General features: G+C 38.6%; 10 protein-coding genes, 1 long non-coding RNA gene and 1 pseudogene across 19 annotated transcripts; 4 read left to right on the forward strand and 8 right to left on the reverse strand.

The window, feature by feature from the left end:
• Positions 1 to 6,549: 6,549 nt before the first annotated feature.
• LOC148725667 (uncharacterized) lies at positions 6,550 to 11,873 on the reverse strand (annotated as a pseudogene).
• Positions 11,874 to 17,930: 6,057 nt separating this feature from the next.
• Positions 17,931 to 19,803, reverse strand: LOC148725668 (uncharacterized). The gene is made up of 2 exons (XR_015990747.1): positions 19,663 to 19,803; positions 17,931 to 19,502 (listed from the first exon to the last, which is right to left on the reverse strand). It is a non-coding gene; the product is annotated as an uncharacterized LOC148725668 (long non-coding RNA).
• On the forward strand, positions 19,496 to 27,400 carry LOC111334447 (spermine synthase). The gene is made up of 11 exons (XM_022940186.2): positions 19,496 to 20,235; positions 21,393 to 21,579; positions 22,086 to 22,182; positions 22,697 to 22,839; positions 23,044 to 23,135; positions 23,607 to 23,761; positions 23,906 to 23,995; positions 24,548 to 24,659; positions 25,621 to 25,700; positions 26,164 to 26,282; positions 26,911 to 27,400. Exons 1-11 carry the CDS (start codon positions 20,064 to 20,066, stop codon positions 26,945 to 26,947), a joined length of 1,284 nt encoding a protein of 427 aa, XP_022795921.2. The 5' UTR covers positions 19,496 to 20,063; the 3' UTR covers positions 26,948 to 27,400.
• Positions 27,401 to 39,173: 11,773 nt separating this feature from the next.
• Positions 39,174 to 42,065, reverse strand: LOC111335215 (hydroxylysine kinase). Its single transcript, XM_022941077.2, has 2 exons — positions 41,322 to 42,065; positions 39,174 to 40,121 (listed from the first exon to the last, which is right to left on the reverse strand). Exons 1-2 carry the CDS (start codon positions 41,877 to 41,879, stop codon positions 39,495 to 39,497), a joined length of 1,185 nt encoding a protein of 394 aa, XP_022796812.1. The 5' UTR covers positions 41,880 to 42,065; the 3' UTR covers positions 39,174 to 39,494.
• Positions 42,066 to 43,076: 1,011 nt separating this feature from the next.
• On the reverse strand, positions 43,077 to 56,951 carry LOC111334741 (SH3 domain-containing kinase-binding protein 1). 2 transcript variants are annotated; one of them, XM_022940559.2, is made up of 12 exons: positions 56,778 to 56,951; positions 56,464 to 56,691; positions 54,898 to 55,119; positions 53,889 to 54,166; positions 53,272 to 53,329; positions 52,557 to 52,774; positions 51,640 to 51,715; positions 47,683 to 48,057; positions 47,234 to 47,325; positions 46,660 to 46,716; positions 46,411 to 46,524; positions 43,077 to 46,238 (listed from the first exon to the last, which is right to left on the reverse strand). In XM_022940559.2, exons 1-12 carry the CDS (start codon positions 56,779 to 56,781, stop codon positions 45,897 to 45,899), a joined length of 2,064 nt encoding a protein of 687 aa, XP_022796294.1. In that variant the 5' UTR covers positions 56,782 to 56,951; the 3' UTR covers positions 43,077 to 45,896. The 2 variants fall into 2 exon arrangements, with proteins under 2 accessions (XP_022796294.1, XP_022796289.1); XM_022940554.2 differs by having other exon boundaries at positions 47,234 to 47,328; positions 56,778 to 56,946.
• Positions 56,952 to 57,607: 656 nt separating this feature from the next.
• LOC111335081 (matrilin-3) lies at positions 57,608 to 61,412 on the reverse strand. 4 transcript variants are annotated; one of them, XM_088730108.1, is made up of 4 exons: positions 61,100 to 61,412; positions 59,142 to 59,187; positions 58,148 to 58,486; positions 57,608 to 57,915 (listed from the first exon to the last, which is right to left on the reverse strand). In XM_088730108.1, exons 2-4 carry the CDS (start codon positions 59,185 to 59,187, stop codon positions 57,653 to 57,655), a joined length of 648 nt encoding a protein of 215 aa, XP_088586234.1. In that variant the 5' UTR covers positions 61,100 to 61,412; the 3' UTR covers positions 57,608 to 57,652. The 4 variants fall into 4 exon arrangements, with proteins under 4 accessions (XP_088586234.1, XP_022796665.1, XP_088586236.1 ...); XM_022940930.2 differs by lacking the exon at positions 61,100 to 61,412 and adding an exon at positions 60,596 to 60,759; XM_088730110.1 differs by lacking the exon at positions 59,142 to 59,187 and having other exon boundaries at positions 61,100 to 61,411.
• A 6,935-nt stretch (positions 61,413 to 68,347) lies between these two features.
• LOC111335299 (epithelial cell-transforming sequence 2 oncogene-like) lies at positions 68,348 to 92,815 on the reverse strand. Of its 2 annotated transcripts, none has more exons than XM_088729589.1 (30): positions 92,480 to 92,815; positions 92,265 to 92,300; positions 90,597 to 90,977; positions 90,379 to 90,490; positions 89,658 to 89,863; positions 88,760 to 88,865; positions 88,143 to 88,188; positions 87,409 to 87,475; positions 87,156 to 87,218; positions 86,206 to 86,321; positions 84,337 to 84,389; positions 83,957 to 84,085; positions 83,634 to 83,723; positions 82,933 to 83,036; positions 82,749 to 82,827; positions 82,247 to 82,362; positions 81,293 to 81,376; positions 79,050 to 79,124; positions 78,282 to 78,436; positions 77,554 to 77,622; positions 76,312 to 76,363; positions 74,787 to 74,882; positions 73,863 to 73,936; positions 72,837 to 72,878; positions 72,572 to 72,686; positions 72,043 to 72,108; positions 71,228 to 71,322; positions 70,443 to 70,556; positions 69,786 to 69,844; positions 68,348 to 69,465 (listed from the first exon to the last, which is right to left on the reverse strand). In XM_088729589.1, exons 1-30 carry the CDS (start codon positions 92,699 to 92,701, stop codon positions 69,338 to 69,340), a joined length of 3,150 nt encoding a protein of 1,049 aa, XP_088585715.1. In that variant the 5' UTR covers positions 92,702 to 92,815; the 3' UTR covers positions 68,348 to 69,337. The 2 variants fall into 2 exon arrangements, with proteins under 2 accessions (XP_088585715.1, XP_088585714.1); XM_088729588.1 differs by having other exon boundaries at positions 79,050 to 79,127.
• LOC148725669 (beta-2 adrenergic receptor-like) lies at positions 80,125 to 81,102 on the forward strand. The gene has a single exon (XM_088730274.1). The coding sequence runs from the start codon at positions 80,125 to 80,127 to the stop codon at positions 81,100 to 81,102; it is 978 nt and encodes a 325-aa protein (XP_088586400.1).
• A 258-nt stretch (positions 92,816 to 93,073) lies between the features above and the next one.
• On the forward strand, positions 93,074 to 98,045 carry LOC111334677 (uncharacterized). The gene is made up of 6 exons (XM_022940496.2): positions 93,074 to 93,227; positions 93,320 to 93,472; positions 93,597 to 93,725; positions 93,961 to 94,035; positions 96,302 to 96,496; positions 96,605 to 98,045. The coding sequence occupies exons 1-6, from the start codon at positions 93,176 to 93,178 to the stop codon at positions 96,781 to 96,783; spliced, it is 783 nt and encodes a 260-aa protein (XP_022796231.2). The 5' UTR covers positions 93,074 to 93,175; the 3' UTR covers positions 96,784 to 98,045.
• Positions 98,046 to 99,816: 1,771 nt separating this feature from the next.
• On the reverse strand, positions 99,817 to 122,031 carry LOC111334320 (guanine nucleotide exchange protein smcr8a). Its single transcript, XM_022940021.2, has 32 exons — positions 121,889 to 122,031; positions 121,263 to 121,807; positions 120,597 to 120,682; positions 119,593 to 119,665; positions 119,411 to 119,493; positions 118,512 to 118,557; positions 118,276 to 118,372; positions 117,337 to 117,380; positions 117,088 to 117,192; positions 116,438 to 116,588; positions 116,043 to 116,095; positions 115,516 to 115,568; positions 114,598 to 114,664; positions 113,624 to 113,681; positions 112,707 to 112,773; positions 112,192 to 112,270; positions 111,430 to 111,542; positions 110,530 to 111,093; positions 109,059 to 109,123; positions 107,427 to 107,535; positions 106,562 to 106,615; positions 106,208 to 106,267; positions 105,901 to 105,961; positions 104,717 to 104,773; positions 104,217 to 104,261; positions 103,692 to 103,723; positions 102,814 to 102,897; positions 102,647 to 102,686; positions 102,177 to 102,236; positions 101,778 to 101,841; positions 100,827 to 100,862; positions 99,817 to 100,585 (listed from the first exon to the last, which is right to left on the reverse strand). The coding sequence occupies exons 2-32, from the start codon at positions 121,470 to 121,472 to the stop codon at positions 100,494 to 100,496; spliced, it is 2,808 nt and encodes a 935-aa protein (XP_022795756.2). The 5' UTR covers positions 121,473 to 121,807; positions 121,889 to 122,031; the 3' UTR covers positions 99,817 to 100,493.
• A 97-nt stretch (positions 122,032 to 122,128) lies between these two features.
• On the forward strand, positions 122,129 to 124,125 carry LOC111334329 (uncharacterized). 3 transcript variants are annotated; one of them, XM_088729591.1, is made up of 4 exons: positions 122,129 to 122,347; positions 122,503 to 122,570; positions 122,788 to 122,841; positions 123,037 to 123,198. In XM_088729591.1, exons 1-4 carry the CDS (start codon positions 122,260 to 122,262, stop codon positions 123,175 to 123,177), a joined length of 351 nt encoding a protein of 116 aa, XP_088585717.1. In that variant the 5' UTR covers positions 122,129 to 122,259; the 3' UTR covers positions 123,178 to 123,198. The 3 variants fall into 3 exon arrangements, with proteins under 3 accessions (XP_088585717.1, XP_022795777.1, XP_022795768.2); XM_022940042.2 differs by having other exon boundaries at positions 123,040 to 123,198; XM_022940033.2 differs by lacking the exon at positions 123,037 to 123,198 and adding an exon at positions 123,205 to 124,125 and having other exon boundaries at positions 122,188 to 122,347.
• Positions 124,126 to 125,997: 1,872 nt separating this feature from the next.
• Positions 125,998 to 136,972, reverse strand: LOC111335372 (protein FAM76A). Of its 2 annotated transcripts, XM_022941262.2 has the most exons (11): positions 136,823 to 136,972; positions 135,714 to 135,778; positions 134,901 to 134,961; positions 134,708 to 134,766; positions 133,749 to 133,845; positions 132,245 to 132,354; positions 130,718 to 130,867; positions 130,516 to 130,582; positions 128,634 to 128,696; positions 127,790 to 127,891; positions 125,998 to 127,188 (listed from the first exon to the last, which is right to left on the reverse strand). In XM_022941262.2, exons 1-11 carry the CDS (start codon positions 136,898 to 136,900, stop codon positions 127,111 to 127,113), a joined length of 930 nt encoding a protein of 309 aa, XP_022796997.1. In that variant the 5' UTR covers positions 136,901 to 136,972; the 3' UTR covers positions 125,998 to 127,110. The 2 variants fall into 2 exon arrangements, with proteins under 2 accessions (XP_022796997.1, XP_022797005.1); XM_022941270.2 differs by lacking the exons at positions 125,998 to 127,188; positions 127,790 to 127,891 and adding an exon at positions 127,898 to 128,465.
• Between the last annotated feature and the right edge of the window lie 1,038 nt (positions 136,973 to 138,010).

The following is a 138,010-nucleotide window of genomic DNA, read 5'->3' on the forward strand; positions in this document are numbered from 1 at the left end:
TAAAAAGACAAATTACAGCGTAAATTCGATAATGAAGTCGAAAATTGATAAAATAAGAACTCCCTTTTCTCAATTCTTGAATGAAATAATTCCAAGATCTTCCAAGTGACATTCAGTCTTTGTTTGAAGGGTGTTTAAGCATAATTAATAGAGTTCTATTAACCATGGTTTAAGTAAGTTACAATTCTTTCGCGCACAAACTTCTGTTTGCCCGTGCGCAACATTGAAACATTCCTTTTCAACCACTTAGCCGGTCAAAATGTTGGAAAGAAGATCGTCAGAAAGACGATCCTCCTTCCAACAGATATTGGTTTAACTCTTTTTTTTCAATACGTCGATTGCGATTGGCTGAGATGAAATGATCGGAAAGGAATGTTCTTTTGGCTACTTTTCAATTAGGTTATTAGAGATATCTAATGCAAGAGTACCTTAGAAATCCAAGCAAAAATGGGCGCGAATTGACCGCCCGGACCTAGAAACCGTAATTAGGGTAATATCTTTATCCTCTCAGTCAGAAAAGTCGTTTTCTGAGTCCGTGTCATATTCGTCTGCGTATGTTTGCATCTCAGCAACTGCCACTTCAACAATACAGTCCTCAACAAATTAAATTTGAAATGTGTCACATTCCCAGACGCTGAAATGCCGTTTCCGAATCAATTTGATAAAAGCTTACAACAGCTTTTACATACCAGCATTGACGGCCATCGCAGAGTTGACGATCGAGTTGGGTATCAAAGATCATATAACCGATATGTGACATATGACCTTGATGTGGATGATCCATGCGGTAAATATTACTGAACGAAATATGACACTCTGGCGTACTCCTACTGATACGTAATAAAAAACGTACTTTTATTTAGTTCTTATCAACCGAGCGGGAGGTCTGTATGGGAGAATCTTTACCGAGGTCGCCAGTACCGGACCGAACGCAGTGAGGTCTGTACCAGCGACCGAGGTCAAGATTCTCCCTTAATAGACCGACCTAGCTCGGTTAATAAGACGTTTATTATATGGTTGTGTCTTATATGCCAATTTTTTATATTCTTTGTACCTTTTTTTCTAGACCGGTCTAGATGCCGGTCTAGATGGGAAAATCTAGACCGCTTTCAACATTGATTTCAGCCAATCAAATTCGTGAATTCGGTAGTTCCCAGTCCTTGTGAGACACAGCCATATAATAATGGACAAAATAAATCAACTATCCTTATTCTATATACAGTTTTTAGGATATTGAGGGCGATCCAGTCTTTAGTCAGCTGTCAGTAAAAGCCCACTACAAATGTCAGTTGTCAGTTAGATTTACAGTGATTTGTCAGTTGTCAGTTAAAATTTTGGCCATTTGTCAGTTGCCAGTTAACCCCATCCAGACCCTCTGTCAAGATTAGGTCGTATACGTGAGTTAGATTTTAAAGAAAGCAGCAGTAGGGAATCCGAGATCAGGTTGAAAGGACCGTGCTTCTTTCGAAAAGTGCGCTTTCTACCTTTGTGCAAGGACCTGAAAGCTTTCTTGTCGCTTCTGTTTTTATTATATCCGATATAGGCGATCCTCGCGTGTATTTTTTTTGCTTTCAGTTGACTAGCTAACGCGTATGCAAAAGAAAACTTACTGAAAAAACTAGTTCAAAAAATTGATAGACCCCGAGGACTTTATCTTCTTCGTTCGCAATTTGCATGGATGCCAGCGTGGAAGGAGTGTGTTTTGCACTTCGCCGACAGATATTTTTATTCAAACGTTTTTTTTTTTTTTTTTATTTAAGATAAAGAATTTTTTCGTGATCATGGCCTGTCAAGATTAGTTCATATACGTGAGTTAGATTTTAAAGAAAGCAGCAGTAGGGAATCCGAGATCAGGTTGAAAGGACCGTGCTTCTTTCGAAAAGTGCGCTTTCTACCTTTGTGCAAGGACCTGAAAGCTTTCTTGTCGCTTCTGTTTTTATTATATCCGATATAGGCGATCCTCGCGTGTATTTTTTTTGCTTTCAGTTGACTAGCTAACGCGTATGCAAAAGAAAACTTACTGAAAAAACTAGTTCAAAAAATTGATAGACCCCGAGGACTTTATCTTCTTCGTTCGCAATTTGCATGGATGCCAGCGTGGAAGGAGTGTGTTTTGCACTTCGCCGACAGATATTTTTATTCAAACGTTTTTTTTTTTTTTTTATTTAAGATAAAGAATTTTTTCGTGATCATGGCCTGTCAAGATTAGTTCATATACGTGAGTTAGATTTTAAAGAAAGCAGTAGTAGGGAATCCGAGATCAGGTTGAAAGGACCGTGCTTCTTTCGAAAGGTGTGCTTTCTACCTTTGTGCAAGGACTGGAATATATCGCGTCTTAAGCGGGATAACGCCTTACAGAATTGTGAGTATATTAACATTATACGTGTTCCTGAAAGCTTTCTTGTCGCTTCTGTTTTTATTATATCCGATATAGGCGATCCTCACGTGTATTTTTTGCTTTCAGTTGACTAGCTAGCGCGTATGCAAGAGAAAACTTACTGAAAAAACTAGTTCAAAAAAATTGGTAGACCCCGAGGACTTTATTTTCCAAGTGAATCTTCTAAACCAGTATTGTCCGAACCGATGGTTCCAAACAGAGTGCCAGGACTGTTTTTTCCGCACAAAATGGTGCCATTTCTCTCTTCTTTGAGCCTGCTTTTTTTCTTTTTCTTTGCCCAAGGACTCCTCTCTAATTTTGATTTGTGTTTTTATCCATTAGAAAAGACTTTCTATTTGCAGAGAACTTTCACGTGTGAATTTTGTCAAGTGCGCGATGTAAAAAAAATATAGAAACTAGTAGTTTCAATGTGAAAGTGGGTGCTGGCGTCAGAGGGATAATTTCAAAACACCCACACGTCTGTTCATTTGCTAGAGAACAAAAGAATGTTCCAAGTTCATTCAAATCTCCAAATTTTAATACAGTTGCTGGGAATTTGGCATGCCATCACCGTTTCTGGCCTGAGGGTCAAAAGTATAAAACGTACCATCTGATTCACCTAAAATTGTCAAAGGGACATTTCTAAAAATGACAATTGCCTGCTCGTAAGTTGTGAAAGTATTCATCAATGCTGAACAAAAAGAAAGGCAAGGATAAGGAGTGTCATTCGCATTGATCAACCCTTGTCGACGCTTTCCCTATTTTATGCTGTAAATATCCCAATCAAGCTTTGTCCTTCAAAACTTGCAAACCGCCTTTCGGCAAGACCAACACATTTTGAGGAATGTTCAACGTCATTGAGCAAACGACAACTTAAGGTTACTTCCCACCTTCAGAGGCAGAAAAATCGTTTTATTCTTTTATTACACCAGATTGAAGTTCGATATTTCACCTAACGTTTACAAAAAGAAAAATTTTAAAATCTCAAGAAGCGTCCGACTTATTTAGGAAAACCTATTTTTAAATAAAAGAAAAAAACAAAATCAGGAGGATGTCATAATCTCGTAAATGGGCGAACCCCCTGCGGGAATACTCGCGGCAATTTCATGTTAATTTTATTTGCATATTTTGTTCACATCGCGCACTTGATAAAATTCACACGTAAAAGTTCTCTGCTGGTGGGAAGTCTTTTCTCGTGTATAAAAAAACAGGCCCAAAGAAGAGAGAAATGGTGCCATTTTGTCAGGAAAAAAAAACCAGTGCTGGCACTCCTCTCCACGCTGGCATCCAAATTACGAACAAGGAAGTTGCCATCAAATCTACATTTGTCGTACATAAGCTATAAGGTTAATAACTAAGTTTCCTTTCAATAAGCAAGTACCGGCCTTGATACAAAACGTAGGCAATCGCGTCGATTCGTATGAAATCATGAATAAACCTACCCGAGGGAACTCATTTCAGTGATAAGGGTATTCGCTGCTCAGCAGTTTCTCCTACTTTACCTTTTTTGCCGCGGGATTTTTTTTTGCTAATTTTGCTTATTACTCAACGTTCAACCGAGGAAGATAAAAAACCCTGACTGCTATGCGGTACTTTTCCCGAGAAATCTTGATGCATTGTCATAGACGCCAGGAGGTCCCGTCTTCCTATTGGTTCGCGGTTTCAGGAGGCGAGGTAATCTCTTGGTGTGGTGCTCGTTGTTTAAAAACCTTCAGGAGCTAAAAATCTCGCATTTGATTTTGAGAGGAATACATCCACTTTGAGCGAATTTATAGGGTGTGTAGATTTGACCGATTTTCGTAAAACTTCGCCTAAACATTCCAGGGATAATGACAAACGAAAGTGTATCAGGAAATTTTGATATTTAAAATATTTTTTACGTGGTGTCCATTTACGCAACGCGTTTCGCATATTTTATGCTACTCTAACTTTAGATGCGGATATCTAGACAACCAATCAGAATATCGGAAAAGCCTGACACACTTATGTTGATGTTGATGCCCTGTGATTAAGACTGTGCAGTATTGCTCGTGCTGCGGGTCCGATGACCGATAAATTCAATAGAAGGTCCCTCGGTCGTTTCACGCCTTACCGGCTCCTGACACTCCCTAAATGAAAAAATAGCCTAATTTATATTTTTATCGTAGACTGCATTTATTAAGCTTTCATTTGATGAATAGTTTGATAGGGTTTTTTTTTAAACTAGCGCGCGTACGAATTTTTTTTCCTGGAGGACACCCACGAAGGATGGAAGTAACCTTGATGTTGTGCTCGAGAAGTTTTCTTTTGACTCAAAGGTTGAAAAACAATTGAACTCGACAGTCAAATGGATGCTCTCCACGGATGAAATCGACTCAGAATTTGTCTCAAAGCCAAACTGTCATTTGACTTTTCAGTTGAAGGGTAAGCTTTAACGAGCGATCCACATTTTGTTGAATGGTTAGCTTCAACGAGCGATCCATATTTTGAATCTATGATTGCAATCTTTTCTTTCGCCTCAACGGGCAAATGTAACTCAATGGTCGAATTATTTACCTCAACGGGCATTACTCGAAATCGATCGATATTTCCACGTGCATTTTACGTGATGTCATCACGTGACCCCGATATAAAAAACGTAATCGACTGGGCATGTCTCGGATCTTACATCCGACACATTTTGGCTTTTTCTCGCTACTGTAAAGAATAGGCTGCTGCCTCGCTAGGACTCGTCAGCAATAACACGAAATTGCCGCGAATATTCCTCAAGGGGTTCGCCCATTTACGAGATTATGACATCTTCCTGATTTATTAACTTTTATTTTAAAATGCGTTTTCCTAAATAAGTCGCACGCTTTTTGAGATTTTAAAATTATTCTTTTTTTAAACTTTAGGTAAAATATGTAACTTAAATCTAGTCCAATAAAAGATAAAACGATTTTTTCGGCCTCTGAAGATGGGAAGAAACCTCAAGTTAAAACGTTTTCAATGTGTCAGTTTTTAATAGACGGCTCGTTAAGGTGGCCGAACACAGTTTTCCCGCGCACTTTTGCTGATGCAACTCAGCGCGCGCACAAGGGTTGCGAAAAAGAAAAAAAAACACTGTCAATAGAGCGGTCATTATTTACTCACATGTACCCGCACTATCTGTGATATTTTTCTCTATATTTGGCGCAGTGCATTGATGGCTTTAATCTTTTGTTACGAAGATATGTTAGAAAAGTTAACGGTACAAAGAACCCAGCAATCTTCAGCTTTTTCGTCGTCACCGAAAGAACTCAGTTAAATGCAGCGCATGCGTAGTAGGTAAAAAAATTGCGATTGAATAGAAAATTCCTTTCTGGAAATATGCCTATTTCTTGAGAACCACTCATTAGAATTTCACGAAATTTGGCACGAAAATACTTTAGGAAATGAGTTATTGTAGTATCGAAAAAAGTTGATTTTAAACAAAGGACATTCTAGATAATCGAGTGAATCTTCAACAGGGGATAATTAAAGATCTCTATGTTAAATTGTTAGCAAAATGGTGTTAACTTGTAAGTATCGTTACAAGCTCGTAGCAAGAAAATTATAAAGTTAATCTAATGACTAGATTTTCTACAGATAAACAAAAACGATTTTAAAGGCCTTTTTATATTTATTCATGTCGCCATGGCAACGGCACATATGTCAGCTTAACTATCAAAAGACCAAAGTTTGTGTTAATTGCTGCCAGGGTTTTAGAGAAAATGGCGAAATAAACACAGGTATCAAAAACTGTGTTCAGCCACCTTAAATTGTTCGTTGTGGCTAAATGACCGGCAGCCGGTCAAGGTTTTCAAATCACCAAATGACCTGCAGTCTGATATTTTGCTCAAATTTAAGGAATCGAAGTAGCCCATCCAATTCAAACTATCACATATCGATTGAGAACTTCCAAGCGATCCAAGAAAGCTTTAAAGATCGCAAGTCTATCGCTTGGTTTACGCTCGGCTCACAGAGCAAAACCATGGTTTGTGACACAGACTTTTTATAGGTCAACTGCCGGTCACAGTTTTCAAATCACTAAATGACAGGCAGTCTGATATCTGACTCAAATTTAGGGAATCGAAGAAACCCATCCAATTCAGCTATGATATGTCGATTAAGAATTGCTCCGCGATCCAGGAAAGCTTTATAGATTGCAAGTCCAAACTATGATATGTCGAATAAGAAGTATAAAGCCATCCAGCAGATTTTTATAGACCACCAGTCTAACTCTTGATTCACAAGATGATTTACAGTTAATTCCATGAAAAATATGAAATGATTGCAAATAAAATTGAAAGGCAACTAGCGCCAGAAAAACTTCTAGAACCTTCTATCATTGTCAGATACGAAACCGTTTCCAAAAAATGAAGTAGTACTTACTCAATATATATCTTAAGTATTTCTTACAATGAAAGCAATATATCTGTAGCTACTATACTCCACTGAGGCATGGGAAGCGCCCTCTTGTGCACTTCCTACGGAAAACGCAGCGTATGGAAAATCCCATATGTCATTACTTTGATTAGTAACCGGGTAATCTTAGAAGTCAGAGTAGACTGAAAAATAATCTGGTGTAAATTGTTATGAGTATTTAATTCTGCAAGATTTGCAGAACCAGTTTCTGTTCTTTGGTGGACTTTTTAATGAAGTGCATGCAAAATGAGTCCAAATGAGACACCTGTTACAAGCAATGCTGTCTTCACTTTCGTTGTTTATCATTTTTGCACGAACAGAACAAACAAAGTCTACGCAGATCTTCTCCTTTGTTGATTTAAGAACCGACAGCCACGCATCTTTTTTAAAGTATTTTTCAACGCGGAGAATGTCCACCATTTCTTCGTCCCTGACAGTGTCTGATATTTTACCAACGGGCAAAATGTCATCTTTGGTCAGAAACCGATGGCCTGCTATGCCTTCACCTACGGCCAGTGATGTCGAGAGAGAGGCAAGGATCATTCTGTCTTTATCGGTGGGACTGAGCCTACAGAATGAAACTGTAAGTTGTTGCGACTTTCTTTCTTCTTTTTCTTTCTCGGCAGGCCAATAACCGTCACTTCCGCTCCCTTCGGGCGGCCTCGTTTTAGAATCTTAGGTGGCATCTTTATTTGAGAAAATTCAGTCGACTTTTCGCCGTCCCTCTCATCGTTATTCATTTTCACAGTGTCCTCTTTTACGATAGCCGCAGTGTCCTCTTTTACGGTAGCCGCAGTATTCTCATTTAAAAGTTGATATGCTTGCTTGGTGTTTTCTACATTGTCTTTCGCTTAATTATAACTCATTGGGGAATTGTCTGTCCATAGCTCTCTTTCTTCGGCGTTTCCAATGTGTCAAACTTTTCTCCTGTAGCCTGTCTGTTGTCATGTGAGTATCACTTTGGGTTTCTGTAACTACTTTCTTAGGGTCTTCTACTTCCTGGTCTGTCTTTGTCTTTGGTACTCCTTCCACTTCCTGGACAACTACCTCATGACCACGTTTCCAGCTCCTTATCAAAGACTCTGGAACTTTATGTTGTCTTTGGAACGTAGACATGCCACCCTCACTTACAAGGGACGCAATAACTTGTGCTGTTTTAAGACCTCTCCTGAATTTTTGAGATTGTGTAAGAGTAGTTTTGTTTTCTGCAAGCGTCGAGACATACTCAACATAGTGCTCCAAGTCATGGTCATGGAGAATAGGGATGTCCGCGTTCAGACGGTTTATTGTTAAATAGAAATCCATCGGCCAATGCTTATAACCAAGGGTTTCATCAAAAGCTGGAAGTTTGACAACCTCATGAACTTAAAAATATGTTTGCAAGGCAAGGACATCCGAGTGAAGAAAGAGCAGTCACAGTGACTGACTGTAGCAAGATGTGGTTCCTGATTGCTTTTTCATGACCCGGACAAGATGAACTCACTGCTGTTTTTTTGTGAGAGAACTTTGACTTTGGCTACAGCGTCATATTGTTCTCGAATGAACTTGAATGCATACGGAGTGAGATTTTTTTAATATGCTTGGAGATCTTTGCCGAGATAATCAAACTCAGTTCGCCTTCTTGTAATTGCCATTACGGTGGTTGCATTCCTCTCTTAAGCACTGCAACACTGCAATGAATTCGGAGCAAAACTGCAACAAACTGGCATATCTAGAAAAACACTTTTTAACTTGCTGAAGGTGGATTCCAGTCTGTTGCTGGTAGTTTCTCCTACGTCTTTGAAGCAACCCATTGTAGGATGCCAATTCTCAATTACATACTTGATGACACTCCTGATGTTGGTATGTTTCAGTTCATCAAGATGTGTCTCGTATTCACTCGAGGTCTTGGAATGTGCCAAAGAAGGTAAAATTTTCAGTGTCCTTAGCCTTTCAGCTGATGTAATGCCCATATTTTCGCAAGTTATTTCCCGTCTGAAGGACCTTAACGTGTGGTAGGGCAAATGCTCAAAGTTGCGGCCGGAAATGCGGAGTTTTTAAATACTTCTCGTTCGGTAAAGTCTTTGTCAGACATCACAACGTTTGTCTGATCGCTGGACGTATTATGTTTTTTAAATAGTTCGGCAGTTGCCCGTATGACTTCTTTTGTTTCCTTTGCTATTATAAACAAGGCCACAATCTCAGCTCGCTAAGTCCGTCACCGTCTATGCACATAAGCGAGTAAACAAGCATTCGCAGATCCAATAACTTGTAGGTTGCATCTACTAGGAGAATTTTCGGGAAATGGGCATACATGTTTTGCACGTGAGCGTCCTGATAGAAGAGACCTTTTGAAATTGTTTTCCTCGTCGACCACGACATCTGTACGACAACCCGGCTTTTGCTTAAGATAAACTATTAAATAGTCAAGATCATTTTTCTGGAAATTACCTTATTTTGCATTTTTTTATATCAGAAGTGTCTTTCGATGTCACCTTTTTGCCATCGGCAGTTTCAATTTTCTGCTTGTGAAGTTTTGGATTTACTTGTAGCTTGATAGCATTCTCAATTTCCTTTGTGGCAATTTTGTTACGGGCAGCTCGTTGACAAGGAAGCCGCTCATATATTTCGTTTTTGGAGAGGATGGTTATGTGACGTGGAAATGCGGTTTTAACTTGCAGATTTTTACCATTTTCCGACAAGATTTTTTCGGGAGGTATTGGAAAACTGTGCGGTTCATTTAACCTCGTTTCTGTTTATTTCCTTTTGTTATGCAACCGGGTTTAGAGTCAGAGGCCAATGGTCATAGATTGCATCAGTGAGCTTCTGTTTTTTCGTCAACGTAAATACATGTTAAAATTAAAGGGTAATAGGGTAAGAGGGTAAATGAGATCTCTCATTTACCCTCTTGTTCGCTTCGGTGACAGTGGTGGTTGTGGCCACCTGCATAAATTCGTGTAAACAATGCAAAGTATACCTATATATATGTTCACGGTTACTGATTAATTATATGGTATGTTGTGCAGTGAAGTACTACGTGAGAATTATTAATTTGATGAAGTAGGATTTTCAAAAATGCAGGTAAAAGGCTATAAAAAATTATAACTGACCTAGCTGTGTGTCAGACATTCTACTATGGACAATTAAGGATTGTGTGACATGTCAAGCAATTGATGTTTGGGATAGAGGAGACTTATGGATTTTAATGCTAGGCTTTTCCAACTGGTAGCCAGGTAACAAAATGGGATTTTAACGGTAACCACAACCGATCCTATGAATTTGGTCTGGTTGTCTTTTTGCAGTTTATCCCAGCCCTGAGATGTCAGTGAATCATACATTACTTGACTTTCTGGAATCTGGAAAGCGTCAATAAGTGGAAAAAATGAGAAGAATTATAGAATTATAGATTTCCTTAACTCGGACTGCCGGCCATTTAGTGATTTGAAAATCGTGACCTACAGTCGACCAAAAAGTCCAAGTGCCACAAATCATGGTTTCGCTCTGTGAGCCGAGCGTAAACCAAGCGATAGACTTGCGATCTATAAAGCTTTCTTGGATAGTTTGGCAGTTAATTTCTGAATCGACATATGATAGTTTGAACTGGATGTGTTTCTTTGATTTAATTATTAAATTTGAGCAAAATATCAGACTGCCGGTCGTTTGCTGATTTGAAAACCGTGACCAGCAATCAACCTAAAAAAAACACTGAAGTGTCACAAACCATGGTTTCGCTCTCTGAGCCTAGCGTAAACCAAGCGCTAGACTTGCGATCTTTAAAGCTTTCTTGGATCGCTTGGCAGTTCTTGATCGACATACGATCATAGTTTGATGGATGGGTTTCTTGTCTTTCTTCGATTCCTTAAATGATTTGAGCAAAATGTCGGACTGCCGGTCATTTAGTGAGGGCGGGGGGGGGGGGGGGAAAGGGGGTCGGAGTCTCCCGCTTCCCGTGCCACGCTCTTCCGCCTCCCATACTAGTGTGCCCCCTTGCCTCCCGACCTCCATTGTGTTGCTCCCGTCTTCAGTTTAATCAAGAGGATCAGAAACCCGGGTTTAACTTTCAAACAGAGCTAAAAATTAATATTCTTGTTGATTTCGGCTGGCGTTTGTTTTGGCTGGGCATCATTAGTTCCCGATGAAAGCTACTACTGGTCAGTTTTCTTACCGTAAACTAAGTTTCACTAACCGGGCTATCACAGTTTGATCGTCGCTCCTGACATCTCGTCATAGAGACGAAAGTCTCAGTTCACTAGCTATGTGATGTAATAGCTATTGCCAATTCAAAATCAAATGAAAAAATTGAGAGGTAGACGTAACGTTTAGAGTTTGCTTCTTCTGTATTCGTGCTTGCTTTCCCTTCTTGACGTAAGTAGGACTAAGTATTCGTTGTTAGTGCATCAATTGTTGAACCGTTTGCATTTTGAGCGTTCAGTTTAATTGCTTGTGAAGCATGATTGAACAGTCTTGTTCAACCGATTATCAGATTTGTTCGATGGGTTGAAATCGTCTTTTAACCCTTGTGGTTAGAAAAAGTCTTCCATGCGCCGGGGAGGCCGCACTGACCCCTTCCTACTCCAAATTTTGGTTAGAGCCTCGTCTTCCTCCGAGTCAAGATAACATTCTTGATTTTCTTCAGTTTCATTTGGTTCTAAATCACATTCCCCTCAGCAGTCTGAAAGGATCTGGCAAAATCTTTCTTCAGTTAGCTCTAAACGACCGTTGAATAATCGTATCGAATCTTCACCAATTTCACAAATAACGTCACTTTTCTTGCATTTTGCTTCTTAACAAGATGTTTCGAAGAGAAAACAGCTTTGATCTACTATAACATATGTAGTACCAAAGAAATCATTTGCGTCTATCGCCGTGAAATGAAGATAGAGAAAAAGTTGGATTTGCATTTGATTGCGTAAATTCCAGTATGTGATGACTGATACGTCTTGTGATCATACCCAGGCAAGGGTACGGGCTCTACATCGCTTCTATAGTTAGTACCTAATGGATGCAGGGGTTTATCTGCCTCCTTTTCAGAACTCACAGCCTTAAAAAGCTCCTGTACTGATGTAAGAGCTTGTTCCTCGGTGCTGTCGTGTGCATCCACTGAAGTGTACATATAGGAGAGGGGAGTGCCAGCTTTGTCTTTCGTGAAAGAATTTCGCACGGACCAAATTCATTTCTCCAATCGTTAAGACGTTTGATGTCGTCTTTATTCAGGAACGTAGTTGGCTCTCGTGGCACCGGAAGTAAGTCTTCGTACTTGAGTGAAGCAAATGTAACCAGGCCAAGCAATTCTCTTTAAGGTCTCATCTGCTACCTCAACAAAATTCATCGCACAATCCAGCATAGTAGGTGTGTCTGTCACCTGTCGCATTTCACTATTGAAATACTCGTTAACGAGTGTAAAAGAAATGTTCTTACATCAACAACTTCGAGCAGATGAGGACATTCTTTACTTAATCGCGTTCGGAGGCGATGGAGGAAGTTCTTGATGAAAGTTACTGAGGCGATTCAGTGTCTTCTCAGCTGGGGTTCCCGGCCCTTGCATCGTTCCAGAAACTTTAAACTTGGCCTTGGCGTTTTTAAGTATTTGCATCAGGGTTTTTTCCGCTTTCTCGATACGTTGCTCAGCTTTTAAGAGAGATGGCAACTCGGCACAACCTAAAATATCAGAATGAATATGGAACACACGATAAATGTCTTCCATTACTCTTAACTGGTTGTTACAAACTTAACGCACTTTTTGCCTTTAGACGAACATTTGTCGCAAGGGCGGAGTTGCGGTTCAACGGTTTGAAAGCCATTTCCTTTGCATTTATGACAAACTTCACCTTGGACAAGGCAAGACTCACAGCGAGACGTACAGCAGCAGTTTGAAATTAAGATAGAATCACTGGACTTTAACAAGGCTTCGAGACAGGTAAGACAGGTTTGTAAATGTCCAGCAATTTCTTCAACTTCAGCCAGCATTTACTTTCCAGATTGATCTGCGGCTTCGTAATAGACTCCGATGGGAAGGCTTATCTTTCTATCAATAGTACTAACAACTGAAATGTCTGCATCTTTAATCATACTTTGTTTTAGTTCCGAAGGATTGGGTACAGGATTCTTTCTTCTAAAATCAATATCAATTTTATTCGTTGAACCAACTGGAACCTTCCTTCTTTCATCAAACTCGAGGCCAGGTTTACGGCCAAGACCATCTCTCGTCAAGGAAATCGCAATAGCTTTGATGGTAGAACTATTGACATAGCAAAAGGCATTTTGAAAATCGGCGATCCGCAAAATGGACAAAAGGAGGTTTCTAATAATGCCACTTGCCACAGTATAGCCAGGTTTGTTGCAGCGCACTGTTCGTTTGCTTGGCAAAGGAATTCCGAATCTGTTGAAATCCGTGCGGTTGCTTGACGTCTGTTTTCTTTCCTCCCTGCAAGCATTAAAACCACCAGGTCCAAGTACAAAATTCAAGGTTCGGCTTTTACCAAGACGAAGAAGCGTTCTCGCCCAACGAACTACAGTCGGATCCCACAGGTACTTCTCTCCTTTGGAATGGTCACAGATACGTATTCCAAAGCGCCAGAAACAAGCTTATAGAATATGTCTCTTGGAAGCACCCCACTTTGTACAACTGAGTCTAGCATCTCGGCCACTGGATCAGCAAACTGAAACCTGTAAGCGCCGCTATCCTCCGTGACATCCTCCCAATCAGAACCGTCATCATTGCCACTGTTCGAATGCGCTTCGTAGTCTGAATAGGTATCAGAGTCTCTACTGTCGTCCAATCCATCTGGGCCTTCTGTTGACAAAGATGCCGTCGGGAGTGCAGAAAAGCTGTTTGGACTCGTCACTGACGATGAACTGAATTCTGGGTGACCTTCCATTGGCGACGTTGTGCTATAGTGCACAGAAAATGGATCAGAGTACTCCACTATTTCCCATACATCACTGCCACTTGTACTGGTCGCCCAGGGATCAGTCATTTGAGGACTTGAAGTTTGCCATGGGTCACTTTCACCTTGAGAAAACCACTCAGCACCTGCAGAATGTTTTTCATGTTGTTGTTTGCTTTGAGACAAAAAAGGTTGAGCTTAGACCTACAGAACTTTAAATCAATAATCTGTATAGTCATATACTAAGACCTCGGTCTTGTCTCGCAATAACAACGTTTTCTACTGGATACAGTTTACTAATCTTTAATTGAGACAAAATAAAACAGTGTACAGTTTGCACATTGTGATATGAAAAATCCTCAGTTCCTGCTTTTAAAAACTACTTTACTGCCTTCTTAAAAGTTAGCATCAGCTTTATTGAGGGTTCGGTGATAATCTCTCCGGTTGAATTAGTCAACCCGGCTTCGCATCAAATTTTTCCTCTGTTCTAAAACTTACAGCTTTGCTTCTTGTCACAGTTGTCGCTGATCACCGCTTCTTCCTTCTCCCTCTCATTTTCTTTAGATCGCGTCCCCTTCTTTTTCTTCTAATGTACTTTCAATCACATCTGTAATTTTCCTCGTGAGTGATTTTGTTGTTTTGCAATTCGCGTAGTGTTTCTCTTAAAATATATAGGAATAAAATAGTAGATTAGTTTGACTTTTATCAGTTTGCAAATACAAACCAGGAAACAGAGTGCCGAAAAAGGGGGTACTTACTGAAATAGCTGCGACTGCGAGCTCTCTTCAAAGTAACCACCTTGGAGCATACTCCACACTTGACCCTTAATTCAGAAATAGCGGACAACTGAAACATTTACTCTATATCTGATGATGATAAAGAAATTAAATACCGTTTACCATTGTATATCAGAATTGCCCGACGGTATTAAAGTTCTTTTAAGACATTTGACAAAGACTTACCTGTTTTAAATACTTCCCACAATTTATATTCCTCAGGCGATCGTTTAATTTCTAAGGAAGATTTTTCTGATGAACGGATCTTCTTAAATAGATCAATTTTGGCTTTTGTTTCTGGCCGATGCCATCCATGGCCAAAGCGTACTTTACTGTCTTTTTTCCGCCTTGAGGGCGGTGCATCATCTTCAAAGCTGGCAGAGGGTTGGCACGACTTAGGGGGTGCAGTGCTTATTGATGTTGAAGGGACATTCCTTTTGCGCCCAAGCAACGACGTTTCAACGAGTTTCACTGAACGTTTGCGAACAAAACAAAGGTATAGCATTAGTGTGGGGACGAAAGGAACGATATTTCAATTCTGTCGATAAAGGACTTTTTCAATTAAAAAAAGTGGCGTGCAACTGATTAAAATGGCGTGCTTGACAACCTTTCATAAGAGCACACAATAATTTTTGGACCAATCTGTGAAATTTGATATTTTTGTACAGGCCACCACATTTTTGTCATTATTGAGAAACCATTTGCTCTCTTGTGTGTGTGAGGTCGATATCTTTTGATATCTACAACGTTAGTACACGTTTGATTTGTGCTAGGTTGTACTGTTGCACTCCTTTGCATGAGTTGTCCAGATTGTGTAATGTTATCATCGACGGAATTTTCTGTATTTATTTGACAACGCTTCACCAGTACCAAACAAACTAATGGTGATTCCTCTCCTAAATCGTCCTACTTCAAAATTTGAAAAATGTAGGGATCTTTTGCTTGAGAGAATTAAAGTGGATGTAATCCGCACTTTTGGCAGCTGCAAACATGTTTAATTACCGTGTATGATACAGACAGCACAGGAAACCACATCTACCGTGTATTTCGTAATCCTCTGCTCATTTTGTCTTTGTTGTCCGTAAAATCCAATCTGATGGCTTGCCATGCTGTTTGACTCCCTATCTTAATGGGAAGTACCTTAGCCTTATCCAAAATAAAAAAATTGCGCCGAAAAGTAGTGGACCACTCCGCACTCTCCGGCGCGCTCACTGAAGCGTCATTCCTTTGAAACAAGTTTGCGCCACGAGGCAAAATCTTCAGTAATTTGGGAGGTGCAGTCATAAGGAGCGAGCTCCCAAGAAGGTCTTTCATGAACGGATTTTTCGTGGCCACAACGGAAAATACTGAGACTGATTAATATGATCTTTGACGATATTTGTCACAATTGACCTGAATGACCCTGAACCACTTTCTTTGTTGGAGATTTTCGACAGCTACAACTTACCAGACACTGTACATGTCATGCTATCTCATGATCAATGACGTAACCAGTTTGAAGGGATTCACAAATTTAGCGGAAGTAATGCTGTTTTTCCAGCCCGGGTACAAATTTACGTACCCGGGATGGAAAATGTACGGGCTGAAATACGTACAAATTGCGTACAAATGCCCGGGCTGAAAATACGTACAAATGCCCGGGCTGAAATACGTACAAATTTACGTACCCGTTTTCTTGCCTCCGAAAATGTTTTTAAGCATATTCGTAGATGTTAACTAGAAATTTACAGAATTTAATTAGAATTCAATTATTTACATAATTTAATTAGAAATTTACGTACAAATGCCCGGTACTGAAATACGTACAAATGCCCGGGTTGAAATACGTACAAATTTACGTACCCGTTTTCTTGCCTCCGAAAATGTTTTTAAGCATATTCGTAGATGTAACTAGAAATTTACAGAATTTAATTAGAATTCAACTATTTACATAATTTAATTAGAAATTTACGTACAAATGCCCGGTACTGAAATACGTACAAATGCCCGGGCTGAAATACGTACAAATTTACGTACCCGTTTTCTTGCCTCCGAAAATGTTTTTAAGCATTTTGGTAGATGTTAACTAGAATTTTCAAAACCTTGCTAGATAAGTGTTTATGACTGAGTAATACCCAGTAATAAACAACAAACTATCGTCTTATTTATTTCTGCTCCAGGTTCCCGCCCTCGTGTAGATACCGCTTCCCGCCCCTTGTTCTCCCGGGCTCCCGCCCCCCTGTCCCCCTCCACCATTTAGTGATTTGAAAACCTTGACCGGCTGCCGGTCATTTAGCCACAGCGTAAATTGTTTGCCTTTGGTTTGCTTAATGGTTCGAAACCAACGCTTCGTGCTTAGCAACCTCCCGCGTGCATCTCGATGGCTGCGCGCTGCGTTGCCGACTTTCATATAGTGAGAGACTGGGGCGAATTTTGCCAACGCCGGACAAAATTGCCGAGAAAGTTAAAAGTTATTCTGTGTATATAAGAGCTGCAAGTTTCGTATCCGAAGAAAACCTATGTTTGCAGACATGAATACCACGAAGAAAGTAGATTCAAAGGGGCCAGATAGTTTAGCAGTGAAATTGAAGGACGCTAATTTAGCTGGATGGAGCGTAGGAGATTTAAAATCTGTGTTGACGGAGATGAAACTGAAGGTTGCCGGAAAGAAGAAGGAGCTTCTCGATCGGCTGCTTCCGTTTGCCAGTGACAACAATCTGTTAGAAAAGAGACGTAAAGAAACTTGGAACTTAGAACTTGTACTCCCAAATAGCTAGGCTAATGCTGGGAGATAAGAGGTAAAAAATATTAATTTTTTTCAAGCAAGTATGGATCCAACTGAAATACCTCCACCATCGTCTGTATGGAGTACAGACCAATCGCTTTTTCCCCTAGTAGACGCGTCAACCATAAGTCAACACACTGGATTCGAGAGACAAGGTCGCAAAGGACAATATCGCAAGGCCCAGAGAATCTTTAACTCGAGGAAGATAAAGACAGTTAAAGTTCATAAGAATGGAGAAGTTACTTTTGTAAAGGCCATGATCTTCAAAAGTTTCGGGCAAGAGATCACTCGTCACGCTGTATTGGTATTCAAAGATAATTATCCAGTGAAAGGATACTGCGAGTGTCCAATAGGTAAATGTGAAATATGCTGTCACGCTGTTGCCCTCTTATTGTTTTTACAGCATTACTCCAAGCACAAAGTTTTTTTGTTTTCCCTAACTTGCACCCAGAAGATGCAAAAGTGGCATAAAAAAGGTACGGAAAGTCAAATATGGCAACAAGCACTTCCCACATACCTCTCAAAGCATATAGAAATGCTTCTTCTTCTAGGAAACCTTTGAAAATCAAGACAGGACAGGAAAACAACGGGGAAAAATTGACTGCAGCAGTTAACGATAATTCAAAGAATTGCTGGTTGAAAAGGGATGTAGATGATATCTCAGGTCAGATGATGAAGGATCTTAATAGCCATAGAGTGCAGCAGCATTTCTATAAAACTTTAAGAAAGTATGGAATCAACTCTGGACTTGCAATGCAACTTCATTGTAACAATTCTTATTATGCGAGAACTGTGTTCAGTGACCATGATTATTGCAAAGATTTTGAAGAACTTTATGACAACAAAGTTTTAAGAACAAGGTTTCCATGATGCATGGCACTCAAACCTGAATTATGTGAGCAGTTCTGAGATCACAGATCTAGGTGATGTCAGACTTGTAAAGGAAACAGTTGACCAAAAAGATGACTCAAGTATTAATGCATAAACACCAGCATGGATTAATGCAATGCCAAAAACTGTCAAACAAGTTATTTTTCACAGAGTGTAACACATAACAATGCCAGGGATTGAATTGATCATTTAAACATCTAGACTGCATTTTACAAAAGCATGGCCATGTTTAGAATCAAATTGTCAATCAGAACAGTAGCAATATCAATATTGCCAGTGTTGTAAACAAAAGCCATGCTTAATGGACTTAAAAATGATACACTACTTTACATTTAGTGGCTAAATACATGTATGTTTCATTCAAGTCAGATCATCTCAGTTCTTTGTATTAAATTACATACAGATTTCTGAACAATCCCTTTTGGGCCAACAGGACTTTTCAAGGTGTTTACACCATGCACAAAGATTTTAAAGCAGTAACCTAGTATATCAGTTCGATTCATGGGCCAACAGGTATTCAAGATGGTGCAGTCTCATTCGTCCAATGAAATTTTCGTTGTATATCCTCAGTGTTGCAATGTCAAAATTTTTGCTGATGTCAGTTTGTTCATACTGGGAATCAAACTTTAATGGAGGGGGATTAAGTAGTAGTCCCTTATGGTGGCACAGGTCTGCAATGTCAAATCCTTTGTCAGTTAGAATGATTTTTCCTTTGTTCACTTTGTCCAGCACTTCACATTGTTCAGTGATGTCCTTATCAGATATTGTTCCAGGGTAAGTGTCACTGCAATGGAGAAGACCACTGTGGGGATAAATCCAAACAGATGTCTTCCCAGTCGTGTGGTTTTTATATGAGCTGAAGGTGATATTATTTATATCATAATTCTCTGACTGAGTTATCCAAGTTTTTGTCGCATCTCCTAGAGCCTCGGTTTCCACATAACCAGCGTCATAAAATTCCTGTGGAAGGTATGCTTGGACAAACCCAGGTAATGGTTTGAGGTCAAGACATTCAAATACTGTGGATAAGAATATAGCCCAGCCAATAAAAGCTCTAGAAATTGTTAGCACACTTGTTTGCACCATCCTAGCCATAATACCGAGGTGTAGTGAGTGTCTACAAACTGTAAAAAAAGCCATGAGTTCAGTTTTTGTGTCTAACTTCCTGCTCTTTGTCTCAAGACCTCCACCTTTGCAATCAGGGTATCTGATCAGATGCAAAAGTGGTTCAACACACTAATACAAACAATCAAATTCATTTGTGGTAAGTTCAGTTAAATAAATGAACTTATCATGTTTGTCCTTCAACATCATGTGGGTGAATTGTTCTTCCGTCAGTTCATTTATTTTATTTTCCTGTTTTTTTTCTTTTTTGAGCAAGTGTTCTACCTGACATTTCAGCCTTTCCATCTCTTTGTCCTTCTCTTTCAATTTACTTGCCAGTTCTTCACACTGATTTCTAAGCATTTCATTTTCTAGTCTGTATTGACTTTCATCTTTCCCAGAAGCCAGATTTACTACAGGGGTTATCTCCTTATCCTCCTCTCTTTCTTTCTTGAAGATTATTCGCCTTTTTGATTTTACTTCACAAGATGAAAACTCTAACGATCGCTTAGCCGCTACCAGCTTATTTGCTTTTAACTTTGCACATTTTGATGCAGATTCCTCAAGATTTTGAACATACTGTTCATTATAAACACGATCCGGTAGATCGTAGAGGTTTCCTCTTTTTCCTTTCGACCAGTGCTGGGAGCAAATAACTGCTTTCTTCCAATTGATGTCATCGTTCTTAAGTACTTTCAGAAGCCCTCAGAGCTGCGTCAGTCGATGAACCACTTCTTGAGAGCGTATAGTACGTTAAATCCTTGTTTCTCCAGTTGTTTGTGCACAAAGCCGCTACAAAATTCCAGTGCCATCCCTTTCCCTTGTCTTGTTTCCCTGTAGAGGTAGAAGATCCACTGGAGGCTGTTGCAGATTCTCCTGCCATGGCGCCCATATTGAAATTTTGTCCGGCGTTGGCAAAACTCGCTCCAGTCTCTCACGATATGAAAGTCGGCAATGGTAACCAGTTCTTAAGTGTAACAATTTGCCGATCGATTGATCGCTTCGCCTCCTTTAATTTTGCAGGAGCCAGACTCAAGTATAGACGTTCAAAAGGTAAGGTATAGGAGAAGCAGTTATTTTTGTTGCAACCTTGCATTGATGATGTTTGTAAAATTCCCATCGTGGGCAGAATCAAGTGTAAAATAGACGGAAAGCCCGCGGTGTCAACTTGGTGATAGCGAGCTTCTTTGATCGACACGTCAATCGGCAATTTGAACACATGGTACGAGGTTTATAATGAGATCTCTCATTTGAACTTACGATTATTTCATAAGGGACTGAAAATTACCCTCTTGTTCGCTTCTGTGACAGTGGCGATCCTGGCCACCTGCATAAACTCGTGTAATGAACGCAAAGTACACGGTTACTGATTAATTCAACCGTTACAAGTGATTTAAATTTTATTAGAAAATCACTGATATGAGGTAAATATGGTTCACAGAAAGGCAAGTTCACTTGATTCGAGAACTATAGTGAATCAGGTACGGCTGAAATTAGAGAGTGGGGTTGAAGGAGAGAGCAGGTTCCAACTACCCGCTCGTTATCTAGCCCTTTCCGATGTAATTTATATTTAATTATATGGTCTGTTATGCAGTGAAGTACTACATAAGAATTATTAATTTTATAGAGTAGGATTTTCAAAAATGCGGGTAAAAGACTATAAAAATTTATAACTGACCTAGCTGTGTGTCAGACATTCTACTATGAACAATTGAGGATTGTGTGACATGTCCTAGTAACTGATGTTTGGGATAGAGGAGGGTTATGGATTCTTATTCTAGGCTGGTCCAACTGGTAGCCAGGTAACAAAATGGGATTTTAACCGTAACTATAACTGATCCTATAAATTTGGTCTGGTTGGCTCCATGGATAGAGCGCTGGACTGTTGTGTGGGAGGTCGAGGGTTCGAGCCCCAGCCAGACCAACACTCAAGGTCTTAAAATAACTGAGAAGAATATGCTTCCTTTCTGTAACATCAAGAAATGGTTAGATATTCTAGTCTTCTCGGATAGGGATGAATAAATGGAGGTCCCGTCTCCTGCAGGTTTAGGGGTAGGAGACTTTAATTTCCCACACACGCGTATACTGTGTGGTGGATGTTCTCCCCTGGGGTGGGTTGGATGGGTGCTTACAGGGCCATTCTGAAAACCACTTCTGTGAGAATGCACCCTGTCTAAAGATTATTATCTATCTATCTATCTGTCTTGCAGTTTATCCCAGCCCTGAGATGTCAGTGAATCATACATTACTTGACTTTCGAGTGACACCAGATCCATCTGGAATCTGGATGGCGTCAATAAGTGGAAAAATGAGAAAAATTGTAGAGGAATATTTTCAAATTGATAAGCCAGAGTTTAGCAGTCCAACCACAATGCTATTTGCTGGTCAGAATGGAATGTGAGTGCAGTGTTCATTATGTAACTGTCATACAATTTTTCACCACACAGTCTCCACTGCTTTACAAATGGAATAGAATTACTAAATTTGAACTTGGCAATACTGTAAAGAAATTATTGGTGTATAGAGAATATTATTGAATAGGATTGTTACATGGCTGGCTCTGTTTGAGTGTGAGATAAAACAGGAACTGTAATATTGCTTAGCCTTCTGAATGGGAATTATAGGCTAGGCCACTTTGCTATTTCTAGTGAAATTACTTGAAGCTGGCTTTTTGATCATGGAATAAATCCTTCAGTGATTAACTGAAGAGTCAAGGTGGCCTCAGTAATTTTTGTTTTTTTTATGGACTGATAATTTGTTCTTTGGTTAGCCATATTGACCTCATGCATGGTCAATATTGAGAATATCAGCTGTATTGACTGTCTGACTAGTACCATGGCTCCAATATTTGCTAGGAACTAGAACTGGTTTCTAATTGAGGTGAATTTTTGCTGTTTTCACAGTCAGTGCACAGTACGGCTGCTTCCTGATGGTCTTATCACCTTAGATGTTGTGCAATATATCAATGATATTTCAAGTGAACAAATCCTCCAAAGAAGTGTGAGTGATTTACGTCATTTAGTTTTAATAAATAAGGAGTGGACTTTCAGTATATTGGATTAATATGACAAAGTTTTGTTGGAATGTACAAAGTACCAGTAAGCAAAGAATACACCAAATGCAAATATGGTGTCCAATTTGAATTGCCATTGTTCTGGACTCACTAACCTCATCTTCACAAGGAAACACAAAAGGATTATTACATGTGTGAGCGGCTAGTGAGTCCAGAACAATGGCAACTCAAATTGGTCGCCATATTTGCATTAGGTGTATAACCATAGATATAAGCAAAATTAAAAAATAACTTGTGTTTTGTTGTAATTAATAATCTTTAAATTATAATTACAATTTAAGATGATATTTAAAATTTTAAAAATGAGTACCCTTCGGAAAAAGGAATACCAAAACTGTAAAGAGTTTATTAAGATTAACCACCCCAAATGCTGTGCAGTCCCTTCTAAGGCTTGGATAGGTTGAGTTTCAAATCATTTATTTTAATTAGTGCATTTTCTAGGATTACATCGATCTCCGTGACAAAGTAGATGAGGCATTGAAATGTTGCAAGGCTCACTTCATCCCTACCATTCATCGAGGAAGAGAAATTTTGCGTTACCATGATACATCAGATGGAAGATTGAAGGAGTATGACTTTGACAAGTGAGTAGAGAAGAGCAGATTTTTGATGTATTTTGGATGAGAGGGTCCATTCATCAGTGTATCAAATTTCCTGTCAATTTGTGTTGAAAACCATACTAGTGACGCAGATTTCTGCTCGTTACAATATCATTTCGTTGTTATTTTCATGAAGAAAACTTAACCATAAGTTAGCAAAATGACCATAGTTGGTAAATTGTGTTTCAGGGAAGTGTTCAGGCAACAGTCTAATTACCAAGATGTGTGGATTGTTCATTCCTCGCGCTATGGAAATATGTTGTTTTTAGATCTGGAGGAGAGTAAGTAACAAAGTTTTCAATTAAACCATCACTTATCTATGGTTTTGTACACATAAACAAACACTAATTCATGTAACTTTGAAAACAGAAAGAATGGTCAAATGCTCCAAAATGACTGAAATTTGGCATGTACTAATTTTTTTTTTTTTTTTGGTTTGAGTCTGGTTTTTTAGTAATTATGCAGGCATAAATCTTTTAATGGCCATTAGAAATAAAGCTGGGTCAACGAAAGTGTTGAGCCAGGGTTTGGTTGCATGTGATGCTCATTTAAATAAAGAACAAATTACACAATGACAAGAGAAAACAAGAATGAACCATCCTGATTCCCTTAAAAAAACATTTTTGCCCAAAACATTTCAGTATATTTTCCTTTAACTCCCACTTAATTATACAATTATAGCAAAACATGTATTAAAAGCATTGAATTTGCAAACTAAATTATAACTTCCCTTCATTTCCTATACCCCTCAGTGTTGGCTGAAAGTGACATTGATTACACAAAAGCATTGTTAGGAAATGGGAGAGAAAGCTACAAAGACAAAGACATCCTCATTCTAGGAGGGGGAGATGGTGGAGTTTTAAATGAGCTTCTTAAGGAGTCTCCAAAGTTTGTCACTATGGTTGAAATATCCTTTGTATTTAGAGGTTCAGTTCTGAGAGAAAACAAAAATTTTAGACTTACTATTGAATGTCAGTTCACCAAGCTAATGTAACATGAGGATCCAGTCAAAGAAATTTCACGCGGATGTTTGTTACTTAACATGGTAAACATAGACAAGGTTGTTGTTGATGCATCAATTAAACATTTACGAGGAATTTGTGGCAGCTCTATGGATTCATACAAAGGACATAATTATGAGGTAAATCTGAGTGATGTCTGGTTAGTCTCATTTGCAGCTCTTGTTTTGGATTTCATTCATTCATTCATTCATTCATTCAGTTATTTATTATGGTATGCAATGCTGTCTCCAAGTAGCAAGCTGTTTTTCAAAGGATGTTTGTGGGGGGGGGGGGAGGGGAGGGGGCTGGTGTTACACACAAACAATAACAAATGTAGAACATACTTCTAATGCTACTTTTCTATAAAATGTCTTTTTTTTTTTCAAAACTTGTAGTGGTATTTTTCCTACTAAAATAACAGATGGCCTTAAAGTTGAACTTTTAACCAAATCAAGTTTACTCATCTGGGAACTGATACAAATTCCCAAGTGCATCTACCTATTACATGATCTTAATTCTCAGCCATCAGTGTGGAAAGGGTCTACCCTTGCTAATTAACCCAGCGAAGTTAGCTTTCATATGCTACCAGCTTACTCACCACAATCCTCTCTGGCATGCAAGCTTTTTTATTGTCTTTTAGCAGTGGTTTAAGCCCCTAAAATCTGTTTTCCTGGTTGTTTGTCCTATTACAGATTAGAATTGATGACTGTGTCAAAGCGTTGAAGGAATATGTGGAGAGTGGAAAGACTTTTGATTATGTTATTAATGACCTCACAGATATACCCGTAGCTGTCTCCTTGCATCGTAAGCTTTGCTTATACTCTTATACTCTATTTTCGATACATTACTTGAAAGTCTATTTCTAGTGCTCTGACCAAGATAAAAGTTTATGAGGTACTATTTTTGTGCTACCAGATACGGGTGAAGTGGGTAACTGTAGCCTGAAGTAAGATGTTTGGTCGAAAACTGTTTAATTCTTACCAAGTAACTGGTTTTTTCAACTTTAAGGCCATTGTCAGTGCAAACTGTCAATTTCGCGCTGCATAAATTAGACTAGTTAGATCGTGCAAATTATATTGTATATAAGCAATGGTAAAGTTTATTCTCATTAAATCCCCTGATGAGTGGGCGACCACGAAACAGGCTTGTAGGGATGAACTTGTAGTTTACTTGTCTTTTTCCTCCCACAATATATATATATATATGTATGTATGCAATTTTTTAGGAATATAATCTATTTGAAAGAGCCTCGTTTGATAGATACAGTGTCAACGTTTCATTCAGAAGTTACAAAGAATACCCTTCAAAATGAAAGGGTTTTAACTGGAAATTTTTTCTGTACAGTTAAAAATTTCACTTACCCCAGCAGAAGTTAAGCAATTATCTTTCTGTACAGAGCTTTGTCCTCTGCGTATTTCCAGGAATTTCTTGTTTTATTCGCAGCGTTCGCAGGTAATTTGTTTTTCCTTAGGAGTTGTGCGAGCGGTCGCAAGCACGGGAAGCACGCTCAAGGACGAAAGCACGACCAAAAGCGCGGAAAAAAATTGCGTTTGCGCTGTGTGTTTCGCGTGGTTTTACTTAGGGGGTTTCACATAGCGGTTTCACGTCTTATGAGGCCTCTTATAGAAGGCCTTACTGTTTTACTTATAGCATATGAGTATTTATGAGTTATAAACTGTAGTGGAAAAAACTTTGGCCTCTAAAGAAAAGGATTGTTTTTCTGTCGCAATTTTCTTAATTATTAATTTGGTTATTTACTTTGTAGATTCTCACTGGGATTTTGTGCGGGAAATTTTGAATCTTACACTGCGCGTGCTCAAACCCGAGGGAAAATTCTTCGCTCAGGTAAAGATACCTTAAACATTGTAATCTTGATTGTCTGATCGTTTGATCGTAAATTGAATCATCTTTTGTTAACAAATGGTAAACACCACAGCGTACACTATTGAGTTATGGATGCACGCGGGAGGTTGCTAAGCACGAAAGAAGCGTAAGAGTCGCTCGAGGCGACAGCCGAGAGCGACTTTAGCTTCTTGAGTGCTTAGCAAACCTCCCAAGTGCATCCATAACACAATAGTGTACGCTGTGGTGTTTACCATTTGTTTTATAACATAACATTGATACATTGTAGCTAAAGAGTTCCCGTTTATTTAACAAATCTTACGCGACCAGAAAAAACAAGCGCGCGCGGAAAAATAGTCTTTGCATTTGCTCACGTCAGCAGCGTACACCCATGGGTAAATGGGGAACGCTAAATTGACCAATCAGAGCGCGCGCTTTACTTTGGTTATGTTATAATTTATTTTAGGGTACAAATGGCGCAACATGCAAGAAGCAAATAGAGAAGTATGAACAGCAGTTAATGAACCTCCGTTATCCGGTGGAGTTTCGGAGAGAATTTGCGTTCGTTCCTTCATTTGAAGAAAAGTATCCTTTGTTATGGTCCCAATAACAAGAAGATTTCCACACTTTCAACATCTGTTGCTTCGTATCTACTCTCACCCTGGGGATTTGTGATCAGAGTTTGATCAGATTTAAGAGAATCTGGCTGCGTTTATCAAGGGCTGAACTATTGAAGATACATCCTTCAAATTTACAATTCTAGGAAAGAGTCACATTGATTAGGTGTGACCAGTTTAGATAAACACAGGGATTCTCGCTTCCAATCCTTTAACAGGTGGTTACATGTAGGCGCGGCTAGTAAATCCGTTTCTAGTCTCTTCGAGTACCCCTCGGAAAATTCTCCGGTTGGCTTTCTGTGATCTATTTGACAAGCCAAAGCTTGATTATGATCCGATCAATTAAAAATTCTCCAGATTTTAAAATAGCACCACACGTCCTTTCTTGCTTGTTTCTCACAACCTTTTGTGATGGTTCGTTTGTGTGTTTCCACTTGGTTTTCCGACCTCTCAAGGATTCCCTTTTTAAAAGGGAAGAACTGTTTATACATCTTATGAGGTACACTATTTTATGAGATTTGAGGTTTGGTCAAGTTTGATCTCTCTTCTAAATTAGAGACCTCTCCCTTTTTCATTTATCCTTGACCTTTCGCCAGCTGGACTTTCTACGAAGTGTGGAGGAAGCAGACATGATGAATGAATTGTAATCTCTAAGTCACCCACGTGTATACTACGAGCGGTCCTTCCTTTTCTGTAAAGTAGTTCGTCCGAAAAAAAAAGCGAAAAAAGTTGTGGCTAGCGTGCTGTGCGGAACTCGGGGAGTAAGGCGCGGGAAAAAATTCTGCGCGGCGCGCTAGCCCACAACTGTTTTTTTTTTTTTTTTCGCTGATTTTATGGACTCGCAGGGACTGCTCGTAATCTAGCCCACATGTGCTTACGAAGACAAACCAACCATAAATAAGTTAACAAATCTTCCTTTTTCATACGCCTCAGGAATCGTTGTCTTGTATGAGTTTTGATTGTATTTTTTACTTTTTTGCACAAGTCGTTCAGTCAACAATGTAATGCGATGATATTCATGGATGTGAAATTTATTGATGTGAAAGGTGTTCATACTGATTAAAGACTTAATTCTTTTGTGCCAAACTTACTTTGTCAGCCTACTTTTTGGAGGATTTCTTTTCTTGGAACTTTCAATGTTTCATTATGCACCTTTTACTTGAGCAATTCTGACATGAGCGTCAAAAGCAAGCCAGGGTTCTTATAGTTTCGTTTTGCCTCGCACTTTGATTGGTCCTTTGAAATTGCATCACCCTTTTAACCAATCAGACGCAAAACTAAAACAATTGCGGCTTGTTCCCTCGCGTTTTCCAGCCTTAGGCAATTGGTTTGTATGTATTGTAAGTTCTCATTGGTTCCCTTTAGTATTTCCTATCGGCTTGGTATGCACTCAATCGCCAGTTGGCCGTTCCCGCGCATGCTTGCCCTGTTCGTCCGTCTTTTTCTTTGTAGAGATGGCTAAGGTATATTTACTTTGTGTTCCCATTGGCTGTTTACGCATTACTTGAATGTTCTTGATCTGAAATATGAGCTTATGTGGCCTCCCGTTTCAAAATCCCCGGCACAAAATTCTTTGCTGTTTTCCCAAAGTAAGCTCCCAAATTTCTTTTTATTCACTAATGGATACTCATATTTAGTTCCTATATGGTCTTTGACCCCGAACCGATTGAAAGTAAGAACTTTAAAGAAAATGCTTATAGTAAAGATATAGTGGAACAATGCATTAACGTCGTGAGAATAAAAGAAATGATCCCCAAGTAAAGGAGCTCTTGATTGATAAAGAAATTCTCCATGTCAACACCATAGGAAATATTAAGAAAGCAGTTAGGAGAATATGCACACCGATGGTATGGTGTAAAGGGTCTAAGAAACCGTGGATGGGGGTAAATCCAATGAGGTTTGTTTTTGGAATGTGACTGACACCAGTTTTGGCGTCCTCCCTGTTTTAGCTCAGTCTAGGTTAAAAGTAATTTTAAAATATGAACAGGAAGGAGATATAAATATCAGCCTTGAAATTTTATTATTAACTGAACATGACTGTAATCTAGAGAACAAAGAAGTTGACTGTAAATATTCAGTTACTATTTATGATTTCTGTGTGGATGTGCTTCAAGAGGTCAGGTGCTTCAGCAGCGAAGATCGTTCTCGAAACTTGAACAAATATAACAGTTTGTATTTCAATTCATAGGACTTTGCTAAATATAGGAAGCTATATGGGAAATTTTCATCTAGTGCCACGATATCCTGTTTGGAAACTTGTATGATCTTTCTGTTGCAATATATTATCTGTCCCTTTCTCGACCTTGACTCTCCGTAGAAATTACTGGACCTTAAGCAACCACGACGGCGACGGCAACGAGGACGTGGAAAACAAGAGATCTAATTGGCAGAACAATAGCCCAGCACGTGCATTTTGAAACTTTGTACATTTCTTAGCCGTCCTATTCAAAACAACAACGTGAAATCGCCAAAATTTGCGTCGTCTGCGAACCGAAACCGCGACGGCAAATTATTTTAATTTCCATTTGGAACTCAACGCTGCTTTTATACGTCATGCTGAAGTTGAGCTGTGGTGTCGTATGAGACAGTAAGCTCATGCGGCCATTTTTAAAATTCTAACTAAGAGTAGAAATTCATTTTTTAATCGAAGTCTTCCTTGGCGTTGCCGTCCTGACTGCTTAAGGTCCCTAATCGCTGCATGGTTTGATTTTGCTGTATGCTAGGTGTGATTTAACTTCAAAAGCTTTAATTCCTTTTGAAAAGTAACTGCCAGTCGGCCGGTTCACAGTTGGCATTCATTGTTTCATAAACAATAATCACTAATGATGTAGATTTACGAGGTCAGCAGTCTGAGGTCTAGTTTAAAGATGGGCACATTGCGTGCAATAGACAGGTATTGTCAACTTAAAGAGGCAAATACAGCGGATACGAACTACGGTTGGAGTGGTACTAAATCCATGACAAGCACAATTAAGGCTTGCGATGAGAACGATAACGATAGAGTTAAATTCGGTTTAATGACCACAATATGACGCTAGTATTAATAACATAACTTCATCTTTGATACCTCTTCTATATTTCACTTATATTGATAGCCAGAAATTTATTTCGGCACCCACTCGTCACGTGATTATAATGTGCATGGTGAAACACGCCCATCCAACTCTGCGGCCTACGATGCCCTCGAAAGTAAATAGTGGTCTTGGCAAACATGCACAACCCGTGATTTTCACGTTGTGAAGTTGATTGAAAAATGTTTGTGCAATTCTTCCTTTAGATCAATTGTCACTGAAAGTTCGTGCTGTCCGCCTTACGGCTTAATATCTGTAAGTGGTTGTTTTGCATCTCGCAATAAGCTGAGACAATATCCTATCCGCGGCTCAAAGATATACTTTTTTTTGGATCGTTGAGTGATGTTGTATTTATCGCAAATTGCAAAGATTTTTGTACCAATGTTTGTGTCTCTTGAACCGCTAATGGACTAAATTTAGACAGTGTTTTCCTGATGCATGTGATCCGCCCCGTTTATCCAAGTATATTTAGAATCTAAAACAATATTCTATATTTACCATCATTTCTTTTATTACCGCGACATGACCTTCGAAATCACTGAAAATAAATTTTCGCTGATACAAGTTGCCATACTAGCCATGTTGTTCAATGCATATTAATTCGTTTTTGATTCCAGTGGACTTCTGTGATATGATCAGCTCATGGAAACACACATGCAGCTAAAACTTTGTTACAGCGAAACTTGAGTTCGTGGGTAGCGCAGAAGTGCAGACAGTGAGGAACTCAACAGACGCTTCCATGAACGAACAGCAAACAATGCAACCACCGAAAGAGCAGTGCTACTATTTTAGATGCGCTTTGACGTCAACACATCCACTGTAAAGCTCTCTTTTTAGTATTTTCAACTTAACTGTTCAGATAAAAAAAAAAAAAAAAAAAATATATATATATATATATGTATAACTACAGACAGTACTTTTTTTTTCTTTTCTTGAAAATCAACTTTATTTATACAATGATTAGTGTTATATACAGAACAAAACTCAATTAAAACACAATTAAGTGAATTAACGGTAAAGGGCCCGCTGTGCAGTACACCAGTGAAGGAGACCCAACACAGGGGAAATTAGCTAGGTTATTGACAGTTCCTGGGTGTTATTACTATTTACAAGTTGTTTTACGGGAAGGCTAGCTCCTCTGTGCAGTACCCCAGTAAAGGGGCCCCAGCACCGGGAGAAATCTGTTTTCTATTTACACCGCGAGAAAGGTGCTCTCTGTGCAGTACACCAGTTAAGGAGACCCAGCACAGGGTGTTATGTAGTGGAAAAAGTATTTACAAGGGGCGATTTATACTTTGAGTTTGAGTTGACGGTTCTCAAAGGAGCAGAGAACGTCCCGATGAGCCCAGAGAGTGGTAGAAGTCGCGAAAGGTGGAAAGCGGAATTAATGCGGAGGCGTATGCGGGTAGTGATTTTAGAGATTGCAGATTTAGCTGAGGGCCTCCGGGATTCTGGGCCTCACCAGTGTAGTGCTGATGTTAGGATGGGGGAGAACCGATATGGTCACCCCAAACGATCCCACATTTGTGGTATCGTCTAAGCCATGCCAGAGTGCTCAAACTAGAAAAGCCTACTGAGGTATGCGCAATGCTAGCGGCAATGACTCATTCCACAGTGCTCAATTTGGACATGAAAGCAGGGCTTTACGTGCCAAAGAGCTATATATATATATATATATATATATATATATATATATATATGTAGAATAAATGTTTGAAAAGAAAATTTGCCCTGAGCGGGATTTGAACCCATGTCCCCCTGTTACTAGTCAGGTGTGATGACCACTACACTATCAGGACAACCATGCTGGCAACACGGCAATCGAAGATGTGATTTACGTGAACGGAGACGTGGTCTCCCGGGAAACTTAATTTTCAAGGTGACAGGGTAGGGGAAGCCTATAAACCCATATGAAAACCCAGCTAAGGATCTATTAAAGATACACGACCGAAGTCAACTTAGCGGATGACAAAGGGGGATCCAATTACGGATACAGGCTAATTTCAATTAAACAGATACGAGGGAAACCCTGACCCTGTACACCCCAAATAATCATACTTAAATAGAATAAATGTTTGAAAAGAAAATTTTCCCTGAGCGGGATATATATATATATAGGCACTCGTGATATATATATATATCACGAGTGCCAGGGATATGTAGACAAACTCGGTGTGATATTTGAATACCCGTCAGCTGAGCTACTCCACCCATGCTTCCATCCTTTCCCTCTAAGCCCCCTTATAATAAGGTAAGATAAAAATAATAAGTAGTTCGTTGCCTCCAATTTCTGGTTGAGGATCAATCAAAGGCGATTTATTTCGTAATAATGCCATTCAGTATACCATCGCTTCGTAAGCAGTTGTGCGCGCCTTACCAATGTGCTACAGAGCGAATGAACAATGGCGGTGAGTTGTGCGGCTGATGACCTCGTGGCCATTGTGGTAGGCAAGCTGTGTAATAAAAGTTTCGTTTTTTTAAATCTCAGAAATCTTGTATGCACTTTGTATTTAGATCGAAACTTTCGCCGCATAGATGGGCGTAGCGCAGACTTAAAACCAAGTCACCACACAAAGTATTGTGTGGTGGCCATAAATAGAGAACTCAATAATTACCGATTTCGACGCATTGCGATCTGAAAGTCTCAACCAAGTCAGAATAGTTGTTAATGCACCAACATGTATAGTGGTTGTCGGCCCTCCTCGCCCTTTTTACCGAGCCACTCTCGATCCGAGTTGATATTTCAGTAAGATTTTAAAAATGCTCATTTTTTGACCACCGCAACTTGAAAATTTTCCACATTTTAATCGTATGTCTTAACGATCAACATATTCACAGGGTGGTTCGCCTGTGGTAACCCAAAGGGAACGAAATGATCCAACTTCTCCATCGTTCTAAGAGTTTAAGTTATACATGGTTTTATTTTCTTTTGTTCGCGACTCCTGGCCGAGCTTCTTAGGAAAGTACCTCCTCCCAGACAACTAGGCTGCGTTGATACTATGAACAGGAAAAAGGAGGCGATAAAAGGTCGGCACGTGATTGAGCACGTTATCAATGATTCAGCGGCGATCCCGGAAATAACAGATGAACGGTTTCCCTCCGCAACTGTCGCGATATAAAAAGCGGAAGCTCGTGTCAGCCCTGAGTCATGATTGCAACGGATAAGGAACTTGATAATGAAGGAAAGAACAGGAAATAAAACAAAAAGCTTTACATTCTTTGACTTATTTTGGATGGTTCAGATACTGATCAAGTTCGATCTCGATGTTATCTTTATTATCTATACCAATAAAATCAATTATGCGTTAAAGATATCGGGATTTTATTGTTGTTAACATCGATTGATATTATTATTGTGGCGGGCGAAAGCCATTTCTATCACGAACCCAGACAAAAATATATTTTTAAAAGAAGAACATAAACGTTACTACACAGATACCTCATAGTCCTACAATGCAATTGCGTACAAAATTATTTTGGTCATATTTCAGCTTTCGCCGGAACAATCCTCTTCCTTTTACTAGCCCACACTCTCAGAACCTTTTCTGCTAAAATGTTTTAATCAAAGAAAATGCTATTGAAACCAAAATTCTTTAGAAAAAAGGGGAAGAGACAAAGAAGTAATGGTATTTCACGTTTACTCTGAACTGAAATATCTGAAACTTTGGCTCAGTTGACGGTCTTGACCCTATAGACCAGTATGCATATTCTCCATACTGTTCTCGTTACAATTTCTTGGTCGCTGACAAGCTAGGAGAATTTGTTTAACAATCGAGAGCTTCTTCAGTTGGTGATTGATTCCTTTATTCGCGTGATCTGAATGATTGATTTAGGGGTGATATTGTAAAGAGAAATTAGACGCTGGTCACTTTTAGGACCCCTAAAGTAACTTATAACAAATTTCGCTTTTTTGTTTGATTTAGACGAAATTTGATACAAGTGACTCAAAGTGTCTTTTTACGCATTCGTATTGATGAAACAATGGAGAGAGAAAAGCTCAGAAATGAAGAAGTCTGTTCTGATGTGGTAAAATGTTGTTCTTGACTCTATGCGGGGTTCACATTCATTAGTATCTAAGCGTATTATGTTGTTTTTTAGACATTTGCGAATTAAAATATTTACCTTAATAATTACGGGAAAGGGTGTACACGTACGACCGGACATATTTCAAGTTGTTTACGAAAAAAAAATCGCCGAAGTGTATCCATTGAAACAATGACTAAGAAATGTTCATGATTGATGATTTTTCTAGAACGAAAACTAATATTCTTGTAATGGTGTTGGGTGAATCTCGCGGCATATCGAGAGGTTTCCACTTTTGCTTGTAAAAACGATTTCAGCATACGTAGAACGAATAACTAGTTCTTGTTTATGGAAATGAAGAAGTGATAAACGTAACCACTAAACCCGCCTAAATAGCCACTGATGTGCATTCGTAAGCCAATGGAGGAATGGTTTTGTGAGAAGTTGATACGATAACTCAGTGTTCCATTACATATCTAAAACGTAACAAAGCTCAAAGCTCTATCTTTTCGAATTGCCCTGTCAGTAATTCCAGTCATTTTTCTAATTGGAGATATGCCCTTGTTCTGTAAGCAAAGTTACGACTGACGCATGCCTTTACCGCTCGCAAATGAAAAGAAAAACGCGTGGATGAAGTACTGAATCAGCCCAATATTTTCCGCTTTGCTGTTCCGCCTAGATAAAGCTAGTACTGAAATAACGCAAACAGATTGCCATTTTGGGAATCCGTTCAGATCGAACCCGGCAAACTGGGTTACTTAGTTTCCGTGTGACTGAGATAAACCTGTTCAGGACCAGCTTGTAATTAATTAATTCAGAGGGTTAGAAAGGTCCCAAAATCGATGACTTTTCTATGGGACATAACTTGTGGCGCTTAACTCATTTGTTTCCATAAAAAGATGTTATGAGTTCCTTCACATTTTGTTGATCATGCATAAAAGCCATCGTGAAGCCCAAATACCCATACACTAAGCGCGTGCTTTAGATGTGGCGTCATCGACAAATTTTTCTGTAACGGAAGCAGATTGAAGCTCTTCCGTGCCAAAAAAAGGGATAATTTTAAGACTCATTGTAAGACTCTTAGAATTCTCTCTTAGCACCAGAAATAGAAAAGACCAATTTAAAGATAAAGGTGTTATTTGCCATGATCGTCAGATTTAGAGAACCAACAATTAAATCCTTTAATTAATTAACAAAAGTGATCTGCGTATAACTTCTCCTTGGATTATCAATACATTGTCTTGTGAAGAGACGACAAGAATATCAAAGTCTATCAGTTAGAAATGTTTTTTTTTTTTTTTTTCATAACAAGGTATTTTATTGGCTTATTTACAAGAATATGTTAAAGGTAGATTTACCAACCAGATCTTACAGGTTTACTAAGGATCAGATTAGTCCTGTGGCTCAAAAGGTGGCTGGGTGTTTTGGTAATCCGCAAAACTGGATTTTCTTTCTCTATTTCTAGAGACGTTCTTTTTCATTCTTATATTTATCTAAGAAAGGAAAGAGTGTTATTGCAGTTTGAACGACTTCTTGACCCATCGGGCCTAGCACTGAACAGATCATAGCCCGGAAAAATCAGTTGCTTTACTGTTTTAGTTTTTTGATACGTCAGAGTTATCTATGAATAGTTCTGTGTAAAATCTTGTTGTGAGGAGACTCCTTAAATACAATCAGCTGAAAGTCCCTTTCAGTGTTGTGTTCCTGAAACCGGACTGATTTAAAACTCCTCGTGGGAAAAGTAAGGGACCTAAAATAGCATACACAGTGACTTACCGTGAGTTCAGTTTGTAAAACGGCCTATATTTAACAACATAAATCTGATAAGAATTTTTTTTTTTTGTTGCTATTTTCGTTCCAAGCAATTTGTTAGAACAATATATATCTACACGTTTCAGACTGGTATTTGAAACCGAAAAATTCTGCCTTATTGTGGTGAGGAATGAAGAGATAAACTAGAGAAATTTTAAGCGCAGGAGAAAACGGAGGGCAAAATAAATGAAATGATGTCTTTTGTTTTGTTTTATTTTGTTTTGTTTTGTTTTTTTTTTTAACTCGCGTTGCAAGTGTTGGTATTGCTTCACTGCTCGATATGGATTTAATATCATTCCACTTTAAAAATAAAAGTTACGTGTCAATATGAAGAAAATAAAAATGACAGTTTTTTTTCAGTGTTATTTTTATTTTTCGGGAATTAAAGAAAGTGAAAATTTAAAGGAAACAGAGCGCTAACATCTGCAGTTTTCGAGGTACAGTATTAACTCGCAGTTGTTTTTCTTAAGACTACGTCATGTTGAACTTAACTAAATCATTCTTTTGAATAAATGCCAGCTAATCTACAATAGATGTCTTGTTAAACGACTTTTAAGATCAACTCGATAAAACTACCAAAGCATGCAACAAAGAGACACAAAAAGATTAATCTAGTCGCTCTATCAAACAAGCAAAACACGTTTAATTTTAGCACAAAACCGCAAGTACGAAACGAGCCTATCAGCGCGGAAGAAAATAAAAACTGTATAATTGGTGCCCACGCGCTATATAACTGTTGATGGGTTTCCGGGACTCAGACCTGTCACTCAAGATTAACGCTTTCATGTTCTTTTCCTAGAATGCATGATCATTAAATGGCCGAGGTTGGGTAAGGGCAGAGATTGGAACCTTGGCAGATAGTGGCGTTATCTCGTGTGTACTTTTCCAACTTGGCCCACAGCAAACATTCGGCTACTCCTATTTCAGCAACTTTGAAGAGGCAGTTTAGTGGTGAAAATATTATTCCATAAGCCAGGTGGCATCAGAGGTCACACGTGAATACCAAATTTAGGCAGCCTAGTAGGGGTCTCTTCTTTACAAACAAAAAGCTGAACTGATCTATCTCCAGACACGCTGTCGACGTCAAAATATCTAAGCGCGGATAAAAGCCGTCAGATCCTGGAAAAACATAGTGATACGGAGACGTTGCAGCAGCGTTAACACTGACCTCCGCCGTAGAGATATCCTCCCCAAAAAAGACAAAGATAACGGAAAATAACAAACACTCGACCGCAATGGAGAGTAAAGAAATCAGACCTCGTGCCATCAAAAGGACAAACTCCAAAGTACTAACGCCTGAAGTTCTGGATCTTTGCGCCAAAGAAATTCAACAAGAGAACATGTTTAGGAAAAGGTACGAGCAAGCTGCGCTATATGTGTATGGAACAAGCCAGCGACATTGTGGATTAGAGAGCACAACTTTGGCAAGTCATCCTGGGAGCGTGTTTAAACTACCTTATCATTCTGACCCTTGCTTCACAAACTTTGGGTATTAGCATGGCCTTGAGTATGTGGGGGGCTATCATAATCTGAGCAAAGGTTGCCTTATCTTCTGAGACTCTTGTGTGCATCCCTTGTACAGACACTAAGATTTTTTAACTGTACCTCGAGGAACTAAACCTCTGTGACATTCAAGTGAGAGGGAAAAAATACTCTCAAAGTACAGCAAACAACTCAGCTTTGGCTGTTTATGATACCTGGCTTGATTCCGTGTGAGCTTAGAGGACTTCCAAATAGACATCAAAGATCAGATGGCTCAGGAAATTAGAGAACTTAACAACACGAACAGAGAGAACAAATTCATTAAGATATTCAAATTATTGTAAAATAACTACTGAGAAGCGTGTCGCGTGTACCAAAAAGATATAGATTCATTTTCGTCAGAGATTAAGTCATTTTTATTACAGAGTGATATTTAAGTGTAAATATAGACAAGGTCTGAGAATTTTATTTAAATTATAGTCTTGTAAATATCGTAAATTTTGAAGAGTCAACAGCTGAATAAAATCTTCTAGCATTACGTGACCTCGCTCGCTACGTACTGGTGTGTCCCGCCGTTTCCAAATTATAATAATAATACATCTGATTGCATAAACAACACGTCAGCGAAAGCTAAAAAAAGCTCCAGATACTCAACACAAAGGACTTGACCTTGCTCATTCGGAGTGTCCGCGTTCCTTTCTTTTGTCCTCTAAAGATCCCTATTTACATGCATCACTGAAATTCCAAGACGCACATTTTTGTGCCATTGTGCTGTTGTAATTCACTAGTTTTTTATCCGGATACGTACTTTCCTAAATTTTTAACTGTTATTCAGGAGATAGATATAATCGCTCTTATCCGGTGAGGTTATTGAAAACAGTTCACAGATTTGCCTCAGGGCACAAGTAAATAATATTGTTTTCCATAACGGAAGACAATGCTTTTTCGTTTTGGTTGAAGAAACAAAAACAAAAAATAAAATTCTTCGAATAAGTCAATGTTGCTACATCGTATCCAGCCAATCAGGCGATCAAGCAGGTACTATGCAGTTGTTAAAGCAAGCCGTTGGACTTCTGAGGTCTCTAGTGGTTGGTTTCCGTGGCACAAGTAGTGAAGATAGAAACTTAAGTTACAAAAGATCCTATTTCTGTAACATTATTTCCTGCTTGAAGAATTTGGCAAGGGTAAAATCGTTTCCTAATTGTAACTGCCTTAAAAGGAGAGGTGATTCAGCAGTGCCTTAATTAAGCTACAACCACGTAGATATTATTTAGTGCCATAGATCTATCAAGAATAACGTTTTATTTTGGTTTTTGAGAAGAAAACAAGTACGGGGAGTCTCTTCAGTTTATAATTGATCCAAGCATTTTGGCGAGTGATATATATGGCCCGTGCTGTGTGTGACAGTTGTCTTGTTCAACCATCAACCCTCGCGCACCTGGTACGTAGGCCTCAGTCTGTTCAAAATTTGAAAATTTCTGATGAAATTTAAAATTTTTTTTCCAGATCTATTTCTTTACATGAGGTCGAGACATTTTTTGACTTGTATCGTACATACCGCATATAACACGACTAGTTTACGAAGATTAAAAGTATTTGTTCCAGCCTTGACTGTTCTTTTATTAACTCATGTTTGAGTTTCCCGAGATTTTTAGTTACTTCAGGTGTTTTTCACCTCTCTTATATAATTTTCTTTAGACATATGTCTATCATCCACAATTTGCTGCTGCTTGATAAACCGCAGTTGTGAAATATCAAGAGTACACAAATAAAACATCCCTCTCACTAGGAAGTACTTCTAGCCCCTTGATCTTAATTTTGATCATAATCTTTGTTGCCAACATTGGTTGAAGAAAGGGGGAATGGGGAAGGGGGGGGGGAGAAAGAAACAAGCATAACATGAGTTTATGCCTTTTACATGTGTTTTTTTGCCATGCACGTGCTTCCACTAGCCTTGAAAATTAAAAAAAAGGCTTGTTATGTATGTTAAGCAAGTTATTCTAGCCCCTGATGCCACTGAGCTTGTTTGGGTATTCCTATAGAAGCCAGCACCATCCCTTTCCCAGGCCCAGCCAATGCAAAAATGGTCATCCTGAGCTCAACTTCTTTACAAAGAACCAATGAAATGACACCTGAGCTGCTTTCTTATCACAACGCATGCACAAGGCTAAATGATGATGTCACAATAATAATGACAATGAAGATAATGACAAAGTAAATCAATGGTAATTATGTTTATCTAGAGGAAGTGCCCCAATCAGTTTTTAGGTCCTCCCACCAGGAGATACAAACATGGTGGCGATGCAAGGATTTTCATATTTGCTTTACAAATGCAGTTCTACATAGTGACTCAATATATTAGAAGATAGGATTTAGAGAGAAATGAACATAAGAGAGTTACGTTCTCAGCAGCCTTCCCATCCATTGCAAAGGTTCCCCACTCCATGCTATGCAAAAAATGCATGACTCAGTAAATGGCATGGCTTCTTTAATCAATTTGGGATTGTTTGGCATCAACCCACTTAATAACACTGGTACTTAAATACAGTATTCAGCCTGTAACAGAGCAAAAACTAAACGAAACTACAGTGAACTACAACAAACTACAGCAACTTATACAAATATAAACCCTATATTTTACTTACATTATCAGAAAGATAACGAGGGTAATCATGGACTTATCACCATTTGGTTACCCTCGGGAGATACATAAAGGTGTTGTGCAAATAACACCTAGCTGTGCATATTTGTTTCTTCTTTTAAGCAGTTTTAAGTCAGGGTTTAAATTTGCACTATTTAGCAAGTGATAACCATGAATTTAAAACCTCTTCTCTTGTCAAGGTTGTGTAAGATTGAAGAATACCCATTATTAACTCGCAGTCATCTGAAATATGAGCATTCTCAGGTTCCAATGACTGTTTGTACACTCCATTAACAAAGGACTGGAAGAATCTGGCAGCCACTGACCAGTAGAGTAGAGGAAGCTCTGACTGACTTAAGCTCCAAACACTTTGATAGCCACAGAGAACATGACCTGCCATCTGTATAGCCTCATCATGTGAGTGCCCTTGTCGAACTCCAAGCAGAATCATGTACATCATACAGATAGCAACTTCAAACAACCTATATGAAACACTCATGTCTCCAAAATCAATGAAGCTGACTACTTCATATCCCTCCCCACAATGATTTGGCTCAACAAGTATGTTCTCATAATTAACATCACCATGGATTGCTTGTTTTGAGAAATTCTGGAGTTGTGGAAGAACATCATTTGTAAAATTGTTATAAATCAAACTTAAAATCTGTTGTTCTCTGTCACCTTGAGAAACAGTAAGAACATAGCTTTTGATGGTATGTATCTGAGACAAATCCCACTCTTTCTTGGCTAAAGAGCCAACACCTGGATGGCTAAATCCCTGGAAAAAAGAAAGCAAGTCCATATTTAATACATGCCCAGATATATGGAGAGCTCTACTGCTGCCAGTAAAATTCAGAGATGAAGGCAGCATTCAGAGAAAGATGACATGAAGTTTTCATCACCTTACCATTAAGGTTAAAATGCTGTTAGTACGACAATGTGTTTCTTTCCTGCCGTAAGTGCCTAGCTACAGAGAGGGGGGCTTGGGTAGGAGGATACTTTTTCACTTGTTTGGCTATCATAACTCAAGACAGAATTCAGAAATTGTTCATATCATTATAATTATAATACATTATAATTAGGAATAAATTATGTTCCAATTAAATCTATGCACCAATCAAATTCAAATAAATTTTTGATTGTAACAAAGCTACAATTATCTATAGTATTTCAGGACCCCCTTTGATGCCAGTGTCTATTACACTGAAAGGGTTGTCCCAGGGTTTCGCATACCATACCATATCAAAGAAGGATGAATAAGTACACAACATGCTTCAAGTGTAAATTCCAGTGGAAACTGTGATAAATTTGCTGCAATTTCAACATTTTGCAGGCCTTGTTGTTCACAATTTGTGTTCTGCTTGTTAACAATTCATTGTGCTGAAAATGTGTAATTTTTTTCGGGTCTTTATCTCAAAGCCAGAGGGGACAAAATGACCCCTAAATAGTTTTCTGATGAGATACTTTAAATTGTATTGCAGGATTGGTGCAATGTCATGGCCTGGCTCAAATCCTGTTATCCTGTATAAATATTATTTTTAGTATTCTTATGGTACTTTTACTCTATTATATAGTAGTTTTGTCATGGGTTTAGGTACCATGGACAAAATAAGCTAATTTTTTTCCAGATTTCCATTTGCAATCCTTGCATATCTTCTCGAATGTTCGATTACCCTCCTTTTCCATTAATTAATTATTATCATCATTTTAATCTACTCAGTTTAATACTAGATATTTTTCCATTAAAATTATCATTCGAGTAGTTTTATTCCTCATTACAACAGACTCAACAAAGCATACATATTCTTCACAGATTTAAAATCCGCCTTTCAAACTAATCTCCTTTTCAGATGAACTATTTCGATCCATCCCAAAGAGCGTATGGAAGCTAAGAGCCTTCTAACTTATAATTATGTAACTATTTAAACGCTTGAGTATTTGGTAAACGCCACATGGTCTTTTACGATGAATTAAATACCTGTAGAACTTTATTCATCTTGGCTGTATAGCGACCTAAAGAGAAGAAAACTTCAGCTGTGCAAGGTACATCCCTAATAAGCTTCCCTGGAACAAAGCTAAGAAGTCGAACGACATGAACTCGCTCGAGCTGTTTGTTTTCTTCGCCCTTCTCTGCATTTCCGCATTTTATTTCGCAGGTGACAGCATATTCGCCATTTAAAGCTTTAATCGGGGCAGGACTCTTAAATCCATTTTCTTTTAAGAACAACAAAGCTTCGTTCTGCCCTTGCACAGAGGAAATGTCTTGGGAATCCACGTGGTTTAGAATCTTTAACACGAATTCAGCTTCATTCTGTCGAAACCGCTCATGTGCATGATCTTTGGGTGGAAGCGTGCCTTTCAGGTAAAAATTTCGATCATCATAACTGTCAAATTCCTTGATAAGACTGGGATCTGATAATTTCAGGCCATATAGTGAACAAGCTAAATGAATTGCCTCATCTTTCTCGACTGCTGGCCGTATCAAGGTCAATTGTCCTTCGCCTAACTGAAGTTTGTCCGACATTTTGTAGCGCATGCGTGATCCACCAAATTTAAAAAGATGACGTCAAACGTGGCATTTTCCATGGGTCATGCAAAACCAGATTTCCAGTGGACAAAATCGCAACACCGACTTTGATCCACCAGCCGAACAAGGTCAAACCATCCCCACATTTCTGGAATGCAGAACTCGGTGGCTTTGCCAATATGATAAGCCGTGGCTGCAGATTTTCGCGTGACTAGCACTACATATTTAATTGGCCACAGGGGTTCACAGAGACCGAGGTCACACAAGATCCAACTCCGTTTGCCCATAGTTAGTAGAGGGGAACTAGTTCCCCTCTACTAACTATGGTTTGCCGGACAGAAAGAAAAGAGCCCGAAGGAATGACGTTAGGTAGAGGGAAGTTTCTATCGCGATGTCCGGTTTGTAAAGTGATCCATGAATCGGGATTGAACTGTTTTCCTGTTCTTAGCTGTGTTATTCAGTTTCCTTAACCCTGGACTGCTACACTCCACATCATCCTTTCGCGTTTTCTTTCGTGGCATGAATGTTCGCAAGGCTAGAACGAAAACACCAACGGTGTACAGCGAAGATGTAGTTCGGAGGGTCCTACTGAATGGTAACGTAAACTGCCACAGTAAAGAGTTCCGAAAGCTGATGCTTCGAGCGCTAGCCCTTCACCGCTCAGAGCGATAGTGGTAGTGACCCCAATCAAACCAGAAAAATATGCGTTATTGACCAAGCAAGAGGTTACAATGGTTGGAGATCTTGGCCAAGTTGTTTTTTGCGTTTTTATGGACCGAGATTAAGTCAAGGTCCATAAAAACGCAAAAAGAGAACAAGGCTAATTTCCAGCCATCTTGACCGTACAGGCAGGATTTATAACGTAGCAAAACAAATTCCATATGATAGGAATCAAGAATGACTTGTTAATTTCGAGAGCCGGAAAAGAAATTGAAAAGTGTTACTAGGTCAATAAACCCACGAGAGTCGTTTAATGTTTTCATTGTTCTTCGCTTTATCGCGACTCCATCGTCATCACTGTCAAAAAATTACGATCTTTGTAGGTCTACTCGACGCAATATTTTTCCTGCGCGGGATCCAGGTGGATCAAGGCGGGATCAAGGCGGGCAATCACGCTCAGTCAATAACGCATACTTTCTGTAATTCTAAACGGCTTTCCTTCTATTATACCGCACTACTTAAGCGCTAGACAACAAAAACAAGACCAAAAGTAAAAACTGAATGTCACAATTTCGAACCATAATGAACAGGGACATGTTTTACATTCTTATTTTATTTTAACTAGTTATAACATTTCCTACTATTCCATCAAATCTATCATGCATTAGACAAAATTCTGCAACGATTCTGTAGTTTTTAAAGTGGACTTCAAAAAAGCGAATGTGAGGCTGCCATATGCAATTCTAAATCTTATCTAATAAAAATATGTATATAACCTTCGACTTATTCCCTTCTGTAGAATTGAAAACTGAATTTTGGGCTTACTACTAATACACTAATACACATTTTCTTCTTTAAACGAAAGTTTTTTTCTTTTTCGAAAACGTTTAGCTCCGTATCAGGAATGGCTCTTTGCGTCACAAATAATTCTTTGTGGCCTAGTCTTTCGCTTTACTTTCATATTTTTTTTCTTTACTGCCTTTGTGAAACTCAGATGACCTTATCAAAAGACAAAAAAAAAAAAAAGGATAAAAATTGAGAAGATTGTTCACTGCCAACGAGCCCGCAAGCAAACAAGAGAACCAGAAACTAATACCATTGAAACGAGTCATCTTTTTCTTGACACAACCTGATTACCGAAATGCTCACGATTCTCTCAGATTTATTTTACTTAGTTTGGGCCTGTAAATAAAATTCTACCAACTTTAAGTTACGGAGCTGTACTTTGCACACACCAACAGCCAAACCGTGAATTTTTAACTCGTGTTCAAAATGGAGAGAAAGTGCCAAACTCACTTGATAGGTTAAATAGGCCTTTTGCAGTTAGAGATCACGTGCTTAGATACTGCATAGCAACGCCATACTGGAGAGCAAGCACTCCAGTGATATCAGACACAATAGAGATCACAGAGGTCTGCATTCAAACAAAGAATACAGCGGATAACAAGTTAAAGGGTATCCCAATTCGAGAAATCTTGTAAGTTTTAGTCAACAGCTTCCTTGGAGTGTATCAGCGAAAAACGAATTTTGGTGTGATTTTGCTGCTGATACACTCCGGGGAAGCTGTTGATTACTTCTTACTGGATTTCTCGAATTGGGATACCTTTTGACCTGTTATCCGCTGTATTCTTTGTTTGAATGCAGACCTCTGTGACCTCTACACTGTCTGACATCACTGGAGTGCTTGCTCTCCAGTATGGCGTTGCTATGCGGTATCTTAGCACGTGATCTCTAACTGCAAAAGGCCTATTTGAAACCTTTGATATCCCCAGATGGGTTTAACACTTACCAAGAAAAAAATTCAAACTATTAATCTGAAAGCTATCATCAGTTCCAATGCATGGGAAATGTTTGTCTTTTCTTTCACTTTAATCCTCCCCACCTCCGTTATAATGTTGATTGAATACTTTTATCCGACAAAACTTTAAAATTTATCACTAGTCTCTATCACGAGTTCTACGCTTTAAGGGGTTGTGGTAAGTACAACTCCACTTTTATGATGTATTGTTTCCTATCGAGTACAAATAGAAAAATCGTACTTAGGAGGAAAAAATTACTCTCAATTTTCAGAATGCTCTCATACAACCCAGAAACAATAAAAAAATTCAATGATTTTATGTAAACATTATTCAGACCCTTCCCCATCACTCAATACCCCTATTTGATTGATGCATAAGATTCCTGCTCTCTAGAACCAATGAAGTCCTTTAAATATATTTCATGAATGCAGCCATGATTTAAGTCAAGGAGAAATCATGAAAAGATGCATGGATGTTAAAAAGCTACAAACTGACTAATCTACACATAATCGTTCCAATTTAAGACCAGATCTTATCTCTATTTATGAAATGAACGAGGTTTTGGCTGAGCAACTGTCTACCCACCCCTCACCTAACACAACCACAGTCAACTAATAACAAGTTAGGACTAGCATTGGGCTAGGGGAGGGGTGGGTGTACAATTGCTCAGATACTGACGTAAATCCGAGTTTTTCTATCTATCCCCCCTCCCACAGCATTTCTCTATAGGAGAAGCTGTCGTGAAACAACAGCGCAACATAAAAAAATGCACCCAAGAAAGACTAATAGGATATATGTAAACAATGTGTGTACACATATTTGACAGGTAAAATAAAAGAATACGAAAATAAGCTCATTTATATATGAGGTGAGATGCAAACTGTACCTAGACATACCTATTGTCTAATGATATCATCAAATGTTACAGTTGTACCTCGGATCCCTTTTTCGAACAAAGCTGTAAAATTTACAAAGTTTGAAAACAGGCTATAAAAAAGGCACCTGACTTTGACAGCAAGTCCGGACATATTGAAAAACATTGTGGTATGCGATCAAATCATTATTTTACACGGCTCTGACTCTTCTTCATTCTTTCAAGAGTTATGTTTTTCGAGATCTGTTGAGACACTGAGTGGCAACTACAAGTGACCGTCGACGCGAGGAAAACGCATAACGCAAAATCAAGTACGTCATTTTATTTATTTGTCTGTTTTTTTCATAAATTTTTTCTGATTTCCTTTACTGATTTACCACTGTATTTCGTGGGTTTTGTCAAAAAAGTCATCTTGACTAAAAAATAAGTATGCATTTTTGTCAAATCTAATCGAGGACATGTGTGACTGAACCACCTCCCGACTTCGGAAACCGTATTTAATACATGTATGTATCACCACGCGTCTGTAGCATTAACGCAGCCTCACCTATGGAATATGTGGCGAATTCATGTTCTTTTATTAGTGACTAATAGTAGTTGAACCACCACAAATTCATGATATAGATTTCCGCGCCTACATTTAAATCGATTTACCTTAAAAAAAAAAAACCAAAAGATCCTATGTTCTCTCTATCAAGCTGTGGTTCCAGAATCTTGCCTATTTTGACGCCTTTTAATTCTGTCTAATTCTACCTTGAGGGCAGCATTGTGTTTCCTTTCTTCATCAAAGTCAGTTATAAGTCCTTCTATTTCCCGGGTAAATTTTTCTTCCAATCTTTTGTGAGCATCGTTATGTTTCTTATCCATATTAGCTATCATCTCTCGGAGATCGCCGATCTCCTTTCGTAGCTTCTCCACCTCCCCAGGCGCTGTTGCAAAAGGCTCAACTTTCTGCACTAGTGGTACGGGCACTTCCTCTCTTAGAGATTTTCGTTTCTCTAGTACCTCCGTTTTGGACGACAGCAAAGGCGGTGGCTTTAAATATAAAAAAGAGAGTTGTTCATTTTGTCAAATCTTCTTGTAGGGGCCTTCTCTTGTGGTTTTAGGTTACTGCCTAACTTTAACCATTTTGAGCCTCAAACAACAAAAGCAACAACCACATAACAGAAACAAAAGTCTAACATCATTTTTACCGTTTTACCCGTACCTTTTCTTCTGCAACGGTTTGTTTCTTTTCCCGAGCTTCTCTAACTTCTTTTTTCCAAGCAGGTTCTCTTGGCGGTTCTTTGGGACGTTCTGGAGGCTGTTGTTTGTTAGCCTCCTGGGAAACAAAATCGTTCAAATTCTATTTAGTTTCTTGTGATGTGAAAAGTCTAGCCTCCGTGATTGCTTAATTGGTTTCGTTTCGCGACTTTACCCCTCCCCTCCCCCAAGGGGAATAAACATCACAACTTACAGCTATTTGCTCTTCCAGCAAGTCTCCACTTAAGCGAGCTGGGTCCGTTCGTCCTTCCTATGACAAAAGTACACTGAAGTTTAAAAGTCTGCATTAGATCTGTATCAAAACTCCTGGAATTTACATATAATAAACAAAATCCAAAGAGTGAAGAGGATGAAGTTCAGCAACATAAACAACACCGACGACATATTGTTGAAGCTACGCTCTTGCCAAATGTCCTGATAAATAAAAGCTGAGCCGGTAGCCATCCTCGGTAAATTCGCAACTAAAAGATCACAACATTTTTCTCAACCTTAACCAAAATTTATTGATAAACACTCGCCCTTTCTTATCATCGCTGCTGTTCATTGCACAAAGGGTTTTGTAGTTGAGATGATCAACAAGACAAGATTTAAAATCTACATTGGAAAAAAGCAAACTAGTTGGCTATTCAAGCTGGTTCAGAGCTTGAATTCATAACCTGCAGGTTACAAGTCCAACCACTTAGCCTTGCTATAGTACATATATTTCTATCTAACAAAAAACTGATCATCGTGTAATAACATTATTCCAAAAAAGAGATTTGCTAAACCTTGGATGGTGGCCTCTTTTGTGGATTCTTTGCTCTGTTGGCAGTCAGGTGATTTAATGTCTCTGTGGCTGGAATGTCATCTAGGGAACTTCCTGCTGCAATGAGGAAAAGAGTCATTTGGGAACAACCCAAATTCCATCAGGATCATGTACCAAACAGGATTCATGTGCAATTTATTATGCTGCCACTCTTGAAAACCTTTAATTAACTTTTTGACTTAGTATGGGACTGATTCCTCTTTGAAAACATCAAGCAGCCACTGAATAAACACAAGCAATATTTGGCTGCATGAAAGTACAAAAGAAGGTAAACTGGCATTACTACTCAATAAAGATTCAACTGTTTTTCATGTACACATAATGCAATGTTAAATTTGTGTACTCGGTAAAAGACACATAATGTGGGTTAATTCATCTCAAACAATATTATTGCCAAAACAATGAGATCACCTGTACTTTCCAATTGGATCTCAGTAGGCTTACTGATTCCCTCTTCCTGAGATGGTACCTTCTCTGCTGAAATGTCATCAACAATATCATCTGTTTCCTCATTCCTTTTTTTCTCCACAACACTGGTATTTCCAGTCTCTGCTTTCTTCTCTGGCTTCTTTGGCACACCTTTCACAGCAGGTTTCTTATGGATTGGTAAAGGTTTCTTGGGTGGTAAAACAGGCTTCTGGCCTGCAACTGGTGGCTTTGGCTTGGTTGGTGCTGGAGCAGGGGGCTCGCTGTTTGCATCCTTAACAGTTTTCTGGACATCTGGGATTACTTTAGCATCTGATTCCTCTTTAGGAGAGACTGGAGGGGAATGCTTCCTGGAAAGTTCTTGACAAAGTAAGGGAAAACATGATATTGGTCATGACTGTGCAATCCAAAAGTTACCAAAAAGTTAGACCAAAGTAGGGAAATCTATTTAGGTTTGAGTTGTAATTCATCACATGAAAGTAACAAAGGGCAATAACTGGGAATATAGTGTACTAAATTGATTGTCTAGATAACAAATCTGAATGCATTTGAGCAAAGAGAAACAGGTAAACTATTAAAAATGGAGAAGTGAACGAGCAAACAAATCTAATATTAAGAGCCCAAGGGTTGTGCAACATTTATTTTAATCCCTTATCTCCAAGCCTCCATGAGGCATTTCAGGACCAACACTGATAAACGAACAATCTTTAAAATGTATGTATCAAACTAGACGCATAGTTGCGTGAACTTGGGCTTTCAATATTGCACATCTGGAGTTATCTTTAGGGGACTGCCATCGTCAATGAGGTCAAGTAATTTTGTCATTGCCGGTCATGAATAAGTCTACTTGAATGTGTTTATTTTTGTCTGCTGGAGTGTAATGAATGTTGTTACGATACTAGAAAACAATCAGTCAGAGTAATATATTACCATATAGGAGTAGGTTCCTACAGATGCCAAAGGTTGAAATTCAAGGTCTTTTCAGTGACTTTGAAGGCCAAGTTTTAGAAAATTGAAGGACCTTTCATTTAATATTATTTCTCAGATTTTCCATGAAAGTACTGTAATTTTCAACTTTAAAATTGCTAAAGAAAAAGCATTGCAAAAATCAAGCTCTAGTCCTCAAATTCAAGTACTTTCAAGGCCTGGAATTTTTTATTTTTAAATTCAAGCATCTTCAACAACTTTTAAGGCTTTTAAGAACCCTGAGTAGTGATGTATTAATTTTGCCTTTCACTGCAAGGAGATGAGAATTCTTTATCTATTTTTGGTACTCAGTCACAGTTTGTTGCCAAATGTTCACCCAAGGGAAGTTGTCAGAAATCAGTAGAATGAAGCAATAATTATCACTGTTCAATAATTCATAATGGTTTTAAAAGAAAATCTCTGAATATTGAATATTGCTGATGGCCACAACAAGAGAAGCAGTGTTATTTACAGTTTTAGTATATTCAATAAGGAGCATTTGACTTTCATTAAATACCAAGAGGGAATAATACATATTTTGACCTTTTTGTGGGTTTAAAAATATGTCATACCAAAAACTGAAAACCACATCAAATCCCTGTGCATTCACTATTATTTCTTACAAGATTTTCGAGAATTGATTTGCTCTCAACTGAATCGGACAACATTTCTTCACTGTAATCACTTTTTGGATCTGAATTTACATCAGTTCAACAAACATTAACCGTTTTTGGGAAATCATTTGATAGTAAATACTTGTTTAAAGATGAATTTTCATATAACCTTTTGCCATACTGAACAATATTAGATAAGGTGTTTAAATCCCAATAACTACATTATTTTACTATGGAGTAGCCGAGTGAATAGACAGCCACGGCACAACTCACTTGGAACTTTCTGGTTTCACAGGCATCAGACTCTGAAAAAGGATACTATTTTGAACTTTACTAATTTTAACCCCCTTTCAACTCAAATATATCATAGTTATGTATACTCTGAACATAATGTTCTAAGCTATTCAGCGATGATACTTCAAGCAGCACAAAAGTAACTTAAGGATGAATTCTACCATAAATATCCCTTGCATGAGAATCGCATGTTTTGAAGCCCATGTTACCTTTACAATGGATGGCAACTGCAGGACACCCACCCCACTGTCAAGACAAAACTATTGAAACTTTGGATATAAGTGACTGAAAGGCTCTATCTAAGGAGTTACAGTACTGATATCCTTCTATGGCAGCTTCTTGATGAACAGTACCAGTGTAGCTCTCACTATATTAAAGTTCATAATCAGTCTCAAACACATTTAAAAGTGTGGGTAATTCTGTGAACTTGAATTCAACCGATTTCCAATATTCATCATTGACACAAGATCATTAACAGAATTGATTCCTCAATGTTTGTTATTGTACATCAAAGAGCATAAACTCATTGTAACACATTGTTGTCCTGAATTTTGTCCAAATACCAACTTATTAGGTTGGCTATATGGTGCCATTATTATTTTGCTAGGGTCAATGTACATTGGAGTAGGACCAAGGTTTTTCCCCAAATCTGAACTCAGTTGAAATTTACAATAGTTTGATGCATGTCTGACTCTTAGAAAGACACATGAGTCGATTACAAGAAAACATAATTTGATAAATACCGACTTGCTCTATGCTTCAATTTAATTATCCTTGATATACCCTCACTGAACAATTCAACAAATACTTCTTCTTATGTTGTGGAACTTTATTTAATCTCACCCTCTTTGTATTAAGCTTACAAATAATATTCTTTGCAACTCTTCTAAATCTTCACATAGTGACATAGCCAAGAGGACTTGGGTATGCTCATAAACAAATTCCTTCAGTTTTCTGCCCTTTCTTCTGAGACATTTCAGAGTAGCTCCTGGTATTCTACTGGATTCTCGATCACGTCTAAATACATGGTTGTGTTTACATGAAAACATAATATGATATAGCTTGTTTGATATAGCAGGTTTCGCTTGATATTCTTCAATAGTATCGTTCTTCAATTAATCTCTCGTAAAGTTCGCGGACCCACCTGTTCTTAAAATGCTCCACAAGTTTTTGTGTGGGTCTACCGCGAACGGTGTGTGACTTTGTATAGGTATTGGGCATAATAGCCATCGAATTTCTTTCGCGAACATCGAGCAAGGAATTGTCCACGAAGGCAGCCATGGCTTTAAGCCACGCGCTGTAGGGTTCCTTCTACGCATGTGCATATGCTTCACATATGCGCTGTAGTGGAACTGCCTTTTGTGACTGAATGCAAAAAAAAAATTAAGCCGAATTTATAACTCGGGTGTTTCCTTCAGAAAGCCCGAGTAATAACCCCAAAGTGGCTAGTAACAACAAAAAACTAGGACAAAATTTGTTATGATCAGTGTTACTTCCTCTACCCCTTTCAATAGGGACCTTGAGCAAACCACAAAAGCAACGGCAATGAGGATGTGGAAAAACAAAAGACCTAATTGGCAGAACAATAGCTCAGCATGTGTTATATAACTTAGTACATTTCTTAGCTGTCCTTTGCAAAACAACGACATGAAAACACCAAAAGTTGTGTCATCTGCAACCAAAACTGTGATGGCAAATTATTTAATTTCCATTTGGAACTCAACACTACTTTTATATGTTATGTTGAGGTTGAGGTGTGGCCCCGTATGAGGTGGTAAACACATGCCACCAATTTCAAAATTCTAATTAAAAGTAGAAATTCATTTTTTAATTGACATCTTCCTTGGTATTGATCGCCTTCCTGACCGCTTAAAGTCCCTATTGTTAGTTTGCAGCATAGGAGGTGCAAAGAGAACAATTAGATTGAAAGAGTAGGAGGGGCAGATGTACAAAGAGAACAATTACATTGAAAGGGTAGGAGGGGCAAAAAGATGCTGAGTTTCCATCTTTGTTACAGTATCCCAACTTGTAACATGCAAGAGTGCACAGCATACACTATAATACTTACTTGGTGATTTTTTCAGTTCATCTTTCACTGGCAAAACTGGCACACCTTTCTTGTGAGTTTGGGGTGGAGCAGGAGCCTGGCAATGACAAAATAACAATGTCACAGTTCACATTTACATGTACTCGTAGAACCTCCTTATAAACCTGTTTTGTTTTTGTTTCACACTGACACATAAGTACTGAGATCCCTAAAGTAGAATCTGCAAAGATTCCACCCACTAGCCTTCAGAATGATAGCTCACTCAATCTTGAGGAAGTGAAAACTAAGTAAATTGGAACTCTTGCTACTCAGCTTTTCATAGAAGTGTTCAACTTTCCTGTATTCTTATTCTCATGAGACAGAGTTTCACATTTTTTAATTGAGAGGAATATTTTAAAACTTGAAAAGCTAATAAATAGCTTTACTGAGTGCTCCGAGTCACCAAAAACATTTCATGACTAAATTAAATTTATAAACTTTGTGGAATTCCATGAATCCATATACACACCAAATCTAAGGTAATTTGTGGACTGAAGCCTTCATATTAATACTAGTCAAGCATTGTTGGGAAATCTTCCCTTCCATGCACAAACCCCACAAAAGGTGCTTACCTATTTTGAAAATAATTTTTTTTTTTAGCATGTATAGATGAAACAATTTTTTAGTGTAATAGAAAAACCCGAGCCCCATCTGGGGCTTGGATTTTTCTATTACACTAAAAATTTTTTTTTTTAATTAGAGAATTCCAAGATGAATGCACCCCACTCCTGTAAGTAACTTTTAAACCAGGTATAGTTTTCTCACTGTTTCCAAGGTTTTAACCAAGATTGCAAAAGGGGTGTAGGGTACTGTTGTCCCAAAAATTTTGTCAAAGACTATAATAATTCAGAGCACAATAAATTAAAAAATAAGTTGATAGGAAATCAAATAAACATTACCTTTGATGAAACTTCCCCTACACCTGCTGGCAGCAGTTCAACAAAGTTACAAGGAAAGACACCAACCATTCCATTTAGCTCTCCTTCCCACCAACCCTCTGTGTCAGGAATGTTTTGGTTTGTCACATTGACAATATCGCCTACTGTTAATTTGAGTTCATCAAGATTTTCAGGCTCATAATCAAACATGACTCTTGCACATTCATTTGGCTTCTTGGCTAAAAAAAAAAAAAAAAAATACAGAAGATTAGCACAAACACATGCACATGAACCAGATCTACCCTATGGTAAATGAAATAGTAGTTTTAAAACTACCAGGAACTCTTTTTTGCTGTATCATTGAGTAAATGACACAACACAACACTTGAGCTTTAATCCCTACATATGACTAGCATTCCAAAGCTGAGGTCTAAGCAGCACCCAGTGGCCCCTGGCGCCTTACTTTTGTTCTTGGGTAACTCAGGAATTTTGACAAGCTTGTAGAGCAAGTCAAAATACAAACAATGGGTAAAAATACTCAGCGACACTACACAACAAAATGTCTAATAAGAGATTTACTATCCAACATGCCAAATTGTTATTTCATTGTGGGTGAATTTCATGGATATTTCTGGATTACAAATAGTGTGTGATATTTGTACTTGTCTCCTGCCTTATTTGTACCATATCAAGCACAGTTAGATTATAGAACGGGTTAGCAATGTAAAAAGTTTACCTGGTTGAACAATTGGAGGAGCAGATGGGACAGGGGGTGCAGGCCTTGATTTAGCACCCTGTAATAGATCATATTGCTAGATTATATGATGAATACTGTTGTTTACTGTTGTTTATTGCTTACCTGTAGAACTCAAACCCCTGAAAGTTGCAATATGTACCGTCAAGTATCAACACTTAAACAAATGTCAAATTCTGAATTTTCCAATGGACAAAAATTGCAAAATCTGTGCTGACAACACACTGAATCCTTGTTTTAGGATTACTCTCTGCAACAGACTGAAGGCACACATTAAGTGATTCCAGTCTGTGCAAATGATGAGGAAAAACAATTGTGATGAAGTAACCTAAATTCCTCAAAAAAATAAAAATCTATTTATTTTCCCATCAGTTGAGTTACATTATTCTTAGACATCAGAGGGGTATATCACTTCAAACCAAGTAAATCTCTGAGCATTAGTATGCCCTTCATCATCCATAGGTCAAATATCATCACTTTCATAATGTTATTTTTGATACTCATACAAGTTCTGTGATGCAGTTCTGTAGTAGGAAACATAATACATGACCAAAGTTAATAAAAAAAAAGTCTTGAAAGGAAAATTCATAAAGCCATACCAAAGGTGCCTTTACAGCAGCAACAGTCTTGCTTGGTTCAGCAGATACATTTCTTTCTTCAAATTTATCTTTTTTCTCTTTCTTTTCATCAGGGTGGACTTTCTTGAGTTTCTTCTCAGCAAGAATGTTGGCGTTGATAAGGTTTCCAAACCCCATACCCCCTCCAGGCAACTGCTTAGCCTTCCCTGTGCTAGAATGCCTCTTATTGATACCTGTATCATCGTCTTCTACTGCTGCTGCTCCAGTTCGACCTTGACTGACAGGTGGCTCTTTTTCAGCTGAATTTAATGAAAATTCATGAGAATCAATAAAATTACCAAATAGTTTAAGAGGCAGTGTATCCTATGGAAATTGTCAGGTCCTCTGTCCAGTTCTTTTCAAAGGTAATGGCATCTGTTCAGCATTATTAAGGATGGCATGGTTTTGTACGCAAACAGTAATTTTTAATAATGCAGTAAATTTGATCAGCAAGTGTACTTGTACGAAACTCTAGGAGGACCTAAAGAGGTTTTTGTTTTGTCATGAGCATAAGACAAGGAAAAAATAAAGAGTCGTTATGAAGAATCAAACCTAAGAACTTCAGGTTCCTTGCTCTGAGGTAATACCACTGAGCCAAAGAGACCCTATGGTGAACTAAGCAATGAACAGGTTCATGCATGATACCCATTCTACAAACTGTCAGAATCAGCAAAATATAGCATGCTTCATGTGAGTAAATGGAATAAGAATAAATGGTAAAGTTTTAAACTCGGTAAACAAATGAAAAAGAGATGTTTTCTATTTATAATGATCCTGAAACGAAGAAATATCTTTGGGTTTTTTTTAAACACATTTCACCCAGGGTGTGTACAGTGGCTGGAGCTAGGCATTTTTCAGCTAATCAATGCAAAAGCTGGTAAATATTAAACTAATGCAGTTTTATGTGCGACAACTTAGCAATAACTCTCATATAATACAACAAGCTATTGTTAAGAGATCACATATATTACATCTAACACTTGTAAATTACTTTGTATCTGAGCTGGCTTGTCCTGGTTTGGAGTGACATCCTCTTCCACAAAAGGTTCGACAAAATTGGATGGAAAGACGCCAACTTTTCCATGCAATTTGCCTTTCCACCAGCCTTCTTCTACTTCTTCCATAAAATCCACAATATCTCCCATATGCAGTGTCAATTCATCAGCATCTTGAGCCTCATAATCAAAGGCTACCTTTGCCTTCTTTCCTACAGCTGGTAATTTCAGAAAATATTCATGAGACAAACTTTAAAAGGCATGATGCACAAAGGAAACCCAGGGACAAATAATCAAACCCAAGGAAAACAAAACAGTGGCTTTGGTTCAAAGAGAAAATTTTCTTGCCTAGCAAGAACTTTATCTTGGAATAAAAACCTTCATCTTCCTCTTGCCCAATCACTTGCCCCCATCCCCAGGTCTCAGAGGATAAGCACAATGTTGGAAAAACAAGCCTGGCTGCCCCTATTTTGACTGCTGGCAATTTAAACATCTTGAACAATATGACTCACTGCCAACCTGTGGTTTCATCACTTCATAGTAGTGCCACATCTAGTATCTGGGAGAGACAAGTTCAAATCCCATTGAAACTTGAGTTATTTTTCAGGCTTTTTTCTGCAATCGCTAAAATTGCAGCTCACCTGCAAGGATTATGGCTTTAATTGATTTTAAATCAGAAAGTCATATGAAATTTGTTTCACCACAAATTGTATCTTGAACAAATAAAAGCCAAATCTTATCAGAACTATCTCATGTTTTTTCCTAACAAAATTGGTAACCGATTACAGAAGATACCAAGTTATGGTGGGTTCATCACAGGCACATTCCCTTTCCATTCATGACACTGTTCTGTTCTCTTGCTTAAAATTTCAATGTTGCCTCTGATTTATTAATCTCTTTGTTAATTTAATAGATTTTGCTTTGAAAGGGTTGACCATTAAATGTAAATGCCAAATGAACATTAAATATTTGCTTTCGACAGCGACCAGAAAAACTTATAATTTGAAAGCAAACAACAAAAAGGGAAGAGTTTCATACAGAATACACGAACGCGTTCTACAATATTCATGCATGTCAGCCAGAGTGGAAAATAAAAAGTACATATTAAAGAGTATACCAGTTAGGTTCAACTGGAGAGCGCCCTTCTATTTTCACAAATGATGTAAAGTTTCAAGAGGGAAAAATAAATCGAAACTGTAGTATTTCGTAAAGTATTTCACAAACAGGAAGCATTTGAGATTTTATTATAAGAAGGTTCACATGCAAATTAACTCAGCTGTTAATTCCGTATAAAATAGTTCTCATTAACATTGAAAACCACCCGAGTTATTGAAAGTAATCTCAACAAAATTCTGCGAGAAAGTTTTGTCAACTTCAAACGTAATTTGTAGTCAAATGCAAATGAGGAATTATAACTAAATGAAATCGATATTTAAGACCTATGCGAAACAGCTCGTCGGTTAATAATTCAGACAAGCCTAATTTTTGCTTTTTTCTTATCAAAGAAAGTCGATCATCGATAAGAAAACGTTCTCTCACTGCTGATTCATGTTTCATCTGACCTGTTTTAGAATTAGAGCTCGGAAGTGGTGAAGCGCTAGGTACTTCCTCGCCAGGCGTGCTGAACTCCTCGACGAAATTATCTGGAAACATTCCCTTCTTTCCATTCAATTCTCCTTCACACCAACCAACGTCCACATCAGTTATATTAGTAATGATGTCTCCAACTTCCAAGACCAGTTCATCGTCCTGTTCGGGCTTGTAGCTAAAAGTAACTCGTGCTTTTCGACCTTCAGACAAATGAGACCATATTTAGTCTCCAACAACAACAAAAAGATAGAGCGAGTTGCAAGATCGCAAGAAAAGTGCTACTTACTCATGGTGATTCTAAAATAAAAGAACAGCCAAAATATTTTGAAATACTAGCAAAAATGCACTCTACATTTGGAGAATTATTGAAATGATTTCTGTTTTCGCTTGAAGGAACTTTACCCGGTATGGTAAACTTAGGGGAGTTCTCGCGCAAGATAGCATCGAAGAGTATGATGGGTATCTTTAATTGGTGCTTAGTATCCGCGCGTTTCGCCTATTTTACCATGGAAACATGGAAGAAGAACGCTGATAAAAATCAGTGTTTGTATTATTTGGGGAAAGTTTAAATCCATTTTATCGGAAAATCTGCATAGCTTCCGCGTGCCTTCCCATGTTTCAACGCAGGCTCAGCGAGTCTCACCCCCTTCAGGTGGAAGCTCTACAGCTGAAATCGATTTTGATTGAAATGAATCTTGGGTAGAATCAGGAGCATAAAGTAATGGATAAGAACCCATTTGAAGTTTCGCTAATTTTCTCTTTATGTCTATTTTCAAGGTCAATATTTCTGGATATGTCTACGAACTTCTTATTTTCTGAATTTATTTTCGTAGAACGAGATGACTTAGAGGTGTTGTTAGGTAGACCGTTTCGGGTCGAATCTGCTCTGAAGAAAAGTGTCAATTTGATCACTGAAGAAGCTTGGTCTAAAAAGAATTAATTTCATGGCCAAAAGCCGGCTGCAAGAAACTTCGCGTGAAAAAAAAAAAAAAACACTAAATTTTTGGGGAAACATGATTGCAAGAGTACCCCACCAAAACGCAAAAATCGATTGGTTTTTCCCTTCATGAAACCATGTCGGCGAGGCATGGAGACACTTGAAGACTGATCAATCAGTTATTTCTTGTAAGTGACGTCTTTAATTTGTTCTAAACCTTTTTTTTACTCCTTTTTACAAATGTCTCTCGAAAACTGCTCAATTTCATCTTTCTTAAAATAACTCTTCTTAAGGTCTCTGAAGAGTTCATGAGATTTGCTCGGCTTGCTAACTAGTGCCTCAATTTCACTTTTGTATAGGAGATCAGAGGTTCCCACCGAGAATAACTCGAAACCAGTTCTTTTGAGGGAGCCGGCCAACTTCTTTGTGAATTCAATTCCAAGTGAACTAAAACCGTCTGTCACATCCACGAGAACTTTCTTTACACCTGCAAAGCAATAACAATAGAAAGGTTTGGAAGACAATAATAATGATAATACAAACTGTATACTTATTACTTGAATTAGGTTCTGGCGCTGAGAGCTACAGTCAACCAATCCACCATGCACTACTTCCCTACGCTCGGTGAATTGCTGTTAACTATCACACATCAAGACTGTAGTTTTCACAATGGTTTACACAGCCCAGGGTTTACAAACCCCGCGACGTCCTTCGTATACCTTTTGAAGAGGACCTTGCTCCTCGCTTCTTCTTAAAGATTTTATACTGGACATTTTCAAGTGCGGAATCCAGTCTAGAGAACGACGCTTCATATGCGGCTCTGTCAATGGATTTCAAAACGGACTCTGTTGAAACTTCATCGTCGAATCTCCTCAATACTCTTACGTATTGGCTGTACGTTAAGATAGCTACGTTGGTCTTTTCCTTTGAAATATCAAAGTGCTTTACAAGATCTTTTGCGAATCTCTTGGTCTTTCCAAACACTTCTTCTGGTACACTTCCAGAGCTATCAAGCAGAATAACCATGTCTAGTTTTTCGTGGCATTTAAATTCTGCCCCTGTGGAAGAAAAGTGTCGTTATATTCTCTTTTAGTTGTCAGATGGTTAAAGTCTTAGAACAAAGCTAAGTTGGTACTGTAAACTGATTCCAGTCTCTACAGAGGTGTGGCTCCACCTCATAAAGAGTGGATCCTGAGAATGCGGAGATTACCGGGCCCCCTTCCCCACTAGTTTCGCTCCCTGCACCTTTTAACAGCAGTGACAGCTCCCCAATCTGCAACAACCACCCGTATTATGCGGAACTGGTGCTATAGGAGGGCTTTACAACCGTCGCAGCAGTAATGTACAAATACTGACGTCTTTGCCAAGAATATGAGTGCTGAAGACAAGAAAACAACAGTTGTCCTCTCTGCTTGAGTTCTATGACTCTGCGCTTGGGCTAGACACACCATAGGTTGGTACCGTTAAAGAAGCGTGTCAGATGACTAACTTGCGTCAAATAAGGAAAACAAGCAAAACGTTAAATAAACCTCCACGTTCTACCACTTGTTCAATTTCATGAATGGCCTCACGGCTAAAACTACAAACAAAACTGCTCGAAACTTTCCGTCAGTGTTAGACTAGCAAGCACAAGGGTGTGGCTGAAAATGGGGGGTCTTCGGGTACACGGCATTATTTTTGGGGGTCTATGTTGTTATACTTTTAGTGACTCACTTGCCATGAAGAAAAACCAGCCAAAAATTACAACCTGTAGCAACATCTGAAGAAGAAGGATATGAATTCATTATGGTGCAAGATTCAAGACCACTGAATATTATTTTCGGTCTTCGCCTAAAATTTTATTTTGGAGCAAATATGAAGAGACAACCAACCAAAACACTGCCCAGGAAGTGGTTCCATTACGTCTGAGGTGCTGAGTTGCTATGACTACAATGCTATGACTACAATAGCAATGATACTTATACTGAATATATGATGTCGTCCTTTTTTTTTTATTATTCCTGCCTAACGATCAAGAATTTTCTTATTACATTGTTTGAAAGGCAAGTAGAAAAGGCTTATCCAAGATTTTAAAAAGTTAAGCAAAATGCGAAGTCATATATTTTGTTTGGTTTTCCTTTGTGTAAGGAAAACAGTTCCAGGGAGATGAAAAGGACCTGCAAAACTGTCTGCATAGTTGTAAAAACCAAGTCTAAAATTGACACCCTCTCCAATTTTCTCTTGTTTGAGGATCTCGATGCGGTAATAGCATTTACGGCTAACGGTTGATATCATTCCATTTTTTTCACCATAATTTTTTTTCCCACGAGTTAACTATTTTTATGACTAACGGTTAAAATCTGTCAAGTTTTACGCCCAACGACCAAACGGTTAGGCCGTTTCAGGGCCAACGGTTAAACCCATTAGGACCCTCTTGGTTAGTCCAATCACAGTGTTTCAAGACCTCTTTAAGATATCCCCTGAGCGACGGTTTTGAGTATCTAAATATTCTAAATAAGTATTCGGGTTATCCAGGAGGTCTAAACAAGAAATGTGTTCTGTTTCTCAAAATCAAAAACTCGCTGCGTAGGAAAAAAATATCCTGAAAGTTCGATGTTCTATTTTCGGTAAAACTTGAAACTTAAAACTGAGAGCAGGTGATTTGAAGCTGTTGATATGATCAAATTACTATTTTTTTTCCCATTGTTTCATTTTCTTTTTTTCAACGACACAAGTAGAAGCGAAAGTAAGTTTAGGAAAAGGCCATAAAAAGAAGCTATCACTGCCCCATTTAACCTGTCAAGTAAAATAATTAGTCTTGAAAATGAGAAACATTAAATTGTTGCGATTTAAATTTGTTTTAACCTTGAATAAGTTGCCCTGCAAAGTTTCGAAAATCACGAAGAGTCCTGAAACAAGAGAAAGCCAATTTTAAACTGACAACCTGATCCCCCATAGGGAGGAAATTTTGACAACATTAAAAATGTTACTAAGTCCCAGTTACCTGACATTTCCTTCATAACTAATTTTGTCAGTATACACCTTGTCTGTTGACATGTTTAACTATCAACGTTAACTTTTCTTTTAGAAATTCGCGGTTGATTAAATCCCTCGTGAAATTTTTTAGGTTCATTATTCTGGGAAGAAGGTTACAACTAGGTGAAAAATCAGTTAAGTTTGTAATTTACCGTTATCGATTGTGTTGTTGCCTGCACTCGGTCGAATCCTTAGACGAACAATGCCGCCTCACGCGACGGCAGAGTGTGTTAAAAGTGGCATATGGTTGAAATATTAATTCCAAACACATCTTTTATGCATGAAGAGGTGGTAAGGTAGAAGAGTAATTTTCGTCTTTTTCAGGGTGACTCATAGGTACCAGTCGACGTGCCATTGTTGTAATAGTTTAGGTTGGACAACATGCCCTGCTATCCGTTCCGTGTTTTAGGATTTGGGGTCATTTTCCGCCGTTCCGTGTTTTAGGATTTGGGGTTATTTTCCGCCGTTCCGTGTTTTAGGATTTGGGGTCATTTTCCGCCATTCCGCCATTCCGCCATTCCGCCGTTCCGGCTTTTAGGGTCGCCCGACCGTTGTTTTATAGTGAATGTACCAGATTTACCGTTTGCCTCACCTAGAGTAATGTATTGCTGACTATCTACATAAATCATCGATAAATAAACGTTGAATTACTTTACCTGTGGTGCATAGTCGTCCTTTTACCTCAAAAATGTTTTTTTTTAGCGATTTTGAATAAGTCTGATTTCGTCGTTAATGTAATGCATTAAAGAAAGACAAGAGTGGAAGCCTTGTTTTGAAAGGGTTCAAGCGCCCAAGCTATTTTCACCCCGAAAATCGCATCGCTCCGCTTTCAAACTTTGCAGCATTAAGGTCAAAAGATGCACGATTCTCCTCGTACTTTCCAATCGAAAATCCATCCAAACGGACCGGATTTAGCCCTCGAAGAAAATCAAAATCCCACAATATTTTAGCGTCTGGAATACGTAGCAAGATTCTCATGTGCCAGCCAGAAACCGTCACGTTGATTGCCCTTTTCTGATTGGACGACGCTAAACGATGACCAATTCAAAATATCTAACGAGGGTGGGGAACCATTGGCGTTTAGTGACCCTTCAACTGTTTACCCACCAGACTCGGGTCGTGTGTCTCAACGCTCACCGGAAGCAACTTACATTTTCGCCCACTGTTCGCATCTCCTTCATCAGGTCACCCGGCAACTTAAACAGCACCTGTGAATTAAAAAATTGTATTGGTAAGCGCCGGAAGAAAATATGAGTCTCTGTTTCTTTCATTTCATCTGGAAGAGGCCGAGCCAGGCTTTTGATGAAAGCATAGGAAATATCGCTGCACTTTCCCATGCACACTTCTCGCAGAGAGGAGACGAATAGCTAGGCCTTGTCACGGTTTTCGGCGCTATCTTTACGGGCAGGCAAAGCGGTCACAAATTACAGTGTTTGTATGGGAATCCCATGGCAAATAACTTTTCCAAAAATCGAATTTTACGCAATTTATGAATCGCAATGTTAAAACACTAAGCAGAAGATGGTATTCACCAAGTTTGAACAATGCAGGTTGGATATACGACGCTCAATTAATTTTTCTAATTTTCCATTCATTTGTCTGTAAATTTTTTCCGCGCCGCCCCTTCTACCCTGAGAAAATTTCGGTCTGTGCATTCATAGTCTTTTAACCGATCAGCCGGGATTGGAATATTTGAATACTAAACAATCTGTAAGTTGCTTCCGGTGAGCGTTGAGACACACGACCCGAGTCTGGTGGGTAAACAGTTGAAGGGTCACTAAACGCCAATGGTTCCCCACCCTCGTTAGATATTTTGAATTGGTCATCGTTTAACGTTGTCCAATCAGAAAAGGGCAATCAACGTGACGGTTTCTGGCTGGCACATGAGAATCTTACTACGCATTCCAGACGCTAAAATACTGAGGGATTTTGATTTTCTTCGAGGGCTAACTCCGGTCCGTTTGGATGGATTTTCGATTGGAAAGTACGAGGAGAATCGTGCATCTTTTGACCTTAATGCTGCAAAGTTTGAAAGGGGAGCGATGCGATTTTCGGAGTGAAAATCGCTCGGGCGCTTGAACCCTTTCAAAACAAGGCTTCCACCCTTGTCTTTCTTTGATGCATTACATTAACGACGAAATCAGACTTATTCAAAATCGCTAAAAAAAAACATTTTTGAGGTAAAAGGACGACTATGCACCACAGGTAAAGTAATTCAACGTTTATTTATCGATGATTTATGTACATAGTCAGCAATATATCACTCTAGGTGAGGCAAACGGTAAATCTGGTACATTCACTATAAAACAACGGTCGGCTACACAAACAGATTGTATGGGCGCCCTGTGAAGAAACCACGACGGCGACGTACGACAACGAGGACGTGGAAAAACAAGAGATCTAATTGGAAGAACAACAGCTCAGCACGTGCGTTTTGAAACTTTGTACATTTCTTAGCCGTCCTATGCAAAACAACAACGTGAAATCGCCAAGATTTGCGTCGTCTGCGAACCTAAACCGCGACGCAAATTATTTTAATTTCCATTTGGAACTCAACGGCTACTTTATACGTCATGCTGAAGTTGAGCTGTGGCGCTGTGTGAGACAGTAAGCTCCTGCAGCCATTTCTTAAATTCTAACTAAGAATAGAAATTCATCTTTTAATCGAATTCTTCCTTGGCGTCGCCGTCGTGGTTTCTTAAGGTCCTTACTACCTTCACGGGGCGGGTACCCTGCTGGCTGAGGCGTTTATTTGTTAACTTCCCCTACGGTCCACGTAAAAATAAAGTCCTCTGCGCTCGGCCTGTTAATTCTTCTTCGAGCATGCGCGGCCTGTTGCTTAGAAACAATTTAGTTCCCGGTAGTACTCGGCCAACTTTCCAGACGCCATAACCGTGATTGTGAGCTCACACTTGGTCTTGCTATATAGCTAAATAGGATGCGTGCGCATAAAAACGTGTTTAAAACAGGTTCTGACCGGTTTTGCAAATCAGATTATCTACAAACTTGGATAATTCCCAAGCGCATGCTCAAGAGGATTTAACAGGCCGAGCGCAGAGGACTTTATTTTTACGTGGACCGTAGGGGAAGTTAGCAAATAAACGCCTCTGCCAGCGGAGTACGGGGCGCGGGCGGGTGTCCTCGTCCGCGAAAAAATCTTACTACTCGAGATCTTTTTAACCAAAGCGCTACTAACATAGGATACAAAAAGGGCATAAACTGCAGAGCCTGATAAAATTTGGTAGGAAGCTACAGGGCTTAATAAAAATTGGTAGGTTTTTTTTTAAAGTGGGTCTCATCAAAGAAGGAAGCCGGTGAACCGAAGATAACTAAGAAGCACTCTTTTGAGGCCGTCGGGCATCAAAATCATGCATTAATGAAAACGCACTGTTCGGTGGTACACAGCAAGAATCTGTTTCAGCATTTTTCCGCCTGTATCTTGATTGGTTATTGTTTTGATCAGATACGAGTGGTTCCTGCCGAGAACAGACAACCACTACAATGTAACCCGGACTGGAATTATGTCATCTAGTGCCCCCAAGAGGCTAACGCAGGCAATTCTATCGTTTGGACGCTCTGGACAGCTACGCGTCCTGAGGAACTACTCGGCACCATCAGAAAAGGAATCATGGAAACAATACCTGCTTCCCAAACCTCATACCGATAGATTGAAGTTTTACAACAGTGTTGTTAAACATTTAACTCCCAAGATCTGATATCGATTATGAATTCTCCCCTCTAGCAGCTACACATTTCCTTGTAAAATGGTTAAGAGAATTTGGTGTTTAATCAAGGACATCTACCTGTTAACTTTGAGTATTCTCATCACCTGTTTGCTGGATCAGGTATGGATATTATAGGGAGAAGTTACAGGTTAATCACTTCTGGGAGTTAAGCAGATTTATGAATCTTCTTTTAGTAGTAGGCAAGGCGGATTCAAACGGTATCTCCTTGAACGACAGCAGATGCACTGGCAGTTAAACACAAAACTGAGTAAATGGTCTGTCAGATAGCTAGGGAAAAGAATCTTTTGAGAAACTAGAAGTGGGGACTATGTCAAAATATCACAAAGTTAATTGCAGGTGTGGATGGTTGCAAGAGTAGCAAAGACGTTGTCAAGTGTGGGTCCTGCTTGGCCACTGTATGTGACACCTTGAAGTCCGCAGCAGATTTGTTATCATTCATAATAGACTTCTTGAAAAGACGAATAAACCCCCTGCGGGTAACGAGCTGATATATTTTCAGGAAACTCAAGAACGAGTTGACAACAACTGAAATTCAAAGAGGAACGCTTACAACAGAGGGCACACTTGCTTCTCACCTTAAGAGAGCCCGATAACTCTAAAGACTTGGAAACATGGAACATTTGAATTGTAGAACTTAAACATTTTCGAGCATCACGTTTAATACATAATTACAACCATTGATTATTTCATTACTTTAAATCGTGTCTGAACATTACAAGACAAAGCTAAAAAAGACAAGATCGTCAAAAAGGTAATAAATTGAAACCACTGCTTCTACTTTTTTCTTTTTTGCTTTTTTTTTTTTTTCATGATCCCCCTTAGAGCTGATCCCCTTTCGCTGTTCGCTTGAAAACCATGTGATCCCTCCTGGGACAAATAATGACTGGTCCCTTCCTGGCTGATTCATAATCTACGTTTCGGGGAGCCTCTTTAAAATCGGTTGTGAGTAAGAATTTTTTTGTTTTTTGAAAAAGTTTATTACAGTGCTCATATAAAAAATGCTCTCGGCAATGTCTGTCTCTAGTCAGAGAGCGCTGAGTCTCGCGCACGTAGGAATAAATAAAATCAACAACACCCACGCCCGAGGCTTATGCGTCACTTCTTTGTTCGACCCACATTTTGGCGTCATCTGCAAATAGGAATCTATTTGTTAAACAAATGAGTCTATTTCAGGTTTAAGGACGAACCCTTTGCCATTCGACCACGTCTTTGTAAAAGCGAGAGAGATTGTTCCGACTTTCTTGAGTTCAAACAATTGGGAACGATCGCGGCTTTTTCCCGAGAACACTCTACATCGGTGGAAACGATGTACTTCTGTTTTTGACTCAGTCTCGCAGTCTCCCCTCTAATTATAGAGAACTCCATCTCTATGAACCGGGTGACTTTTTCTGGAAGATCTAAAGGGAGTTCTTGAACTTGATGGCCTTTAGACGAAAGACCAAACCATAGTTGGTTGCTACTATCAGATTCCTTTGGAGATAGTCGAGGAGAAATATCTTTTGGTGACGATGTTAAAAAGCCCTTTTGCTCCAACTGCATCGAATTTGCTGTTCCATTTAAATTAAGCTCTGTTGGTAATTTACGACAATTTTGGGAATCTTTCGACGGTTTGTTATTTACACATGTTTCGGCAATAGAATCGCTTTCGAACTTTACGAAGTCCTGGGAATTTCGAAGTCTCGGGGATCGGCGCAGCTTACATCGTTTGGTGCTTTCATCGTAGTGATTTAGGCTTTCCTCAGTGTTTTCTTTCCGGTCTATTATCACAGGCTTTCCTAAATTTGTCATCGAAGTGTCCAGCGACTTTCTTGCCTCCAACGACTTTCTTGCCTCCAACGACTTGGCATTAAATATTTCCCTTTCACAGGCTCCTGGAGATTCTGGCAAAGCACGGTACTTACGTCTTCCTGTTGAATTTGTATCCTGGCCCTTAATCATCGAGAACTCCTTTTCTATAAATTTGGTGACTTTCTCCTCGACATCAAGTTCCGGTTTTGGACTAGACGGTGGATGAAATAATTTCAACTTTCTGTTTTGCCCGTGTAAATCGGTGTAATCACGAGCTTGTGGAAAACGTGCGTCGCGAGAGCGCTCTGTAGAATTTTCTAAACAGGAAATTTCTTCCGTAGAAATTTTTTTTACCATTTCTTCATAGTTACATGGCCTTGGAGGTGTAGATTTATTCCTTAAGTTTGCGTTTCCTCCAAGATTGACTTCTCTTCTTCTTGTGTTGACCATGGCTGCTTTATCCCAAGTCGAGAGGTCTTCCAGACCCATGCCGCCAAAATCTCCTCTTTCAACCTTCTTTCGTGCTTGCTGCGAACTACGTTTTTGCTCTCTGGATGCTGGATTGATAATGGGCAGTCTATTCACGTCTTCAGTTTCTCTGTTTCCGTCTGTTAAGAAATAATCTCCCGAAAGTAAAGTGTCTCCTTTCCTTAGATCTCTGACGACTGCTTGATGATTCATTTTCCCGTCGTCAAGGCCAACCTTTCCGATGAGATCGTGGCTATCTTCTCCATCAACGTTTCGCTTTCGAAAATGCGATCCCTGTCTAGGAAAGGAAACATGAAGTTCATCCAACGACAGCAATGATGAATTCATACTCTATTTTCGCTAACAGCGCTTCAAACAAACTCAAAAAGCTCTGTCTTGGTTGAGGATCAGCGAAGAATCTGAGAAGATCTCGTACAACGTAGCATTATCACCGCGATGACTGCTGTTTTTATCACAGACAAATGCTGCGCAGATTAAAAAGCTTGCTGTGGTGACTGGATTACCCAGGAACAGGAACTGTTAAATTTGCATATGGAAGTTGTTCAGCCTGTTTGAAACACCTGTCCGGATCACTGAGAGTCAACATGTCTGAGCCTTGTTTAAAGGCCCCTCAAAACTTTGTTACCAATTCGACTCAGTGTTCCGATGTTTCTTTAAATAAACTTTTTCGAGGGGATTTTATAAATTGCTCAAAAGAAAAGCAATAAATAAAGAAGCTAGCGGAACGAAATCGTTGTTGTTTGCTAACACAGAAAACGTTACATAACAAATGAACATGTGTAAATTAGGTACCGACTCAAGCCGAAAACTTTTTCCCTTAATAAAATATATTTGTCCAGACGCTGAAACACTCTGCAGTTTTATCCTAGTTTACCTAAATTATTTTCTACTTGACAGTCATGATAAGTAATTAAAAGAAAAATAAAAAAATACTTGTGATGTATACTCAAAGCGTATCTTGGCACAGAAGCAAAGTTTTTTCCACTCAATCTGCTCAGAAAATATTCTGTAACTTAAAAAAAGCGATGATTGTGGTTACATAACCTAAAATTATTCACCTATAAAGAAAGGAAAACCTCCCCATAAACTATTCACTCCACTAAGAAACAAATCATCAATTTGTTCCATTTCGCGTGCGTGGTTATTTCATACATGCAGTACGTTATCTGCAGTTTTACAGCCGTCACAGGGAGGAAAATTCTATTTTTGGCACCAGTTTGATAGGAAACTGAAAAGCGAACTTTAAATTTCATATAAATGAGTTTGACCTTAGAGTACACAGAGATCACGTTGCCATGTTATAATTACACACTGCGGCTGACTTTTCAATTTGTCTGTGAATTTGAATTACAAATTCAAATTCACAGACAAATGTCGGGGTGAGAGGAGCGGAAGGGGGAGGGGAGGACTGGGGGCGGAATACAAGAAAACGCACCGGAAGGATACCAAATTTACGATTAGTGGAGCCACACTGTCAATAGCAAAGTTTTAAAGTGACTTTTTCGGGGGGGGGGGGGGGGAAGGTTATGAAAGGAGGGAAAAGCTAGGAGAAGTGCATTTTGGCGCATTTTGAGAGATGAGTGTGCCACTGATCATAGAACTTTTACATAATTAACTGGAACATCCTTTTTCTTTTTAGTTTTTGGCGCTGCCAGCTGCCACATCTCAGCCAGCCCACGCTGCCGCTTTTCCGCCAATTTGCACGTGTAAACGTTCGAACGTGCAAGCGACGTCAGCAACCAGATTCAAGCGATGGTGTAGTCTGAATTTCAGCCGTCTCTTCCCTTTACCCCTGAAATTCAGACTAGCGACGGTGTGGCGAAATTCTTTACGAAACTTTATTTAAAATTTATTCAGTCAAAAACATTTGTGGACACTTGGCTCTTTAAGGGAAACTTTATTTATTTCGGAAAATATTTACCCAAGGGGAAGTAGGCGTCGCAAATGAAAAAGTTGCCTTCGGATGCAAAACAAAGTTTTTTTTTATTATTATTATTTGGATCTGAGTAGCCGGCGATTTTCGCCGGTTGTCGGGGCTTACGGAGATCTCTGTAAATGAAACAAAACATGCACATAAACGTTGGCCATATGGAACTCTCCCGAGTTAATTTTAGCTGAAATTCTATGCAGTCACGCAGTACAAAACTTATTTTAGGCATCGTCCCTACTGACACATGGGCCATAAATTTATATTTGGTCTTAGTGATATTCTAGCACCGTTCTCGTCTTTCCGGCGTCGGCACTCGTTCCACCAGAGTACCCACAGCCCCTTCTTTTACTCCCTGTGATTACCAGCTGCAGAAGGTTGTCGTATTTTGATGAAAACCAAAAAGCGGTTTTCAAACTCAATAAAATTACAGGAATTCACATTGTTACACTCTTCTTCGCTTTTATTTGAAAACATCCAGGTCATATATCTAAATTTCCTCAAAATAACCCTCGTAATTTATATTAAAATTTCACTTCGTTTTTCAAAGGTAAAATACAAATCGACGTATTTAAAAAAGTATTTTCTTGAGTTCGTTTCTGAATGAAATTAAACTAAAAAAATAAATTCGTGTCAAAGGACGAACGAACAGCAGACTTTAAAAGGCTGTCAATAAATATTTTAACACGCGGAAAAATCCGTTACTCTATCACCAGAAGGTTTTGGCGGGAATATCGAATTTGGTATAATGTGTAATAAACCTTACATCTCTCAAAGATGGAGTAAATTGGTAAGACTCGATATGTTTTGCATGACGCTTGGTCTACCTTGCAGCCGTTGTTCAGTTTTGTAACGCGACACGTTCTTCGACGGAGAAAATTTATATCGCGACAATACCAGATTACGGCTGGAAAAGGAAAATTTTCTTGGCGCCGGATGCGTTATCATTTCTCTAATGCAGAGTTAATGGCACTCTCTAGAACTGAAATCCACTGAAATTTCTGATTCCACGAGTGTGACTGGCAGAGCCATAGTCTCTTGGGCGACACAACTGTAAACGCATTTTTTATATCTAAAATGAAAATGAAAATTTTGTTATGGGAGTATTGGGAGGATTTTTCAGTAAAGAAGAACGGAAGGGAGTCCTGCATTAGCACCTTCCGAGTATTTTAAGACATTCGAAGCCTTCTTCATTCGCTACAACCTTAACAACAAAGATACTTATTTTTCAATCACCCGTTATTTTCGTTGACCTCAATACGATTGTCATTGGCTGATTAATGATCAGGTGGCTCGGCATAAATTTGAATGCAAATTTTTATCAGATATAAATGTATGTATATTTCTTTTTCTGCGGAATACATTGACTAACACGATGATTAACAAACTTACATTTTGAATCAGCTAAATTTTCCACTTTCAATTTCTTCAAAGTGAGGCATGCTTGGAACCTTAAGAAGTAGGAAATGATTTAAGTGTATTTGAAGATAAATTTGGTTTTGTCAACTGAGTAGATTGGCCACCGCAAAGAGTTTCTGTTGCTGATGTTTCGAGCTTTAGCCCTTCGTCATCGCTCTAACGAAGGGCTAGTGATCGAAACGTAAGCTTTTGAAACTCTTTACGGTGGCCAGTTTACCTTCTCGACTCAGCGGTTAATGACACCAAATTATCTTATTATATTCCCTAACGACTATCCTTATTTTCTACCCAATTCAGAGAGGCTAATATGTTACGGTTGCTTAAACATATATTTTCCTGTGCTTAAAACTAGCAGTAAAGGTGTTCAGTCATTCAATCGCAAAGCGCTCTTAAAGATACTTACGATAAAAGGCAAGGAAAGAAGTTTGATTTTTTTCCCTTCATTTTCGGGAAAATAGGAATTGACAGACTCACACATCGATTGCGAAATTTTGCAGAAATTGGAGCTAGAGTAGCCTTTCTCGTAGAGAGCTTCATTACAACGAGACATAGCTTAGAATAGCAACCTGGCTACAAAAAGAGTCTAATATTTAAAGAATATAAAGGTGTAAATATCTTGCTGATACTCACTTGTAGTTTCTTTGAACTAGTCTTTGGAAAGGTACGAACTTAAACGTTAACGTCGCGATCACCAGAGCATCATTGAACAAGAACAAACCAAGGTCTCCAACTTGTTGGTAAATCCTGACATAAATCAAGACAACAGAAAAATTAACCTACGGAGTTATCGGATACAATCTTGTTCTGAAGTGACCGTAACAATCCAAGGACCTGTTGGATCTGTCACACACATTCTATGGTAGAACATGATGTTTAACTTCTTATAAATGAGAGGGGCAGTTATAGAATCGTTTCAGGGAGAGTTTTAACGCCTCTATTTGCCAAAGGGGGAGAGCAAACATACTTAGTGCCTTTAAATCTAGTAATATGTGTGTATGATTTCATGTTTTGATTCTTTATACGATGTTGGAGCGCCTCCAACATTCCACTTTGGGCGCCGGCTTTTGGAAGGTCCCCTCTTCACTTAGATCTTTACCTATTTAATAACCTTCTCCCTCTCAAGAGAGTGTGTTAGTACTTCTTCTCACTATTTCCCATACAATTCTGATTCGGAGAACTTGGTATTGAATCAACTAATAATCCCCCAATTTAAATTAAAGTTTTCTTTATTCTCATCACTTATTTGCTTGACATTGTATTGATATTGTAGGAGAAATTGACTTGGTCACTCAGCTGGCTATTAACTGTGGAAAAACATTGAATAAAGATGTGCCTCATGATTTGATGTGTGCACATGACTATAGACTATTCAATAATTGCTTCTCATGATTTGATTCAGATCTAATTCCATTTACCTAAATTCTGGTTTTACTTCTTTGCCAGTGCTTGGAGTGGAAAGCAGAATGACATTCTCTTCACGAATGAAATGGCGACCCTTCTCAGCGAGCACCTGTAAATGCAAGTCAGCTATTACCTGCATGTAGGTAGGTAGGTAGGTCGGTCAGTCGCTCGCTCGCCCAGTCGCTCGGTCGGTAGGTAGGTAAGTAGGCGAGTAGTTCGGTCGGTAAGTAGGTCGGTCGGTCGGTCGGTCAATCAGTCGGTCGGTCGGTCGGTCGGTCGGTCGGTCAGTCGGTGATAAGTAGGTACATCGGAAGGTAGGTAAGTAGGTCGGTAAGTAGGTAGGTAGATCGGTTGGTAGGTAGGTAGGTGGTCAGTTGGTCGGTCGGTCGGTCGGTCGGTCGGTAGGTAGGTAGATCGGTCGGTAGGTAGGTAGGTAGGTAGGTAGGTAGGTAGGTAGGTAGGTAGGTAGGTAAAGACTGTGCTCGAGCCAAATGGCCCACCCAGCCGGAGCTTATTCCGGTTTCACAGCATGAAGCGAGTAGGCGTGGGTGGGACGCCAGTCCATTGCAAGGCTAAACCTCCCCAGCATTTCGCCAGGCTTCCCTGACAAGAGGCACTGTGAAAGTAAAGTATTTTTCCCAAGAACACAACAAACTGACCCGGCCAGTTCTTGAGCCCAGACCCCCTCGATCCGGAGTCCAGCGCACAGAAAATTAGGTCACCGCGTCTCCCACATTATAAGCATGTACCCTTTGTAGAATTTCGGTCTTGAGGTGTACTCTATTTAAGTTTGAGAATCCAAATGTGGAGACGAAGCCAGACGACTCACCGGGCAGTTGACTATTCTCCTCTGCAAATCTTGGAGAAACTTCTCTCTTTCTAGGCGGGTCTTGTACTGCAATAGGAACATTTCCATTTAATAAATGCTATCTGGAGAAACGAACGGAAATTTCGCATTCAGGCTTGGTTTTGGTTTTACGACTCTCAATCGAAATGCACTCTAGCTATAACGGAAGATCGTGTTAAATGTTTAGAACATATATCAATAGCATTTCCATTGCTTGTAGTTGTTGTTGTTTTGTTTTCGTGTGCTTTTTCCCTTTCGTTTTTTCTTCTCCTCTTATAAAAACTTAGACTAACTAATTGATACAGATAACACGAGTGTATCCAGCTGTATGTATCTAAAAGTGCTCTTAATATTGAATCTCTGCCTGACATAAGTGAACAAGACTTTAAATATTACAGTATACGCTTAAGTTATTTCACACACCATAAAACGGCCAAGACAATGTTCGTTATTACGTGATGAAAGTAGAAGTTTACAAAAACCAAGGAAAGCTCTCCTCTGTAGCGTTTACCTCTCTGAATAAACAATAGAGATCCTTGAACCTCGCGATAACCTGGGTGAGAGTTTTCCTGTCCGCGTGATCTGAGGGCGTGTGCTTCAAGAAAGCTTCTAACAGTTCTACGTAACTAAATGCAAAGAAGAAAACAAGCTCTAATCGCATTTCGAATATGATGACAACTTGACAAATTTGGTAATGTTAGGTTCCATTTCTGGGCTAGAATGTTACTTTTTAAAAGGAAAAGAAGTTTGATAAGGCAACGCTTTAGTTTACTGACCTTTTCACTCGTCTTTCCGGAAGAAAAAGTAATTCTGGTAAACTGAAAATGAATCGTGACAAAAAGAGTAACTTTGCTGACTATAGAATTGGAAGCGAAATATTTTACGAATATTTCACTTCCAGTTAGCTCAATGGATAGAGCGCTGGACTGTTGTGCGGGAGGTCGAGGGTTCGAGCCACGGCCGGACCAACACTCAAGGTCTTAAAACAAGTGAGAAGAATATGCTACCTTTCTACAGTCCCCTCTACTAACTATGCTTTTTATAACAAGAAATGGTTAGATACTCTAGTCTTCTCGGATAGGGACGAATAAATGGAGGTCCCGTCTCCTGCGGGGTTAGGGGTAGGAGACGTTAATTTCCCATGCACGAGATGACTGTGTGATGGATGTCCTCCCCTGGGGTGGTTGCTGGGTGGGAATTGGCCCTGAAAGGCCCCCATGGGGAGTGGTCAATTAACATATGTATGTATGTAAGTATGTATGTATGTACGTACGTACGTACGTACGTATGTATGTATGTATGTTATGTATGTATGTATGTAATAAAAAAAAAAAATATTCGAATTCCACTTACTTGAGGGAAAAAATTGATTACTCTCTGGGTAAGTAAGCCAGGCTATTTGTCTGTCTGTTCTCCGTTTGTCAACCCGCAAACCAATGAGTGAGTGAGCGAGTGAGCGAGTGAGCGAGTGAGTGAGTGAGTGAGCGAGTGAGTGAATGAATGAGTGAGCGAGTGAGTGAGCGAGTGAGTGAGTGAGTGAGCGAGTGAGCGAGCGAGTGAGCGAGTGAGCGAGTGAGCGAGTGAGTGAGTGAGTGAGTGAGTGAGCGAGTGAGCGAGTGAGTGAGCGAGTGAGTGAATGAATGAGTGAGCGAGTGAGTGAGCGAGTGAGTGAGTGAGTGAGCGAGCGAGTGAGTGAGTGAGTGAGTGAGTGAGTGAGTGAGCGAGTGTGGGGTGGGAGAGTGAATCAGTCCCTCAGCTTGCCTGGACGTGTGCCAGTCAATCAGTTTGCTTTCAGAACCTACCTCATCATTTTTGTGTTTGGCCGGTTTTCATGACGGCCGAGGAATGAACGAAACTGAGGATTCTGTTCTCTACACTGTAAAACAAAGAAACAGATAACGCAATGATAAACAAAGTTGAAATGGTAAATTGGCCACCGTAACGATTACAAAAGCTGACGTTTCGAGCGTTAGCCCTTCGTCGGAGCGAAGGGCTAACGCTCGAAACGTCAGCTTTTGTAATCGTTACGGTGGCCAATTTACCATTTCAACTTTGTTGATGTATCCAAATTATTTCGTTATCCCCACCGACGCAGCCCCAAACAGTTTCTTTAGAAACTATCAGCCTTTATTCATTTGCAATGATAAACACTTCCTTCTAATCAGAGAACCGCTTGATTTTCCTCCGTCAACACCAAAGAGAAAATGAGATGTTGTGCGAATCGATGATCCCTTGTATACTTGTAGATGGCATCCAATCGGATGACATATAATGCAAAAGAGTTTTTTTCGATTTAGCGTTGTAAACCCAAAACCAAAGCAACCACTACGGCCAATCAGAAAAGAGGAAACGACCTCTAAGAAGCAATGAGAACTTAAAACCAACCAAACTGTCTAAAGCGCGGGTTACGCCGGCGACAAAATCGTGACTGGTTTTAGTTTTGCTTCTGATTGGTTGAGAGACAGGCGTGAGTTCTCTCAGGACCAATCACATTACAAAGTGGAGCAAAAACAAAGAAATTCCGGATTACTTTCGATACTAAATTGATAAGTGCCCTATCAAGTGAGGCTTTCAATGCTAACCTCGATCGAGGCATTGTAACTGAAAACTTATCCTGGACTAATTTCATTTCTTGAGGTAAGTTTTGTGGGAGAAATAAGTAACTATCCTTTTCTCTAAGAGAGCAAAGACCGCAATAAACTTCAAGGTCACTTGAGATATCTTACCCTTTCAAGTGTTTGAAGAGTGACAGGATAGTTGTTTAGGAAATTAGTGTAGGCCCGCAGCTGATTTGTGAAACTGATGAAGATGTCTCCCAGCATCTGAAAAATCACAATGGATATATACTGAGCGAAGCAAACATCATGGCATCTTACTACAGCCGAACCTGTATTAAGCGGTCAACCATGGAGAATGGTTGTTAGTACAGGTTGACCGCTTAATTACAGATCCAATTCCACAGATTTAATTTAGGGTACTATAAAAAAAAAAACAAAAGCAAAAACAAAAAAAACCATAAATAACGCCACTTTATGCCAAAGTTGACCACCTAACGAACAGACTCGCGCTCATAAAATCTACTTACTTTGATTTTGGGAGATAAATATGGATTAGAAATTTCTTGAAAGATTATTCTTAGTTTTATTTGAATGGTCCCTTTTTCAGTGACCGTTCTATACTGGTAAAAACAATACCAACAGGCCGTTGAGACTTAGCAAAGGCTTAATATAGGTTAAAATTAAGGGGAAACAAATTCGGGACTTTGACAACTGACCGCTTACTACAGGGAGACCGCTGAATATGCTGCTGCTAAATACCGGTTCGGCTGTAGCTTTTATTGACTTCTTCAACCCCTCACATCCAAATTGTAATTCTCTGTTTTAGCTGCTATACTTAACAAATGGTAAACACCACAGCGTACACTATTGAGTTATAGATGCACGCGGAAGGTTGCTAAGTACGAAAGAAGCGTAAGAGTCGCGCGAGGCGATAGCCGAGAGTGACTCTAGCTTCTTGGGTGCTTAGCAAACCTCCCAACTGCATCCATAACTCAATAGTGTACGCTGTGGTGTTTACCATTTGTTTTATAACATAACATTGATACATTGTAGCTAACGAGTTCCCTTTTATTTACCAAATCTTACGTGACCAGATAAACAAGCGCGCGCGGAAAAATAGTCGTTGCATTTGCTCACGTCAGCAGCGTACACCCATGGACAAATGGGGGACGCTAATTTGACCAATCAGAGCGCGCGCTTTACTTTGGTTATGTTATAAATCTGCTTGTTGAGAAGTTGAAAGAATCTGGTATTTCATAACGACGAAACTGTCTGGCTGACAAGTTTTGTTACAGTCCCATCACCTCTTTGTCGGATATTATGTCGCTACTTTAGGGAGCAGTTAAATGCTAACCTTTTCTGAGGAATTATGTGGTTGTAGTGTAACGTTGACCGCAAATCGCTCTTTTTAATATCAAAAGGAAACTTGTCCTAAGATTCTTATCTGCTAGGAGAAGTTGAAGGGAAATCCCTCTTATCTCTGACTAAAATCAAATCAAGAATCTCCTATAATCTGAGCAAAGTCGCCCCAAAAATTATTAACACCTAACCGAAGTTGTGACTCTTGCGTGCAAATATGTTCTTTGATTAATTTGTTTGAACTGGATTCTGTTACTTTTGGGTCACGGTGAGAATTGTCTCAAACCTAATTTGTTTCAGTGACGGGAGACATGCTTGGTTTAGGTCCACTTACTTGATGCGAATTCCATTTGTCTAATCGATTTGACAAGTCATTTAGCAGAAGACTGAAATGAATTCAAACGAGAAGCTGTTAATGACGTATTAGTAGCTGTAATTAATTGTTTCCCTGCTAAATATTGGGTACAAGCTCCGACTGGGCCATTGAGCTGTTTCCTTGAGATAGACACAATCTACTCGCACAGAACTTCGCCTTGCGAGGCTAAAATTAAGGAGGAGCACCAGCAAACTGTCAGGAATACCTAATAAAATGCCAAGTTCAGAGCTGTGTTCAGCACTTGGCACTTAACCTTTAGTAAAAAAAGGTAAAGTCTGTTTACGAGCCGGTACCCATTTATACACCTGGGTGAAGAGAGGCACTGTGAGAGTAAAGTGTCTTCCCTAAGAACACAATGTCCCGGCCGGGGCTCGAACCCAGACCACACGATCCGGAGTCGAGCGCACTAACCATGAGGCCACCACGCCTCCACACACTTAACCTTTAATATACAATGAAATATATGAAGTTCATATATTTTGAACTGCGGTATTAGATACGTATGATGCACGATCCTCGCAGTAGATAGCGCTATTTAAGCAATAGCGAAAATCAGACCTGAAAAAAATCAGCCCTGTACGGGATTCGAACCACTGACCTCTGCGATACTACTGCAGCGCTCTACCAATTGAGCTAACAAGCCAACTGGGAGCAGGCCGTTAAGTTGATTCGTGATAAACCCGTGAAAGTGATAAATAAGATACAATGAAATATATGAAGTTCATATATTTTGAACTGCGGTATTAGATACGTACGGCCTGCTCCCAGTTGGCTTGTTAGCTCAATTGGTAGAGCGCTGCACTATTATCGCAGAGGTCAGTGGTTCGAATCCCGTACAAGGCTGATTTTTTTCAGGTCTGATTTTCGCTATTGCTTAAATAGCGCTATCTACTGCGAGGATCGTGCATCATACTTAACCTTTAATGTTCCATATATTGCTACGTTTTCGTAGAAATGTAATACATGCGGAGAACTTTGGTAAAAAAAGATATCCAACACAAAATGAGATTGCTAATAAGAAAAATCTACCGTGTAGTGTTTTGACTCTGAAGCGCCAGGCTGCTGCTTTTAGCCTCCAGGAAATCAGTAGGCAAAAAAATTAATTAAACAAGTCAAAGTGTGCATCTCGTGTTCGTTATTTTTGCAATTCGTTCATCTCCTCAATCTTTAGCCATCTGTATCCCTTCTTAACTTGCATACCTGCTGAGGGCCAGTAGCGTCTCACTGTCAGCAAACAAACTCTGAATGTTAGCGGCACTAATTATGGCCCTAAGATAGTAAAATAAAAACTTGTTAAATGGAAAAAGGCAGCAACTGTGAAACAAGGAGTTAATTTTTCAAAACCTTTACGAATGATACAGTAAGGTAATGGTGTAGTTTTTGTTTTTATTCTCGCCCCGATAGCTTTCAGTTCGTCTGTTTTGTTTTCTCTTTCCCGTTTCAATTCAAATACGACGTGAGGAAAGCACGAACAGTTTTAATTTCAGTTATTGTGAATTTATAGGCTGAAAATTGGAGCTTCTCCTGTCAATATTAAGTTATATGGAATTGGAGACTACGATCAATGGGAAGAGGAAAACAAAATCAAACAAAGGAAAGCGAAACAAACGGGAAAAGAAAAGAGAGCGATGAAGAACGGCAAAGAGTTTCCCTCCTTTCCAAAATCAGTTTCGCGTTATGTAACAAATTACCATGCGTAACTCGACGAAAACATTTTGATCAAAATACTTCTTTTTAACTGTTTTTCTTTTTTTTTTTTTTTCCCAATTTCTAATGTTTAACTTTCTTTTCCTTTTTTTCGGTAAATCGGCTTAAGTGCAGTCAAACTGAAATGTCTGTTGTCTCTAGAACACTTTACTCGTCTTTGGATTTATCGCAACTTAGCTCTGAATTGAGTCAGTTATTGTTATATCTTCCATAATACAAACCTGTTTGAGGCCAGGGATGCTTGCAAAGGCTTCTTGAAGACATCTCGAATAATAGACAGACATCTCATGTATTCCACCTCTGTTGAAAGTATTTCATGGGCAACCTGTGTCCTCTTTTCACGCACCGACGTGCCCGTCCTGGGCTCAAATTTTGCCTGCGGGGTGGGAAATTCGAGTTAGACTTAATCTTTAGGCGTAATGGTGGAGGGAATCTTTCCTACCATATTCATCCTACAGTCTAGTCACTGAACTGTCTGTTTACCCGATCTAAGCGTCGATTAGAGAGAAATCCAGCCTCGCTCAGACTAAAAAAGTCTTACTTGAAAATAAATTTTAATTTATTTAAAATGAATTTAAAGGCGTTATGCAATTTGAAAGCAAGGGGAACAAAACACTGCATGATATCGGAAGAATATATTTGAACGGACCCAGATTGCGTGCAGCTCAACGATAAGAAGAGAAAAATGTTTATCACACAAATCTGGATGGGACTAATTTTTCTGTTGTAAAAATTCCGCCTTACAAATTCTGTAGATTAATTTCCTCCTCCACGGAAGCTCTTCTATGCTTGAGACAAGCTGTAAAAGCAAATACTCACTAAAACCCAAAGTGAAGTTTCTTAAAACGACTTTCAGCCAGAAGACGAGGTTTAGGAATTTTCATGGAAGATTTTAATGCGGCGAAACTTCAGTGATATTCTCTATCACTTTAAAAACCTTGTCCACGGTTTTACAAGATCGTAACTATTTTAACGCTTTCATTGCCTACCAAATGGCTTGCGTCTAACTCGTCCTCAGAATCGGCATCGACACTTTCCATGTCTGAAGCGAAATCATCTTGTTGCTGCTAAACAAACAAAAGTAAGTTAAATATTCTAGTAGGCGAGACCTCATCACAGACCTATCACAAAGCTTAAACTTGTATCATAACCTATGCAAATTCGACTTCCTATGAAAATTTCACGGGCTTCATTGCTGGGCGGAAGGCAACGTAATATTAGACTCCCGTTTTTCTCAATTCAGTTCAAACGTTTTTCTCAATTCAGTTCAAAATATCAGCTTACCTTTCACAATATTGGAGGAGGAACTACAAATCGCACTTGTATTTTAGAGTGGCAGTTTCCCATTCAATTCTTTAAGAACGCCCCCAGACGTTTTTACATAACAAATAGAGAAACATTTAGTGTCCATTTACCGCAATCAACGTAATCTTCATTGAGAACGTCTTCCCGTAAAACCATTGATCTCAAGTTTTTTTTAACCCTTTTACGTCCAGAGGTCATGCGATTTAGTTTTGTAATATTTTTCATCAAGGGCTCAATTCTGTTCCCAGTACAATTGGTTTTGCATCACAAATTATCATAAATCAAGACTGTAACACCTTTAGTCTAGTCTATATTGAAGAAGCTTTCAGCGAGTTATTCTGTTTCGTCTTTTCTTTAAACAATCGAAACTCTTTATCTTTAATAATTTAGCAATACAATACAAAGGCTAAAAGTATTGGAGTTTCAATGAAGCTGATAATTCTGCTTTCAAAAACTCGTTAATATCGTTTCTTTTATTGCTAAACAAATAACCTGACGTTGCCTTTGAGTGGAATTGTTTGCCAGTTGCCTTTTTTCGCCGCAGATGTAAGAGACGAGGTATTAAACCGACCAATTACATAAAAAACACCGCGACATAAAAACAGAAAAAGAAATTGTGAGCTAGAAATCGAGGCTAAAAATCTACACCAAATTGACAAGGTAATTATAGTTGACAAAACCGCTCAAATCAGCAACTAACTAATCAATTACCGTTTCATTTGCAGATCGAGAATAAAGAAGAGAACAAGAAAGTAAACAATGACATCGAGTGATCTCTCTGCGCGTGACTTCGTTAGAGTTTATCTAGAGTCTATTTCTTGGACAATTTTGGCTTTGGCTGGTTTCTTGGGAAATATCCTGGTGTTCGCTGCCTTAGCACGAAATCCAATGTTACGAAGGCATACGCCCATATATGTCACCGCCTTAGCGATCAGCGACATTCTCAACTTCGTTACCAACGGTGTGTTTGTGGGGGTGACTCTGGCCAGCGGTCATTGGCAGTTTGGGCAGGTAGGCTGTTTCGTTTGCGGCTTTTCTGTTCTTTTCCTGACACACGTCACGATCGGTACCATGTCTTTCACGGCCATCAACAGATATGTTCGGGTCACAAAGCCCGAGCTGTTCAAAAAACTCTTCACCCCGAGAAAATCCCTCACAGCTATGATCGTCGTGTGGCTTTTCTTTGCAATGACGCCGCTACCATTTGCATTCGAGGGTGGGTTCGCTTTTCATGCCAACTACGCTGTGTGTGTTCCTTCGTCCAAGCACAAGGTTAAGATCTACCTTATGGTGTCCCTTGGCGTCTTCATCACACTTTCCCTTGTGACAGTTGTTTTCAGCTACTGCAGAGTTTCTCGAACGATAAAACGCATTCAACCACGGCACGTGCCGCAAATTGAAGATGGCGATGGCGCACTTATCGGTCAAGGATTACAAAATGGAGAGGCCCCAATGATAATGAGAATGAGAGAGGTGAACATCACGAAAATTTTATACGCCATTGTGCTGGCCTTCGTAATGCTATGGATTCCAGTATTTGTACTGATCATTACGACCCGCGCTAGTCTGGGGAGAATCCCGCGGGATGTCTCGTTGCTCGTGCCGTACGCTTGCAACATCAGTAGTTTAATTAATCCTGTGTTGTACACGATTATGAACAGATCTTTTAGGAGGGAGTTCAAAACAATTATTCTGAATTTGGCATATTGTAAATATTGTAGATGTGAATATTCTTGATCTTCTATATCCTCGAATGCGCACCGCATTCTTTTGATTGAGTTTTCTCCTTTATAGGGGGATGGCGTTTATCGTTAATTTTCCTTCTATCTGCAGTGTTAAATCGATGGCGGTGTTAGATCGAGTGATTACAGTAGGCGAAATCCAAACCTTCCCCAAAAGTATTGCAGAGGATAAATGATCGACTCACCGTTGCTTTACGAACTTTTTTCAATTTCTTGTCTTTATGTTCATGGTTCTGTAGATAATCGATTAGGCCTTGTACTGGGCCACTCTAATGAAACACAAGCGAAAAGAAACGAAAAAAGTTACACTAAAAAATGGCTATGGATATAATTACAAAAACACGTTATAGATAGTTTTAACTATCGGTATCGCACTATTTAAGAGTCGAAAAATAAGTTATTTTGCGCAATTATGGGTGGTCGAAACGTTTGCTAACACTTTACACAGCAACATCAGTATGCAATTTCTCCATACCGTTCTCCACTGTTACCTCTAGTGCTTAAAATGGAATTTGTTTAACACACAAGAGCTTCTTGAGTACAGTGTTGATCATTTCCTTTCTCCTTGTAACCTTAAGGTGTAATTCGGGGAGATATTGTGAACAGAAATTAGATGCTAGTCACTCTAAAGAGTCAAAGAGTTGTTACAACATAACCAAAGTAAAGCGCGCGCTCTGATTGGTCAATTTAGCGTCCCCCATTTTCCCGTGGGTGTACGCTGCTGACGCGAGCAAATGCAAAGACTATTTTTCCGCGCGCGCTTGTTTTTTCTGGTCACCTAAGATTTGCTAAATAAAAGGGAACTCTTTAGCTACAATGTATCAATGTTATGTTATAAAACAAATGGTAAACACCACAGCGTACACTACTGAGTTATGGCTGCACTTGGGAGGTTTGCTAAGCACTCAAGAGGCTAGAGTCGCTCTCGGCTATCGCCTCGAGCGACGCTTACGCTTCTTTCGTGCTTAGCAACCTTCCGCGTGCATCCATAACTCAATAGTGTACGCTGTGGTGTTTACCATTTGTTAAAGACATAAGATAACTCATGCCTTATGCACGGGACGTAAGTATCAATTTTTTTTAGGGGTGTTCTGCAAATCGTCGCAACAAGCGATAACTACACAATGTTCTGCCCATACCCAATTCCTGGATGCGTTGTTCCTTCCGAGAGAGACGATCGCATCAACAAGAACAGATGCAATCTCAGACACGTTGTACAACTCGCACATCCCTAAGGCTTCGAAAGTGATTTGTCCTGAAACAAAAACGTCACACCGCCTCTAAAAAAGATATATCAACAATACCAAGTTTTCCCAATGAGTTTTCAAGGTCATTAGTGGTGCAGACGGTAAACTGTGAGAGGTTTATCCTTACGCAGTTTTTTTTCTCCGCGAACTGAAATATTTTAGTTCTAAAACACTTGAACAACTCAGTAACGAGGAAATTGCAAATACTACCTGAATTTTGAAGTTTAACTTTAAAGATCTTACGACTGCACAACCGTCAGCGTACGTTTTCCTTCCATGTCATTTTTCCCATCATTCTTTTACCAAAAGTTTTCTTGAACTATGACTGATTCCCAATTGCTACCCGCCGTCAAGTTTATTCAGTTACCCAAGGCATTATTCCGCGCCAACTTACCAACAAGACGCTGAGCCAGATATCTCTGTTCTTCAGTAAAGAAACAGTCGAGATTTTTCTTCACAACATCAACGCATTCCTACGGGTAAGAGACAAAAATGATGCCTATACAGTAACTAAATACAAAATTCTATCTCTTTCCACTAAGACACAAGATGAATTGCTAAGTGTTAAAACAACAGACCTCGATGTAGTCCACGGTGTTTGACCAAGAACCAAATTTTGTTGCATTAAAATACAAAGATGGCGGAGAACCAGAGTTAGGGACAAATAGCCATTCGCTTTCCACTGTGGAATCAGATAAGACAAGATTTCACATTCGAAAAGCACTGAAAATATACCACGATTAAGTCTCAAAAAGAGACTAACAAGAACAACGGCTGCAGACTAACACGAGTTTTGAAGCCCGAGTATTGCTAAAATTGCAATTCTTTGAAGTAGTTTTCGGCGCATTGTGTCAATGTGTTCGTTCCAGGTGAGATGACTATCAATGTAAAGTCCTAAGACACGTTCATATTCAACCTTAGTGAGCTGTATGCCGTCAACTGAGAGGTCAAGAGATTGTTTTGCTGAATTTGCAATTTTTTGTCTTGTCCAGATTGTAGTGTACTTTGTCTTTGTTGGATGCATTTTCAATTTATTATCCTATCCTTTCTTAGAGAAGTGTCTTGCCCCTCCAGAACACCAGACCGTTCAAGTGACCCTTGCTAAAGCTCACTGAGGACCATTTAAACAGAAGTCAAACGCAATAACCACTACCCCTGAGTGTCCCGCTCAAGACAGGCTTGTACATCACAAGAGATTATCTTGAATTTAAAACAAGACACATACTCAAAAGGTATAGGGTTAAAAGTTAATATGTAAAGTTCTTGTAAACAACCACACCTCTAGCAAAGGATCCTGTCATTCCCGTAGGACAGGAAAACTGCATGTCGGTTAATAGACCCAACTGTACCAAGAGATCCATTCCTTTCTCTGTTTAGAGATGGTAAATAATTCGGTCAATATCCTTTTTTAGGGTTAATAGTCCAGAAAGTGCCATGTGCGCGTAAATCATTGACGTGCTCCCTAGCGACGTTTCAAATACTTAACTTATCTAGCATACAATGGACTCTATAAATCATTCACCCTTCGATGCAAAGCGATGATTGATGAATTGACGGATGAAATGATGCTTTCTATTTGACGAATCAGACACCCGGCCTCACCTGTTTCCACCAGAGGTATAAATATGTCCACGTGACCTCCAGATTCTCGCGCCGTAACACTTGTCGTTATTGTTTCCCAGAAGTGTCGCATGCTTGGTTCATTTACAGTCTCTTCTGACAGTGTTTTACCTGTGAACAAAACACTATTCCAGTTACCCGCTCAAGAAACCCAACAGGAGGATGGTTGCTTTCCCTGACAAAAGCCTCTTTCAATGTAAATTCGCAATGTGTCACAGAAATATTTCTGCGGTTAATCACATGGATATGAAAGCAGAAATTAAGGTGCTAAGGTAAAAACTTAGACGTAAAGAGATGATTTCAGATCCTTAAAATAAGGAAAGAAAAAATAAACGGTAGCTCAGCTACACTTAGTCACTAACCTTTCACAAGACGAATAGTGCCAGAGTCTCCCCAAGCAAACAGACCAACGCACCTTAGTGGGAGAACAAAAAATTAAGAGAATAGAACTTCAGAAATCACAGTTTATCTCTCAGTGAGAGAGTGCAAGACATGTGCATTATCAACCCAGCTAAAGGTCAAGAATGCGAATGTCGGCCAAGTTCTATCTTCGAGCCGAAGTCGTAAATATAAAAGAAGTTTACAAGCAGGTTTCAACCTCATGTAATAGATCCAGTTCACCTGATTCGACTTCAGAACTTCAAACTCGGAAAACTATAGAGTACGACATCCAACGAAATAGACACGCGCAAATGCCGCGCCAAATGAAGGGGATTATGCTTTTTATCCTTCGAAAATGTTTTGCCGAGCGTCAAAAATTCTCACGAAATGGTTCGAGTTGACTTTTGTAGTGTTCTCTGGTACGACTTAAGTGACAAGAAAATTTTCTCTTCTTGCATATGCAACGACAGCAAAGAACCCTCTCATCGTAAATAAATTCTCAAACGGGTCTGTATAATCACCTGGGCAGTTATACTAAAGACTTTTATTATTATTATTATTATTACTGCCGTCGGGATATTCCCCTGTTTCAGCTGGAGTTTTGTTTATAACGTCACAAGATACATCCAATCACGCTTCAGCAAAAATTTTTAATGGATTCTAATGTAAAATTCACTTTCGAAAAAGAGAATGATAGTAAACTCTCCTTTCTTGATATATTTATCGACAACTCTTCGAATGATTGTGTTTTTTCAGTTTTTCATAAAAAAAACCTACACTGGTCTCCTAACAAATTTCTTTAGTTTTATTCCATCATGCTACAAAATTGGCCTTATCCGAACTCTTATTGACCGTATCTACAAATCAACAACACCTCTTCCGGCCTTCAAAACGATCTTAAGAAACTTTCCGACACTTCAAAACGTAATTCTTTTCCTTCGCATATTATTGAAATAACTTTCAAGCGGTATCTTGACGGGTCCTCCTCTCAAAATAGCCGGAACATTGATGACAATAATACACGTTACTTTAAACTCCCTTTTGTCGGCTATTATTCTAAAATAGCGAACCTCAAACTCCGACAACTCACTACGCTCTTTTGTAAATCGAACCTAAATATCAAACTAGTTTTCACTTCCTTAAAATTAAAAACATGTTCAGTGTTAAAGATCGTACTCCTGATGCTCTAAAATCCATATCAATTTTCTCGTGCGGGATGTAATTCCCGTTATATTGGCGAAACTAGTCGCCACTTCTCTACTAGGATAAAGGAGCACACGGAAAGCAATAAAAACTCGCATATTTTTAAGCATTTCAACACATCTCCTTCTTGAATTAGTATTCTGGATTCTGCGAACAACTCAATTGATTTAAAACTCAAAGAAGCTTTTTATATAAATAAGATCAAACCTGAATTTAACAAACAATTACAGCATTATAATACTTTTTTAGCGTTTTAGTCCACACCTTTGATGTTTGGTGTCACGTTGTAATTAGTACCCGCTTTTGTATTACGTCTATTACATCATACTGTAAATATTTTATTCATCTACTTGTCTGTTCTATACTTGTCCGCTCCGACGAAGGGCTAACGCTCGAAACGTCAGCTTTTGTAATCGTTACGGTGGCCAATTTACCATTTCAACTTTGTTGATATATCCAAATTATTTCGTTACCCCCACCGACGCAGCCCCAAACAGTTTCTTTCGAAACTATCAGCCTTTATTCTGTTATATAATTACTCACGTTCTGTGACTCATTGATTGAAGATGGCATAAGCATGCCGAAACATGTCTCTCAAAAAAGTTGTCTATTTCCTACAGTAATAAAAATCATCAGACAATTCTCACTTGGCTTGTCTTCCCTGCAGAGCGAGCCTTAACTTTTCCATCAACGCGTCTAAGGTTGTGCCTTCATATTCGTAGGGGATTGCAGTGACTCCAAACTGTACAGCTTCTAACAATAACTAATCAGAGGATGGAAAAGTCATGACTCGATGAGATTATACAAAAGTCAGCAGTGTAAGACTGCATGCAACTACAATATATAGGCACAATTTTCATGGCAGGTTGTATTTTGACAGTACAAGGTGGTGTTGCAGAAGATTTGTATTCACAGCCAAAAAGAAGGACGAAAAACAGAAGGTCCCTGTACTGCTTCGAAAGAGACTATAAAGAGCCCTGGCACTTCTCCCGAATTGTGGTCTGGCCCTGTTTCCAAAATTCCTTAATAAGGGGCACCTGCAAATTTCCCTTTCAAAACTTGGCAAACTGCTCAAAATGCTCACCATAGCCCTAAGGAGAATGCGCAATATAAATACATCATTACAATTATTTATGAGTACTGGGTTTCAGAAGAGAAAGATAATTAAAAAATACAATGATTAACTGAAATTCAACCAATAATCAAAGAGTTACAAATAAATCATATTAACAATAATTATAGGAATGACAACAATAGCAGTGTTCAAAATCGAAAATCAGAAATAAGTGTCCAAATCAAAAATCGGCCACTAGTGTCCAAAACCAAAAATCAGGCTCTAGTGTCCAAAATAAAAAATCAGACACTTGTGTCCAAAATCGAAAATCAGACACCTGTGTCCAAAATCAGAAAATCGGATAATAGGGTCCAACATCAAAAATCGGACACTAGTGTCCACATTGAAAATCGGACACTAGTGTTCAAAATGTAATTCAAGCGATAAAATGCTCTCTCTTCGGAGAAAAGAAATTTTCTTTTAAGTTTCATGATGTGCATATCACGCCTATTTATTTGGGGCTTCACTGGAAGGTTAACCTACCTCAGATGCTGGGATTTCTGATGAAATAAATATAACGGCAGGATTAGGGGAGCTTGGAAAGTCCTGGAATTATAAATCATAAATAAGGCTGTTGGCAATGTGGTATTTCTCATGAAAAAAAAATACAACAATAGAATTAAAATAATTTTTCTGCATTTGAAAAGCTACCAATTAAAAGTAAAATGCAAAACTAAGTTAAACAAAAAATAGCGGATTAAAAAAAAAAAAAACTGAACGCTGAAATGTTTCTTACCTGAGAACTTCTTTTTGTAAGCATTGAGTCGTGCAAGCTAGGATGAATTCCACACGTAAGATCTTGTCTGTAAAAGTAAAGATAAAGTCGTTTCCAAGTTTCTGTTGGTAAAAAGCGTACGTTAACTTACATTAACGCTCAAGGCCTTCGGTCACTACGAGATCTTCGAGTGTCATTGGTTAACGACACAACGTCAATCGTCAATAGTGCAGTTTTCAATCGTGTCCAAAATCCAGTAGCAGAGTAATCCCAACGACCAATCCGAGAACAACAGTTTACATTATCACTAGCCAATGAGAACTCAAAGTGAAAACAAACTGCTTGAAACGCGGGGAAAAAAAAAGAATTACACAGTCGCGATTATTCTTTGTTTTGCATCTGATTGGTTGAGAGGATGGCCCCAATTTTCTGGACCAATCACAGTGCAAAGTAAAGTAAAACCAAAGCAATCCCGGATGACTTTCCACACTCAGTTCAAAATTGTTCTTCGGTACAATTTTCTTGCGTAATCAGCCTTACACGCGGGAAAAGCAAACGATCACGTCACGAGGAGAGTAATTTTGACTCTGATTGGTTGAGTGAGTAGGGCATCCACATTGCACCGTAAAGAGAAACCAGGTTGGGAGCGAGAAATATGAAGGAATTGGTAAATAAGTGATGGCTTTGATCTATATAAGACAGAATGGCAGAGATAAATTTTAAAATGAATTTAATATTATGACATGACAACCTACCGTCGCACTGGTGAAGAAGGAACTGGTTGAGGCCACGTCTGATCCACTACACATTCATTAAATACAAAATTAAGTTGACAAACACCACAAATAATTATTTTGTAGCTGCATACTGAAGTGCATTTCAGTTGAGAGCCAAAACAACGTCTTAATTCCTTATTACTAATACCATGGGGTCAATTAACAATTATTGGATGAAGTTGAGCATGATAGCATTACTTATCAAGTCCAAAGTTTGTGTTATCTGCCAGAGTCCAAGGCTAAGGCAGATAATACAATTTGAAGCCTTGATAATTATTACTGTCACGCAAAAACCGAATCCAATAATTGTTTTATTCTACATATTTCTGAGCTGCACTGGTAAAGACAAGAGTGCATAAAACTATTGTTCGTGGGTATGATGTCACTTCTACATAGTTTACATAAAATCTATTGTCTGTAGGTATGACATAAGAGAATTTATAATAATAAGCATTAGTGCCTGTATTTAAAATCGGGAACAACCTATTCAAGCAATCTCTTTAAGTTGTTCCATCCCTTAGAGACAATGTGCAGACAAAGATAATTAACAAGTGTCTGAACTGGCTCAGTAAAGTGATAACACAAGGGAAGTGTACCTCCAGACTCAGTGGCAAGAGCTTCTGTGAGTGTCAACTTTGAAGAATGAACTGGTTCTTTTCCTTCCTCAATAACATTACCGTTGATGTCAACAGTTTTGCTGATCTAAGACAAAGAGAATTTCAAACTTCCAATAAGTCCCAAAGAACAAAGGAAAGGGTGACACCTAGTTAAGAGGTCAAAGTAAACTGTGACTAAGTAAGGGATGAAGTAACTCCCATTATTACATGACTCAGGCAGTCAGAGGGCCAATAACTAAAATCAACCAATCAAAATGCTCTATTGCCAGTCCAATATTCTCTAAGTATTGGACTGGGCACTGTCCCGAATGGTCCCGAATGATACCGCACTTGTGTCCCTTTGAACTTCAGTCATATAATAAATCTCTTATTAACCAAGCTTGCTCGGGACCATACTGGAAGAATATCAGCCTTCGGTCTTTTTTGTACGGACCTCACTGCGCTCGGTCCGTACTGTCAAGACCTCAGGCCAACATTCTCCCAGTACGGCCCTCGTGCTTGGTTAATAAGATATATTTACAGTGAGGTGGACAGTTAGAAGCGGAGTGAAGTCTAACCCTTTACATTTTATGACCACCAACCCCCAGGGGGTGCACAGGCAGCAACCTGTTATAGAGATTTTGTCTATATCAAGTATCAAGCCAACAAAATTTTGCACTTCTCCCTTTCGATGTCATCTGCAGAGGACAAAAAATAAGCCTAGGATGTTTGATTCTGTTCTCCGTGTGACAGGATGAGGGTGAATAACACCACCATAATCGTTCATTATCATTAAAAAAAGAAATTATGTTAATTTTATGCTGTATTCATCTTAATTTTGCATTTGCATCTACAAATGTGCTGACTCATTTTACAGTATTTCAAACTCAGTCATTACTTTCATGACCCTCTCTGTTGCCATGTGTGCTGGTGCAGTCTGTGACCTCCTGTGCAAGGGTCTGGTACTCAGTCCCAGTCTCTCCGTTCTCAGTTGGTCAGGAGAATAGGGCTGATTTGGGTTATGTCCATAAAGCATAGCCTTCCGTGAATTCTCCAAGTCCCTGGGTTGGGGATCAGTGTCCAACCAAGGTGGACGGCGAGTCTCTAATGGGAGACAAAAGGACGATTTAACTATCAACAGTCTCTTTTTTGGCATAGAATTTTAGCACACTGACATGTTATGTATCAAAGCCATTGCCTTAGCTCAGAGGGCTGCATGGTTTTGCTTTAGTCCACACAAGATGATGCACTGCTCCTACAGAATTTACTTTACTGCAATTTAGGCAAAATAATAGTTAATTAATATGACTGTATTTCTGGCTTAGTTAGAGGTTAATAACAGTAGTACCACAAAGAAGGAGGTTTTGCATGACAAAGGTAAATTTAAGGAGTGGGTGACAATTATTATGGTTTATCAACTACAAAATAGAGACAGTAATAAGAAAAGGTGAAAAAAGAAGCTACCATGGACAAAAACAGTCTTCTTTGTTTTGATTGAGATGAAAAAATGATACCTGCTGTAGCCCTATAAAGGCAGTGGTATCTTGTTATATTTATATTAAAAATCTGGATTTTTGTTTTGCTTGCAAGGTCAGATTACAGTTCATCTCCTTATATACCTTCTTTGTAATATTTTGCTCCTCTGATCCTCCTCTTTTCTTGTGCTTTTTGTTTGATCTTTTCTTGAGTCACCCTAGGACTGTTGTCAGCAAATTGACCATAGCTCTCTGCCTATAATTTACACTGTGTTAGTGGCCTATTTATAGTGTAAATGAGTTATACTCCTTCACATATATATAAATTCTAATACATCAGATAAAAAAGAAAAACTTAGTACCATCCTTGATGGAGCTTCCATATCAAGGGAGCTAGTGCACATGATGTAATGGTGTTTCCAGCATCCAAATTCTCTACTTCCTGGTGTATAGGGCAAATACCAACCATACCGTAAACATTTTGGCATCCAAATGACATCTTGTTCACATACAAACTTCCAGTGCCACGACACTTGTGCAGCACGACAAAGACTTCTTGGGTCCAAAAATGAAAAAATATACGTGGATATGAACCGTGGTAAAGCAGTTGTGAAGTCTAAATGGAGAATTGGTAACTGTTTTTGGAACCATCCTTCATTTACAAATCTTAACTGTGATCTGGTGCATCTCTTTAGAATAAATGTAAGAAATTTCTTCCGTTGTGCATCTGTCCACATAGAAAACTGCAAAAAAATTGGTAAAAGGTGGATTTCATCATGGATTGTTTTGAAACAATGTAGACATATCATAAGGAAAAACACAAGAATCTATATTTAACAATTATTCCATGAGCGCGAGTTGGATATGAGATGATAGATAACCAATAAGGCGCATAGCGCTGAGTTGGCTATAATCATCTCATGTCCAACAAGCGAGAGTGGAATAATTGTTTTATTTAAAAAAACGCCCCCAAGATATTAGACAAATCTTATCGACCTTATTTTGTGAGAAGAAACCGGATTCAACAATGTACAGAAATTAGATTATGGTATATTGGCTCATATACCATAGTGGCTGAGCCAATAAAAAGTCTTGAATTGCATTATCCTATGATCCAGTTTTTAATAATTTATTAAATTATCGATGGTACTAAATGTTTTGACTCTCGTGCATGGCAAATGTTATGCAGTGACTATGCAATATTTAGTTTGTGAAGAATTGTGATAACAGTCCCAATCTCATATGTAATGAGAATCTAAGCAAAAAATTGCTTTGGATTTTGATTTGATAAAAGACCATGCTAAATTCTCATAAATATCCCTTTCCACATCTCTCTTGTACAACACAGCAAACAGATGAGACAGAATCTGTTTGAAAATCTTTAACCCTTTACTCCCAAGATCTGATTGTTAATTATCCCCTCTAGCTGCTATACATTTCCCTGTAAATTGGTTATGAGAATTTGGTGTTAGATCAAGAGAACAACTTCTCTCTGATAACTTTAAGTATTTTCATTATCTGTCTGTTGGATAATGTATGGATATCATAGGGAAAAGTTACATGTTAGTCACTTCTCAAAGTTAACGCGATAATAATGAAATGAGGAGTCCCTGAGGGGTGGAGAAAAGTCCCCAGGGAGGGAGGGAGGGAGGGAGGGAGGGAGGGAGGCAGAGAGGGAGGGAGGGAGAGCAAAGAAACAACCGGCCAAATACACACAATTTTGAGTCACTTCTTTGTCTGTCTTTGTTTAAGAACAATCCTTCCTCGGTGCAACCAAACAAGTTGAATACAAATTTGTTAAGGAACCTTCAACATTTTAGCTTTATTTTAGGTTTAATTTTTCAAGTCAACCCTCATTGCACTTGAAATACTGCTTCAAACTGGGAATACTCAACCGCAAGTCTCATATCATAAATTAAACATGGGCGCAAAGTTTCTAGCGGTTATCAATATAAACGAAACACTTCAACAGTGTAACATTGTATCGCCTAAACATTCCGTCTAAAATTCTACTTTTATTCGTTCCTTACCCAGTGTCCGATCAAATCCAAGCGCTCTACGAAAATCTAAAACAAACCGAGTAAATAAAACAATGTTAAACTTGAAATCATCACAAGGACGCTTTCAAACTCACACTGTGTAATTTCCATAACACTGGAGCTCAAATTGGTTGTTTAAACACACCATTTAACTAAACAACCGTAAAATTTCAATTACTCTTTCACACTTTGCAAAGCTACTTTACCTTACTGTTTGACGCACTGTTTAAAACCGGCGTCCAAGCACTGTAGTAAGTTTTGTATTTATCTGTATGATATCCATGATCAATCACGGAGGGTGCCATTCGAGGTTTCGTGCTTCCTCGGGCACTTACAAGTTCGTTCTCCGTTGAGAAAGCTTGCGTTTTTCGTGTTTTCTTTAAATTTTCTGAAGATGGTCGTGTACTTCTTGGGGATGCCCTCGACATCACTGACTAATGATAAGGTACTGTTGAGCTTTTTAAAAGAAACAACACAAAACTGCAGTCTTCAAGATTATTTGTAAAAAGCGTGCACATTTTCAGTCGGCGTCCTTGAGTTGTCAAGGTGAATGACAGGCCGAAGCGGTTCCGGCCTAAGCCTACCCTAGACGGGAAGTACTAGGGTAATTCTTGAAACGGAGACCATCTGGCTGGCTGGGCTGATAAAAACAATAGTAGCGATTTATTCTATGTTCAAATTCACATTAATCTCCATAGTTTAAAATTTAAATAAAGGAGTCAGGGTTGAAAAAGAACTATGAACAAATGCCTAAATGAGGGTCCTGTTGTATGCGATTAAAATAAGTCAACTGTGTCTACATAGAGAAGAGCCTGGATACGAAACATGAGTTTTAATTTGCAACGCTCTTCGCCTTCATGCCTTCCTCGCTACGATCAGCGAAGACACGATGAGGAGGAATTATGTCCTCGACAGGACGGGGATTTGGACAATCAGGCGACCAAAACTTTGACGGTAAGAGCTGAATCACTTTTCAGTAAGGCCCTGCTGGATAAGAGGCCAGATTTCTCTCGAAGTTTTTGTTAATTTACACTGTTTTCTACTAGGTGGTCGACCAAATAAATTTCTGTACTCTGGAAAAAACAAAAAAGTTGATCCGTGGGGCAACAGCACTGATAATGATCATGGAGGTAGTATAGAGCGGGCTTTACAACCTAAGAATAAGTTTCTGAAAACCAAAGATACCCGTAGCTCGCCAGGTAAGAATATATTGGCGCTAAATTGATTGTTTATGAATTTCGTGTTTATACTACCGTCCTGTTACCTAGATATTTCATCACCTATTTCTTTCACAATATATTTCTTTGGTGTTGTTTTTCGCAGGTTGTGAATTAGATGATGTATGGAGTATTCGCAAAAATGTCCAAGTCAGCCAGGCGGGAAAGAAAGGAACCATATTAAACTCAAACAAATCTTCAACGTCGTATTATTCCAGGCACGGAGGTTTGAGCGGTAAGTTAAATCGTGCATTTTTTTTTTAAGATTATCCTTCGTAATGATCCACAAGTAATCGCGGAACGGAATTTTTAATGTCTCTTGAGAAATGACAATGTTTTGGTGTTTTTGTTAGTTGGAGTGCCGTTATTGTACTTCACCCGAAGGTTACTTCAAGACATACGGAATAGAGACTTGTGCAAAACACCGTTTCTTGTATCTTGGTAACTTATCGCGTAATTTTATCTTTAAGGACCGGGCGACGTGAATAGTTCAATCTTGAACAAGGGCCATGACGCTAACGGAGACTTTCATAGCCCCGGTAACGGTAAGCGCAGTAGAGTTTACATTTTTTAACTTAAATTATATTTTGAGCAAGTCACCAGCCGTAAGCTACGTGTGTACTGAAAGTATTCAGTTTTCTCGGGGTTTATTATGAAAACCATTTCAACACCGATTGTGTCAAAGTCCATTTTATGTCAGGGTTAACGTGTCTGTGGTAATCATGAATTCATCGATCCCGTTGACGGATAAAATTGGGCAAATTTTACCTATGTTTATGGATGCTAACAGCTCTTGTTACTGTTTGCTCTGTTTACTTTGGAAACTAAGGAATGTAAAGATGTATTTTAACCGAGGAAGGCATACAAATGTAATTTGCTTGGGGCTAAGCATTTGGCATTAATTGACTTGTTAGTACTTCTTTCTTTAATTTCAAGCGCCGGTTACTGATAGCTTGGTGATTTTGTATGGTTTATATCACAACAATAAAAACACTTTTTTTCATGTACTATGGGGGGCTGTGGTCACTATTCTGCATTGATGCAGCATTTTTATGATCACTGATGGTATTAAAGTGTAATACCTTGAGATCATTTCACCAATTTTAATTCTCTGATGTCATGTTTTAAAAATGTTTTCCAAATTGAAATTACTTCTGTCTATCAAGCAGAAGAAAATGGCAATATCAGAAAATGAAAATTTGTTAACAAATGTTATAAATCCCTATTGATAATGGAGAAAATTCTTCTTGAAAAAAAAGTGTGACACATAAGTTTATGTTTAAAGTCTTGAAATAATTTTTCATGGTTGTAGAAATTACTTGGCCATTCCCCAAAAGTACATGAAAGTTTCTGGAATTTGGCAATTTCTAACCCAAACATAAGTGTAATCAAGGGTAAAAATAGTGTGGACATAAACCTTGACAAATAGAAGCCACTAAAAGTAACTGTCATTTTACCGGAAAATTTTTAGATGAATGCATAGAAGTGACAGATCTCTCTAAGTGTGAGAGGCCAACTAAAAATTGTGATACCCTCAAATTTTATAAACCTTTTGAATTTGCTCCATTTCAAAGCAAATATTACTGTATTGTAACAAGAATATTTTAATCAGTGCAGCTGTATCTGTATCTGAAAAGTTATTAAGATTTAAGGCCAAGACAGTGTGACAGGCATATTTTTGGGTTTTGAATTTCAATCACAGTTACAATTAGAGAGTCATGGGAAAAACCTTTTCATTTAGCATACCTTTCTACTTGCCCTGTGGTATCAGCAAATGACACTAGAAATAAACAGTCAATTAACTTTTGCACAGGTGCTCCACCTCATGTTTCATTATTTCTTTAGTTTGATACATGTTTTTTACCTTTAAGTTAGTTTAAAGACTATGGTTTTATACCCAGAAGAAAGGTGAAAACAAAACTACTTTCAAATAATTTTGACTTCAAATTCATTTTAGGCCTCAGTGTAAATTTTTGAAATTACTTTGTATATGAATACCTTTATTACTTATTTAATTCAGTATGGTGTGTTGTTTTTCTATTTGAATTTCATTCTTAGCTTGACAATCATTAGTGTGTTTCACCTGCTTACTGACAGTCAGCTGTGTAATTAACAATTATTCCACAAGCGCGCGTTGGATATGAGATGATAGATAGCCAACGAGGTGCGTAGCGCCGAGTTGGCTATAATCATCTCATATCCAACAAGCGAGAGTGGAATAATTGTTTTATTAAAAAAACGTCCCCAAGATATTAGACAAATCTTCTCAACTTTATTTTGTGAGAAGAAACCGGATTTAACACTGTACAGAAATTAGATTATGGTATATTGGCTCATATACCATAATGGCTGAGCCAATAAAAAGTCTTGAATTGCATTATCCAATGAGCCAGTTTTTAATAATTGTGATTATTCTAGGTACCATGATTATTATTATTATTAGAGGTTCTTCCTCTTGAAAGGGCCAAACCTTCACCCAGGGCCTGTTTCTCAAAGGTCCTGGTAACTAATGACAGGCCTATAAAGCTGTTGTGTTTTCATTAAAAGTGAGGGTTTCAAATTTTTTGAGAATTATACAATAGAACTAGCAGCCAAGGAAACAAAATGGATTGGCTAGGGTGGCAGAGCCTGCTTCTCTATTCTTTAACCTTTGACTTTAAAATGTGGCTTTTAAGCCTGTTAAGTTAGTGCCCAGACTTTCAAGAAACAGGCCCCAGGTCCCCTCACTGATTTTCTTAAGATCATGAAGTCATGCTTACATACAGCCGTACTATACATGTAGTGACTTGAATACCTCTTCTACTTATTCAGATCATAAATCATGGAGTATTGCAAGTCGAGGAAACTTCTCATACTCAGATCAGCCCAAGTTCAGCCAAGGTAACCATGGCACCTCAAGAGTTGATCAACCTGACATCCTAGACACAAGACGCACCCCTGCAACTGATGAATTTGACATGGTACAAAAAAAGAATGTCTTGAACAGCAAACTGTGGATGGCAGGAGGTATGTTGCTAAAAAATCATGGGTATCAATCTGTTGGACTTGATGATAAGTGTCCATTCATACCTTTATCAGTCACTCAATAAAACAAAATTGTTCATTTAATTGCAGCTCCTCAAGTTGCAAACAGGGAAATGTCTGCAAGGACACGCCGTGCAAAGAAAATGCATGATGCCCATCTCAGGTCAATGGGGCTTGGTCCATTTACCCCAAGTAATGGATCACATGTCAGTTCAGATAATCACAAGGATAGTGTCAACTGGAAACAAGACATTGATGATGACTTTTAACCACTTGTGTTTACTATGCATATAACAAAAAAGAACTATTTATGAAGATGTAAAATGACTTGCAACAAAACTTTAACATGATAATGATAAAGATGATTCAATGAAAGTGAGAGGTCAAATGCATGTTTTGATTTTTTACTTAATACATATATCTTATTAACCAAGCACGAGGGCCGTACTGGGGGAATATCAGCCTGAGGTCTTGACAGTACAGACTGAGCGTAGCGAGGTCTGTATAAAAAAGACCGAGGGCCGATATTCTTCCAGTATGGTCCCGAGCAAGCTTGGTTAATGAGAGATTTATTATACGACTGAAGTTCAAAGGGACACAAGTGCGGTATCATTCGGGACCATTCAGGACAGTGCCCGGTCCAATACTAAGAGAATATTGGACCGGCAATAGAGCATTTTGATTGGTTGATGTTAGTTATTGGCCCTCTGACTGCGCGAGTCGTGTAATAATGTTGGTTATGACAAGATTTCTCATTGTTGTACAGATCTTGAAAAAAACCTATTTCCTTCATCTGGGATAAGGATATTTCTTGTGAGGTTAGGAAATATATCTCTTTGTGTACTGAATAGTCATGGGCAAGAATCAGAAGTTTGTTGGAAATTGGAAAGTATGCAGTTTGCAAACCTGTTTACCTAGTAGGTACAATTTTTTAAAACTACTATGGGGTCCTAGTTTGTTGAAAATCTATCCCTTATTTAATAAGTTTTCTTAATTTCATACTTCTGATGGTTTGATTAAGTTAATGCCTGCCATTGTAAGATAGCAATAGGGTTATTGGTGAAAACTGACAAGGTGAGAAAACACCAAATCTTGTGCTCATCACTGCTACCAGCAATGATCCACTTTTAGATCCATCATGGAATTGTTTAGCCAAACCAAGAAACTGCAAGTACCTTGAGTTTTGGAGTGAAAACAAATAAAGACTATGCAACTTTGGTAACCAAAGTTGGATTGTGATTTTGTGGTTTGCTCATATGTCTTGATCATATTTTTTTTATTGGTCATTATATATTAAAAAAAGTATTTCAGGTATTCGGGGTATAGTCAAGATATACATGTAATTTATGAGAGAATGAAAAAATTTACATATCGTGTAATCAGAAAGCCATGTTTTTAGTCGCTTAATATTTGTAAATAGTATTTGATCCACACTTTAATTTTATTATTTTAATGTCATTTTGTCTTCAAATAAATTTCTTCCATGTAAAGGTGTGCAGCCCAAACAATAAATTCAAGGCCAGGAGCATTATTTTTTTTTTTTGTAGTTTCTTAAGGATCTTAAAGAGAGGATGGCTAGTATTCATTTTTTTTTTTTTTTGGCCAGCTGTGGAGACAAGTGTTTGACCCTCCAATCTCACTTCATAATCCATGGAAGGGAGGAAACAGGCCTGCTGCTTTTCGTGAATGGGTGGTGATCATATTGTACAATGAGCGTTAAATGTTCTGGGCTGAAATACATATATTTTTTTTGTTTTGCTTCTGTTTTTTTTTTTTTTTTTTGGGGGGGGGGGGTATAAAGCAGATCAAGACTACAAATAACATTTAAAAAAAAAAGTTGAGCAAAGGCTCTGGGAAAAAAAAAAAACACAAGAAATTTAATAATTGAAACTCTCCTCACAGGCTCCTCAATACTGATAGGCTCAGTGCAAATAAGATGTGCACCAGCATAGCTCTACACTCAAGGCAAGATGATAGTGGGTAAATGTGACGCGTCTTTCACGAATTTGCATCCTGCATTAAGCGCGAGAAATGATTTTGTCTTTGGATAGAAAGCTTAATTATTTACACCCACTTCCCTCTGTTCTGTCGTGAAGATGTTATTATAAAACCCCAAAATGGGGATTGAAGACAGCCCCCAGTATCACTTTGGACTTCTTTCATTTTCGTCCTCTATATTTGAAGCTCATAATACTGAGAAGTCACTGTTATTGTTTCAAGAGAGATCAAAGAACCTCCTAAGAAGGCCTTAACCATGGGTAAAAGTAAGGTTATTTTTAGATCACCCTTCTTTGAAGATCTTTGAAGAATCTCGTGACAACTAATCCTAGGCGTTGGTCAATTCGAGGCCTCAAAATCCTCCCACACCAGGTATTTGAAATTTTGAAGATTGGTTCGTACAGGCAAGATCAGTGACCGTGACTTTCCATTCATTGATCAGTAATTGGCTTGACCCTTTAAGCTTTATAACCTAGCTTTTTCTTCTGAGCCAGCTGCGCACGAAAGTTACCTCTTCACCTTTAAACACCTGCTTATTGAAAGGTAAAACTCCGCTTGAGAGACGTGATACTTTCGGTCCGAATTCCCCACCCCTCCTAGGTAAGGTCCAAATTCCCCAACCCCCCGGAACACTCAATCCCTCACTCATGCCCTTCACGCCTGGATGGAATGTAGGGCAGCAGCGTGCTACCTCCACATCTGCTGGTCCTTTGCCATGAGCTTGATGCCTTCCCAGGTCTTCTGCATCTCCTTAATTTCTTACTCTACGGTCCGCCGCCAGGTGTTCTTGGGGCGGCCCCTCTTGCGTTTCCCTTCAGGTGTCCAGTGTAGAGCAGTTTCTGTGATAGAGGCTTCCGAGTTGATGTCGTCTCATCAGGATCGTAGCCATTAGTTCGGTTCCACACCGTTTATTTGGGATAACATTCGGCCACAAAATGCGTGGGATACGCCGAAGGCTTTGGGCGTGAAATGTGGAGGGTTTTGATAAATCCTTCGCCGTCAAGCGCCAACATTCTGAACCATTCACAAGAATTGTCAGGACGCAGCTAAGACAGCGTAACAAAATACCTTTGGAATACCTCTTGGGTTACTGGGCTAATTCACGACAGTCTAATCTTTTGATTTAATCTGTTTCTGTATTGATGACAGCGCCGCACTTAATCGACATTTCTCATCTGTTTCCATCTTGTCGCATGCAATGAACACATTTCGCCCCGGCCCGGCAGGGTAATAACAGTAAACTGACCGTGAAGGACTAGGGGAAGGATGTGCAAGAACAAGAAAAGGAGAAATCGAAGGACACGTCATTGAACCCAGATTTAATTTCAAAGATAGTCTTATAAGAATACATTGTATTTTCTACGAGACTCACAGAAATACAGTTAAAAATTTTACTGGGCCCTCTGATGATTTAATAAATAATAGTAACATGCTGTGTATGAATTCTTTGTAATGATATTACATATTCTCTTCAGTAACAATTTCTCTTAAGAAAAATATTCGATGGCCTTTTTAATTAAGAAAATAAGATTTACATAATTTAAATTTAAAACGATATTTTCAAAATTAAAAATTCTACCTAATATCTACTGTAACACATTCAAACAATCATAAGCGTGCAAAAAAGCACAAGATAATTGAAATGCATTAAACCCAAGCTTTGCCGGTTGATTCAAATAGTTTCATACGAAAACAGCAATCCTGTGAAACTAATTAATAATTAGACCACATTTATCAATAAGATAGCGTTTCACATGGTCCTACTTATCAAAACGCGTTCGACCGTTTCCCGCATGTTTCATGCGAAAAAGTCGGTTAAAATACCACACAATTTTTAGCTTTGTTAAACCACATATTGCACTCCAAACGCCATGCAGCAAGTAGCGAAAGGTTCCATGCCTTCAAGGGGCAAAGCTAACCGTCTAAAATCATAAAAGAAAGGGAACGAGTAGAGTTCTTAAGCTGAAGATGAGTTTGAGATTCATGTAGACTCTTGGGACTTCACATTATGGAATACAACACACTTAGACGGATCGGTGCAGATCAGTAATGATCTCCTCTCTGAAGCAGAATCTAAAAAAAAAAAAAAAAATAATGACAATCAGTGTACGTGTTCTCACCGACGGCATTTTTGCTAGAGAAAAATGGAGCAAAGAGTACTATGACCTGTTCATGATAAGAAATAACCATGTGACCCTTACGAGGTAAAATGAAATTAAAAGGAGTATAGGAAATAAGACTGAATATTAAGGTTTTGACGGGAATGAACCCGTTGAAGACGTCTTTATTTAGCAGAAAAGCGTTGAAAAATCACCTAATTCTGGAGTAAGAGTTCTTTCTCCGACGAAATCTACAAAAAAAATTATAAAAGAGTGGGTTAAAAAGCAACAATTGCCAAATTTCCACACACAAGAAAACACTATAAACGAGTCATTATTGACGAAAAGAACAAATCTAAATTAGATGGAATGACTCGCATTTTTTTATTGGCCTGGGCATATATCCTTTGCGTTCGTGTGCCTAAAATTGCGGGATGGTCGCCTTTATGAAAGGTCACAAATAATTAACCTAATCTAATCTATCAAAACCTAGGGCCCGTTTTTCGAAAGTCCCGTTAATTTAACGGGCCCGATGCCACATTTTAAATTCAAAATTTAAAGGATAGAAAAGCAGGTTCTAGCACAGAAACTAGTCCATTTTGTTTCTTATGCTGATGGTTTTATTGCATCATATTAAAAATTTTAAAATCCCCATCTTGAATGAGAACAGAACAGCTTTACGGGCCCGTTAAGTTACTGGGACTTTCGAGAAGCGGGCCCCAGGCCCCTATTTATTTCACCCGCCCCTCTCAATGGCCGTGAACTCCGGATTGAAAGGTCCGGATAAAAACCTTGAACCAAGTATTTTTGTATGTTCTTGAACAAGACACCTTACTCTTGCAATACCTCTAGCCACCCACTAGTATGAATGGTTACTGGCGCACGGTCAGGGAAACCTGGAAAATACTAGGAAAGGGTAGGGCGGGAGAGGGGACTGTGATGGATCATCGTACCATCCAGGCCTATATGCTATATGCAATGGACAACGGAAAGGTTCCGGAAGTGATGGGAGTCAATCTTGAATTGAGATCGGCCTTATCTTGTCTTTTTCTTCCTTCTCTCTATGTGATTGAAGGGCGAAATACCCTACATTCCACGAATAAGCTGATACACAGATGGTAAGTTTCATTATCCTGCCTGACGGCTAATTCAATATTTAGATTTACCTTGATCCGCAGAAAGGTTATTAAAGTAATCAATCTGCTGTTGCTTGATAAGTTCCGAGAAATACTGAAAAAAAGAAATACAACAACAACGGGCGCCAATTACTCTAAAATTCGAATTGATATAACTGAAGGTTCAAACTGCTCAGACTGGTTGTTGTTTTACTTTGAATAAGCAATGACAGAAAGTAGAAATGGAACTGTTCATGGCAAGTATTGTTTAGTTGTTCGTTGTTGTTTACTGTTCGTTTAATAGTTTCTTGTTTGTTCGCTGATGTATCTGTCTGTTTGTCCGCTCTTTCATTTGCTCGTTCATTTGTTCAGTAAAACGAACTATCCAAGTCCCTTCTTCTTTTAACATGATACAGTTGCATCACTAAACCTAATTTTCTGTTAGTTCACCTGAACTATTTTGGCATCTGAAAAATGAACTCTAAGTCTGCTCAACACCTCCGAACCATCCTGTGAAAAAGATAAAATAAAATGGAAGAAAGTCATACTTCACTGATTTGTGAAAACATACTTCCCAGTACTATGCACGGGACGCGCAATTTACAGCTAAGAACTAAAAAACTTTTTAATAGGATACTTAGATAGAGTTCGCACAAACTTTAAGAAATTATCTTCCCCCTGGGAAATGCATGGCTTTCTGCCACGGGACACAAATAAAAACCTAACATCTTTTAAATGGGTTATTCCAATTTACAGATGAAACAAAGAAAATGTATGAATGTCTCTTACAAAACAAGGATTTTTTTTTCATAGCAAGCGCACGGAAGAGGGAAGAGACTTAAAACATACACATCTGCAAGGCTGGCTATATTTTCAGTGAAAAAACCTTAATCGTCACTTCGAAACAACTAAATCCTCACCACATCAACGATCGCTTGTCCAGACTGCGATTGCTGATCGCTGCACAATGAGTAAAACAGAGAAGGAGTGTGAGGACAAAGTGGTAAAGTGAAAGCAGAGGTAGAAACACAGTTATCGATAGAAATTTACGACATCACTTAGGTGGAAAAGTTTCTTATGAAAATACCTCTTGCAGCAACACCACTGAAGTCCACCAAGACAAGAAGCAAAATAATACACGTAAGCCTTGTTCGCTAGCTCCAAGAAGACGCTGAAAGAAAGAGGAACGATCGAAACCAGGGCACGAGTCAATTACGGCTGCACCTCTTACAATGTTGTGATATTAAATCAAATGATTTAAACCCAGAAGTAACATTCGATTGTGCGATGGGATCGTTCGAGTGAAAGGAGCCCTGAAAAGACTATCGTAAAAGGCAGTGACCGACGCGTCAACCACCTGAGCGGAAGTAGCCATCACAGTAAAATCTGGCACATCACAGCTTACTCTTATAGCCATACATGGCAGTGAAACTGACGATTCAGTTTCCACGAAGCAGATTTCTAAATTCCACCAATAAACAATTCCTGTTGTGATTCTGATGATGAATTATACAGAACCGTCATCGACAGCAGTCCTTTGAAGGACTACTCTCAAAAAGGAAACTTACTGTAAAAAAAAAGCCAATTTCTTGAGTCGAGAAACGATTTTTGCTTACTGCATATCTGGCTGTAATTGCATTCGACGAAAGAGAACGCATTCCCGATCCAGAATGGAGCCAGATTTTGGGGGACAAGGACCGGTCTTGAAACACCAACTTGGCCCCCCTGGCAGCAGGGGTGAAACCAAATAACTTCTGGCAAACCAAAAGCAAGGAGAGAGCTTAGAATCGAGGGTGGTTTCGTCACTCGATCGTTAGCTCGAGTTTGCTTGGCTAGTGTTTCGAACGCACTCCCTAATCTCTGATTAATCCAAGTTCCAATGATACAGTCCGTTTCAGGGAAGATCAAACACAAAATGACAAGTAAAATCAACGAGAAATCTTCGGTTATAAAAAATTTGGTTACCTATGAACAAATGCCACTAACGCTGCATTTGACTGAAAAGAGAACAAAGACGGAAAATTAATTACTTCTGTGGGTTTCACATTGTATAGGGCAAGGAAAACGAGGAGGGTGGGGATGGGACACTGCGTTTTGCGCACTAAGCAAACACAAACATTACTCACAACAAAGGTAGAAATCACTACAAGCCGTAGAGAACGAATTAAGAGCGCATTTTGATCGAGCCAGTTTGGTAAAGCTTAGAACAATGTAATCCCAACGGCAGCCAATCAAAAATGAAGAAAACATATCAAGTGGCCAAAGATGACTCAAAATAAAAACACGCAATTTACCTGAAGCAAGGGAAAAGCGCAAATAACGAAGTCGCGATTGGTTTAAATTTTGCGGTTGGCGCGACCAATCTAAGAGCAGGGTGAAGCAGACCAATGCAATGACAACTTACTTGGATTGAAAATAGCTCTGTCAAGATAAATCCCATTAAATACATTATTGCCCAGTAATATGACGGAAAATCTAAGTTTTACTTACTGGCCACGTGTTGTTAATATTGCACATTGGACGAATATAACATCCCTGTGGATACAACACAAATGGCCCTATTTATTAGTAATGAAAAAGATGTAACCAGTCTCTTATTGATTCACTACTGGCAATGTATAAACTGGAAAATGGCGGAGGCATTCGAACCACAAGGACCGCAGTAAGTGAAGTGATGGTCACGGAAGAAAAACCATCTGAAATATCGGAATAGTTTTTATCAAGGAACGAGACCGACAGATGTTGCATCTCACACTCGTAGTAATGTCACAAATCGTTAGATCTAAATCAGGCCCCGGTTGTTCAAAGGATGAACAACGCTATACACTGGATAAATCTCTATCCGGTGGATAGCGCAGTGCGTTTTGGTAACACTTATCCGCTGGATAGCGATTTATCCGTTGGATAGCGTTATCCGCCCTTTGAACAACCGGAGCCAGATCTTTATAATTCAACCTCTGCATTACTTGCTTGGAATCAGTCAGACTTACCTTGTACTGCGGCGTCACAATACGGTCTGTTTCAAGGTCGAGAATAGAAACAAACCTCTGCAATAAGTAAATATTGACAATAAGGAATTACAACTTTGATTTATGTACAGCTGTCATGTGCTCCCTTGCTAAGCCAAGTAACTGGACCAATTTCAATCCAATAAACTGAATTTCAAATCCAAAAAGCTGAAAACTTGCAATGAGCGCTTAAACTTCCTGAGGGTCGAAAGCGACACTTGACCCTTTCAATCCCAGAAGTGATTAACCTATAACTTCTCCCTTTAACAATCGAAACATTATTCAGCAAACAGGTAATGAGAATTCTCAAACTTATTAAGTAGAAGTTGTTATCTTGATCTAACAGCAAATTGCTGTAACTTATTTACAAGGAAATGTGTAGTAGCTAGAGGGGTAGGCTCGATTTCTGCTGCTCTCTCGGGTCCGGTCTTTCTCGTTCCTCCCCGAGAAGAGACAGCGTGGGTTCGGGAAGGAGCGTGGGTTCGGGAAGGAGCGCGGGCTCCGGTTCCCGAACAGCGGCTGGTAATCGAGCCGACAGAGCTGAATAACGTATACGCATGCGCTAGGTTTTGCCGCGGAAACTCAGAGTCGTTGGTAGGGTTGATTTCCTATTCTGTTGCTTCGAGACGTCGTTTTCCTTGCCGCTTTTCGTTTACGGAACAACCGCAAAAACTTGGTACACCCCCTAAAAATGTTAAAAAATTAATTTTCTCCATAAAACCTCTGGAAATAGGAAAATGCCTTCAACGAAAACAGAGTTCCTCGGTTTTAAAAGTCAGCCCTTATTTTTTCCCGCTAATTTCGCTAAATTTTAGACCTAGGACACTTGGGCCCGCGTTGTTAACCGCATACCCACTGACGTAGCATTTCGTTATTCAGCTCTGCCAATCGAGCCTACTAGAGGGGGGAGTTAGCAACCAGATCTCGGGAGTTAAAAGGTTGAGAGGCCTAAAAGTGATAGAGGGAAAATCATATTTTGAATTGAATGGTCGCGAATTTGATTCTTCTTCAAGAGGGAGAAAAAGTATTTTGAACAGGCATAGATAAATCCTCTTCAGCATTTCCCTTTTCAATCAAATAATACCTGCTGTAACAACCGCACGAGTTTGACAATTAGGCAAAAGCCGATAACTCAAAACAAATGTCATTTTATTGGCACTCTTTACCTTCACAGATTTGGGAATCATGTTGAAATGTTTACTCTTTGCAAGGCCAACTAGTTTCAACCTGTTCGCGACCCACAAAAATGAATATATTTTAGAAATAAGCAATTAAAACTAAATGAAAAAACGCAACCCCTGTTACTTGCCACATCCTCATAAAGAATGTTTTGAGAAAAAAAAAAAAGACATAAAGAAACAAGGAACAAAAAAAAAAGCTTCATCGCACATATTTCTCAAAATAGCCCACTTATTACCTTACTGCTGTTCAGTAAACAAGTTAATAACACCACATGAAACACGTGTTACTTGCCATGCGAGGTCAGCAATCTGTAGAGGTTTGGTTCGCCAAGGATCCACGACCTTTCCATGACTGGAAAAAAAAAATTAGACTCCCATACAACCACATTTCAAAACTGTTCCCGCGACTTTTAAGCTAATCTTATTCGCTACCTTGAATATACACGTTTCTGAGACGAGTTAAGTACCTGGAAGAAGAATTAACTAATTCTGGGGCGCTAGGACACCAAGGTATTGACCATATGGTCGTTGTTTTAACATTTTAACATTTTAATGAACACCAGCAAAGAGAACTTTTGACCTGCCGGTGCCGTTTTGCCTAAGCTCCCCTAGTCTGATCGTTAGATTATCAAAGATAACGACTAACCTCATATTTTCAGGTACAAACATCCACAAAGCAGAGATAACAATTCGCGCGTCCCTGAGGAAGGTCATACAATGACGTACATTAAGCACCTGTCACTCCCAAGATCTCATTCTCCCTACTATCTGTCACACAATTCTTATGATGTTACTTTAGAGAATTTGGTATCTGATCAACTAATAATTCCCTAGTTGATATTTCTCTTTATTATCCAACTACAAATAACGCCATAGAAGAGTACAAATATCACGCGGTATTTGTACTTGTCTATTGTAATACCGGTTAAACAGGTTTTCTCGCATCGCGCAAGCGAAGAATTGGATTGTAGTTAAGAAAAAAAAAGTGGCGGACAATTTGAATCATATTTCCGACGACGAAGAGTCAGAATGGCTGGCAAATATAGATCCAAGTTCATTAGATGAATCGAACGAAGAAAAACCGCTTGACGACCAGAAAATTTCTTCATTTAATGAAGAAAATAGAAACAGCAGCACAACAACGCGCCAATTCCGGTACTCTACAATAGACGAGTACAAATATCGCGTGATATTTGTACTCGTCTATGGCGTTATTTGTACTCGTCTAGGTGTAGTTGGATAATAATCAGCGATACTACACAACAAAACGTCTAATGAGATATATTTATTCTCATCACTTGTCTTCTTGATTTTGTATCGGCCTTGTAGGGAGAAATTCTGTCTTGATCAGTCTTGGGAGTGAAAGGGTTAAGCACCTGTCACTAAAGAAACTGGACTCGAATAAGCTAAATACAGGATTGCAAAGAATGACACAACTCCTTCGTGCATCGACTCAAGCGCTTCAGACAGTGTCAACAAAATTTAGTCACTAAATTTGAAAAAAAACAAACCTTTCATTTCTAGGTTCGGCAAAGACCACCACTGGTCGCCCACAAAGAAGAGCGTACAGCAAGTGAATACCAAAACTTAAGTGGTTTCGCAGGAGTATTAAATTAGAACCTGGCAGAACAAGATTGTAACATGACAGATTAACATGAACAATGACGGGTTTAAATCCTGGTGCAATATATTGTGCGTTGTGAGTGGTTCATAAATTCACTGAATTTATTAGACAGCGGTGATTACTATGTGAGTGTGCGCCACCGCGCCTAGGAATGGCTTGAAATGTCGTGTGCCACTTTGACGCCCTGCAATCCGTTCTAAAAATATATTTCTTTCTCCTTCTCAAAATAGGGTGTTTGACACCAGCAGGTAGTATGCAGGTTGTGTGTTACACAAAACTGGGTAGAGACGGCGATGGAAAGGGCAGGTACTGCGAATTCAACTAACCAAACTTGCGCATTGGTCGAACATGGGAATCAGAGCGATAAAGGAACAGGGGGCTGCCACAGGAAAGATGGAGAGAGCTGATCATTAAGAGCATAGTTGACGGGTTTTACCACCTGATCAATGCTGCGTGGGGCAGAGCAAGGCGAAAGACATGAGTCAACAGTAAGAGAGATTTAGCACCGCGTTTACGTGTATTAACGGCAAGAGTGACCGAGTGATCTCGTTTTTCCCGCCATTTTTCACGTTTGCCGGTTGTGCTTTGCCGTTTCTACGTGAAAGTAACTTGTTTCGTGTTTACCGTATACGCAAAATTTTCTTCACTTTTTCTTTCAAAGAGTGGAAGTTAATTGCCGGAAAAAGGGCACCAAAACTATTCCTTGTAAGTCAGCCATACAGGAGTACCTTCAAATCCACCATGGTGTGAGCTCACGCGAAGCTAAAGCAGTAAGAACCCCATATCCTGTGATGCTTTGTTGGTCCTTTAAAATGTTCAGTTTTTCTGTCATGCAATCTACGTTTTGTTTTTCCAATATAAAAATCCGGGCAGTCCCAACAACTAGCCTTATAGACAACCTTTGACATTTGGGAACGGTTGATTTTATCTTTGTTCGGAAAAAAGGACTTGATGCGACGAGCGCACTGAAAAATCACCCTAAGATCAATGCAACCATAAAATTTACTAATGTAGGTCTTCCGCTTAATTTGTTTGGTAACAATTTTACTTTGCATCCCTAAAAAAGGTGAAACTAAGATTGTTTTATTTTTGGGAACTGTGGTGGTTGGATTAATCGGTCTGTTTTGCGGTCTGCTCAAAACATCATTGATGTTGTAATTTACAACTCCAGCAGGATAACCATTCCATATTTACCCTAAATTCTTGGATTTTAAAGCGGTAAGGTTCGCGCAATTTTACGTGAAACGTGAAAGGGAAAGCTGACGTGTGCCGTTTCACGTAAACGCGATACTAAATCTCTCTAATAGTGCATTCTCCAGGAGGAGAATATGACGTAAGTCAGTCAAATCCTACCAGCTGCTCTATGTTCAATGTAGAAATTAGCATGCCCTGAAATAATGTGCAGCGATCCCATGCTTTTCGATGATTCAAATAAAATCCTTTTGACGACCAAGAAAAAAATACTGATTACACATCGTTCATTTTCGTCACACATACAAGTAAAATCGCATAACACTACCTGTGTATGATGCCAATGGCTGGGAAACTTCTTCTGCAAAACACCTGAGTCGAACCATTTCGGGTCTGGAAGAAAACACATCAAGTCATATCACCAGACGATCTTTACAAATTTCACATCGGACCACACCTCGCCACTTTTTGAACAAATCTGATCTCATCCTTTTGGAAGACAAAATAAATTAACCAGGGGTATCTATGTATACACAAGGATGGAAGCATGAATTAAACATTAAGGTAAATCAAAAGTTGAAAACACATATGACTGCATATATATATATATATATATATATATATATATATATGCAGTTATATATATATATATATATATATATATTACGCATGTATTACGCATGTATATATATATATATATTACGCATATATTACGCAATATATATATATATATATATATATATATATATATATTACGCATGCTCGCTGGTTTACTCTAGTTTGAGCACTCTGGCATGGCTTAGACGATACCACAAAGGTTGGGTCGTTTGGGGTGACCGTCTCGGTTCTCCCCCATCCTAGCATTAGCACTGCACTGATGAGGCCCAGAAGGCCGAAACAGTACTGTCTGCAGTTATATATATATATATATATATATATATATATATATATGTATATAAAAAAGAATTTGGTTATATCAACTAGTTGGAAATTATAAATTGGCCACCGTAAAGAGTTAAAAAGCTGACATTTCGAGCGTTAGCCCTTCGTCAGAGCGACGAACGAAGGGCTAACGCTCGAAACGTCACCTTTGTAACTCTTTACGGTGGCTAATTAACAATTTCAACTCAGTTGATATAACCAAATTACCTTGTTACCCCCACCGACGCAGCACCACAGTTTCTTTAGAACCTTACCCCATTTATTAAAAAATAAAGAGTCTCGAACGAATATACTTTATAACATAACCAAAGTAAAGCGCGCGCTCTGATTGGTCAATTTAGCGTCCCCCATTTGCCCATGGGTGTACGCTGCTGACGTGAGCAAATGCAAAGACTATTTTTACGCGCGCGCTTGTTTTTTCTGGTCACGTAAGATTTGTTAAATAAAAGGGAACTCTTTAGCTACAATGTATCAATGTTATGTTATAAAACAAATGGTAAACACCACAGCGTACACTATTGAGTTATGGATGCACTTGGGAGGTTTGCTAAGCACTCAAGAAGCTAGAGTCGCTCTCGGCTATCGCCTCGAGCGACTCTTACGCTTCTTTCGTGCTTAGCAACCTCCTGCGTGCATCCATAACTCAATAGTGTACGCTGTGGTGTTTGCCATTTGTTAAGTAGTCCGTTCAGTTGAGTGTGAAGATTTGGTTTCTTCTTTCGGTCGTTTCTCGAGTTCGACAATGATGACATAAAGTAGTCCAAACGACAAGTTTGATTGTTTAGCCATTTGCTCCCATAAAATGATAAACAATTACCTGATGCAGGACAAGCACAAGATAATAAAGGAATTCTAACCTTGCGTTATAACGCGATCTTCTTTGAAGCAATTTTTCTTCTCCACTGCACGAGGAAGTTTGTGAGGTATCCAAGCTTTTAACTCTTCTGATCGCATTTTTTCCAAACAAGTTACTCTTCGTGCTTGCATTTCTGGAGGAAACATCCGGGATACTGACAATTGGAACTTTCTCAGTTTTCAGCGGAGATAAATTTTGACCCTGCAAAACCGGTACATCCAGGTTTTTCCTAGGTCTTTTGAGGTGACCCTTTGAATCCGACGACGTTGACAAACTCTCTAAACTTACACTCTTTCCTCTGAATTGACTAAAATGCATCCCAACGTTTGTTTCAGGGGTAACACTTGTTGTTCTACTCAGAGGAGACCCGCTCAGATTCGAAGAGGACTCGTCGCCCATCAAGGCATAATCCGAAAGAGATACAGTCTCAGCGGTCACTCTCCTGAGAGTTGTATCCGAATGAGTGGACATCGCGTCACTGCCATCCGAACGAAGAGATTCAGAGGTGCTGTAACTGTTAAACTCATTTTTTTCTCCTCCTTGCAAATCAGCATGAAATGAACATCTGAAATAAAGCGCGAGACTAAATTTCAATAGATTTCATAAGTGGTTGTAATGAGTGGTTAAATTTCGTGCAGATTGAAAAGGCAAGTGGCAACGACCAGGCGACACTGAATTGGCTTCTTGTTACATGGAAGATTTATGTGAATTCTTTGTCCTCCCGACAGAGTTTTGTCTTCGCAACACATAAGTCTGATATTAATAAAAATAGCCATCCTAATTTAACATTTTGCGACCAAGACCTCGCAAATCATGTCCTCCTAACATTTCGAACTCCTCCGCTTTGTGCCAAAATGAAGAAACAAAAAGATGAAGCAAGTAGGAAACCATTTCGACTCACGATGGTGAAAATGGTGAAAGGGGTCCATCACTTGACTTTGAGGATCCTAAGAACTCTTCCTCGACACAGGACTGAAAAGAGTCCAGGCTGTGCATACTCTCCAAGCTACCACACTAAAATAAAAATGAGGTGGAAAGTCAATAAAGGTCAACCCTCTATACCAGGACCACAGCTCACTTGGGGACCAGCTTTTGACGACTGTGAAAGGGAGGTTTTAAAAAAAAAATTCCTGCCATGAAAATACACCAATGGTGTATTTGATCCTAGTTGTCACTCTGAATTTCTTCGATAGCCATTTATTTTCAATTTCGAAATAATTTGGATATATCAACAAAGTTGAAATGGTAAATTGGCCACCGTAATGATTACAAAAGCTGACGTTTCGAGCGTTAGCCCTTCGTCTGAGCGTCAGCTTTTATAATCATTACGGTGGCCAATTTACCATTTCAACTTTGTTGATATATCCAAATTATTTCGTTACTCCCACCGACGCAGCCCCAAACAGTTTCTTTAGAAACTATCAGCCTTTATTCATTTTCAATATCGGGTGGTCACGTCTCCGTTACGTCTCCCCCCTGTCTCCCCCTGCGAGTCTGCGGGAGACAAATATGACCGCCAGTCACAAAGGATTGAGTAGAGACCTTTCATTGTGAGAACTTAAGCTGTAGTTAGTGACAGGAACCAAATACATAGCTTAAAAGGAAGAATAAGACATTAGGTAGTAACTCGTGAATCATAATGAACAAAGAAAAAAACTCATACAGACGACTTTCTTGTAAGACACTCTTGACTTGGAGGATCTATGAAGGAGCGGCTAGTCCTACGGCTGCTCACACATTTTCTACAGTTTATACACAAAGTGGAGAAAACATGGATATCAGACTTTGAGTGACAGGTTGAGTTGAGGAAATACCCGGCGCGTTTTACTTCTATCTCCGGTTATACAGTAACTAAAAAAACAGCTAACTTTTTGTTTTTTACAAACCGGTTAATGAAAAGGTATCTAATGTATTGATTGAAGCTGAGCTGTAAGGTGTTTAACGAACACTACTAACATTGGGTAGAAGATAGTCCCCTTGGCAGACATTTTTCGGATGTCACGCAACGGCTGCGAATGAGACAAGGTAGAAGAGGATGGACGATGAAAAATATTGTTTTTTTTCCTATACTTTACACTTACCCGTGCGCTCTAGCGCTTCCTTCGCGTTTCCTCGCTTAACTATCAAAAGGCCAAATGGTTGCGGAGAGAACTTAAGCACTGTACGTTACAAACTTACACGTCAATATTGCGGAGAACGTTGCATACTACACTGCGGCCAATTGTCAGAAGAGAGGGAAAGCGATCTATGATGATAGGAAACCAAAAGAAGACAATAACAATGTATTTATCATTGACACTAAAAATGGAGCCACAGTTGCTTGTAGTGGTTTTTTTTTTTTTTTTAAACATTTCACAAGGTTTGAATGCAAGATGATATAAAAAGTTAAATTTTCTTTATATAGTTGGCGGGGTCAGCCGAATGCGTCTTCTAACTAAAGCCACCGCATTATGATTGAGGGTCAGCAGCGTACAAATTACAAGGCGCGTCAACAGACTTAAGCACGGGAAAACACAGGTGAACAGGTCGCAATTGGTTTTAGTTTCGCATCTGATTGGTTGAGAAGTTGGTGTTAGTTTCCTAAACTAATAGCGGGGCTCCCATACCCATGGAATATGGTCAACCTCTTTTCGTTTGGTTGTCAGGTGACTGACCGAGCGTACGTACGTACGTGCCTTCAGATTGCACGGGTAGAGTAGTGGAGACTATCAAAACGAAGGGAGGGGTGTCTCAGGCGAGTCTTGGCAAATGCACATCTTTTATGTTATCATTAATATTACGAACTTGGGAGCTCCGCGTTTAGGCTTGGCTAAATCTATATATTAAAGTAATATTAAATCGAGCGTCGGTAGCAATCCGGGATGGTTTTGGTTTTGCTCCTTATAATTATAATAGTTTCCTTTCCTCTTATTGGTCGTTGTGATTTTACGAAAGTCAATCAATACGGGCTCTAACAGAGCGAAGTAAAGCAAAAAAATGCATTCAGTATCATCTTCGTTTTTCAGTTGATCTTGCACTAAAATGTCCCGCACAAAATCCTTTAAAAAGAGCTACCACATGCGGTGTTTTATGTAAATATCGATTAAAATGCTCACCAAGATGGCTCGTTTCCGTCTTTTCAATTAACAGTGCAGCAGTTTCTCTGCTGTAATGCTAGAAACATAAGGACAGGGAAAATATGGGGTGAGAAGTGAATCCGAGTATTTAAATGAAATGTAGTTAAAGTTTCCGTGCATTGTCAGCCCCTGGCATGCACTGTACAAGAATTCGGGTCCGCAACTGTAGCTGTAGATGGCTTCGAGTGCAAAACCATCAGTTTTAAAGGGTTCAGATTCCTTTTACAAGAAAGAAGAACCCTCTAAAAATTTACCTCAATCACACCATGTGGCTTTGTAGCTCATTTGGTAGTAGCACCCAACTGGTATCTGGGAGGCACGGATTTTAATCTCGTTGAAGCCTGAATTTTTTCAGGCCTCTTTGCTGTAAATGCTTTAATTACAATCCACCGGCAAGGATCGTGTCTTTGTTTGTTCTTCACTTAACCCTTCACACCTTAACATCAAAATGCACATTCTCCATACTATTCTCTATACATTTCCTAAAGTGCTGACGAGGAGAATTTGTTTAACAACAGAGAGCTTCTTTAGTTGGAGATCATTTCCTTTATTCTTGTGACCGTTCTGTTTGATTTAGGGGTGATATTGTAAGGAGAAAATAGATGCTAGTCGCTCTCAGGGTTTAAAGAGTTAAGTACCCAGAAAATTATCCCCGGACTTGAGAGATTAAGTTACCACCTTAAAATGTTTCAAAAGCAAAATACGTACATTAGATTTAGTTACACTATAATGGATAATGGATGCAAGCGCTGTCATCTTTGTAATTCATAGACACATTTGTCACACTGCAAATATTGTTAATATCATTTATACCTACGCTTATATTCAAACATCTTTTTTGCCTTAATTTATATTTATTTATGTTGTGTCCCCTAATTAGCAGAGGTTTTTAACCTAAGCTAGGTTTTTTTTGACACTTTAATAAAGTTTCATCATCATCATCATCATCATACCTTAAAAACACAACGTAGCCTGTTAAGTCCTTCTTTTGCTCCCCACTCACACAGGTCATGTAAATGTCTGAAAGTCATAGCACACAAATAAATATTCATGCCAATAAAAGCACTAGAAAATTCACCCAGACAAGTTTCAGTTGGCAGTGTTTATAAATAAAAAAAAAAACAACATGGAGACTGACATACCATGTATCACGAGATTTGTCCACGTAAAACTTATTGCTAACCATGGATGACAAGGGAATTGTGTAGGGCTCAAGGGAAATTAGAAATTCTGCTACAATTTGCAGCCAGTAAAGTTGTTCTAAAATAGGGAGCAGGTTTCCCTCTGTCAAAAAATAAACTTTTATCAAGAAAAAATGGTGGCCTCATTGTCATGTTGTCCCAAATCACTTTGCCCCCAGTCTGAGTGACTTCACCCCACCTGAAGTGTTGTTCCCCTCCCCCTGAAACTGAATCGAAACTAGACTAACAATGGTTGGGCCAGAAAAAGGGGGCAACGTCTGTCAACAAAAAGTTTTAAGGAGTAACAATACTTTGCACAAGCCAAACAGGTTGTGCTTTGGTCAAAACAATGATTAAAAGTCCCAATGTTAACCAAGCTCTGCATGCAGTCTCAGCTAAAAAATTACCATTTCATATCCATGAGAAAAAGAAGACAACTTATAATTTTGCCATAATGCAAGCAAAAGACAACAAGAGTGGAGTTTTCCCATGCTTTGGTAGTTTTCCCACGCTTTGGTAGTTTTCCTGTTTTTACTTTGAGTTCTCATTGGCCAGTGATGATGTTATCCTTTCTTATGATTGGCTCTTAGTAGTGATTAGACTGGTTTCGGATTTTTAACCGTGAATTAAAAACTATTGTTAGTAATGTAATACCAAATTTTCCACTCTAGCTAAGTAAAACAATCTTACCGTAACTGTTTCATGCTATTAAGATAAGAGGGCAAATAGGATCTTAGCTTCAGCTGTGAAATGAAATAAAAACTGTGATCATTATATGAAACAAAAATAAAATCTGCTGACTCTTGCTAATGAATACCTTGCTAAGCCCTCATGTACAAATACATTCACCTGTTTACCCTAACCATTTGACTGGGTTCTGTCATGTCTGGTGAAAATAATGAGTTTGGATTCGTTAGAGTCTATTTATTTGACATTTCTTTGATCCTGATCAATTATAGGAGGTTGTTTGTTCACAATCCATGTTTAATCCTCCAACCTAAACCAGCATGGCTTATTCCTTGTATGCACATTTAAAATTGAATTATTATATAAAAATTGAGTATCTTTCTGTAGCTCACATTTGGATTTGTTATTTTCCTTTTATTTCAAAATACCCTGTTTGTTCGTTGTTTCAATTTCACACCCTAGTATGGAGATGGTGAGGGTATAGTTGCTGTTAGTCGTATAAGTTCCATTATATAATAATCTGCACTCACATTCAGTTCTTTGTATCCTTTCAGCAGATCTTTGATGTCTGGGAGTGAAATAGCTGTAAAATATGTAAAGTAAATCCATTCAACTTGTAAGAATCCTATCTCACACACAATTGATCAAGAATTAAAGCAGCACTAATCATGCCCATAACTAAAGTAATGAAAATGACCATCATAACTAATATTAATTTCATTTACATATATCCAGGACGTTCTCAAGGTTAAAACTTGACCTATGATTACAATTAGTTTACTCTCACTTGCAATGCCAACTGGCCAAAAATAATATCATTTCAGCTTAGTATATACCACAGATGTGAATGGTGCTCTTTACATTTACTGACTGAACAGGTATTAGATAGGGATCTTTTTAATGACTGAATCTTAATCAAAAGTACCTTTTCGTAATGTTGGCTTTTGGGTTGGCAACTTGTGATCACTTAATTCATGTTTTACCATACGAAAACCCTCAGCATCAGTGAAACTGCGAGTCCGTCCATCTACCAAGTCTTCAAGCCTTTTTAATTGGTGTTCAACCCTGGGGTCATTCTGTATTTTTAAAACAAGGCAACCACATCAAAAATTGCTTTCTTACTTATCCCATTATGTTAAATACAGTGGAACCTGCATTAAGCAGTACCAATTATTAATTAAAATGGTCACCCTGTATTAAGCAGTCATGTTCACCTTTAAATGAGTCCCGATGGTCTGTTTGTATCTTCCACCTGTATTAACAGTCATTTAGAGCAGGACCACGCAGTAAAACTAATTAAGAATAGTATTTCAAGAGAAATGCAATCCATGTTTGACTGACCCAAAAACAATGGTTAAGCCAGTAATATTTTTTTTAGCAAGGTTTTGTATATTAATTAAGTGACCAATGGTGGCATAAAATGACATTTTCATTGGTTTTTAATATTACCCCTATTCCTGTATTAACTGGTTCACCTGTATAAGTCACCCTGCCCTTGATTGTACAGAAAGAACAATTAAGCTTTAATAACTGTACAATTATAAAAAATAGAGTCCATCCTTGAAATCCACTTACCCCTATGTGTGGTCTAAGAACTTCTATCAACTTTTTTGTTTCAGTCACTATTAACTCATATTCCACATTCATGTTCTTCTTTGATTTTCCAGCAACTTGTGAAACCTGTGGCCCAAAAGTTTTCAAGAAATCTAAACATTCAAAATGATTTTGAATTGAATTGGAATGAATGGCTCACAATGTCAAATATGTGTTGCAACTAACAAACAATTAATAATTTGATAAGATTTTGATTCTCTGACACATTACCTTCCATCTCTGACCAACAAGACTGTTGGAAAAGGAATTTTCCACTGAAACAAGATAACATGCGGAACTAATTACAATTTCTTAATACACACCACCCTCAGTGAATGATAGAGTTGTTCTTAAAAGTGTCTCAAAGGATAGAGCCTCCCAGTTAGCTCAAGGGATAGAGTGCTGGATTGTTGTGTGGGAGGTCGAGGGTTTGAGCCCTGGCCGGACCAACACTCAAGGTCTTAAAACAAGTGAGAAGAATATGCTACCTTTCTATATCAAGAAATGGTTAGATACTCTAGTCTTCTCGGATAGGGACAAATAAATGGAGGTCCCGTCTCCTGCAGGGTTAGGGGTAGGAGATCTTAATTTCCCATGCACGAGATTACTGTGTGATGGATGTCCTCCCCTGGGGTGGTTGCTGGGTGGGAGTTGGCCCTGAAAAGCCCCCATGGGGAGTGGTCGATTAACATATATATGTAACTATGTATGTAAGTATAATGATTAAATATCATGAGAAAGCAATTTCTTCAGTTTTTGGGGGAAATGTTTTTGATTGTCAATCTAGTCAACACTCTTCCTCTTTTGCTGTAGGTAAGGTGATGAATAAGCTTGAAAGTAAAAGGCAAACGAAGATTCTTGGTAGAGATCCAAGTTTTCATGGAGCCCATACAAGAAGACTGGTCAGTTAAAATGTCCCAAGTACTCCTCAAAGTTTGCAGGAATCTTCATTCAAATTCTAAACATGCAATTGATTCACACATCTGGCAAATGATCCATCCAGTTCTATTCCAACACATGGAAAAATCTTTCAGGTTTAAATCAGATTCTGATAATAGATCCAAGGCTGAGGAAAATCAATCTGAAACTGGTTTGAAAATTTTAGAACCAAAGAAAACATTAAACATCCCTAGGTACACTTTGGATCATAATTCACATATCAAAACTTACAGATACTTTTCTCCTTTAACAGTAAAACATCACATAAACGTTCCTCTAGGTCTCTTAGGAATGTTATTCTGTTTCCATGCCTAAATAACTGGGACACCTTAAAAAAAAATATTTGAATTGAATTCCTCAGTCATTAAATCAAAAAGACTGGTGAAAGAGATTCATATTTTAAATTATTATGTCTAAAAAGAAATGAGTTTAGCATTAGTTTAATTCAGAGTGAACTGAGACTTCACCTTGGTAAATTCATCCATAAAACTGTCAAGAAAAGAAAACATTTTTCTGCAAAAACAAAAGAGGAAAAAGAGAGCAGTGAGTAAATAAAAATGAGCGTACATGTGCATGTACATTGTGAAAGCTGAAAAAGAGAAAGGTCATATATGGGATAAAACCCTGTTTAGATGACTTCTGTAATGTGACATCAAATGCTCTAGAAAACCAGAGAATTTGAGGAGACTCCAGCACTCTACCAAGTCATTGAAGGTTCTTTTTCATAAACCCTTTTCATTAACAAATAATTGATGATTACTATGATTGTTTTGAATTGTACGCTAATCAGCCAACTGCATGAGTTCACAGGCTCAAGCAGGTGACCAGACTTCAGAATTGAACTGGATTAGTTGAAATCATTATCTTTGCAATACAAATACACTTGAAAGTACAATATCTGAAGACAAATCAATAATTTTACAAACTACTTGTAACTTAATAATCAGAGCTGTCAAAAGGAACGGGCAGCCAGCCAAAGCCCCCAGCTTGTCCTCCATCTTAAGCTGCCTACTTTTACCTCATTTTATCAAAAATGCTAATGAAAAATCGCACAGTTATTGACATAGGGTTGAAGACATTTGCACTGCAGCCATTTCCTAGTTTTGATTGGAGTGGAATGCAATATTTACATAATTATGTACTGTACTAGTAACAGTCTTAAACATGTGATTCAATTCCAAGTTTAGAATTTGCTTGAAAGTTGGTGCTAATTTTGTAGAATACTTGGGGCATGTTCAAACCAAATAGTTCCCTGCACGCAATCATGTGTAATCCAATCAAACAACTTCAGTTGATAACCTGCTCACCTACTACTTCTTTATTTGTCTTCTGCTTTCAACTTATTGACAATGCTGATAATAAATACCTTTTGCAGTGTGAAATGTAGCACATGCAGTAAGGTCTCACAAAGCCACGAGCATGAATATCATAAAGAGTAAAATGGTGAACCTATGAAATAAAACACAGCCTGGTTAATTGTTTAGCCCACAACAAAATAATTAGAGTTGTGAAGAATTTGAGGGGATAAAACCTTGTTATAGAGCTTACATAGGCATAGATTCCATCTTTTCTCTCCGTTAAAAATAGCTGAGTATCTTCAACAATGGAAAAGTTGCTACCCCTGAAGAGATAAAGAGATAAAGAAAAGTCATAATTTAAATTCAAATAAGATTAGATTTAGTTGAACATCTAATGATAAAAATAAGTGAAAGAAGTTTTACACTATGTTTCGATGATGCCATGTCATCATTTTCAAGTGAAAAGAGAGTAAAATTTTGACAACTTAATATATACCGAGCAAGGAAATAAAACGTACAGTATACATGTAAAAAGTGACAAATTTAAGTAAAATTTAAATACATAATTTTGCGCGTATGGAGTCTGATTGTGTGTTCAAGCATGGCCTTTTCTTCTTTATGAATAACATTTCATAAATCAGACAGTCCAGTTTTCCGTTACACCTCTTTAAGACAGAAAAGTTGTTGGTAAGGTCGCCGATGGTTTCCAGACCGTGGTTGTTCTTTAAGTGCTTGCCAATTGCCAAATTCAAATTCAGTTTTATATATTTAATATACTTTGAGTCATTTCACTAGGTGTCATATAAGGAAGATACGTAAGACTTCACTGCACAGAATATATATATCTTATTAACCAAGTGCGAGGGCTGTACTGGGAGAATATTTGCTGCGCTCGGTCCGTACAAAAAAGACTGAGGGCCGATATTCTTCCAGCATGGTCCCAAGCAAGCTTGGTTAATAAGAGATTTATTATACAACTGAAGTTCAAAGGGACACAAGTGCGGTATCATTCGGGACCATTCAGGACAGTGCCCGGTCCAATACTGAGAGAATATTGACCGGCAATAGAGCATTTTGATTGGTTGATTTTAGTTATTGGCCCTTTGACTGCCCGAGTTGTGTAATAAAAAATAATAAAAAACTTAAATTATAAGAACAAGAAGGTAAATAATTAGAGCCAGATGGTAGATCATCCCAACCTCACACAGTTGAACACTTTTAATTGATGAAAATTAAAGTTTCATGTTATCATACCTGGATTGCGTATAGTCCACAGACATTACATGAAGAGCAAAGGCATTCACATCAAAATTTTCTCCAGCATTTTGAGGAATTGTCATCTAATGAGAATGGGGGAAAGAAATCACAAAGCAAAAATGAAACAAAAATTTGTTGCAATGATAATATTTAATAACTTCTAATAAGATGGTTGCACTATGGATTTCTGTCAACAGATTTCAGGGTTTAATCACCTGCTGCAACTCAGCTGTTTGCAATAAAAACAATGACCAAGATGAGCTATTTAATATACAGTCATGTACATCTATTGTATCTGAATCACCTTTTACTAGTGATTTCCTATCAGACCCCTTTGAGGGATTTGATGTTCCCTATAGACTATCACTTCAATCAATCGAACGGGTATGATCTACCTAAATACAGTGCAATCACGGGCTAAAATAGAACGCAACCTCTTATTTCATAATACCAGCTTGTTTTATTAATAATTGGCTCAAATTGCAACTACAAAGTTAAAGATTCAAATCTCACAAGTCACGCTATGACTAATAATAAATCTATCGATCTGCATGTTTACAACTAAATAATCTCTTTGATTTTCTGTATGATACTGAGAATTTGTTAAACAACCAGGAAATTAATCGGGGCCAATAACGGCGTTTTTAATTCTGTCAAACTTACTACTGGCTTAGGTCCTTCATTCTCGGCGAACTCAGCAATCAAAATGAAATCTCCGTTCAGAAGTGATCTTGGCCAAGGGTTAGAGCGTGAAACCCTGTCGCTTGAGTAGCGCAAATTAAATGCAATCTTATCCAAATTCAACCCGCTTGCCATTCCTGAAATTACATTTTGGGTATCACTACTCCACGTTCTTTGGTAGGCACCGTGCATTGTGCTTTTACGAGCCTCATAAACAGGTTTTGTTTATCACAACCGGAGGATCGAGGAGGAAGTCATATTGTTCAGAAATGTCATTTGAGACGCGATTAACCGACTCAATATCGATTTCAGTCGATGCAGAGTGTCGTTTAAGTAGCATTCCTGCAGGAGATATCTTGCACATCTACGACTGGATGCAATTTGAGCCGTGGAGTTCTAAGCCAAAATCTGACAGGAACAGAGATGACACGCACGCGAAGTCCTTGCACATTGGTCGGAACGCGCCTGTCGTTGCCAGCTAATCTCACCACCACAGGCTACCCAAGCTTAAGTGCGAGAATCCGTTCCTGCGCGACAAAAAACTATTAGCGATTACTTAGAGGTAAATTTGAAGTCAACTGAAAAATCAGCATAACTCTTTACCTTACCTCCACATGTATGAGAGTTTTTGGCAGTTTTGCCTGTGTTCTGTCGTTGTTTTCATTAATCACGTGAGACTGGGCTACTTGTGCTTTATCGAAAGCTTGACGTGAATACTTCATGTTACCATTAACATTTCCCAAAGCACCTTTGAATTTTCATTCTAGCTGACGTAATAACCTATCCATTCTTTTTTCCTGAACAAAAAATTGACATAGCTAATTTTTAGAATCCTATCAGAAGTGCACACCAAATCTGAAACTCTCGCAAACAATCTTGCCGTATGGGAGATTTAAAGAGACCTTACATGAAGTATATCTCTACTAAATAGCGGCAATACCGCGCGACGCTCATAGTCAACAGTATTTTATAGCTCAATATGGCAGAAAATGAAGATTGTATGGATAAAATAGATCCAGTAGATGGTCATGACAAGATAAATTCGCCTGTTCGTATCCAAAATGAAGGTAGTAAAACTTTATTTTCCAAGAAAACTCATATACCAGGATCTACCGATGAAGGCTGCGAATATTATCAAGTGTAAACATTATTAGTAAAGCGAAGATCAGCTGTAAAGATTAATTTTTTTTGCTATGTTCGTTTAATTTCCTTTTTTGTTTAGATTCTCTGGATTTTGATCTGTATGGGGATCTTTCTGTGGACCTCAACCAGGAAATTACATATCCCGAGGTATTTTTTATTGATGTTCTGTCGAAAAGGGTTATTTATTTAATCATTATGTTAAGTTGAAGCAGCTGTCAGACTTACTTCATGAATTATTGATTGATTTATTTAATGATTGACTGGTGAATTTATTAATAATTTGCCCTTTTAATTATTTTAAAGGTTTGTACTTGAGTTAAACTTTTTGAAAATAGTTTTGATTATGAATCTGCTTCATTTTCAGTTGAAGAAATTGTATGAAGAAAGTCAGCAAACAATTAAGAAGTTTAAAGCTGAGGTTAGCACTGAAATATTTTAATTGAGTGGTTTTTATTCCTTGGTATACACATCTGTAAGCTTACCATAACTAGTGTGACGGGCAACACTGATCATGTTATTAAGAAAAGTGTGTCAACTGTCAGGCAACATAAGCCAGTGCGAAGCTGTGGTTGGTTCGTTTATGTGTTGTGTACTTTTTGGACGCTTTACCCAGCAGATACCAGCAGATTTTAAGGAAAAAGTCAAGAAAGGCATATCCATTCAGGAAGGGAGTATTATCCCTTGTCACTTCAAGCTCCAGGAACAAGAGAGTGCTTTGTTAACAATGGGCTGCCCGAAACCCTACAAGATGTAACCTAACTAACCTTGTCCTCATTTTCAGAACAAAAAACTGAAAGATGAAAACTTCGTGCTTAAGAAAAACATCTCAAGCCTGTATCTCACTGCACGAGAGGAGATAACTCGAAAGGATGCACAAATAAAAGTGCTACAGGACAAGGAAGTGAGAAGCAGAAAAATTTTGGCTCAATCCCATCCACGGTGAAGACACTGTGAGGAGCATCAGCATGCCATAAGCCCCCAGCTGTAGATCTGATTGGTGTATTGTTTACACAGTTTGGTTAGTTGCCTAACAAATCCCACTGGAATTAATGGCTATCAACATTTAAGCAGTTCACTGAGGTTTCTTTGTCTAGCAAGCTGAATGGTCGTATGGCAAGAAGGATCTCTTGAGTTCTGTAACAGACTGATGTGCCCTTACAGAGTTAACACTAACATCACCTCTCTGCAAATGTACTAGGTATATTTACTTTACTGTCAGTGTGGACCACACTGATGAGTGGCAGATGTCAAATTGTACGTCTGTGGACCTCTCTGGTACATGATGTTGTACATTGTTTCTTTGCACTCTTTGTTACCTTGTCAACTAATAGAAACTAAGTCCAAACCTTGATTCCCCTGATCACATTTGCTAATGAGAGATTAATTGTCTGAATTTGAAGTATTTTGCCATTCATCAAGCAGCAGTAATGAAATAAATCACCACAAGATGCTTATGTGCTTACAGCCTGTCAAAAGTAGGCTGGAAAGCAAAAAACAACAATTCCTAGCTATTGATGTTGCTCATCGGTGCAATGAATGTGCTTGAATTTATTAAAAAAACTTCCCAATTATTTCTCCTCAGCAGCTTCTGTGAACCTCTCACTCTAATCATGTATATAAAATTGATCAACCAGAGTTCAAGTTATGTCTCATGTTTTAATGCAGATGTTTATGATTAATAATAAAAATATTGAGAACTCTTTGTTTTATTTAATATTAAGCTAAAACTGAATTGACTTTTTATATTTGTTAACTAATGAGATAAGAAAAGATTTCAAGTAGTTTTCCAGTAAACAATTTTGTATGTGGTGCACTTTTTAATGGATTTGCTTTTGCAGATTGTCTCATCAACAAATAGAAATGCTGGACTCAATTGATAATGATAAGAATAATAAAAATACTGCAAGAAGTTTTATTCAGTTCTAATTATTAAATAAAAAAAGAAAATTGAACAAAGAAAGGATGATTTCCATCAAACAAATGCATGATTCATTTGAATTATAAGTCATAACTATTGTTGAGAGTTTTCCTAAAATAATTTTCAAGACAGTTGAAATATATATATAGCACATCCTTAACTAACCCATTGGAAAATAAATATTATTTACTAAACCTTAATGCAAAACTGTTTTTGTTTAAAATTTAAGCTCAGTCATTTCATGTACATGATGCTTTGAAATAAAAATTGTTATTTCAACCACAATGAAATTTTGAGTTGGGAAATTAAAAGTCATTTCATGTAAAACAATACTAATTTGATATCAAACCAAGTTTTAAATTTTTTAATACACTTATTGGTCTTGAAAAATTTAAAAAAGAGCCATATACAGAATGGTATTTATCACTCAAAACCAAACCAGTGGATTCATCCTTAAAGTGCCTCTGAAGTAAAATTTTTTTTTTGCCCTGTTTGTTTGCTTATGTCTTGATGAACACAGCTAAGCGATTTTGACCGACCAAAAGAACTTTCTTGTATTATTTTTTGAACCTCAAAGTTTGGATTTTGCAATCTGAAATGGGTCCATTTTGCACGCAGTCAAATCTCATCTTACAAAGGAAGTGACGTAGTTGGTGGTTCTGAAGACAACAAACAAAAGCTTAAACAAAGCACCAGAACCACCAACTACATCATCAGAGCCAAACTCATTCCCAGTTTCTGGAGACACCGATAATGTCTAATTTAGGGACTTCGAGCCACCAAAAAGCCAATTTAAATTTCTTTTCTTGAAATTTCTTTTGTCATTCCTTAATAAGGACATAATAAGCTACAAAATTATGCAAAAACAATTTTTAATTCATAGGCACTTTAACAAAACAGATTCAGTCAAAAAAGTAATTTAAACCTGTTTTGGGAGAGAAAACCCTTTCCACAGATTCACTTAATATTAAAACATTTACATGAAGAGGGGTAGAGGAACACAAAAATATTAAAAAACACCGAAAAGAAAATCTCAACTATAAAGTATACATTGTCAACCCTATGATTAGTGAGGGGCCACTAAATTGATTCATCGAGTGAAAGAAATTAATCTTAATGATGCAAATGTCCAACAGCCTGCCCATAAACAAGGGGATGACTCTTCACACTTTAACTCCCAAGCAACATATTATTTTATAACATAACCACAGTACACCGCACGCTCTGATTGGTCAATTTAGCGTCCCCCATTTTCCCATGGGTGTATGCTGCTGACGTGAGCAAATGCAAAGACTATTTTTCCGCGCGCACTTGTTTTTTCTGGTCACGTAAGATTTGTTAAATAAAAGGGAACTCTTTAGCTACAATGTATCAATGTTATGTTATAAAACAAATGGTAAACACCACAGCATACACTATTGAGTTATGGACGCACTTGGGAGGTTTGCTAAGCACTCAAGAAGCTAGAGTCGCTCTAGGCTATCGCCTCGAGCGACTCTTACGCTTCTTTTGTGCTTAGTAACCTCCCGCGTGCATCCATAACTCAATAGTGTACGCTGTGGTGTTTACCATTTGTTAATTAAAACCCACTCTTCAGCTAAACTATGTCATCGAGGTTAATAATTAGGCCCTTGCCTAGGTCTCATGGTTCAGTGATCTGGTGCCGAAATTACCACACCAGGATGTGGCTGAGTAAAAATTTTTTCATTGTGAAATTATGCTGATTGAAGCCAAGAAAGTATTACTTAACGCCATATAAGAGCTGACGAGGTCGTAGACGAAACTAGTTTTGAAGTTTTCACAGTAGTGTGTTGAAAGTAGAAGTTAGTTGGAGTGTTTTTTTCACTTACATGGTTTATATAAAAATTTTCTCTCATCGGTATAAAGAATAAAGAGCCACGGTAGTGAACCCGAGAGAAAATGGAAAGTCAATTTTTTTTTGGAAGAAAGGCATTCAGCTAAGTGATGGCAGCAAAGGGAAGATAAAGCAGACTTAGCACTTAGCCTCGTCCTTGTGTTGTAATTTCAGCAGCAGATCACTGCACTGTGAGAACCCGGAAATGGCCTATTGAAAGAGAACCTCTATTACACAAAAGAAAAGAAAGATACTTCTAATCTATTTTGATTTGTCTCTCTTCATTTACCTAGCCTGTGAACAGTCCTCATTATGAGCTCCTCAGCACAAACGTTTTTTTTCTCTTGGGCAACCTGTGCCCACAAGAGGTGTGCAAGGGGGTCTGGCAGTGATTAACAGTGCCAGACACCTGGATAACCTGGAGAAACACAAAAGCTGCAATGCTGATAATGAGAGCCTGCTTACAGGCTACCAGTTGCACAGCAAGTAATTTCCATTATTAGGTTATTTAAGCATTTACACCCTAACATAGAATCCATATTCACAATGCTGTTCTCCCTCCATATTCTATGGTGTTGACATGGAGAATTAGTCTACATATCAAGAGCTTCTCAAGTTGTTGATCATTTCCTTCATTCTCGAGACCTTAATGTTTGATCCAGGGGTAATATTGTAAGGAGAAATTAGATGCTGGTCACTCTTAGGGTTAAAGGCCTAAACTAAGTCTGCAGGAGTTCTTATTCCTCGTAACTTTTACAATCCATGATAATATACAATTTAAAAAATAACTTATAGAAAATTAAAAAAATACATTTGCACCCCTGGGCAAGTTTTAGTCCATTGTTGCAGAGGTAAATATTCTGTTAATTAAAAATTCAGGGGGATACATCTAAAAGGCTTGAAATGGACAACATTCATCCCGAGGTTGTAAGTGGCTTGTCTTTTCCTTTTGACAGTGTTGCAATCTGCTTTTTGAGGTTTCTGTTTTCTGTCTGTAAGTAAATTAATAACAGAGAACATTAGTCAAGAGACAAATATTTATTTATCACTGAGTAATAAAAATTTTAATATATAAACAAATTTATTTTTCTGTACAGCAGATTCATTGTCATATATGTGCACCTGCCTATAGTTTAATGTAGTAAAATTGTGTTGTATATAACTATCTGCAAATTTCAATAAAACCAAGACAAAAAAGTAGAACTATTTACAAGTAAACAAAATTTTGTTGGTGATGAAATATTTTTATTACACGACTCAGGCAGTCAGAGGGCCAATAACTAAAATCAACCAATCAAAGTGCTCTATTGCCAGTCCAATATTCTCTCAGTATTGGACTGGGCACTGTCCCGAATGATACCGCACTCGTGTCCCTTTGAACTTCAGTCATATAATAAATCACTTATTAACCAAGCTTGCTCGAGACCGTACTGGAAGAATATCAGCCCTCGGTCTTTTTTGTACAGACCTAGCTGCACTCAGTCCGTACTGTCAAGACCTCGGGCCAATATTCTCCCAGTATGGCCCTCACACTTGGTTAATAAGATATATAGATTCATACAGTAAACGAAGGACATTTCAAAAGTTACCAACCTGTAGGCCCTCTATTCTCTCTACTTGCTGTTTCTGCATTTGGACCATTTTCTGTCTCAATTCCTTTTCTTTTTCCCAATGATCAGCCTTCAGTTCAGTTAACTAATTCACATAGAAAAGGCATCTGTAATTAGCCTCCAACATAGTTTTTTTTTTTTTTAATCCACTCCCTTGCCCCCTCTCTAACCTGGTAAGGAAGAATTCTGCAGGAAAATTCATTACTTGACAAGGGAATTTAGAATTTAATTGAACACAAAACCAATATCGCACAAATCGCTTTGTGATTCATGCGATATCAGTTAAAGAAAAAATGAGCATAACTTTTAGTTATGTATACATAGATGCAAAACAATATCACATCACCTTGTTTTCAACCTGCAATTCCATGCTAAATACCTCATTTCATTAACCAATCAGAATGCTAAATTTTATCGGATGATACAATTCAAAGGCAAATGCTATGTGATGTCCATTCTCACCCCATGATGGCCCGGAAAAGCTGCCAGTTAATTAACCCCTGCACTCCCAGAAGTGATTAACATGTAACTTCTCCCTATAATATCCATACATTATCTAGCAAACAAGTTAATAGAATATTAAAACTTATCAGGCAGAAGTTGGTATCCTGATGTAGCACCAAATTCTTGTTACTTATTTACAAGGAAATGTGTAGCAGCTAGAGGGGAGAATTAATAATTATTAGATTTTGGGAGTTAAAGAGTTAAATCTTAGACTTAGTAGATGCAAGTATACAGTTATCTAACAGGTTAGATGTTCAACAACAAAATGCACCTCTTATTACTAGCAAAGAAGATAGGAACACAGACACATGTACATTGATCACCTTTTTTTCCTTCTCAATCAATGCTTGATCCTTCTGTTGTAACTGCTTTTTAAGATTCACCACCTTGTTGAAATGAAGGAAAAATACAAACATCTTGATTGGACCAGGGAAAAATATGAAATTCACTGTACAGACAGCATGCAAGTGAATGCATCCACCTTTAATGCATAGGTTAATTGACCACTCCCCATAGGACTTTTCAGGGCTTTTCAGGGCTTTTCAGGGCCATTCTTACAACACCGTGTGGGGGACTTTACCAGAATGCTTGTAGCAGTTTACAATGAATAAAGGAAAATCTAACAGATGCGCCCAATTTCCAGTAAACAGGCCAGACCACATCACAGTAATCTCGTGAGCGGGTTTTTTTAACGTCCCCTGCCTAACTAAGTTAACTAATTTATTTAATAGATGCAGGAGAAGGGGACCTATGGTCTATTTGTCCCTATTCAAGAAGACTAGAATGTCTATCTATTTCTTGATATTATAGAAAGGTAGCACATCCTCCAGTTAGTTTAAGACCTTGAGTGTTGGTCCGGCCGGGGCTTGAACCCTTGACCTTTCCCTCAACAGACTGGCGCTCTAACCTACTGAGCTAACTGGGAGGTGGTTCAGCTAACTGGGAGGCATTTAATGATATTAGGAGGTGGTTAATGATATTAGCATAATTTGTATTTCTTTGCCAACACCCTCACATTATTTTAGTGGATACAAAATACAAACAGAATCTCTTTCTCCCCTACAGTTGGCTTAATCTGCTACAGAACAGGAAATTAAAATAAATTATAGTTTTCAATCAAAAAGGGATACAGTAATTCATTACAAATAAATTACATTATTACATATAATTTACTTTTAAGATGAAATAAACAATTTTTAATATAAGAGAAAAATCAAGTTTTCAGATGGGATTTGAACCCACAACCCTCCGTGATCTAGTCGGATGCTCTAACCACTGAGCTACAGGAGACTCTATGGTGAGCAAGGGTCAATTAGTGGGTATTGACTGGAACCGCATCACGTGGCTACACAGCCAAACATCAGCTAGTGCCTAGAAGCTCACTAACAGCATCACGCTGTCACATTAAAGCATCACTGCAGCCAACCAGCCCCCAAAGTGAGCATGTAAAGATGAAATAAACAATTTTTAATATAAGAGAAAAATCGAGTTTCCAGATGGGATTTGAACCCACGACCCTCCATGATCTAGTCAGATGCTCTAACCACTGAGCTACAGGAGACTCAATGGTGAGCAAGGGTCAATCAGTGGGTATTGACTGGAACCGCATCACTCGATTTTTCTCTTATATTAAAAATTGTTTATTTCATCTTTACATGCTCACTTTGGGGGCTGGTTGGCTGCGTGTGATGCTTTAATGCATGTGATGCTTTAATGTGACAGCGTGATGCAGTTAGTGAACTTCTATGCGCTAGCTGATGTTTGGCTGTGTAGCTGCGTGATGCGGTTCCAGTCAATACCCACTAGTTGACCCTTGCTCACCATAGAGTCTCCTGTAGCTCAGTGGTTAGAGCATCCAACTAGATCACAGAGGGTTGTGGGTTCAAATCCCATCTGGAAACTTGATTTTTCTCTTATATTAAAATTTACTTTTAGCTTTCATTTAGATTATAAGCATCCATTTCCAAGACTCTTTTTTGTGGAGAGAGAGCAGGAGAGGGGTTAGAAATTTGCAAATGAAAGCAATGTAAAGTCAACAGTAAATTGAAATTGGCAAAACTTTAAAATAGATTTCTGAGTATATCTGAGCCTGGTGTTTTAATTTATTTCAACAATAAGGTTAATCTTACTCACATAATCACATTTATTACATAATTATATTAAATATTAATTTATCCAGGAGAATAAATAGCTTAAAAGGATTACCTGTTCTTTTAGTTCTGTAAGTTCAGTTATGTGTGACTCCAGTGCAATAGGTTCACTTGAAGCATCACTGCAAATATTTTTGACATGATACAAAATGAATGCATATAAAAATTCAGTCTGAAAAGACCTTAGTACCAGTCAGATCACTTAAAGACACCATATGTTATGTGATCTCCAGGCAAAGACTAGATCATGAACTTACTTGGCCATACTACTGTACAGGGCCATTGTCAAAGGACTATTCCGTGCACTGCCAATCCTCTCCAGAGCAGCGGCAGCAGCTGATCCTGGCTTGCCATCTTTAGGACTGTCATTGTTCTCAGTCTTGGCTATCTTAGAACGTCTGTCTTTCCTGGTTTACAAAACAAAGCAATACTTCACAGTCATATGTACTAGATAAATATTTGGGGTTAGACATGGTTTGATGCTACTATGGTTTAAAGATTCCATGAATGTAACCGAAAGTACAGTTCATTAGGTACATGTAAAGTATGATGATGTGCATGTCAAAATTAGGGGTCACTGGGTAAAGCATGATGATGCACCTGTCTAAATTAGGGGTCACTGGGTAAAGCATGATGTAAATGTCTAAATTAGGGGTCATTGGGTAAAGCATGATGATGTACCTGTCTAAATTAGGGATCATTGGGTAGAGCATGATGATGTACCTGTCTAAACTAGGGGCCAAAGGGTAAAGTATGATGATGTACCTGTCTAAATTAGGGGTCACTGGGTAAAGCATGATGATGTACCTGTCTAAATTAGGGGTCACTGGGTAAAGCATGATGATGTACCTGTCTAAATTACGGGTCATTGGGTAAAGCATGATCATGTAACTGTCTAAATTAGGGGTCATTGGGTAAAGCATGACGATGTACCTGTCTAAATTGGGGGTCATTAGGTAAAGCATGATTATGTAACCGTCTAAATTAGGGGTCATTGGGTAAAGCATGATGATGTACCTGTCTAAATTGGGGGTCATTGGGTAGAGCATAGGTGGGGGGCAAAGGGTAAAGTATGAGCATGGGTAGGGGCCAAAGGGTAAAGTATGATGATGTACCTGTCTAAATCAGGGGACACTGGGTAAAGCATGATGATGTACCTGTCTAAATTAGGGGTCACTGGGTAAAGCATGATGATGTACCTGTCTAAATTAGGGGTCACTGGGTAAAGCATGATGATGTACCTGTCTAAATTACGGGTTATTGGGTAAGCATGATTATGTAACTGTCTAAATTAGGGGTCATTGGGTAAAGCATGACGATGTACCTGTCTAAATTGGGGGTCATTAGGTAAAGCAAGATTATGTAACTGTCTAAATTAGGGGTCATTGGGTAAAGCATGACGATGTACCTGTCTAAATTAGGGGTCACTGGGTAATGCATGATGATGTACCTGTCTAAATGAGGGGTCACTGGGTAAAGCATGATGATGTAACTGTCTAAATTAGGGGTCATTGGGTAGAGCATGATGATGTACCTGTGTAAATTGGGGGTCATTGGGTAAAGCATGATGATGTACCTGTCTAAATTAGGGGTCAAGGGGAAAGTATGATGATGTGCCTGTCTAAATTAGGGGTCACAGGGTAATGTCTGATGATGTACCTGTCTAAATTAGGGGTCAATGGGTAAAGTATGATGATGTACTTGTCTAAATTAGGGGTCAAGGGTTAAAGTAAGATGATGTACCTGTCTAAATTAAGGGCCAAAGGTAAAGTATGATGATGTACCTGTCTCTCTTATGATCTTTCCCACTGAGTCTCTTCTCTCCCTTTTTGGTTTTGTATAATATTCTCTTATAAGATAATGTACATAAAAGACATAGTGTTTTCCCATCAACCTAAAAACAATATAAACTAAGTTTAACTTTAATTTCAGTTGAATTTACCAAGTCTGGTTTGCTGAAACTTACTGAATATGCCCTAGGGCTTCTTGCATTATTGGGATTGTGAGAATCTTACATAAAAAATTGCATCTGGTTATGTACTCCATAATTTATCTGTCATCTTATAGTTCATTTACATAATAACTTAGGGTTGCTATTACTGAAACGCAGTCAGGAGATCAATAACACTGCTAGATAACGCAACGATTCAATCTGACTGTACATTTGCCATTGCAAAAATACAGAGCAGAACATGTGTGCATACATGCAGGATATATCAGGTCTCACTATGGTGTTCGAGCCTGTAGAGGCTACAAATAACAGATAGTGACATCTTTGATGTCGATGAGTTCGTGTACTTGGGGGCCAAAGTTTGTAGAGAGGATGGTGGTATGAAGGACTTGAAGAACAGGTTATCAAAAGCCAGAGGTGCCTTTAACAAACTAAAGAAGATCTGGATCTCTAATAACATCTTGAGGAAAACAAAACTGAGGCTGTACAAAACTCTAGTAGTGCCAATGTTACTCTATGGATCTGAGACATGGAAGATGAACAAAGGAGATGATAAAGCAGTGAATGTATTCCATAATAGGTGCCTATGAAGGATCCTCGGAATCTGATGGCAAGACTATGTCAGCACCAAAGAGCTACTGGAAAGAGCAGGCATGAAGCCACTGAGTGCGGAAGTGATGTCTCGTAGATGGAAAATGATTGGTCATACTCTTATGAAAGATCGTAGTAATGATTGCAATGTTGCTATGAGCAGGGCGCCAGAAGGTAAAAGGAGAAGGGGAAGACCAAAAACCACTTGGAGATGTACAGTAGAGAAAGAAAGGCAAGAGGCAGGTTGGAGGTCATGGGAGGAGGTGTGGACAGCAGCAACCAATCAAGAGCAGTGGAAAAGCTCTGTGAAGGCCCTATGTGCCACGAAGCATGAAAGGGATTGATGATGATGATGATGACATCTTTACAATTACCCCAGGACTGACAAACCTTCCAAGAAAGATTGTTTTTCATAAGCACTCTTCAGTTTTTTTTTTTTTTCCACTGGGTTCCTCAAAAAACCATTCAGCACTGGCAATTGGTATTTTACCTTTTTGCAAAACTCAAAGACACCCATTCTCCAAACAGCTGTCTAGTATGATGTACTTCACATTGAATTTTCCACATTAATAATTCTGTGCACAGTTTTATAAGAAATTAGACTATTAAAAGAATCTGGGCATCTTCTGGATGAAAGTTACAGCTGCAGCAAACTTGGTTTACACCCCTCAAAAACTTGCAAGCATTGCAACATTGTTATTCTTGTATGACACATTTCTACCTTGCCAAATGAAACATTGTCTGACCTTTTCCCTTGACTCTGTTGTCTTCTGGAAAGCACAGTTTAGCTTACACTGTTCACAAGCTACAGGAGCACCATACTTCTTTTCTGAACTCAAACACCTAAAGGAACAATCATAATTTCTTGATTGTCGAGAAGCATTGAGTTTGTCAAGAAAACCCAAACCCTTCACAACTATTTTCCCTCTGTGCAAAACCTATTTTGAATTTGAAGCTGGTGGCTGCATGCAAATGTCCGAAAGAGTCGCTGAGAGTAATGCCAAAGACTTTGCACAAAGCAGATGAACTTTAAGAGGCCCAAACCTCCAGCATATAAAAATATTGTGGAAGGTAAATGGACAGGTTAATGAGCAAGTCTAAGAGTGAAATTGAGTGTCTATTTGTCTTTACGTATTAACTGTGGCTTCAACTAATTGCCTTGTTTAAAACACACCACATATAATAGTGATGACTGTTGCAGAACTGTTAAATGACATAACTTGTGTGAAAGTGAAGTTGTGCTAAGATGACATTTGGCACCAAATTTATTCAAATTAAGTCTACCTAAATCCCTCTTAAAATGCATAAGGCAATTGCCATTTGCACCAACCTGGACAAGACATTGGGACAAAGGGAGATGTACTACAGTAGAATCCCGATTTCTCAAACCTCCAGGGGAAACGCAAATTGGTTCAAGAAATTGGGAGTCCGAGAAATCGGGGGTGAAGTGATAAGTGAAGCAAATCCAAGGGAAAGAAGGTTTGGTTCGACATATCAGGGGATTCGAGAAACCGAGGGTTCAAGAAATCGGGATTCCACTGTACATGATATAAACTAACAAATCAACTACTGTTCAGAAGTACGATTCACTGAATTTCTGTTCAAAATGTAAGGTACAGCAGTTGTATCACAATGTACATGTATGTACTTCAAAGTCAAACAAAAAAGATGGGTACCGGTAACATAGATTCTTGGAATTAATTACCTAGAGCACTTTGTTCCATCAAATGCAGCTCTTATATTGCAGTACTCACAACAAGAAGGCTAAAAATAAAATAACAGGGTAGAAATTGACAGCATGAAGAGTACAAAGTATGAAGAGTGCATTAAATACATTAACAAGTACAGCAGTAACAGATTACTCTTACAGGTACATGAAGCTATGATCTATACATTACCTGGCCATAAGTTTTAAGGTTATGGCTGCATTTCTTGCAAATTGGATCTTTTTCAGTGTTCCTACAAAAACAAATCAAGATAATCAACAACCTAAACCCACTCATCACATTATAGCTGACAGATAGTAAAATTCTGAATTAGCAGATAATAACATACTTAATAACTACTTTTAATTAGGAATTTTCATCAATTCTTTCAGTACCAGGGACAAATTCAGTAAAAAAAACAAATTCAGTAATACCATTTGTGTATCTCCATGTGGTACTTCTTGTGGCAATTAATTTAGGATTTGTTTAATATGTACCTCTATTTTGGAGATTTTCCAAAGTAATTTGATATCACTTAAGGGCTGACTTTTAGTCAGTTTAAAGCTTATTTAATACACTGTTATTTATCATTCATTGCAGGACAAATGGGTGAAAAGATTGACCAACAGACTAACCAGACAACTGACAAACTGATGAAGAGATTGACCGAGAGATTGACAGGCCAACTGACAAACTAACTGACTCACTGACTGACTGTTGATTGACTTACTCACTAATTAACTGACTCAATGACTGACTGACTGACGGACTTGCTGACTGATAGAAAGACTCAAAGATTCCCAGTTTGACTCACTGACTGAGTTATTGACTGACTCACTGACTAACCAAATAATTGACTGGCTATAAATGACTGATTGACTAACTGGCTGATCTACTGACTCACTGTTTCAATTGAATTTGACTAATTCAAAGACTTGCTGTCTGACCCTTCAACTAACTGATTGTGTGAATGATCAACTGCTTGATTGACTGACATGAACTGACCTGAGAAGATGAAACTCAAGCCGGCAATAAGTACAAGTTACCAATGGAAATGTCTTTCTGCAATCCTATGAAAAGAAAGCAATAGGAAGAAGAAGAAATAAGAGAGATAAAAATGGCTAGAATACTGGCTAATAAGAAATGAAAGTTCACTTTGATTCATGCCTGAAAGAAGATAAATTGATCCCAAACTTTAATTGAAAGCATAGTAGTGCAAAATTGGCAGCACAGATTGTGAAACTTCTGCTGACTTCTTCCCTTTTTCAATTATATTACTTAAAATCAAAGAAAAACAAACTCATTTCAGAGTCCACTGAAAGTGACATTAAAAAGCTGATCTCAAGTGTGGTCAGGAAAGTACCAAAAAGTCGACAAAATTTGCTGTCAAAACACAATATGAAAATTAATGAAAGGGTTATAAAATAAATAAAGAACCATCTTACTTGCTGGTATCTATGTTGGCTGATAACATCCTTGGCCAAGAGAATTTACATTTGCCCTCAAAGCTTCACTTCTCGGCCAAATATTCATTCATATCAGGCACTATCTCAGTTCCTGAGATTATCAGCCAACATGACGGCAGGGGTTTATTTACTAAATACTCTGAATCACGTGATGAAAACTTAATTGCATAACAAGTGATGTGAAGGGAGCCAATGGGAAAAAATTTCAGGTGTTCATTTTAGTTTTATTCAAAGGGAATTTTAATATTAGCATCGACAGGCATACATGTTTTTTTAAAATGACTAGTTTGGAGACATTTTAAAAAATCCCCCAAAAAATCGGCTGGATAATTCTATGTTCCCTTACTGGCTAAGAGCCGGCAATTATGTTGACATCACCAATCCATGCTAACAGAGCTGGATTACCTAGTCGCCTCGATCAGATGCACGAAACTCTAATTTTCCCCCAAAAGAGCCCGGATTAATCAGGTTCCATCGTTCACACAGCAAACTAATGTACGAATCGACTCTTTTTTCTCTATGACTAACAGGTAGATGTATGTCGAACTTGAAATTTATAAGCAAAGCTAGCCACTAACTAATTAAATTTACCAAACCTAAGTTTTTACCTAATCATCATTCGAAACACTAATGAATATTACAACATACCTTACAAAGTTGATCTCCTTTAGAAAGTTGTTCAAATGGATGGCGGCTGTTACAATTAGTGCACGCAAAAAGAGACATCTTTGGGCTTAAAACAATCAACAAACGGCTTCACTAGATACTACCACAGAATCTCGCAGGATCTTCCCACTCTTCAAGAGCCGACAGTATATACGTCCAGCGGGGTCACTATGGGAACAGTAAGCCATGGTTAGGAGTGGGGTGGGGTAGATGAAACTTTGCTGCCTGAATTTTAAAAGTTGTTACTCCAAGGGAACGAAACACATGATAGCTTCAAGTGTGTTTTATTAGGTGGGTAACCATTCAAGAAATTCTCATAAGTAATTAAAGTTTTTTTTATGAAATCGTTAACTTTTTGATAATTATAAGGTCAATATTGTAAGAAATAGACAACTTTTTTGAGAGACTTCGGCATACTTATGCCATCTTCAATCAATGAGTAACTGAACGCAGAGTTAACTCTGCTGAACGTGAGTAATTATATAACAGACAAGTAGATGAATAAAATATTTATAGTATGATGTAATACAAAAGCGGATACTAATTACAACGTGACACCAAACATCAGGCGTGAACTAAAACGCTAGAAAAGTGTTATAATGCTGTAATTGTTTGTTAAGTTCAGGTTTGATCTTATTTATATAAAAAGCTTCTTTGAGTTTTAAATCAAGTGAGTTGTTAGCAGATCCAGAATACTAAAGCAAGAAAGGGAGTATTTGTTCTTACAAGAAGGAGATGTGTTGAAATACTTAAAAATATGCGAGTTTTTATCGCTTTCCGTGTGCTCCTTTATCCTAGTAGAGAAGTGGCGACTAGTTTCGCCAATATAACGGGAATTACATCCCGCCATAGTTAATCGAGGTCCCGCACAAGAAAATTGACAAACTACCATGGATTTTAGAGCAACAGGAGTGCGATCTTTAACACTGGACATGTTTTTAATTTCAAAAGAAGTGAAAACTAGTTTGATATTTAGGTCCGATTTACATAAGCGCTTAGTGAGTTGCCGGAGTTTGAGGTTCGCTATTTTAGAATAATAGCCGACAAAAGGGAGCTTAAAGTAACGTGTATAGGTGGTTTGCAACCAATCTCTAGAGACACGGGTAACAATGGTGAAAGGAACAAATGCTGGTGGACGAACAAAAGAAGCTAATGAGATATCTATTGTTT

The sequence above is a fragment of the Stylophora pistillata genome, chromosome 8 (genome assembly GCF_964205215.1).
Source record: "Stylophora pistillata chromosome 8, jaStyPist1.2, whole genome shotgun sequence".
NCBI lineage: Eukaryota > Metazoa > Cnidaria > Anthozoa > Scleractinia > Pocilloporidae > Stylophora > Stylophora pistillata.

What these genes read in the sequence shown, in the direction of transcription:
- LOC111334447 (XM_022940186.2), top strand. Translation starts at nt 20,064, where the DNA reads ATGGCGCCCATATTGAAATTTTGTCCGGCGTTGGCAAAACTCGCTCCA. An exon ending in GTTTTTAGATCTGGAGGAGA is followed by an intron (nt 23,136 to 23,606) that starts GTAAGTAACAAA and finishes TATACCCCTCAG; the next exon opens with TGTTGGCTGAAAGTGACATT. An exon ending in GTTCCTTCATTTGAAGAAAA is followed by an intron (nt 26,283 to 26,910) that starts GTATCCTTTGTT and finishes ACCTTTCGCCAG; the next exon opens with CTGGACTTTCTACGAAGTGT.
- LOC111334329 (XM_022940033.2), top strand. Translation starts at nt 122,260, where the DNA reads ATGGCAGAAAATGAAGATTGTATGGATAAAATAGATCCAGTAGATGGT. An exon ending in TGTTCGTATCCAAAATGAAG is followed by an intron (nt 122,348 to 122,502) that starts GTAGTAAAACTT and finishes TTTTTTGTTTAG; the next exon opens with ATTCTCTGGATTTTGATCTG. An exon ending in TTAAGAAGTTTAAAGCTGAG is followed by an intron (nt 122,842 to 123,204) that starts GTTAGCACTGAA and finishes CCTCATTTTCAG; the next exon opens with AACAAAAAACTGAAAGATGA.
- LOC111334320 (XM_022940021.2), bottom strand. Translation starts at nt 121,472, where the DNA reads ATGCACGGTGCCTACCAAAGAACGTGGAGTAGTGATACCCAAAATGTA. An exon ending in AAGGATACAAAGAACTGAAT is followed by an intron (nt 115,569 to 116,042) that starts GTGAGTGCAGAT and finishes TTCATTTCACAG; the next exon opens with CTGAAGCTAAGATCCTATTT. An exon ending in ATATTAACAACACGTGGCCA is followed by an intron (nt 103,724 to 104,216) that starts GTAAGTAAAACT and finishes TTCTCTTTTCAG; the next exon opens with TCAAATGCAGCGTTAGTGGC.
- LOC111334677 (XM_022940496.2), top strand. Translation starts at nt 93,176, where the DNA reads ATGTCCTCGACAGGACGGGGATTTGGACAATCAGGCGACCAAAACTTT. An exon ending in CAGGCACGGAGGTTTGAGCG is followed by an intron (nt 93,726 to 93,960) that starts GTAAGTTAAATC and finishes TTTATCTTTAAG; the next exon opens with GACCGGGCGACGTGAATAGT. An exon ending in CAAACTGTGGATGGCAGGAG is followed by an intron (nt 96,497 to 96,604) that starts GTATGTTGCTAA and finishes ATTTAATTGCAG; the next exon opens with CTCCTCAAGTTGCAAACAGG.
- LOC111335299 (XM_088729588.1), bottom strand. Translation starts at nt 92,701, where the DNA reads ATGTCGAGGGCATCCCCAAGAAGTACACGACCATCTTCAGAAAATTTA. An exon ending in TCTGGCTCAGCGTCTTGTTG is followed by an intron (nt 82,363 to 82,748) that starts GTAAGTTGGCGC and finishes TTTTTGTTTCAG; the next exon opens with GACAAATCACTTTCGAAGCC. An exon ending in AGTTAGACGCAAGCCATTTG is followed by an intron (nt 78,437 to 79,049) that starts GTAGGCAATGAA and finishes CCCACCCCGCAG; the next exon opens with GCAAAATTTGAGCCCAGGAC.
- LOC111335372 (XM_022941262.2), bottom strand. Translation starts at nt 136,900, where the DNA reads ATGTCTCTTTTTGCGTGCACTAATTGTAACAGCCGCCATCCATTTGAA. An exon ending in CTTGAGTTTCATCTTCTCAG is followed by an intron (nt 134,962 to 135,713) that starts GTCAGTTCATGT and finishes TTGTTTTTGTAG; the next exon opens with GAACACTGAAAAAGATCCAA. An exon ending in CTGTACAGTAGTATGGCCAA is followed by an intron (nt 130,583 to 130,717) that starts GTAAGTTCATGA and finishes AAATATTTGCAG; the next exon opens with TGATGCTTCAAGTGAACCTA.
- LOC148725669 (XM_088730274.1), top strand. Translation starts at nt 80,125, where the DNA reads ATGACATCGAGTGATCTCTCTGCGCGTGACTTCGTTAGAGTTTATCTA.
- LOC111335215 (XM_022941077.2), bottom strand. Translation starts at nt 41,879, where the DNA reads ATGCGCTACAAAATGTCGGACAAACTTCAGTTAGGCGAAGGACAATTG. An exon ending in AGATGAATAAAGTTCTACAG is followed by an intron (nt 40,122 to 41,321) that starts GTATTTAATTCA and finishes TCTTTTTTCCAG; the next exon opens with GGATTTAGCCATCCAGGTGT.
- LOC111334741 (XM_022940554.2), bottom strand. An exon ending in CTGCTGTAAAGGCACCTTTG is followed by an intron (nt 53,330 to 53,888) that starts GTATGGCTTTAT and finishes GATCTATTACAG; the next exon opens with GGTGCTAAATCAAGGCCTGC. An exon ending in TCCTCCAATTGTTCAACCAG is followed by an intron (nt 52,775 to 53,271) that starts GTAAACTTTTTA and finishes TTTTTTTTTTAG; the next exon opens with CCAAGAAGCCAAATGAATGT.
- LOC111335081 (XM_088730108.1), bottom strand. Translation starts at nt 59,187, where the DNA reads ATGTTGCTACAGGTTGTAATTTTTGGCTGGTTTTTCTTCATGGCAA. An exon ending in CTGGTTTTTCTTCATGGCAA is followed by an intron (nt 58,487 to 59,141) that starts GTGAGTCACTAA and finishes TTTCTTCCACAG; the next exon opens with GGGCAGAATTTAAATGCCAC. An exon ending in AGCAAGGTCCTCTTCAAAAG is followed by an intron (nt 57,916 to 58,147) that starts GTATACGAAGGA and finishes ATTGCTTTGCAG; the next exon opens with GTGTAAAGAAAGTTCTCGTG.